We start from the raw sequence: 115,750 nt of genomic DNA, 5'->3' as shown, positions 1-115,750 counted from the left end.
AGTACATGAATGTCAGATGCATGGGTCTCCCTAAGGGTAAAATTATGAATGTACACGAGTTATCCCAGCTCTGTGTTTCCCTTTAATTTTTTAAAAATGTTTTATTGAGTAACAAAATATAAGTCAGCCCATCTGCTGGATTATAATTTGGCAGAGTATCAAGAGAAAGAAGCTCTGGAGACTTTATAGAGGTTAGTCAGAAGCAGAATCAGAATCATTAACCGGCATGTATCATGGAATTTGTTGACAAACCTGATTGTCAGTTATTAAACTAACCACTTTGTTTTCAAAAAAGGATCAGGAAAAGGATGTGGTATTAAAGTTATATTCTGAGAAATCCTAACAAAATAATATTAAATTTTCTAGAAAGAAAACTCACAGAACAAGGGATTCTCACAACTATAAGGTGACTGCAGATGACTGTAACTTGTAACCACTGGTTGACAAGATGACACTTAAAAAATAATACTTGAATTCTGGTTCTGAATATTTAAGTAAGCAACAAGAGAATGCAATGCTTATACAAGTTTGTTGTTTTTGAAACCAGGAAAACAGGTCATAAATAAGATTTTAAAAATTATTGTAATTGATTAATTAACGATTTATGACAATCTGTTTAGATACCAACATATCTTGTATATATTCAACATATTGGCATAATAAAATGAATCAACTTCATTTTATCTTATACTTGAATAAGAAAATTAACTACCAAGAATTGAAGATTTTATTTATTTGGTAGCTAGGGACTTTACAAAATGGCTTCTTAGATCTGATAAATGAAATAATTCATCAAAATACCAATTAATATGGAATGTGATTGATGTGATCACCATGAAAGCTGATACCAAGAATGCTGTATGCTTTGAAAACTTCCAGAAATGTTGGAAACACAATAGTAATGAATTAAAAGAAACTTGAATACTGATGTAGGTCACTGTATAAAATTATTTTTCTTTTATCATGCTACTGTAGTATAAGAGGCAAAAGAGGTGCGATATTTCATTTAGCTGTGTACATGTGTGTGGTTGAATGACAATAAATTGAACTCGAAAAGTCATCATGTGCTCAAAGGGAACTGCACAGTTCCTAGCATGACACTTTATGCAATTAACTTAAATAAAAGTACAACACCTCTGCATAGGATCAACAGCATACATATTTTCATAGTTTATAATTATAGAATATAAAATAGCTTTCAAAATATCACACAGAATGTACTGACATAGAAATTAAAATTGTTAAGTATTGTTTAAATTTAAGAGTACCACACAAGAAGATAAGTACAAAACCATCCTCCACTCAATATTATGCGAAAACAATTTGTAAGCAGCATTACAAATAATTATTGGTTACCAATTTAGAATGGTTTCAGTATGTAAGAGCAAAAATGTGTAAGGTTTAACATTAGTTGTATGCTGTTGTGAGGCTGCAGATGTGTTACAAGGTGCAATGGGATATTTGTCCAAAAGGAAATAGGTTTGTTGATTATTAGCATCAAAATGCCAATTGCCTTAGAACTTTGAAATTCAGAGTAATGGAATAAAGGTGAAGAGAGGCTGAACAGAACTGGCTAGTTACAGTGCCCATTGGACCTAAAAGGGGGGGGGGGTTCTACGGTTGAAATAATGAATTATCTGTCCTAGCCAATGAGCTTCCAACAGTCCTTTGGGCGAAATAATTTCAAAGAATCACCACTATGATTGACTTTCTCCTCAACTCAGCTCTATTTGGCTTACTTTTCATTTTGAAGCTATAGCCCCTGGTTCCATATTCCTCAGCGAAAGAAAACATTGTTCACGCATATGCACGTTTAGCCCACTAAACACACTTGGAATACTTCAATGTTGTCATCTTTTATTTCACCAAGGTGGTAATTTCTCAATCCCTTCATCCCAGAAACCAGCCCCCCTATAGGAAGCGTATCATCGCAAGATCAATATTGTATATATTCTCCAGGTGTGCTCTCCCCAAGGTCCTATACAAAGGGCAAACGGCAGGAACACTTAAATTGCGACAAACACAGGAAATGCTGGAAAACTCATACTGCGATTTGTGCAGTAAGAGTGTTAAATTTCTTGTCCATGACCTTAAGGGATAAGATGAAAGTTAATCGGGCCGAAACAGTTCCTCTTTCACAGGATTTTCCCGATGTGCGAGCATTTCCAACATTTCTTTTTAATTTCAGACTTCCAGCACCCGCAGTATTTTGCCTCTCGCGATTAAATCGCAAAAATAATGAAATAAAGCAGGAACAAATTAAAACCTTGCATTTATGTAGGAAGACGGGTTATATAGGTGCATTTATGTAGGGGGCGAGGAGAAACTAAACCCACTGCAGATAGTTTAAGAATAGGAGAGGCGTGAATGAACAACCCCGTCGGGGAATTTGTTGCACATACTCCTACAATGTAAGTTGATCCCCAGGAACGGTATGTTCACAGCGTTTACCCAAGCAGGAGGTGTTTACTGTGGTTACATGAGTTACTGGAAGTCTAGCTCCGCCCGCCAGCTATCTGAGGGGAGGCACCCGAGATAAAGACGAAAACGCACCATATCCTCCTGCTTCTGTCCGACGAGCGAGGTCGCCCGAAAAAGAACACTCCGCGATGGAGGCAGTTAGCGGCCACTTCACACGCTGAGAGAGGGTGGCGAAAATAAACGGGTTGTCCGTTCAGCCCGCCGCCCCAAACTCAGCGCCACGCGTATTCGCGCGGGGCAATGGCGGCTAGAATTTGAACGACATTCACTACGAACGGCCGGGGCAAGGATTGACGGAGCCAGAGCCGGAGCGGCAGGCACGGCACGGCAGGGCGGACCGTGATTCGCTGGCCCAAGAGCCGGTCAACGTGCACGCGCGTGTGCACGAGCCCGCGTGGGAGTGAGGGCTGAGCTGAGCATATCGCTGTCAAGAAGGGTTCCTTCTCTTCCCTCCCCCTCCTTCCCTCTCTCTCGCCCCTTTCCCACCCCGATCCACCCTGGTCGAGGCTACCCTCCTTTCCTTCCCCCCTCCGTTCCCTCCTTTCTCCCTCCCTCCTTCCCCTCCCCGGTATGGCCAGCGAAAATAGTCTGACGCCCGAAACTCGGCCGCCGGCCGCCGACCAGGACCAGAGCTGCGAACTGTGCGGCAAAATGGAGAAGCTGCTACTGTGCGGGCGCTGCAAAAGATCCTTCTATTGCAGTAAAGAACATCAGAAGCAGGACTGGAAGAAACACAAACAGGTCTGCAAGGAGGCGGCGAGCCGCCTGGGAAGAGCGGCTGGCGAGGGCACGCGTAACGCTACGGTGAATAGCAACTACCAGCTGCCGCGGCCGCCCATCACACCGGATCCCGTCAACGGGCAGCAGTCGGAGAGGAGCCAAGACTCCCCGGGGACAGCGGGCCACCTGCTAACCGGACCTGGCATCAATAGTCGGAGTCACAGGGGGCCACATGGACTAAGCGGCAGCTCCCAGATTCTGGTTCAGGACTATATCGTGCCCTGCATGAACAAGCATGGCATCTGCGTGGTGGACAACTTCCTGGGCGAGGAGACGGGCGACTGTGTGCTGCGGGAGGTGAGGGAATTGCACCGCAGCGGCCGTTTCACTGATGGCCAGGTGGTCAACCAGAAAGGCGACTCCTCCAAGGATATTCGCGGTGACCAGATCACCTGGATAGATGGCAAGGAGCCGGGCTGTATGCAGATCGGATACCTAATGAATAGCATGGACGATCTAATCCGACATTGCAACGGAAAACTGGGCAGCTATAATATTAATGGCAGGACGAAAGTGAGTACACCGGCACTGTTCGGATGTACATGGTTCGTAAAGTTTAATATTTTTAGTGCAACGAAGCATTAACTAACGTTATCTTCAAGTAAGTTTTTTGACTTGTCCTCAATTCCTTTCTTTTCGTTTCTATAGGGAAATGCGATTCAGCCAAATTGATTACTTTTAGAGTAGCTGCAACATCACAAGTGGTTTGTGGCTGGATCGACTTCGAAGTGTATTTTTAAATGTTGGTCTTTAAATTCTTGCAAATACTGATTACATCTTTTAGTATACTAAGAATTCAGAAGCTGTTTCATATCTACTTTATATGTAGGTCTTCAGGATCTAAATAACGGAGCAATAAGGGTTCAAAAAGTTATTAACATTTCTTTTTTATTCTATGTTTATTTCCAACTACTCAGTAATATCTGATCTAAAGCAGTGAAAATGGAAGGAATTGCAACAGAAGATTGGGGAACAATTTTGTGTATACTCTATGTGGAGAAATGTGATTGAGAAGACCCTTTTTTTCAGCTGTCGTCCTAAAGGCTGGTCCTTAGCCACTTTTCCACTTTCGCTGCAGATGTCACCTTAATTAACGATGAACTAAGCTTTCTTGTTGCTCCTTTTTCTCCTGTCAATCTCCTCATGAATGCCAGTATTGTCAATTTTGACGCGCTCTTGTTAAGCTTCCCATTCTCCTCACTCGGAGTCGGGTTTATTATCATTGATATATGTAGTGAAATTTGTTGTTCTGCAGCAGTACAGTGCAATACCGAAAATGTACTATAAAATACAGTAAGAAATACAAGTAGTGCAAAAAGAAAGCAAAATAGTGAGCTAGTGTACACGGAGCGTCTGGAAATCTTCATGGCAGAGGGGGAGAAGAGAAGCTGTTCTGAAACATTGTGTGTCTTCAGGCTCCTGTACCTCTTACCGCTGCAGAACAACAAATTTCACTACATATGTCAATGATAATCAATGAATAGTAAATGATTCAGAACAGCTTCTCTTCTCCCCCTCCGCCATAAGATTTCCAGACGCTCCGTGTACACTAGCTCACTATTTTGCTTTCTTTTTGCACTACTTGTATTTCTTATTGTATTTCATAGTACATTTTATGTATTACACTGTACCATCAGTAGTAAGAAGAGGGCATGTCCTGGGTATTTTGGAAACCTCTGAAATTTTGCTCATGTTTCAACTTGTAGAAGTTTTGCTTGCTTTACATCATTTGCATTGTTTTATGGTCTCCCAATATTTTCATTTTACATTTCTCAGAATCGGGTTCAATATCACCACGTGTTGTGAAATTTGTTAACTCAGCTGCAGCAGTACAATGCAATACAGGTACATGATAATATAGAAAAAAGTCAGTTACAGTAAGTATATATGTATATTGAATTAAATTAAAAATAGTGCAGAAACAGAAATAATAAAAAATAAAGTGAGGTAGTGTTCATGGGTTCAATGTTGATTCAGGAATGGAATGGAAGAGGAGGAAGCTGTTCCTGAATAGCTGAATGTGTGCCTTCAGGCTCCAGTAACTCCTTCCTGATGGTAACAGTGAGAAGAGAGCAAGTCCTGGGTAATGGGGGTCCTTAATAATGGACGTTGCCTTTCTGAGGCACCTCTCCTTGAAGATGTCTTGGATACAACTTTCATCTTTATATTTAAGCTTTTAATTCTTCTGTCCCATCCCAACCTCCATATTTCATTCTCCTTGTTTAAAGTCCTCTTCCACTTTGATTACACCTCATTCTTTATTTCTTTCTTCCAATACTTATGTGCCTGGAAAGTGTTGAGGATGTAATTCAACATTAAAGGGGAATATTGTACACTAATGGAAACATAGTCATTTATATTTCAGTCCAGTGAACATTGGACAATGTATAATCTTCTGAGCAACACACACAAAGTGCTGGAGGAACTTGGCAGGCCAGGCTGCATCCATGAAAAAAAATTACAGTTGCCGTTTCGGGCCTGGACTGGAGGAAAAAAGCCAAGGAGTAGATTTAAAAGGTGTGGGGAGAGGAGAGAGAACCACCAGGTGATAGGTGAAACCTGGAGGGGGAGGGATGAAGTAAAGAGCTGGGAAGTTGATTGGTGAAAGAGACAGGAGGCCATGGAAGTAAGAAAAAGGGGGAAGGAGCACCAGAGGGAGGTAATGGCCGAGCAAGGAGATAGGTGAGAGAGGGAAAAAGGGGTTGGGAAACGGTGAAGGGGCTGGGGGGGGGACATCACCGGAAGTTTGAGAAATTGATGTTCATGCCATCAGGTTGGAGGCTACTCAAACGGAATATAAGGTGTTGTTCCTCCAACCTAAGTGTGGCCTCATCTCAACAGTGGAGGAGGCCATGGATGGACATATTGGAATGGGAAGTGGAATTAAAATGGGTGGTCACTGGGAGATCCTGCTTGTTCCCAATCTACGTCAATAATGTTAATATTCTGCTAATATTTAATCTGTAATATCTTGTATCTTTTTTTCTGTTTCTTTAAAAATCAAGTATGTCCTGTGGAAGGGTCTTGGCCCAAAATGTCAACTGTACTTTTTTCCATAGATGCTGTCTGGCCTGTTGAGTTCCTCCAGCATTTGCAGACTTTTTCCTTGTTTGTGATGGTATTTGTTTTGTTGAAGGGTCTCAGCCTGAAACATCAACTGCCTTTGAGCTTCTGTAGTTGTTACATAACTTGCTGAAATCCTCCAGCATATAATGTACATTGCAGGGGTTTTCCAGCATCTTCAGAATCTCTTGTGTTATAGTATAAGTCTAACGGAACTTATATTATTTTGATTGGAGAAATGGGAGATACCATAAAGGTTCTTGCATATAAGTAAGTGTGGTTTTGAAGGTGGCTTAACACCATTCCCCTTAATTTATTATATGCTGTCTAATTTTGAAATGAATGATAGGCTCAATGATTCCCAGTGTATGCTGCAGAAAGTTTTTTGAAAGAGTCTTGAACTAGATGCTTTTGTCTTTAGCATTTACATGCAGAGCCCCGCCATCAATGGGGATGGTCTTAGAGACTCCTCCTTCCAATACCTGTTTTATTAGATGACACAAAGGTTGGGGGTGTTGTGGATAGTGTGGAGGGCTGTCAGAGGTTACAGCAGGACATCAATTGGATGCAAAACTGGGCTGAGAAGTGGCAGACGGATTTCAACCCAGATAAATGTGCGGTGGTACATTTTGGTAGGCCAAAGGTGATGGTAGAATATAGTATTAATGGTAAGACTCTTGGCAGTGTGGAGAATCAGGGGGATCTTGGGGTCTGTGTCCATAGGATACTCAAAGCTGTTGCTCAGGTTGACTGTGTGGTTAAGAAGGTATACGGTGTATTGGCCTTCAACAACCATGGGATTGAGCCGAGAGATAATGTTACAGCTCCTTTGAACCCTGATCAGACCCCATTTGGAGTACTGTGCTCAGTTCTGATCACCTTACTCCAGGAAGGAGTGCAGTGGAGATTTACAAGGATGTTGCCTGGATTGGGGAGCATTTATGAGAATAGGTTGAGTGAACTTGGCCTTTTCTCCTCGCAGTGACAGAGGATGAGAGGTGACCTGATAGAGGTGTATAAGATGATGAGAGGCATTGATCGTGTTGATAGTCAGAGGCTTTTTCCCAGGGCTGAGATGGCTAACACGAGAGGGCACAATTTTAAGGTGCTTGGAAGTAGGTACAGAGGAGATGTCAGTGGTAAGTTTTTTTACGCAGAGAGTGATGAGTGCATGGAATGGGCTGCCGGTGACGGTGGTGGAGTCAGATACAATAGGTTATTTTAAGAGACTCCTGGATAGGTACATGGAGCTTAGAAAAATAGAGGACTATAGATAACCTGAGGTAATTTTGAAAGTAAGTACATGTTCAGCACAGCATTGTAGGCCAAAGGGCCTGTAGTGTGCTGCAGGTTTTCTCTTTCTTCGTAAATGATGAAAGTGGGAAGTGCTAAAAAGACTTGTTCACCTAGAATGTTTTTGATTTCTAACTTTTCTTTATTCTGTTGAAAGGTCACCCATCTCAAATGTTTTCTTTTGTAATACTTAAGCTGTTAAATCTTTCCAACGATTTCAGTTTTTCTATTTTATATTTCCAGCACCTAAATTGGAAAATTAAATTAGTTTATTGTTGTCATGTCTACTAAGCTACGGGGGAAAAACCGTTTGTTTGCCATCCATATAGATCATTTCTTTGCATCGTTGCATTGGGGTGGTACAAAGAAAAACCATAACAAAATGCAGAATAGTGTTATAGAGTGTAATGCAGCCAGACAGTAGGGTGCAAGTCCATAACGAGAGAGATTGAGGCCAAAGGGCTATCTTATATTAGGGGACCATTTAATTGTCTTATAACAATAGGACAGAGGCTGGTGGTACATACTTAAGGCTTTAGGATTTTCTGCCAATGGCAGAGGGGTGAAGAAAGATTTTATCGGGTGGATTAGCATTTGTTTTTGTTTGGAACAATGGGTTTTGTGCAGATTATAAATTGTTTTAGTTTTGCAGTAGATACAGTAAGTGGTGCATGAGAAGATTATACTTGTTACCCCACAATACCTTGGTGAATTTCTGGTTACTCTTGCCTTTGAGAGTTTGAATGCTACACAGCCAGGGAATTGACACCAGTGTCTGAAACCATACCTTGAAGCTAATTGGCCAATTATATTGTTGCCCCCTTTTTATATAAAAAAAAATCATGATTCTGGGGGAGTTGCAGAGGGAGAAAATGGCATGGAATGCAAATAGTTTCTTTAAAAAAAATCTACAGGTGACATAAAAATGCATAAAGGAGATGCCTCTAATTTGTCTCTGCCCTGTTCTCCCCCACAATTTGTTAGCCTATGAATAATGATTTTGTGAAAGAAATTATACGCTAAGAAATATTCCTTAACAAAGTTGACTAGAAAAAAAAAATTATTGGTGTTGTAAATCTGAAGGGATTTCTTTTCTGGTTTAGGGTAGAAGCATTCATTGGAGCGTGTTTGAAAAATGATTATATGGAGGTAGATTTGTAACAGTTAATATCTTAAGGTTTTTAGCTGTATCTATGGCAGTTGTTTCTTTTAATTTTAATCGTTTAATTTGTCAGCAAGCTGGTACACCCTGATGTAGCTGTGTAGATCATTTTATCTATTTCATTGTATGTTATAACATTTTTTAAAAAATGGTACTTCACTATCTTATTCAGCTTCTATTTTGCAGATGAATGGCTGAGGTTTGTGTTAATATGCTAATTTTAGAATGGTTGGTTAATTAAGGAAAGTTGCTGTATTTTTCTCAACTTTAAGTATCTGCTGATTGTTACTAAAAACTCATCACTGATATTCTTGAGTTCTCATCATGTTGACAAAATCAAAATCCATTCAGCTTTGGCAGTTTTCACCCTTTTGGAGCTACTCATTCAGGGTGAACTTAACAGTATACAGCAATGAGCCTGAACAGAGTTTCAATGTAACATCTAATTCATCAAATGTAATCCAGGGTGAAGGATAAAAAGAAAAGCAAAATAAACCATAAAAATTAATATCTCATTTTTGTCACATGTCTATTCCCAAATCAGTTTTACTGCACCATAATGATCAGATATTTGGCTATTAATGTTCAGTTCGGTATCTCCATATGGAAATACACTGTCACTGAGGAAGTTTTCTAAATTGCTGTGCCTAACATTGATGGTGCTGGTATAAAGGTGACTTCTAGATGCTGTTCTCTCAATTAAAGAGATAATCTTTTCCATCCAGTTTAATGTGCTAAAGCATTTGAAGTAAGTACCACTTGCCATAGGCCTATATGCATTAAAAACTTATGTGAGAACTAAAGCACCATAAACTAAAATTCATGACTTTTTCTCTTCATCAAACACTAATAAATAATGACTGCATTTAGCAACTGAATGTCTTTTATTCCCATTCCTCATTTCATTTCCATGGTTTTTATTCACCTCAACTTAATATATAACAAAAATTGATGTTTTCTTGAATTATCTAAGAACAATTTTATTTATTTTAGAATTGTACCTCAATACCATAGACCAATAACCTTAGTTTTGAAATTCCTGAACTAGTGTTTTAAATCCTTGATCTCATGTTGTTATGATTTCTTTACCTTTTGTATGGTGAGACTGGAGTACGATTTCAGTGCTTCTGACTGGGGTGATTTTAGGCACTTGATGTGTTGTTAGGAAATGATTTGAGAGTATACAATATTTTGCACTTGGGAAGCCTCCTGAGAAAACAAAAATAAAGTAGATCCTTCACTGATTATGGTTGGAAACAATACAAGCCAGTCAATTTAATTGTAGTATAAAATAAATTATTACATAATTTTGCGCAGTCATTTGAGGAAATATAGGATAATAATGAGACTAATTGAAGGCTTTGATTTCCAAAATGTTAGTCTACTTATCGCTGGTTAGGTTGGTTTTAAAAATTGTATTTTTATGGAGAAATTAGTTCCACAATGCTTGTAAAAGTGCTGGTATTAACAATAATTCTATTAATATTGCTATTGTTCAAAAATACTTAATTTCCAGGAATATAAGTCTTGAAATGCGATGCAAATTACATATTCTGGAACCTACAGTTGGACCTCAGAGTGAGTAACATGACAGTTCAACTTGTACTGGGGAACCAAAATCTGAGGAATTGAGATTTGAAAAATTAATAATTTTATACAGTATTTGCAGGACAAATAGTAAATTTGTTCAAAACAAAATATTGAACAAAACTAAATTTGTTTTGTATATTGATAAAATCATTTTCCTGCCTTTGGCATTTGTTAAGGTGTAGAATCAGTGTGATTGCTAATCTTCGTCCAGTTTACAATTGGCTCTGCTGCATACTTTAACAATGACTAACATTTGGCATTTATCCATATGAGGAAAATTGATGCGTTTTATAAAGAAGGAAATGGTGGTTAGGAGTATATATTTGAGGTTGAGGCTAATGTAAAATGTCTGGAGCAGAAAGCTGAATTGAATATTTAGTGAAGTGGATAACTCAGTTGTTTTAAATTTGATTTGTAATCGACAACTAAATTAAACATCTTTTCTATACTGTATGTTGTCAAATTTCTATATCTGTACTTGACAACATCAAAAGAATTAAGTACTCAAGTGAATGAATTCGTGAAAGATGTGCAAACTAGATGCCTAGACTTGAAATAATTTTTGACAGTTCAGAAAAATAAGAGGCACCTTGTTTGCCTCTAACTCTTCAATTTACATCCTCCTCTCACATTTTGCCTTTAGCATCTTGAAGTATATTGTCTGTTGTAATAGATACAAATGTGCTAGTTAAACTGGCCAGGATCAGCCTTTTAATATATGACCAAGTCATCTATTTTTTTTTTTGATTATTTCATGACCGTTTGGGACAAATCCTTTGACAGTAGTGTTGGATCATTTCTACTCTCTTGAGCAGGCAGACAGAGCTTCACTTTTCATATTGGAAAGATGTCCCAACTAATACTACATCAAGTTCTATAAATATTGAACTGAAGTGTCAACTGACATTGAATTTTCAAGTCTTTAAAGTTCAGACATGAAACTGACCACATGACTTTACAGTGGAAAAATTACTGAGTCAAAGCTGTTAACATTCCATATCTCTGAGTCTGAGGAGAAAATAAATAATGTTCAAAATTCACAATTAGTAAAGTATCGAGGAAGTGCTGCAGAGTCTGTGTCATCTTTGAGATATAATGTTAAATCTCTCATCCATGAATGACACCTTCATGAGAATATCATTTTGTTTTGGTCCTTGGTTATTCAGGTTGTTTTATTACTACATTGTCATTTTGCCTCCTTTTAACCTCAGTTCCTAAAGTCTCCCATCGTCCAAGTACAATTCTTTTGCTTACTAATATTTGATTCTGTTTCATCAGGATCATATCCATTTTCAACTTGCAAAAATTAACTTATTTCCAGTTAAATGTTTTTATATTTGAATACTCAGCAGGTATTGACCAGTTGGTGCTTCATGGCTGTCCTGCCATTTGAAATGATTGTGATCAAGTACCTTTTTCTTCATAGTTTCTTCAAGTATTCAAACTCCTACACATTTGTTATTTAGCAATTCATATCAATTCATATCAACTGCCTTTTGTGGAACAAATCTCCACATTTCTATTATCTCTTTGTACGAAGAAGCTAAATATGCTTCTGAACTCTTTGGCTTTGTTTTGAGATAAAATGCCTTGGCACCTTGCTCCATCAACCTCATTAATGTCTGCCAAATTTCAGTCGTCATTCTTTAATTTCTAAATTCCAGAAATACCACTCTGTTATCTCCTCGCAATTTAACTCTTGGAGTACTTATTAGCCTGAATCTTCAATAGAAATAGCAATAGTTATGCCAGTAGTAATTTGCAGGATTACCAGCAAGTATCTTCATGACTGTTTGAGGTTAAGATTCTCTGCACAAATGGAAAGTTTCAAAACACGAATCTGGCAATTGTCCTCTTTGTGCTCCCCCATTGGACTCATTCAGAGATGTTTAGCATGAGTTTTCCCTTACTTGTTGCTCTTAAGTTTTTTGAGTTTCTATTTTAGAACAAGACAGACAAACAGTTTTAACAAAATAACTTTATTTGGATTCCAAAGTTCAAGGTATATTTAATAATCAAAGTGTATGTATGTCACTGTATACAACCCTTAGATTCATTTTCCTGCAGACATTCACAGTAAACAAAGAAACACAAAACAAATCAATGAAAAACTGCACGTAAGATAAACAAATGACCAATGTGCAAAAGACACCAAATTATACAAATAAAGTAATAATAATAAATAAGCAATAAATATTGAGAACTTGAGACGAAGAGTCCTTGAAAGTGAATCCTTAAGAAGTGGGAAACAGTTAAGTGTTGGTTTGAGTGAAGTTATCCCCTCTGGTTCAAAATTTGATGGTTGAGGGATAATAACTTCTCCTGAACCTTGTGGTATGGGTCCTGAGGGTTCTGTACCTCCTTCCTGATGTCAGCAGTGAGAAGAGAGCATGTCCTGGGTGGTGGGTGTCCTTAATGATGCATGCTGTTTTTCTGTTGTCCTTATACGGAAGCTATTAATTTTCTTGCAATGATTAGGAATCACTTCAACTAATTTAAGAACATGTATCAATGTTCTATTCTCAGATCACTTAAAATACTATAAACTCACTGTTCCCCACTGGCATTTGGATGAAAGTGCTTCGGATTCAATCTGGAACAAATATTCTTTTTCAAATTCTCTCTGAGTTGAGAGTTAAAGGGCAAAAGTTTAGGGGTAACATGAAGGGGAACTTCTTTACTCGGAGACTGGTAGCTGTGTGGAACAAGCTTCCAGCAGAAGTGGTTGAGGCAGGTTTGATGTTGTCGTTTAAAGTTAAATTGGATAGATATATGGACAGGAAAGGAATGGAGGGTTATGGGCTGAGTGCAGGTCGGTGGGACTAGGTGAGAGTAAGAGTTCGGCACGGACTAGAAGGGCCGAAATGGCCTGTTTCCGTGCTGTAATTGTTATATGGTTATAAATTCACTGACTAGGTAACTGACTACTCCATCTGCAACCTTCCCACTCTTTATCCTCATTGTCTGCTTTAATTTCTCCACTGAGCCATTTGTATCTAGAAGGATAATTCCAAAGACCTTTCTCATTGTCATTGCTTAGAGCCTAAGACATTACAAACATTTCATCTTGCACACCACCTTTACTAGTCAAGCAACATACGCAAAATGGCGGAGGAATTCAGCAGGTCAGACATCATCTGTGAAATAAATAGATGGTTGATGCTTCGGGCCGAGACCCTTTTCAGGACTGGTTAAGGGTGGATTTGTGTAAGTCCACTTAATTCTAAATATTCTATAACATAAATTAGTCACTCGTACAGATTTGCAGCAAATCAAATTACAAATGTTTTATTATTATATAAAATATGAAAATAGTATATTAAAACAATATTTAAAATAATAACCCTTCATAAGCTTTCAAGTCTTCCAACATGGTTTTAAGTATTAGATGGCGAACAGAATCTCAGCCCAAAACATCGACTGTACTTTTTTCCTTCGATGCTGCCTGGCCAGCTGAGTTCCTCCAGCATTTTGTGTGTGTTGCTCGGATTTCCAGCATCTGCAGATTTCCTCTTGTTTGTAACATAACATGATATATTTGGTTTCAGTTCTTATGATACTGTTGTAATACAGCAATCTCATGTCACTGTCCTGCTTACTGTTGAATTACTTATCCTGCCTCATTGTTTGGTTGGCTTATCTCTATTGTGTTTGCAAAGGTGCTTGTTCCTTCTAGAATCAATATGATAGAGAGAAGGGCGGGGAAATAAAGTGAACAGATTGTGCAATGTCTTTGATAATTTCATCTTGGAATAAAACAATTGATCTTAAATTAGTGCTATTGTAAGTCAGGATGGGAAACTGCATGTAATTTCCCTTCATTGTTATTTTAATGTGCTTAAAGCAGAAAGTGTGTCATGAATGAGCTATCTCTTGTTTCATTATCTAAGCACTGGGCTTCTACAATATTATATCATCCTATATCATATGGAGTTTGAATTCTTCATATCACAACAAAAAAAGCTTCTCCAAGATCAGGGCAGCATTCAGATAGTCAGATTTTGTTCTTGAATCTTGACTTTCCAAGTTTGTTTCAGCCCATAATGCCCTGTTGCAAACACAGATGTGAAAAGGAGCACTTAAAATCTTTTAAATATTGAATTGACTTTATTACTTACATCCTTCACATAAGTGAGTAAAAATCTCCACGTTACGTCTCTGTCTAAATGTGCAATTTATAGTAATTTATAGTAAATAGTATGTACAACAGGACAATCAATATAGTATAGAAATACAATTGTATCAGCAAGAATTAATCAGTTTGATGGCCTGGAGGAAGAAGTTGTTCCAGATCCTCTTGGTCCTGGTTTTTATGCTGTGGTACCATTTCCCGGATGGTAGCAGCTAGAACAGTTTGTGGCTAGGGTGACTTGGGTCCCTATTGATCCTTCAGGCCTTCTTTACTCAGCTGTCTCTGTAAATGCCCTGAATAGTGGGGAGTTCACATCTACAGATGCACTGGCTGTCCACGGTTGAGAGAAGTACAGTTCCCATACCAGGCAGTGATGCAGCCAGTCAGGATGCTCTCAGTTGTGCCCCTGTAGAAACTTCTTAGGATTTGGGGGCACATTCCAAACTTCTTCAACCGTATGAAGTGAAAGAGGCGCTGTTGTGCAACTTTTCACCGCACAGCCAGTATGTACAGACCACGTAAGATCCTCAGTGATGTGCATGCTGAGAAACTTAAAGCTGTTCACCCTTTCAACCCCAGATCCATTGATGTCAATAGAGGTTAGCCTGTCTCCATTCCTCCTGTAGTCCACAACCAACTCCTTTGTTTTTGCAACATTGAGGGAGAGGTTGTTCTTGAATCCAGTGGATTCCAGTTAATTGGGGCACACCGGGTGGGGTAAGTACATTTTGGCCCAATTAAGTGGCTTGTTACAAAAGGCTGAAGTTTCATGGAAATAATTAAAAAGGTATAAAAAGACAAACTACCGTTTATGTATTTAAATGAATACAGAACAGACTAGAAAACTATCAGTACTACTACAGTACTATAAAAGTGTATTAGTTCCTAATAGTTATCGACAGAGGACGTTATTCAGCATACAGCACAGACATCTGATGTAGGTGATGGACTGCCTTCATATGATACTATTGTCTATTGCATCCTCCATATCTTCATTTTCACTGTAACATTCAAGATGATTGCTGATACCTTCAAATTCTTTGTAATTTCTAACTTGTTGAAGTAGTGAAATAGTTTCATTTTCACACCTGGTCATTTCTGGCATCCCCAACCCTGACTACTTGAAACTGTAAAACTGTAAAACATTTCTGAATTGTCTTGCTGCTTATTTATTGCCAACTATCAGTAACAAAAATGGGTGCTTTTTGAACAGACAACTGACGCTATTTAAAAACTGCTCTAAGTACCGTGTAGTGTCTTGACGGCCACATAAGTGCATGAATCTTACGCTAGTTAAAAACTGTTCGGCAACAGTCTCTTCCCCCAGTTAAATGGCATAGTGTCCCAAATAAATGAAGGGAATCCAGATATTTTTTCATTTAGTTTTTTTTCCTTTAACAGTTGTCCCAACTAAGCGTCTGCACTGATTAACTGCAGGCCCATTTAATCCACTGTATATCTATCTGGTTAACAAACGAACACATATTACCTGTCCTTGGCCTTCCAAGTATTCTGTCTAAAATTTATGTACAGGTCCACAATCCCTTATCCGAAATCCTCGGGGCCAGTTGCACTTTGGAATTCAGAACTTTTCGGATTTCAGATCCCACCCCCCCATACCAAAAAACACGTATGCTCAAGTCTCTTATTTAACCTGTCTCAGTGTGGTGGATTTTAGGACCCAGCAGCGTACCAAAACTATGCATATCCTCCCGTATACTTTAAATCATCTCTAGATTACTTATAATACCTAATACAATGTAAATGCTATGTAAATAATTGTTTAGGGAATAATGACAAGAAGAAATTTTATTTCCAACAAAAACATTCAATAAAACATAAAATATACAGCTTCAAACGAACCATATCAAACACATGGTAAATGATTTATTGGAATTAAATGTAGAATGTCACTGTCACTTTCAGTATAAAACTTCAGTAACTTGTCTTTCTGTTTATTTAAATCATATACAGTGATAGTTCTGATACTATTTTCTTCAGTAATAACTCTACTTTCTGTGTTATTGATAGAGAAGATTCCTTCTCTTTTTCTCAGTTTTACCCATAGGGGTATCTGCAGCTCTTTTTGACACTTTCACAGTGAAATTAAACACAAAGTCAACAGTGAACACAAAATATCAGCAAACAGCAAATGCACGTGTAACCAGTATGAGCGCTGAGCCACAACTGACGTCTGGCGGCCTCTGCTAGTACTGCCACGTCACACCTGAGTGACATCAGCTGTTGGGGAAAAAAAACTTTGGTTTTCGGAGCTTTTTGGATTTCAGAATTTAAGATAAAGGAATGTGCACCTGTACTATATTCTCAGTTGTAGTTTGTCTCAGTGATACCTATAACTCCAATTTGATTGTATCAAAATCACTTTTTTCATGGAATACCTGTCAGTGCCTTAATGATTTAGTCAGCTCTTTATTTTTCTTGGTGCTATCTAAGTTAATATTTTCAGACTTGCATGAAAATATTCATTTAGTAGCCATGTCTTCAATCATTTAAATCCCAGAAATGTCCTGATCTATCCTTGTATATTGTTCTGTTTCAATAAGAAAAAGGAAGCATAGTAGTTAGCACAATACTATTACAGCTCATGTTTTGGAGTTCAGATCTGGCAGTGTCTGTAAGGAGTCTGTACATTCTCCCCATGACCGCATGGGTCTCCTCTGGGTACTCCAGTTTCTTCTCATGTCCAAAAACCTACCTTTTAGTAGGTTAATTGGTCATGTAAATTGTTTTAGGATTGGGCTAGGGTTAATTCAGTAGGTGGCTTGCTGGTGGCATGGCTCATTGGCTGTATCTCTAAATAAATAAACAATACTATTTTGTCAAAGTTTTGTTTTGCACCATTTAAAACCCCTTTTGTTAAAAAGTGTGGCAAAACCTTAAATCCACTTGTTTTAGCTGCAATCAAAATTTGACAAGTTCCTCATCTTTAGTGAAAATCCTCTTTGATATTATTCTAGAAAACAGTATTTAGTCTGAATATGTTAATTCCAAGCCAATGACAAGCCGAATTTCAAGTTTTACATTTTGCTAAGCTACATCTGATGTTTAGATGCGTTCTTAGGTTAGTAAAGCCCCTGAATTTCTTACTGCACCAGGCCAGAATTTGATTAAAACGTGATCAGCTTGTAGGTCTAAGTGTCTTAAGGAAATGGAACACATCTAACATTAATCAACTTGAAGAATTGAGTTATCAGTGAGAGGCGTCAACTTTTCTGCAGACATCTCCACACTGGCAGCATCTAACCTATATTAATGGGCATGAAATAACATCATGCCATTACAATAAGATCTTTTTTTTAAACTGCTTTATCATTAAGAACACCTTAAGTATCTAAAATTCAAATTAAACATAAGAAGCTATTCTTAGTAACTAACTAATTGTAGTGCTAAGCAAAGAAAAGATTTCTTTTCAGGGAAGATAATGGTTGAAATTATACATTAATTATTCACAAGCGATTTTCCAAAATATCTTTTCAAAATTCACCTTTGCCAATTTTTAATATGTGGAAATCTTGTACCCATAATTTGGAATACTTACAGTATTAACCTGAATTATGCATGCCTGTTATGTGACTGGAGACTTTATTTAATCCAGTGTTAATTCAGATCGTTATCAGTTAGCTGAGAAAACGATATGAAGAACAAAAAGCACAGGGTGACAAAGCACGTACTGTAAAAAGAAACACATAATAAATTAGATCTTGTTGCAATTTTTTTCCTCAAGTGCCTTGATTTTCTTCAGGTAGCGAAAGAAAAAAATGAAACTGAAGATATTTCAGGCTAACAATACCTTCACCATTTATCTACAGGAAAGATAAAACGAAGAATGAAATTTGAGGCTCTGTTCTGCTATTTCCTTTTCTGCTACTCTCCCCATTGTAACATCTTCCTCAAACACCTGTGGACTAGTGTCCAAACTAGAGAATTGTCCCTACTAAACCTCTGTAGTTCTGGTGTTGAAAATTAACAGTTAACAGGAGAAAGTTACTCCAAGAATATACCTTTTCTAATATTGGGGCCAGTATGTGATTTTGAAGACCAGGCAAAACATTGACAACCATGTTCAACCAGATAATGGCTTCCTCTTGAAGCTCTTGCCATTACAGAAACCAGTCTTCAGCCATTTTGATTGGTACCATGTGATATCAAGAAATAACCAAGAGTTTTGGATCCAGCACAGTACACAAAACCTTGCACGTTCAATAGCATGACCAATGCTGAATCTCTTCACAACCTCCACTCCCAAACCAATATCCTGGGACTCATCATTGACTAGTTACTCAACTGTATCAACAAGATAAATCCAAGGGAAGGTGAGAAGTTGAGTACCAGTATACTATGGTGAGTTATTTTTTTTAACTGACCTCTCAAATCCTTTCACCATTCAGAAGTCATCAGTGGATGTGCACAGTTCCAATAACTAACACTCTAGGGTAAGGTAGCTTGCCTGATGGACATGCCATGCAGCATGAAGAATGTTCTTACTGTGAAAGAAATGCAACAATAGTTTACCAGGTGGATTCCTGATAGACCTTTCATAGTGCCTGAGTAGCAGGTTTTTCCACACAATTGCATGTTACTCCTATCAATCATACTCTTATTTTCTCGATTTTACATGTAGTGTTGCAGTATTTTCTCGTGAACTGAGTGAGTTCAATCCAGACCTCATTCACGGCTTCATTCTGCACCTGCACAATGTCTTACTGTACAGTCTGCTTGCATGCTGGATCCCTTCTGACATTCTGGACTAATCTGTGAGCCTGATGCCAGGTCATCAGAATTTCTGAACCATTGGGTGCTGGATCATTGGAGTTTTACTGTAAATGGTCTGAGATGTGGATCAAGGTGTCTTGGTGCATGATTTAGAAAATACTAACATGTAAGTATTGACGGGGAGGGCTGGTACCTCTGGTGAATGGGCTTGTCGTGTCCATTCTGGGGAGGGTCGCGCACCTTTGGACCCCACTGGCTAAACAGCTCTCCCTGTGGTTCCAAGTAGCTATTTGTATGTGAGAGCAGCAACACCTTAGTACACTGCTTTGACTGGTAGGCTAAACCAGGTGAGGGTAGCTGGAATGTCTTTTGCAGCATGCAAAGTAAGCTCTGGTGGACTGGGTGGGTGAGATCAACGGTGACATTCAACAACCAGGAAGGCAGTTCTGCAACACTTTGTGAAGAGCCAAAGACATGCCAGGGCACAGAAAGTTATGATCATTCACTGCAACCAGGGTAGGCCCCAGTTTTGATGACTGCTTGTACTACTGGACCCAGACTTCTGAAGTCAAGAAAATAGAACTACCCCAGTGCAATGGCTTTTCTACTTTAAAACTCTCCTGAACAGATTTCATTGTACAGTTTACATCATCAAAGAACTGACATCATCAGATAAAATGGACGACTGATTGATCAATAGTAATTAGGAAAGTTTATAGGTGTAATTGTTTATTGCTAGGGGAATTGAACACAAAATTAGGCTTCATGAATGAAAGACATTGATGGACCCTTATCTGGAGTACAATATACAAGATTAACATCCTTAAATAACAAGACCAATGCTTTGGAAGCAGTTTGGAGTTTATTAGACTCGTGAGGTAGATAAACACTTGGTAAATAAGAGGATGAGGTATGGTGGGGGTTGTGTTGCTGGCACTCTGTTTCTGCTGGTAGACAGAAATTCAGAGTTGAGTTGCAGACAGATCAGCCATCATGTGGACTAGGCCTGAGGCCAAGTGGCCATGCTTCTATATGCTGCCACTTTTAAGTTGTACACTGACTTGATTTAGAAGCATATCCCTGTTTTTTTCCTATAGTCATTGGGTCTAATTCCTGCAATTCCCTAACAAGATTGTGAGAGTACCTTCAGCTAGAGAATTGGAGCACTTCAAAAGATGTCAGTGTGAACAATTGAAATTCCAGTCTTTGGTTCAAGATTCTTTTTAGTTATTGATATACACACTTGGGGGGGGGGGGAAGGTACATCTTCGTCAAGTTGTCTTGGAAACATCAGTTGGTGTAAGGGGTTAGGAGGACAAAAGTTTTTCAACTTTTCAGGAATATCTAAGGTCACTAGTCCATGAAGCAATTAGACTACTGAAGTTGGTAGTTTTTTCATACAGCAAACTTATAAAGATTGTTTTAAATGTGCATCTACTGAAATAAGCAATAAAGACAAGATAAAAGGATTACTGGTTTTTAGCTTTGAGAATAGTAGTACTTTTGCCACACCTGTGAATAGCATTGAGCTCATTATCTACTTCTCAAGTAGGTGAAGAGTGGAATTTTCAACAACCCCGCACTATTGTGTACCTTTTTAGGTCAGCTAGGCTTCCCCACCTCATTCTCTTTACTGGAGCCTACATGGTTGGTAAATTGGCATGTGAATATACCTATGCTGTGTTACGTTATCAGTTGACGATCAGTCCATCTGATGAATTATTGACTGTCCTGACCCATGGTGTTCCCAGATGATATCAATAAACATAATAGTCCCTTAAAATGCTGGTCATGTTTTTTCAGTTCAGTGGTACTTGTTTTTTTTTCTCTCTGGCATCTCTTTCCAAAATCCTTTGAATTTCATTAATTGCTGTGTTCTTTTCCTCAGTCCTCTGTTCCAGCTCTGTAAATCTATTACTTGTCAACTGTTGCCTGCTGTTGCAGTTTCAATAGCTACATTACTCTTTCAATATCCAGTGCGTGCTCTGCAGTGCTTCTAGTTCCCATTATTTATATCGAAACACAAACTGCTAGATGCCCTGTCAGTATTTAGTGCATATTTTTCCCAAACCCTTCTATCTTTCATTTCAAGTTTGTGATGTATTACAAGAGATAAAGCTAGGAATTTTAACTTTATAATTAGAGTTATAGAGAAGTACAGCACAGAAACAGGCCCCTTGGCCCATCTAGTCCATGCCAAAACCATTTAAACTGTCTGCTCCCAATGACTTGCATCTGGACCATAGCCCTCCATATCCCTACTATCCATGTACCTATCCAAACTTCTCTTAAACATTAAAATTAAGCTCGCGTGGACCACTTGAGCTGGCAACTCGTTTGACACTCTCATGATCCTCTGAGTGAAGAAGTTTTCGCTTGTGTTCCCCTTAAACTTCTCACCTTTCATCCTTAACCCATGACCTCTGGTTGTAGTCCCACCCAACCTCAATGTAAGAAGCCTGCTTGCATTTACCGTATCTGTACCCCTCATAATTTTGTATACCTCTATGAAATCTCCTCTCAATCTTCTACATTCTAAAGACTATAGTCCTAACCTATTTCTTATATCTTAAGTCCTCCAGACCAACCAACATCCCTGTAAATAATCTCTGCACTCTCAACCTTGTTTACATCTTTCCTGGAGTCAGGTGATCAAAATTGCACATAATATCCCAATCACAAACAAGAGAAAATCTGCAGATGTTGGAAATCCAAGCAACACACACAAAATGCTGGAGGAACTCAGCAGGCCAGGCAGCATTTATGGGAGGGAAAAGTACAGTCGATGTTCTGTACTGTGGAAGACGTCCTGCCATCTCAATGACTACAGACTGGTGGCATTGACCTCCCCCATTATGAAGACCCTGGAGAGACTTGTTCTGGAGCTGCTCCGGCCTATGGTCAGGCCACACTTAGATCCCCTCCAGTTTGCCTACCAGCCCCGACTAGGAGTTGAGGATGCCATCGTCTACCTGCTGAACCGTGTCTATGCCCACCTGGACAAGCCAGAGGGCACTGTGAGGGTCATATTTTTTGACTTCTCCAGTGCGTTCAACACCATCCGCCCTGCTGTGCTGGGGGAGAAGCTGACAGCGATGCAGGTGGATGCTTTCCTGGTGTCATGGATTCTTGATTACCTGACTGGCAGACCACAGTATGTGTGCTTGCAACACTGTGTGTCCGACAGAGTGATCAGCAGCACTGGGGCTCCACAGGGGACTGTCTTGTCTCCCTTCCTCTTCACCATTTACACCTCGGACTTCAACTACTGCACAACTACTACTTGTCATCTTCGGAAGTTTTCGGATGACTCTGCCATAGTTGGATGCATCAGCAGGGGAGATGAGGCTGAATACAGGGCTACGGTAGGAAACTTTGTCACATGGTGTGAGCAGAATTATCTGCAGCTTAATGTGAAAAAGACTAAGTAGCTGGTGGTAGACCTGAGGAGAGCTAAGGTACCGGTGACCCCTGTTTCCATCCAGGGGGTCAGCGTGGACATGGTGGAGGATTACAAATACCTGGGGATACAAATTGACAATAAACTGGACTGGTCAAAGAACATTGAGGCTGTCTACAAGAAGGGTCAGAGCCGTCTTTATGTTCTACGAGTCTGTGGTGGCCAGTGCTATCATGTTTGCTGTTGTGTGCTGGGGCAGCAGGCTGAGGGTGGCAGACACCAACAGAATCAACAAACTAATTCGTAAGGCCAGTGATGTTGTGGGGATGGAACTGGGCTCTCACACGGTGGTGTCTGAAAAGAGGATGCTGTCTAAGTTGCATGCCATCTTGGTCAATGTCTCCCATCCACTACATAATGTACTGGATGGGCACAAGAGTACATTCAGCCAGAGTCTCATTCCACCGAGATGCAGCACAGAGCGTCATAGGAAGTCATTCCTGCCTGTGGCCATCAAACTTTACAACTCCTCCCTTGGAGGGTCAGACACCCTGTGCCGATAGGCTGGTCCTGGACTTAAATAGTAATATGTAAGTTATGCCAGTAAATTATGAAATAAGTCCATAACTATTTATGGTTCTATTACTATTTATGGTGCAACTGTAATGAAAACCAATTTCCCCCTGGATCAATAAAGTATGACTACTATGTTACTACTACTATTATTACTACTACCATGTTTGGGTGAGACCCAGTCCTGCCAAAGGGTCTTGGCCCAAAACGTTGACTGTACTGTTTTCCATAGATGCTGCCTGGCTTGCTGAGTTCCTCCAGCATTTTGTGTGTGTTGCCGTATTACTCCAAATTAGGCCTCATCAACATCTTAAACAACTTCAATATACGTCCTATCTTCTGTACTTAGTACATTGATTTATGAAGGCCTATGTACCAAAAGCTTTCTTTACAGCCCTATCTACCTGTGACACAATTTTCAAAAATTATGTACCTTTATTCCCATATCCCTTTGTTCTACTACACTTCTCAGTGCCCTAACAATCACTGTACAAAACCTACCTTAGTTGGTCCTACAGAAGTATAAAATCTTGCACTGGTCTGCATTAAATTCCATCTGCCATTTTTCAATCCATTTTTCCAGCTGATGCAGATTCCTCTGTAAGCCATGATAGCCTTCCTCACTGTTAACTACACCCCCATTCTTGGTGTCATCCACAAACTTGCTGATCCAGTTAACCACATTATCATCCAGATCATTGATATAGATGACAAACAACAACAGACCCAGCACTGATTCCTATGGCACACCACTAGTCACAGGACTGCAGTCAGAGAGGCAACTATATACTTACTGGCTCTTCCCACAAAGCCAATGTTCTATCCAATTTACTACCTCATCTTGTCTGCCAAGCAACTGAACCTTATTGACCAGCCCCATGCAAGTCCTTGTCAAATGCCTTGCAGAGGTCCATGTAGACAACATCCACTGCCTTGCCTTCATCTACTTTCCTGGTAACTTTCTCAAAAAACTCTATAAGATTGGTTAGACATGACCTACCATGCATGAAGCCATGTTGGCTATCCTTAATCAGTCCATGTCTATCCAAGTACTTATATATCTGGTCCCTTATAATACCTTCCAATAACTTTTCCACAACTGATGTCAGACTCACCAGTCTGTAAATTTCTGGTTTCTATTCAGAGCCTCTTTTTTAAACAATGGAACAATATTTGCGATCCTTCAATTCTGTGGTACCTCTCCTGTCACTAAGATGTTTTAATTATCTCTGCTGGGGCCCTGGCCCAGTTTCAATAGTTTCAATAATTTCAGTCATTAATTTCAACTCATCTGAAATTATTCATATACCTTTTGCAAAAACTTCCAATGCTGTTGCGCTCTAAACAGCTCTCAGGTTACAAAGTACTGATCTACTCACACTTTAGCTGATAATTGCTTTATCAATGTTCTTAATCAGCTTTCAAAGAAATCCTGTTTTAAAAGCATGCTATAGATCATTAGCATGGAAACAGGCTCTTTGACCCAACTCAAAAGTTCAAAATAAAATTTATTATCAGAGTACATACATCACCACATACAACCTAGGATGCCTTTTCTGCGGGCATACTTAGCAAATCTATAGAAGTTACTGTAGCAGATATAAATAAATAGCAATAAATGTCAAGCATGAACTAACACTATAACAGTCCTTAATTGAGTGTAGCTATCCCCTTTTGTTCAAGAGCCTGATGGTTGAGGAATAGTAACTGTTCTTGAAACTGGTGGTGTGAGTCACGAGGCATCTGTACCTTCTACCTGACCGGTGAGAAAAAAGCGCGGCCTGGATGATAAGGATCTTTGATGGATGCTGCTTTTCTATGGCAACATTTCACGTTGATGTGCTCAATGGCTGGGAGAGCTTTACCTGTAATGTACTGGGCCAAATCCACTACCTTTTGTAGGATTTTCTGCTCAAAGGTATTTCCATACCAGGCTGTGATGCAGCCAGTCAGCACACTTGCCACTACATATCTATGGAAGTTTGCTAAAATTTTCAACGACCTTCCGAATCTCTGCAGACTCCTGTGGAAGTAGAGGCACTGTTGTGCCTTCTTTGCAATAATATTTATGTGACTTATTAGTCCAGGACACATTCTCTGATATAGTGACACCCGGGAAATTAAAGTTACTGACCCTCTCCGCCTCTGATCTTCCGATGGTTACTGGCTCATGGAGCTTTGGTTTCCCTCTCCTGAAGTCTGCAATCAGTTCCTTGGTCTTATTGACATTGAGTGAGAGCCAACCATGCCAACCTCATCCATGCAAACTATGCTGCTAGTCCTAAAGTAGTCCCACTTGCTTGCATTTGACCTATATCCCTCTAAGCCTCTCCTATCCGTGTACTAATTCAAATGTTTTTAAGTGTTGTTATTGTAGCCTGGCAGCTCATTTCATATTTGCACCACTCTTCATTAAATTGTTGCCCTTGGGTCCCTTTTGAATCCAACTTTAAGCCTACGCTCTTTGTTTTTGCTTCTTCCCTGGAAAAAAAGGTCTGTGTGTGTAACTCTCATGAATATACATATTTTATAGGAAATTCCCTTTGCTGGTGTGTGTTAGGCTTTGATCTGCTGGAAACAAGGTTATGGTACCTCCAGTCCATTGTTTTCTTAAGGAATAGAAATGCACTGGAAGAACTTTCATTTTGCATTTCTTTGCTTCGTACCAAAAGATTTCACAATAAACCTGACTGTGTTGTGCTTGTTCTTGAGCTTCTTTAAGGAAATAGATTGGACACAAAGTAAGACAATTACCATAGCTTTAAGACAATTTAGTGATCTAAATTAATTACAAATATAAAACACAAAATAATTGATTGCATGTGTATTTACCTACTTTAATATGACACCCTAAATCATAACTGGTGCAGCCAATTAGTATTAGAATCAGAATCAAGTTTATTATCACTGGCATGTGTCATGAAATTTGTTAACTTAGTAGCAGCAGTTCAATGCAATACATAATGTAGAAGAAATAAACAAAATAAAATAATAAAGCAATTACAGTATACATATATTGACTAGATTAAAAATTATACAAGAAACAGAAATATATTTAAAGAGTGAGATAGTGTCCAGGGGTTTAATGTCCATTTAGGAATTGGATGGCAGAGGGGAAGAAGTTGTTCCTGAATCACTGAGTGTGTGCCTTCAGGCTTCTGTACCTCCTACCTGATGGTAACAGTGAGAAAAGGGCATGTCCTGGGTGCTGGAGGTCCTTAATGATGGATGCTGCCTTTCTGAGACACCACTCCCTGAAGATGTTCTGGGTACTTTGTAGGCTGGTACCCAAAATGGAGCTGACTAGATTTACAACCTTCCTATAGTTTCTTTCGATCCTGTGCATTAGCCACCCCCGACCCCATGCCAGACAGTGATGCAGCCTGTCAAAATGCTCTCCATGGTACATCAATAGAAGTTTTTGAATGTATTTGTTCACAAATCAAATCTCTTCAAACTCCTAATAAAGTATAGCCACTGTTTTGCTTTCTTTATAACTGCATCAATATGTTGGGACCAGGTTAGATCCTCAGAAATCTTAACACCCAGGAACTTGAAGCAACACACATCAAAGTTGCTGGTGAACGCAGCAGGCCAGGCAGCATCTCTAGGAAGAGGTACAGTCGACGTTTCAGGCCGAGACCCTTCGTCAGGACTGACTGAAGGAAGAGTTAGTAAGAGATTTGAAAGTGGGAGGGGGAGGGGGAGATCCAAAATGATAGGAGAAGACAGGAGGGGGAGGGATGGAGCCAAGAGCTGGACAGGTGATTGGCAAAGGGGATATGAGAGGATCATGGGACAGGAGGTCCGGGGAGAAAGACGGAGGTGGGGGGGGGAACCCAGAGGATGGGTAAGGGGTATAGTCAGAGGGACAGAGGGAGAAAAAGGAGAGAGAGAGAAAGAATGTGTGAATAAAAATAAATAACGGATGGGGTACGAGGGGGAGGTGGGGCATTAGCGGAAGTTAGAGAAGTCGATGTTCATGCCAACAGGTTGGAGGCTACCCAGACGGAATATAAGGTGTTGTTCCTCCAACCTGAGTGTGGCTTCATCTTTACAGTAGAGGAGGCTGCATCTGGGTAGCCTCCAACCTGATGGCATGAACATTGACTTCTCTAACTTCCGCTAATGCCCCACCTCCCCCTCGTACCCCATCCGTTATTTATTTTTATACACACTTCCTTTCTCTCACTCTCCTTTTTCTCCCTCTGTCCCTCTGACTATACCCCTTGCCCATCCTCTGGGTTCCCCCCCCCCTTGTCTTTCTCCCCGGGCCTCCTGTCCCATGATCCTCTTATATTCCCTTTGCCAATCACCTGCCCAGCTCTTGGCTCCATCCCTCCCCCTCCTGTCTTCTCCTATCATTTTGGATCTCCCCCTCCCCCTCCCACTTTCAAATCTCTTACTCACTCTTCCTTCAGTTAGTCCTGACGAAGGGTCTCGGCCTGACATGTCGACTGTACCTCTTCCTAGAGATGCTGCCTGGCCTGCTGCGTTCACCAGCAACTTTGATGTGTGTTGCTTGAATTTCCAGCATCTGCAGAATTCCTGTTGTTTGCATTTTAAAACCCAGGAACTTGAAATGGTTCACTCTCTCCACTTCTGATCCCTCTATGAGAATCGGTATGTGTTCCTTTGTCTTACCCTTCCGGAAGTCCATAATCAGCTCTTTAGTCTCACTGACCGTTGAGTACCAGGTTGTTGCTGCGGCACCACTCCACTAGTTGGCGTATCTCACTCCTGTACTCCCTTTTGTCACGGCCTGTGATTCTACCAGCAATGGTTGTATCGTCAGCAAATTTATAGGTGGTATTTGAGCTATGCCTAGCCAAATACAGGTTTCCCCCACCATCCGAAGGTAGAGTGTTCCTATGAAACGGTTCGTAAGCCAAAATGTCGTAAAGTGAAGAAGCAATTACCATTTACTTATATGGGAAAATTTTCTGAGCGTTCGCAGACCCAAAAATAACCTACCAAATCATGCCAAATACCACATAAAACCTAAAATAACAGTAACATATAGTAAAAGCAGGAATGATATGATAAATACACAGCCTATATAAAGTAGAAATACTTCTCTACAACGATTGCCTGCACAGATCAACGTAGTGAAAATCTCATGCAAGTGCTCTCCGCAGCAAATCTCATGCTAGCGCTCTCGGCATAAACGTGCTCTCCAGTAACCTTTAAACTATGAAGCTGCCAAATCTACCAAATAACGTAAAAATACACAGCCTATATGAAGTAGAAATAATGTACGTACAGTGTAGTATCACTTACCGGAATTGGGAAAACAGGGCCGAGCACACTGATGATGGTGTGTTAGACTGAGTCGTCGCAGGCTGGGTGGTGCAGTGGCCCCCACCCTCTGGGCCGCCGACCCGATACATTGCCGCGAAGAACGCAGCGGTTGCCGGGAGGCACACAGCACATTTTTAAGAAAAAAGCCGAAATAAACATGCTAATTAATTAGGTGCTGCCCGGCACATAAAATGTCGGCGCAGATCAGAGGTGATTGCCGATTGCAATGTAACACCCTTACTCTTTCAGGCTTTTCCGACACCTTAGAACTCATCTTGCTAACGGCTGCTCAATGCAATGTGTTAAAGCAATGCCGTTCCGAATCCGGGGAGAGTGACTGCCGATTTTTTATCGCGCCCTGCCTTTCTTCGTAACAGTGAAAACACCTGAAAGCGAAAACGGTACTAATGTAGGTCTTTCGTAACAGTGAGGTTTCGTAAAGCGAACGTTCAAAAAGCGGGGGACACATGTACGGTTGTGAAAGGTGCATCTACTAAATACAGACTTGAAGGGGGTAAATACTTATGCAATCAATTATTTTGTAATTAATTTTGATCACTTTGTAGAGATCTATTTTCACTTTGACACAAAAGAATCTTTTTCTAATGATCAGTGACAAAAAAACCAAATTAAATCCACTGTGATTCAATGTTGTAAAGCAATAAAACATGGGAACTTCCAAGGGGGTTAATCATTTTTATAGGCACTGTATATTCCATAAGATCATAAGGTATAGGAGCAGAAACAGGCCATTCGTTCTATTGAGTTTGCTGTGCCATTCAGTCATGGGCTGTTCCAATTCTTCCAGTCACCCCCACTCCCCTGCCTTCTCCCCATACCCTTTGATGCCCTGGCTAATCATGAACCTATCTATCGCTGCCTTAAATGCACACAGTGACTTGGCCTCTACAGCCACTCGTGGCAACAAATTCCACTTATTTACCACCTTCTGACTAAAGTAATTTCTCCGCATCTCTGTTCTAAATGGACGTCCTTCAATCCTGAAGTTGTGCCCTCTTGTCCTAAACTCCCCTATCATGGGAAAGAACTTGGCTATATCTAATCTGTTCAACCTTTTAACATCGGAATGTTTTTATGAGATCCCCCCCCCCCCCATTCTCCTGAATTCTAGGGAATACAGCCCAAGAGCTAGCAGACATTCTTCATACAGTAACCCTCTCATTCCTGGAATCATTCTCCTGAACCTTCTCTGAACCCTCTCCAATGTCAGTGTATCCTTTCTAAAATAACACGCACAAAACGCTGGAGGAACTTTATTGACTGCTGCTCCCTTTCTATAATAAGGAGCACAAAACTGCACACAATACTCCAACCGTGGTCTCACAAGTCCCTTATGGAGCCTCAATATCACATCCCTGTGCTTACATTCCATACCTCTAGAAATGAATGCCAACATTGCATTCGCCTTCTGTACCACCAACTCAACCTGGAAGTTAACCTTTTGGGTAACCTGCACAAGGACTCCCAAGTCCCTTTGCATCTCTGCATTTTGAATTCTCTCCCCATCTCAATAATAGTCTGCCTGTTTATTTCTTCCACCAAAGTGTATGACCATACATTTTCCAACATTGTATTTCGTTTGCTAGTTTCCCCATTCCCCTAAACTAAGTCTCCCTGCAGGCTCTCTGTTTCCTCAACACCACCTGCTCCTCCACCTATCTTTGTATCATTGGCAAATTTACCCACAATTCCATTAATCCCATATTCCAAATCATTGACATACTTCGTAAAAAGCAACAGTCCCAACACTGACCCCTGTGGAACTCCGCTGGTAATTGGCAGCCAGCTTGAATAGGATCCCTTTATTCCCACTCTCTGTTTTCTGCCGATCACCTGATGTTCCACCCATGCTAGTAACTTCCCTGTAATTCCATGGGCTCCTATCTTGCTAAGCAGCCTCATGTGTTGCACCTTGTCAAATACCTTCTGAAAATCCAAGTACACCACATCTACTACATCTCTTTTGTCTACCCTGCTCTTAATTTCCTCAAAAAATTGTAGTAGGTTTGTCAGGCAGGATTTTCCTTTCAGGAAACCATGCTGGCTTTGGCCGAGCTTGTCATGTGCTTCCAGGTACTCTGTAATCTCATCCCTAACAATCAATTCCAACCACTGATGTCATGCTAACAGGTCTATAGTTTCCTTTTGTGCTTCCTCCCATCCTTCTTAAATAGTGGAGTAACATTTGCAATTTTCCAGTCATCCGGTACAATGCCAGAATCTATCAGTTCTTGAAAGATCATTGTTTTTGCCTCCACAATCTCTCCAGCTACTTCCTTAGAATCCAAGGGTGCTTTCCATCAGGTCCACAATATTCATTGTGCATTGGAAAAAAATATATTGTTTATTTTAGACATTTTTGGAGTTTCTCCTTTAGCTTTAGGTTTAGAAGTCCAATTCTATTTATTAGATAGCCATTAAATTGGGAGGAAAAAGTATTTTAAAATATGGACCAAATGCAAGTATTCTTTGCTCATCCATTAATATATTCACCAATGAATAGGGAGTGGGGAACCAGGGAATAGGTAGTAAGAGAATTGAGTAGAAATTAAATACCTAAGTTGGTGGCTTGAACTGAAAGACAAACTGCTGTATTTTTATTCATGCAATTTTATATACTGTACTTTCAGATCTATTTTTCCAGAGCACAGATAAATGTATTATGGAAAGACCTATAATGCATTTAAATAAGTTGCAGATTAGTAGTTTAGCATATCAATAAAAATATTCTTATTGATAATCCTTTAAAACAATTCTTTAACAACATGTTTTCATTTTGAATGTTTACATAACTTATATGAATGCTTCCACAACCATTCACTGGTATTACAAATTTGTAAGTAATGACAAATGTTTTCTCGTGTCTTTTTCTTGACGTTGAACCACATTAGCATGTGCCAAGAAATATTCACATTCCTTTCTCTATACAATTCTGGTTAATTTGAAAATAAATTGGTTTATTTTGAAAAGTTCATGCACAGAAAAACTCCCTTTTGGCCCAGTAATGTTACTGGATTCCACCTCTTTAAAAAAAATCTGCTTGAACTCTGTCGGGACTACTGTTAAACACAGAAATCAAACTTTTTATTTGCTTATGAGAATCATTACAGGAGGTTTTCACCTCCATAACATGGATACATAACACAACATCTAGCAGAATTATCTGCTTTTGATAAATATTGAATGTTTTCAATTTGTTTTAATTTTCCTGTCAAAGGATGATAGATCACAATATATTTTAAATGAGCAGTTTTGTGTTTGATTGTATATAGTGGGAATTATGTTCAAAGGTTCATTTATTATCAAAACATGTATCCATATACAACTCTGAAATCCATCTTCTCCAGATAGTCACGAAACAAAAAATATTAAAGTTGTTCAGAGAGAAAAATCAAACACACCCTCACTGCACTAAAAAGAATGGCATCCTGATCATTAACCTACCAAAACTCCCCTCCCCCTGCACAAAATGGAACAGAACATTGACCCCCCCCCCAAAATACAACCCCTCCCCTGCATAAACAACATTGAGAGTACAATAGAACATCAACCCCCAAACACCCTTGCCTCACTCAACAAAACGGAAAAGGAACAGGCAATTAAAAAAAACACAGAATATAAAAACTGTAAGTCTGGAAGAAGTCCACAGTCCATAAATTCAGTAGTCCAATCCATCAACGCAGAACCATGACACCACCATCCCACGATATCACCGACATTCATCAAAAGAGAGGGCCACCACACGTGGCATAGAGGCCTACCTGCTTACCACATTGAGCCACACATTGATGGGCTGGTCAAAGACTCCCTCTCAGCAGTAACCAAAAGGAAGGCAGTCTGTGCTGGATTCTCACTCGCCTCTGCATTTGCCTCAATGTCTCAATCTTCCTTGACGTTTTAATTGACAAAATGGAGTCTAACATCAGCTCTCACCCTGTATCAAAGCTTCTTTGCGTTGTGTACCCGCTCACTTCTTGGAGACAGCAAAGTGCTGGATCACTCAATCAATCTCCAAACTGAAAAATCGCAGGCTCTAATAATCTCAGAAACACACTTATAAAGTGCAAAACAGATGTCAAAGAGATAAAAAAATATATTTTATGAGCTATCTGGAAGACGTTGACTGAACGAGTGTTGTATGCTGGCGCCATCTCGACCGATTCAAGGTATTGCATGTGTTCATGTCATTATCACTTTTGAAACCTCTCTGCAAATAACTTACCTAAAATTAAATTAATTCATGTATCTACATATTCAAACCTTGAGTACTAGGGAATACAGAATGGTGCATTTTTCTTGCAGTCTCCCCTCCATGTAGATTTCTCTATCTACAGTAGTGTCCTTTTTTGCATGGATTTAAAGCCAAATTGTACTTTCATTAGAGTCAGAGGCAGTCACACATTCCACCTGATAATAGCATTGCTGATAATATAAATGGCAGTGGTTGCTCATACGCTTCATTGTTACTGGTGAATATAAATCAACAGATGCGCTCGCATTTGTGTATGGCTGTGCTCTGCTTTCTTTTAGCAGTGACTGTAAATATTCTTCAAATGTACTGAAATCTGTCATAAGTGCTTCTTACAGTTTACTCCAGAGCCAGGCCCTGCTCCTGATGTATGTATCATAATTTTCTTTCCTGTAAAGAATTCAAATTAAGCAACTAATTGTTTTTTGTTTTAGCAATTTATCATTTAATTTAGACTATTTGAGAATTCCAGTTTATCTGGTATTCAAACCTGTCCAAATTATCTAGAGCAGACTATATAGTTGTCATGGTTTAGCAGGGTAGGGAGAATCCCAGTGTTTTATTTTGCCACTGTTGTCTTTATGGACTCCTACTTTTCATTATGTCTTCCCATTCTCTTGCATCCATGTTATCATGTTACCATGAGGCTGTGCCTTGTATTCTTATAATCCCCTGAGTCTGAGCTTGACAACACTTGACTCTTGCTGCCTTCTGTTTTAATTGTGTGAATTACTTATGAATATTTACTGAGAGAGTTTGCTGAAGAGATAACGGATACATTGGTCATGACCTTTCAAGGATCACATGATCCTGGCATAGTCCTGGAGGACTGGGAGATTGTAAATGTCACTCCACTCTTTAAGAAGGGAGGAAGGCAAAAGAAAGGAAATTATAGGCCAGGTGGCCTCACTTCAGTGATTGGAAAAGTGTTGGGACTCTCGTATTAAGGATGAGGTTTTGGGGTTCCTGGAGACTAATGATAAAATAAGTCATAGTCAGCATGGTTTCTGTAAAGGGAAAACTTGCTTGACAAATCTGTTGGAGTTCTTCAAAGAAATAACAAGCAGGGTGAACAAAAAAGAGACAGTGGATGTCATTTACTTGGATTTTCAGAAGGCATTTGATAAGGTGCCACACAGGAGGCTGTTTAACAAGATAAAATCCTTATAGTGTTACAGGAAAAGATACTGGCAAGTATAGAGGAGTAGCTGGCAGGCAGAAGGCAGCAACGGGAAATAAAGGGGGTGTTTTCTGGTTGGTTGCCAGTGACTAGTGGTGTTCCTCAGGAGTTAGTATTGGAACGGTTATTGTTCACATTGACAAACAATGATTTAAATGGAATTGATAGCTTTGTGGCAAAGTTTGTGGATGATACGAAGATAGGTGGAGGGGTAGGTAATGCTGAGGAAGCAATGCGATTGCAGCAGGACTTAAACAAATCGGAAGAATGAGGAAAAAGTGGCAGATGGAATACAGTGTTGGCAAATGTGTGATGTATTTTGGTTAAAGTAACATAGTGCAAACAGTTATCTAAATGCAGAGAAAATTCAAACATCAGAGGTGCTGAGGGACTTGGGAGTCCTCATGCAAGACTCCCAGAAGGTTAATTACAGGTTGAGTCTGTGGTAAAGAAGGCAAATGCAATGTTGGCATTTATTTCAAGGGGAGTAGAATATAAAAGCAGGGAGATAATGCTGAGCCTTTGATAGGCCACACTTGGAGTATTGTCAACAGTTTTTGACCCCATATCTCAGCAAGGATGTGTTGTCATTGGAGAGAGTCCAGAGGAAGTTCACGAGGATGATTCCTGGAATGAAGAGGTTAACATATGAGGAGTGTTTGGCAGCTTTGGGCCTGTACTCAGTGGAATTCAGAAGAATGCGTGGGGATCTCATTGAAACTTACTGAATGTTGTAAGATGGATGTGGAGAGGATGTTTCCTATGGTGGAGGTTTCCAGATCTAGAGGGCACAGCCTCAAAATTGAGGGGCAACCTTTTAGAACAGAGATAAGGGGGAACTTTTTTAGCCAGGAAGTAGCAAATCTGTGGAATGCTCTGCCACAGGCAGCGGTGTAGACCAAGTCGTGGGTATATACTTAAAGTGGAAGTTGATAGTTTCTTGATTGGTCAAGGCATCAAAGGCTGGCGAGAAGACAGGTGTATGGCATAGAGTGTTATCTGGGATCAGCATGATGGAATGGCAGATTAGTCTGTACGATCCAAATCAAGTCTCCCAAATCAACATGTTCTCTCTTACCCCACCATTACTTTTTCCCCCATTTGAGCAAAGGGCTGTGAAGATTTTCAATTGTTTGCTTCTGTCTTCTGAATGTACAAGTAGGATGGACTTAAACAAGGTTTGCAGTTGCCTTAAAATTCATTCATTACTTTTATTAAGACTATTTTGCATATTTGCAATACATGTCCACATCCAGATATGCTAGCCATTTTTCCTTATTAATTCCTAATGTATTTGGAGTGGTTGATTTGTGTTTGCCAGTATTAGATTATTTAAAGTGTTCTGCCCCCTTTTTTGTCAGTTTTGCAGATGGTTATTGTAATTTTTGGATTTTGACAACATTTTCACCCACTGTTATTGTTCAAGAACTGAAGTTTGGGGTTCAATCCTAGAGCTATTGAACAGAACAGAACTGTTTGTATTTGTTTAGGATAGTTATCAATTCATTCTCCAGTCTTGAGATTTCTCTGATCAGTTCTAATCATCAGCACTTAAAATTCAAATGCTAATTTAAATAACACCATCAGGAACTGAATATATGTTGATTTTGAAGTCTTGGTACTGTTTTTTCTATTATGATCGCATGTACAAAGATGCACTGAAGAGCTTGTCTTGCATATTGTTGATATCGATCATTGCATTGAGGTAGAACAACATGAAAAAATAACAGTGCAGAATAAAGTGCAACAAATACAGAGATAGCACAGTGTTGGTACACAATAAAGTGCAAGGTAGGTTGTGAGGGCAAGAGTCCATTTGATTGTATAAGAGGTTCGTTCTATAACATTAGAACAATACCATAGCTAACTTGAAATTTATTTAGACTCTTAAAAATCCAAATGTTGTCAACAGACAGAATATAGATTTTCTTTCCTATAACAATTGATGGCTCTGGGCCTGTACTTGCTGTAATTTAGAAGAATGAGGAGGATCTCATTGAAATCTATTGAATTTTGAAAGGCCAAGATAGAGTGGACTCGGAGAGGATGCTCCCTCTGGAGGGGGAGTTTAGGATCAGAAGGCATACCTCAGAACAGAGATGAGGAGCAATTTCTTTAGCCAGTGAGAGGTGAATCTGTTGAGTTTGTTGCCACAGGCTAAGTCATTGGGTGTCTTTAAGGTGGAGGCTGCTTGGTTGTTGATTAGTCAGGGTGTAAAGGGTTATGGGGAGAAGGCAGGAGAATGGGTTGAGAGGGAAATGGATCAGCCATGATGAAATGGCAGAGCAGACTAGATGGCTGAATGGCCTACTTCTGCTCCTATGTCTTATAACACCCCCCCACGACAGCAATCAACTCAATTTGAATTAGTTACTATTTAAAATATCTGAATTGAATTGACTTTATTTCTTGCATCCTTCATATACATGAGTAAAAATCTTTACGTTACGACTCCATCTAAATGTGCAATGATTGTAATTTATAATAAATAGAACAGTCACTGTAACATAGAAATACACTCAGAGCAGAGTGAATTAACCATGTGACTGTCCAAGGGTTGGTCAGCAAATCTAAGTCAAGGTTGGCTTTCATAAAGTGAAACTGATCAGACTTGGGAATTTTCACTTATTTTTGTTTTGATGTCGAAATCCCAAAGTTCTTTTCAATGATTCAGTGCTTCTCTGCAGGAAATCCTATTTGCAGCATGAAATCGAGGAAGGATAGTGAATTGATTTTGCAGTATTTAGAAAGTACTCTTAATGCAAAAAAAATTCAATGGCATTCTAAGTTTCAGTACTGTTTAGTAGTTTTACTGTTTTAAAAAAATCAAACTTTTAAATTATGTTAATAATTTGGATAAATTAAACTGAATCATTCATATTTATGATGCTTCAGCTGTTCCAATTTTAATTTTGTGCTCTATAAATGGTTACAAATTTTATTGATTCTACACTAGCTTTCTGATGATTTTTTTAGCATTTGATATTTGTGCAAAAGGGTGGTGCTGAATTCAAACATCTTTTGAATAGTAGAGCAGATATGGTGGCCCATTCCTGTTTCTTGTAACAGTTGTAGTCCACCAGTGATCCCATTTAAAGATGCCCAACAGCAACCAACTTGAGAAAAGGGCAAACTCAGTGTCACATAAGTGGCTTGATCTTGGTGGGCAGTATTCTGCGAGGTCAGCAACTAATGTTATTACTTTATCATTATTAACCACAACACAGCCCAATCTGTCTGATACTTCTGTACTGTTAATACAGAGAAGGAACGGGGAAAGGCTCATTTTCGGGTAGTTAATAACTTTTGTTGGGAGCCGATAAAGACTTAAGCCTGTTTATCTTTGGAGACATTCAGGCCCAACATAAGCTTTTTTTCAGCTTCACCTTCCAAATGGACCATGCAAAACAGTTATTTCACAAATTAACCACAATATCATACAATTATTTATTCTTTTCTCGGCATGATTGTTAGAGACTCCTTAAGTTAATAACTTAAGTTCAACTGTTAGTTGCGTTCATTTACTGGTTTCACATGTCAGTTGATAAAACTGGAAAAGAGGGACCCTACTGTTAAACCTCAGATAATATTGTTCTTTTCCACAGTATACCAGCTGAACCCTATTCCAACATGCTGAAGAAGCAAACATATCAATTGGAAGACAAGGACTCCACAGCTTTGTTTTCCCTGTTGAAGATCCGTACAACTTTGTCTTCCACAGCAGGAAGGTAAAGCTAAGGACTTTGGAGACCAAGGAGACAGGTGTAATTGCAGAAACTACAGAGTGATCTCCCTCTGTTGTTTGCCGTCGTGCAAGTTACCACAGGCTGCCTGTCAGTGGTTGATATCATACTGTGTATTCATTTCTTTGGAAGGCATCATGGATGAGATTAGCTCCAAGAAAAAAGCAGGGAGTCAGTAAGAAGGAACAGGGAAAACCTTTCTCAAATTTGGCTGCTCTTAGGAAGTTGTCTCCATTCTATATCTGCTACACTGTATATCATTCTACAGTGATGGCAAGATATTTTTTTTTTTTTTTTTTTTTTTTTGATATCATTCTAATTAGCAGGTCCATTAGAGACCCAATCCCATTACTTCAACAGCAGGTTTTTTCAGTTTTTCCTCACATTCAAATCACAGCTTACCTATAGTGATGTACAGAATGAATGGAGAAACTGTCCAGTTTATGTTGCATCTTCTCTGGAACCAAGGGATTCAGCTTCTGTGATCATGCTGCAGTGATACGTGATCCTTTTTTTTATGCCTTAGACAGAAACCTTTGATCCATGGAATCTATGCAGATTCTCGTGGCAATACCACCAATCCTATTTCCCTTTGCTCTTTTGTCTCTCGTGCACTTCAAGTTCAGCCTGATTCTCATACCATCTATCTTCAATGCAGGCAAAGTTAAGTAATTAATTTAACCATCAAGCAGCATGTCTTTGATTGTGGGGAGAAAACTAGAGCACCCAGGAAAACCTGCATGATCATAAGGAGAATGTGCAAAGCCATGTGAAAATAATCATAGGAATATTTCTTTTTTGAAAAGTTAATTTTCCTCAACTCTAATGTCACTTTGATATTAATAATGGGGAGCAACACACATATTGGAAAATGGTTTACAAACTCTCTCCATGAATCTGGAGCCAAAATTCCTATATCACATCTGAAAATACTTTACCAGAAGGATAATTTGTATCCAGGAGACCTGTCACCATCGTTGTACTTGTATCTACCTCCATCACTTACTCTGGCAATTAATTCCATATATAATCACCACCCTCTGATTTCAAAAACTTACCCCTTACGTATTCCCCCTCAACCTAAAACTATGCTCTCCAGTATTATGCTTCTCTACCCTCCCCCCCACCATCCCAGTCAAAAAACTTGCCATCTACCCTTTCTGTGGTACTCAAATCATAGTAAGGGCACCCTTCAAGTGTGAATAAATCCAGCCAATGAAATCTCTCATGAGTAAAGAGTTTCATTCCAGGCAACATCTGGATGAGAGCTTGGATACATACATGAAATTATGATGTAGTGGCCATTACAGACACTTGGCTGGCACCAGGGCAGGAATGGATTCTCAATATTCCTGGATTTCAGTGCTTTAAAAGGGATAGAGAGGGCGGGAAAAGAGGAGGAGGGGTGGCATTACTGGTCAGAGATACTATTACAGCAACAGAAAGGGTGGGTAATGTAGCAGATCCTCCTTTGAGTCAATATGGGTGGAAGTCAGGAACAGGAAGGGAGCAGTTACTCTATTGGGGGTATTCTATAGGCCCCCTGGTAGCAGCAGAGATACAGAGGAGCAGATTGGGAGGCAGATTTTGGAAAAGTGCAAAAATAACAGGGTTGTTATCATGGGTGACTTTAACTTCCCTAATATTGATTGGCACCTGATTAGTTCCAAGGGTTTAGACAGGACAGAGTTTAAGTGTGTCCAGGACGGATTCCTGTCACAGTATGTGGACAGGCCGACCAGGGAAAATGCCATACTAGATCTAGTACTAGGTAAAGAACCGGGTCAGGTCACAGATCTCTCAGTGGGTGAGCATCTGGGAGACAGTGACCACCGCTTCCTGGCCTTTAGCATTATCATGGAAAAGGACAGAATCAGAGAGGACAGGAAAATTTTTAATTGGGCAAGGGCAAATTATGAAGCTATAAGGCTAGAACTTGCGGGTGTGAATTGGGATGACGTTTTTGCGGGGAAATGTACTATGGACATGTGGTCGATGTTTAGAGATCTCTTGCGGGATGTTAGGGATAAATTTATCCCGGTGAGGAAGATAGAGAATGGTAGGGTGAAGGAACCATGGATGACAAGTGAGGTGGAAAATCTAGTCAGGTGGAAGAAGGCAGCATACATGAGGTTTAGGAAGCAAGGATCAGATGGGTCTATTGAGGAATATAGGGAAGCAAGAAAGGAGCTTAAGAAGGGGGCATGAGAAGGCTTTGGCGAGTAGGGTAAAGGAAAACCCCAAGGCATTCTTCAATTATGTGAAGAAAAAAGGATGACAGGAGTGAAGGTAGGACTGATTAGAGATAAAGGTGGGAAGATGTGTCTGGAGGCTGTGAAAGTGAGCGAGGTCCTCAATGAATACTTTCTCTTCGGTATTCACCAATGAGAGGGAACTTGATGATGGTGAGGACAATATGAGTGAGGTTGATGTTCTGGAGCATGTTGATATTAAAGGAGAGGAGGTGTTGGAGTTGTTAAAATACATTAGGACAGATAAGTCCCCGGGGCCTGACGGAATATTCCCCAGGCTGCTCCACGAGGCAAGAGAAGAGATTGCTGAGCCTCTGGCTAGGATCTTTATGTCCTTGTTGTCCATGGGAATGGTATCGGAGGATTGGCGGGAGGCGAATGTTGTCCCCTTTTTCAAAAATGTAGTAGGGATAGTCCGGGTAACTATAAACCAGTGAGCCTTACGTCTGTGGTGGGAAATCTATTGGAAAAGATTCTTAGAGATAGGATCTATAGGCATTTAGAGAATCATGGTCTGATCAGGGACAGTCAGCATGGCTTTGTGAAGGGCAGATCGTGTCCAACAAGCCTGATAGAGTTCTTGAGGAGGTGACCAGGCATATAGATGAGAGTAGTGCAGTGGATATAATCTATATGGATTTTAGTAAGGCATTTGACAAGGTTCCACATGGTAGGCTTATTCAGAAAGTTAGAAGGCATGAGATCCAGGGAAGTTTGGCCAGGTGGATTCAGAATTGGCTTGCCTGCAGAAGGCAGAGGGTGGTGGTGGAGGGAGTACATTCAGATTGGAGGATTGTGACTAGTGGTGTCCCACAAGGATCTGTTCTGGGACCTCTACTTTTCGTGATTTTTATTAACGACCTGGATGTAGGGGTAGAAGGGTGGGTTGGCAAGTTTGTGGACAACACAAAGGTTGGTGGTGTTGTAGATAGTGTAGAGGATTGTCAAAGATTGCAGAGAGACATTAATAGGATGCAGAAGTGGGCTGAGAAGTGGCAGATGGAGTTCAACCCGGAGAAGTGTGAGGTGGTACACTTTGGAAGGACAAACTCCAAGGCAGAGTACAAAGTAAATGGCAGGATACCTGGTAGTGTGGAGGAGCAGAGGGATCTCGGGGTACATGTCCACAGATCCCTTAAAGTTGCCTCACAGGTGGATAGGGTAGTTAAGAAAGCTTATGGGGTGTTAGCTTTCGTAAGTCGAGGGATAGAGTTTAAGAGTCGCGATGTAATGATGCAGCTCTATAAAATTCTGGTTAGGCCACACTTGGAGTACTGTAAACAACAGGAATTCTGCAGATGCTGGAAATTCAAGCAACACACATAAAAGTTGCTGGTGAACGCAGCAGGCCAGGCAGCATCTCTAGGAATGCTGCCTGGCCTGCTGCATTCACCAGCAACTTTTATGTGTGTTGCTTGGAGTACTGTGTCCAGTTCTGGTCGCCTCACTTTAGGAAGGATGTGGAAGCATTGAAAAGGGTACAGAGGAGATTTACCAGTATGCTGCCTGGTATAGAAAGTATGGATTATGATAAGAGATTAAGGGAGCTGGGGCTTTACTCTTTGGAGAGAAGGAGGATGAGTGGAGACATGATAGAGGTGTACAAGATAATAAGAGGAATAGATAGAGTGGATAGCCAGCACCTCTTCCCCAGGGCACCACTGCTTAGTACAAGGGGACATGGCTTTAAGGTAAGGGGTGAGAAGTTCAAGGGGGATATTAGAGGAAGGTTTTTTACTCAGAGAGTGGTTAGTGCGTGGAATGCACTGCCTGAGGCAGTGGTGGAGGCAGATACACTAGTGAAGGTTAAGAGACTACTAGACAGGTATATGGAGGAATTTAAGGTGGGGTCTTATATGGGAGGCAGGGTTTGAGGGTCGGCACAACATTGTGGGCCGAAGGGCCTGTACTGTGCTGTACTATTCAATGTTCTATGTTCTATGAAAGTCTATCTTAGATTGGGTGTTATATAATCAGATCTTATTAGGGAGCTAACGTAAAGGAACCTTCAGGAGGCAGTGATCATAATATGATTGAATTCATACTGTAATTTGAGAGGGCGAAGCATAAATCACATATATCAGTATCACAATGGAATAAAGGGAATTACAGAGGCATGAGAGAGGAGCTTGCCCAGGTGGATTGGAGGAGGATACTGGCAGGGATGATGGCAGAGCAGAAGATGGCTGAAGTTTCTGGGAATAGATGACAAAGCGCAGGACAGATACGTCCCACGGAGGAAGTTGTTCTCGAATGGCAGGGGTAGGCAACCGTGGCTGACAATGGTAGTTAAGGACTGCATAAAAGCCTAGGAAAGGTCATATATAAAGTAGCAAAAGTGAGTAGGAAATTGGATGATTGGAAACTTTTAAAATCCAACAAAAGACATCTTAAAAAAAACTATATGAAGGGCTAAGTTGAAACATGAGGGCAAACTAGCCAATAATGTAATGCAGGATACCAAAAGTTTCTTCAATTATATAAAAACGTGAAAGGGAGGTGAGAGGTTAATATTAGACCACTGGAAAGTGATGCTGGTGAGGTAGTAATAGGGGACAAAGAAATGGCAGATGAACTTGAGTACTTTTCATCTGTCTTCACTGTGGAAGACACTAGCAATGTGCCAGAGTTCTATGAGTGTCAGGGAGCAGAAGTGAGTGCCGTTGCTTTTACAAAGGAAAAGTGCTGGAGTCCTGAAAGAGGTTGCTAAAATGATAATGGATGCATTGGTCATGATCTTTCAATAATCCTTTGAGTCTGGCATGGTCCCAGAGGACTGGAAGATTGCAGATGTCACTCTACACTTTAGGAAGGGAGGAAGGCAGAAGAAAGGAAATTACAGGCCAGTTAGCCTAACCTCAGTGGTTGGGAAGATATTGGTGTGTATTATTAAGGATGAAGTTTTGGGGTACTTGGAGACTAATGATAAAATAAGTCAAAATCAGCATGGTTTCGGTAAAGGAATATCTTGCCTTACAAATCTGTTCTTTGAGGAAGTAACAAGCAGTGTGGACAAAGGAGAGGCAGTGGATATCATTACTTGGATTTTCAGAAGGCATTTGATAAGATGCCACACATGAGGCTGTTTAACAGGATAAATTCCTATGGTGTTACATGAAAAATACTGGCATGGATAGGGGAATGGCTGACAGGCAGGAGGCAGCGAGTCGGAATAAAGGGGTCCTTTCTTTTCTGGTTGGCTGCCAGTGACTAGTGGTGTTCCTCAGGAATCAGTTTGGGGACCACTACTTTTCACATTGTTTTTGTCAGTGATTTAGGTAATGGAATTGATGGCTTTGTGGAAGAAGTTTGCTGATGATACGAAGATAGGTGAAGGGATAGGTAGTGCTGAGGAAGCAATACCATTGCAGCAGGACATGGACAAATTGGAAGAATGGGCAAAAAAACTAGCAGATGGAACAATGAGTTGGGAAATGTATGATCATGTATTTTTGTAAAAGGAACATTAGTGCAGACTATTATCTAAATGGGGAGAAGATCCAAACAGAACCTTGTTCTTTTACAGAGTGCGGAGTCCTCATGGAAGATTCCCAAAAAGTTAATTTGCAGGTTGAGTCTGTGGTAAAGAAGGCAAATGCAATGTAGACATTTATTTCAAGGGGAAAAGAATGTAAAGGCAAGGGAATAATGCTGACACTAGTCAGGCTGCACTTGGGGTATTGTCAACAGTTTTTGGGCTTTGTATCTCCAAAAGGATGTGTTGTCATTGGAGAAAGTCCAGAGAAGGAACAAAGGAGAGCATCAAAGGATATGGCAAGTGTATGGGGTTATGTGGGATCCGGGATTAGCCATGATGGAATGGCGGAGCAGATCCGATGGGCTGAATGGCTAATTCTGTTCCTATGTCGTGTGGTCTTGTACGGTCTTTCTAATGTTACCATATCCTTGGTGTAGTGTTGACAATCATAGTTGTACACAATACTCCTGTGTAGCCTGACTAATATTTTGTACATCTACAATGTGATGTCACAACTCTTGTAACTCAGTGCCTTGGACTATGAGGGTAAGTATATTGTATGCCTTCTTCACTACCCTTACCACTCGGGTCTCTGTTTTCAGTAAGCTATAAACTTGCACCCCAAGGTTCCTTCATACATCAACACTCAAAGTCCCTACCGTTTTCTGTTTATGTTCTATTAATAATTGACATCCGAAAATGCACTATGTCATGTTTGTCCAGATTAAATTCCATCTGCCACCACTTTGCCTAATTTTCCAACTAATCTGAGGTTTGTGAGGCTTTTGAAACCTTTAGCCCAGAAGGCTGTGGGGTTTAAATAATTGAATATATTTACTCTCCTATATGTTTGTTCAAGATGTTTGATCTATAGGAGAGTAAACAATTACGGGTAACAGACAGGAGAGCGGAAAGTAGCTAGGATCAAATTGGCTACCGTTTTATTGAATGACATAGAAGAATTGAGGGTTCACTGATCTATTCCTGCTCCTGTTTTTTATGTTCTTGGATTATCTGACATGATTATTTTTATCTCCTGTTCTCTATACAGTATCCCGATAAATTAATGTCCAATTATTATAAAGGAGAAAGCATCCAAAATGCTTTTGATCTGATCTTTGAGAGCAGCAGTTGAATTTCAGTATGTGTAATTGTCCTTAATGCCAAAGCAGCATTTGGCTATTGTGGTATCCAGAAATCAAAGTAAAATTAAAATCTCTGGGGGAAATTAAAAGTTGAGGTGGGGGTTGGATTTAAATATTTCAGTGACTGGAGTCACACCAAGTACAGGAGAAGGTGATTTGATCTCAAACATTATTTTTTTCCATGCATCTGCCTGATCCACTAAGCATTTCCAGCATATTTTTATTTAAGATTATCAGTGCCTGTAATATTCCTCTTTTAGAAGTTGGTTTATGTAATTGGAAGCTAATAATTTTAGCCCCAGGATCTTACTGGGAGTGTTCTAGGGACGGTGTCCTTGACTAACTTAAGATCTCTTTGATTTGTCCTTCCATCATGAAATTAGAAGTTTTTAAGTGATTATTTAATTCCATTTGCAACTCCTGCATATAGTTAGAGTCTGACTGTATGCAACAATGCCCAGAATGTAACGTGATTCACTTTGGTTGAAGAAAAATAGAAAAGCAGAGTGTTTTATAAATGTGAAGAGATTGAATGATGTTGGTGTTCAGAAGGGATCTAGGTCTCTACACAAACTACTGAAGGTCAATCTGCAACTATAACAGGCAATTATGAAGGCAAATAGCAGGAGGTATGACTATAAACAGGAATATTTTAACCAATAAAATTGTTCACTTCAAAGGTTTTAAAGTTAAGTTAAAGTCTTTCCCGACAGGCCGGTGCTTATGCCGGTTTCTGTGCCGATTTAAGGGTTTTGACTCATGTTACAGGTTTCCCCTGCCATCTGAAGGTAGAGTGTTCCTATGAAACGGTTCGTAAGCCGAAATGTCGTAAAGCGAAGAAGTAATTACCATTTATTTATATGGGAAAATTTTGTGACCGTTCGCAGACCCAAAAAATAACCTACAAAATCATGCCAAATAACACATAAAACTTAAAATAACAGTAACATACAGTAAAAGCAGGAATGATATGATAAATACACAGCCTATATAAAGTAGAAATACTTTTCCACAATCATTGCCGGCACTGTTCTCCGTAGCAAAAATCTCACGCAAGCGCCGTCGGCAGAAAATCTCACGCAAGCGCTGTTGGCAGAAACAGTCTCTCCAGTAACCTTTAAGCTATGAAGCTGCCAAATCATACCAAATAACACGTAAAAATACACAGCCTATATAAAATAGAAATAATGTATGTACAGTTTAGTATCACTTACCAGAATTGGGACAGCGCCGAGCACACTGATGATGGTGTATTACACTGAGTTGTCGCAGGTTGGGGTGGTGCAGTGGCCCCCACCCTCTGGGCAGTGACTGATACATTGCCGCGAAGCACCCAGGGGTCCAGCGGTTGCCGGGACACACCCAGCACATCTTCAAGAAAAAAGCCGAAATAAGCTAATTAATTAGGTGCTGCCCGACACTTAATTGTCGGCCCAGATCAGAGGTGATTGCCGATTGCACCTAATTAATTAGCATGTTTATTTTGGCTTTTTTCTTAAAGATGTGCTGTGTGCCTCCCGGCTACTGCTGCATTCTCAGCGAATCGGTATCTATCCGTGGCCTGGGGGTTGGGGTGGTGGGACATTGGGGTGTCATCTTATCGTCGTCTGTTTCCATTAGAGCAGGCGGCTCACCTTCTCCTATGACTGCCCGCCTCGATGTTGAAGGTCGAGGTTCATCGTCTGCTGTGGCTGATGTGGAAGTCTTGCTTGACTGCTGAGCCTCACGCATTTTTCTATCGTACAGTTCTTTGTAAGCACTCAAACCATCCTGCAAATATCCCATAAACCTACGTACCCTTTCAAAATTAAAGTCGTACTTTATCATTGCAGCGAAAATCTCACGCAGTTGCTTCATGTTCATTTCGCTAATGAATTTGGTTTCGATTGTTGTCCTTTCCTCTTCCAATTGCATCAGCTCTTCATCTATCAGTTCTTGGTCATAGGATGCCAAAACCTCTTCAACATCATCTTCATCAGCTTCCACAAGCCAAACTCACGTTGTCCTTACTTCGTTCACCAGGATCAAAACGCTTAATTATGTCTAGTTTTATGCTAAGTATAACACCCTTACGAGCTCTTTTAGGCTTTTTCGATACCTTAGAACTCATCTTGCTAACAGCTGCTCAATGCAACATGTTTAAGCAATGCCGTTCCGAATCCGGGGGAGAGCGGCTGCTTGGGGCGCATGCTGATTTTTTTCATAACAGTGAAAACACCTTCTCTTAGCAAAAACAGGGTACTAATGTAGGTCTTTCGTAACAGTGAGGTTTCGTAAAGCAAACGTTCGAAAAGCGGGCGACACCTGTATATCTTTTGCCAAACATCTTCAATATAAGTCTCTTAGTTCTTGACTTCTTCCATAATGGGAATGGTTTCTTTCTATTTATCTGTCCCTACTCTCCATGAGTTAAAATACCTTCATCAGATTCCCTTGAACCTCTGTGGTTCCAAGGAGAACAATTCCAGCTTCTCCAGTTCGTTCACATAATGAAAATCTATTATCTTCAGATAATTTCAATAAATGTCTATAGTATCCTGTGTCAAAACTTTGCTAACAAGGCACGTAGAAATGTGAACGGTACTCTAGTTATGTGTGCATAACTGGAGTCCTGATGAAGGGTCTCAGCCCAAAACATTGACTGTTTATTCCTTTCCCTGGACTTGCTGAGTTCCTCCAGCTTTTGTGTGTGTTGCTCTGGTTTATCACTCCAGTTATAACCAACCCAGTATTCTGATATGATTTCAAGATGATTCTCTTGCTCTCATATTTGGTGCCTTTTTTTTTATAAAGGCCAGGGTCCAATATTTGTTTAAATATTACATTTTCAACCTGCCCTATCACTTTCAAAGAAATATCTGATATCTCTGTGCTGTTACTTTTTTAAATGTACACCCTAGCTATATTGCCTCTTCTCGTTCTTCTTCTTAAAATGAAACACTTCACATTTCTCAGTAACTCTCATCCAGTGACTCTCAACCCATTAGCCTTTCTTTATCTCCATTAGATCTATAACTATCTCATGATCATTCACCATGTCTTTAAATTTCATCATCTCGAAATTTGGCAATTGTGGCCTTTTCTCCAAAGTCTATATCATTCATTTAATAGCAGTGGGACTTTTACTGACCTCTAGTTTGGAAAAGGGCTTTTCACAACGCCATGGTAGTGTAGTGGTTAGTTACAGCTTGGGGCCTCTGAGTTCGGTGTATAATTCTGGCATCCTCTAGAGAAAAAAATTGTACATTCTTCCCATGTGCATGTGGATTTCCTCCTTACAAGCCTGATTGGTTTTTTTTGAGGATGTGACTAAGCACATTGATGAAGGTAGAGCCGTAGGTATAGTGTTTATGGATGTTATCAAGGCATTTGATAAGGTACCCCATGTAAGGCTTATTGAGAAAGTAAAGAGGCATGGGATCCAAGGGGACATTGCTTTGCGGATCCAGAACTGGCTTGCCCACAGAAGGCAAAAAGTGGTTGCAGATGGGTCATATTCTGCATGGAGGCCGGTGACCAGTGGTGTGCCTCAGGGATCTGTTCTGGGACCCCTACTCTTTGTGATTTTTATAAATGACCTGGATGAGGAAGCAGAGGGTTGGGTTAGTAAATTTGCTAATGAAACAATGGTTGGGTGTGTTGTGGATAGTGTGGAGAGCTGTCAGAGGTTACAATGGGACATTGATAGGATGCAAAACTGGGCAGGGAAGTGGTAGATGGAGTTCAACCCAGATAAGGGTGAGGTGGTTCATTTTGGTAGGTCAGATATGATGGCAGAATATAGTATTAATGGTAAGACTGTTGGCAGTGTGGAGGATCAGAGGGATCTTGGGATTCGAGTCCATAGGACACTCAAAGCTGCTACGCAGGTTGACTCTGTGGTTAAGAAGACATACGGTGCATTGGCCTTCATCAATCGTGGGATTGAGTTTAAGAGCCGAGAGGTAACATTGCAGCTATATAGGACCCTACTTGGAGTACTGTGCTCAATTCTGGTCGCCTCACTATAGGAAGGACGTGGAAACCATAGAAAGGGTGCAGAGGAGATTTACAAGGATGTTGCCTGGATTGGGGAGCATGCTTTATGAGAACAGGTTGAGTGAACTCGGCCTTTTCTGCTTGGAGTGGCGGAGGATGAGAGGCGACCTGATAGAGGTATACAAGATAATGAGAGGCATTGATAGTGTGGATAGTCAGAGACTTTTTCCCAGGGCTGAAATGGCTAGCACGAGAGGGCATAGTTTTAAGGTGCTTGGAAGTAGATACAGAGGAGATGTCAGGGGTAAGTTTTTTACGCAGAGAATGGTGAGTGCTGCCGGCGGCGGTGGTGGAGGCAGAAATAATAGGGTCTTTTAAGAGAGTCCTGGATGGCTACATGGAGCTTAGAAAAATAGAGGGCTATGGGTAAAGCCTAGGTAGTACTAAGGTAGGGACATGTTCAGCACAGCTTTGTGGGCCGAAGGGCCTGTATTGTGCTGTATGTTTTCTATGTTTCTATGTTACTCCAGTTTACTCCTACAGTCCAAAGATATAGCAGTTAGTAAGTTAATTGGTCATTCTAAATCGTCCTGTGATTAAGTTAGGGTTAAATCAGCGGGTGGGTTGCTGGGTGGTTTGGCTCAATGGGCCAGAAGGGCCTGTTCTGTGCTGTATCTCTAAATTAATAATAAATAAATAAACAGTTCTCCTTTTTCTGTTACATCATCAATTTTCTATTTCAAACAACTGCGGTCCCATTTTATTTTGATTGCAATCTATTAATGTGGCACTTTATCACATGCCATTCTGAAATTTGCGTGTATCACATCAGTCGTGATTTCCTTATTAAGTCTACCAGGTAAGTTAGATGTGATTTGCCTTTAACAGATCCTTGGTGGCTTTTTCTAGTCGATTCACACTTGTCCATATGGCGCTATATTCTGTCTCTGATTATTGTTTCTGTTCTTACCCAAACTAGAGCTTAAGCTGATCTATTGCTTTGTTTATCCTTGCACCTTGTTTGAACAAGGGTGCAATACTTTCAGTTTTCAGTTTTCCAGTTCTTGGGCATCGCTCTTGAATTTGTTTGTAAGGGTATGGCCTGGCAAACTCGACTGCATCTCAGGTGATTTAGTACCATCTCACTTTCAGTCTTTTGTCTTATCCAGAATATCAACTGTTGTACCTTTGCTGAGACACCAGCAGCCTCTCCTCCCATAATAAAGAGATAGTAAACCACATATTTAGTCTGCAACCATGCTCACAACCTAATGAGCAGTTTGCAAAATGGTAGGCATGGTTCATTTCCTTGAAATAAAGATCATATGAGGCTAATTTAGTACCACCTTAAATTTATACAATGCTTTAAATAGTGTACAGGCTGCAAGGATGCGAGTCATTAATACCTGAGACATACCCAGAGTCTGCAAACTGATAGAATTTTTTTTTTTGTATCTTTTTCTCCTTCCTCAACCTAGACATGACTGATATCCTGTTACCTGCATCAGATAAGACCATAAGAAATAGCAGTAGAAGTAGGCTATTCGCCCCGTCAAGTCTGCTCTGCCATTCAATTATGGGCTGATCCAATTCTTCCAGTCATCCTCATTCCCCTGCCTTCTCCCCATACCCTTTGATGCCCTGGCTAATCAAGAACCTACCTATCTCTGCCTTAAATGCACCCAATGACTTGGCCTCCACAGCCATTCGTGGCAACAAATTCCACAGATTTACCACTCTCTGACTGAAGTAATTTCTCCGCATCACAGTTCTAAATGGATGTCCTTTAATCTTGAATTCGTGCCCTCTTTGTCCTGGACTCCCCTACCATGGGAAATAACTTTCCCATATCTAATCTGTTCAGGCCTTTTAACATTCAGTCTGTTTCTATGAGATCCCCCCTCATTCTCCTGAACTCCAGGGACTACAGCCCAAGAGCTGCCAGGCATTCCTCATATGGTAACCCTTCTATTCCTGGAATCATTCTCATGAATCTTCTCTCCAATGTCAGTATATCCTTTCTAAAATAAGGAGCCCAAAACTGCACACGATACTCTTAAGTGTGGTCTCATGAGTGCCTTATAGAGCGTTCTTACCCCGTCCCTTATTTATTTATTTATTTATTTATCTATCTATCTATCTATCTATCTATCCTTTTTCTCTCTCTCTCCTTGCCTGCTCTCCATCTTCCTTTGGTGCTCCCCTCCCCCTTTCTTTCTCCCGTCCCATGTTCCTCTCCTTCCTCCAGCGTTGTATCCCTTTTGCCAATCAATTGTCCGGCTCTTGGCCCCATCTCTCCCCCTTCTGTCTTCTCCTACCATTTCGGATCTCCCCCTCCCCCTCCCACTTTCAAAAGTCTTACTATCTCTTCTTTCAGTTAGTCCTGATGAAGGGTCTCGGCCCGAAACGTCGACTGTGTTTCTTCCTATGGATGCTGTCTGACCTGCTGTGTTCCACCAGCATTTTGTGTGTGTTGCTTGAATTTCCAACATCGGTGTGTGTTGCTTGAATTTCTAGCATCGGTGTTTTAATTTTATAGTGGTTGAGTTTCAGTGGCTAATTACAGATATTGTTTCTCTGAAACTTCATGACTGAGCTCCAAAGAGACTACAAGTCATTCTGAGTGTTTTCCCTTCTTAAAGCTTGCTGTTTCTTGATGGCTTCTTCATGTTTCTCATGTTTCTTTTGCACAACTTAGTGCAGTCCTGCGGTGTAAGGCCCAATTTACTCATGATACACTGTTTGTTTCTCAACGTTAAATCTAATCTTTATCAGCCTGGCTGAGTGGTTCAGAAAGAACCTCATGCTATCTTTCTGCCACTGCCCTTTCCTTGTCAAACCAGACAAAACTGGAAATGGCAACATCTCTAAGAAGAGTTACAGTCGATGTCGACTGAACCTCTTCCTAGAGATGCTGAAGGGTCTCGGCCCGAAACATCGACTGTACCTCTTCCTAGAGATGCTGCCTGGCCTGCTGCGTTCACCAGCAACTTTGATGTGTGTTGCTTGAATTTCCAGCATCTGCAGAATTAATAACTTACCAGTGATCCCTCAAATATTAATCGTACATGGGTTGTAGTCAGCCTTAAATATAATCCTCAGTTATTTTACATTATTAGTAATTGAAGAAGCTGACAGAAATAAAAAAATCTTGACTACAAAATTAAGTTTCTCTATAATGTTTTGACTGTGTTAATTCAATTTTACTTTGATTTAAAATGGTCAATAATTGCAAATTTTATTTCAGTGTACCAATTGATTATACAAGTAGAAACTTTAGCCATGCGTTTTCTTGGGCTACAGTGTTGTAACTTGCTGTTTTATTGAAGCATTGCTATCTTTTTCTGCAAAACATTTATGTAGATGGTGATAAATTTACTTCCAATGATTTGGTAGGTTGTGCTAACATTTTCCAAATCTACATTTGTTGTACTGAATGGCATTCCACTGTATTTGTTTTGACGCAGTGTGATATCTCTGTCTCTTTGAATCCATCTCTGAATGAGTTGAATATTTGTAATTCAGTGATTTCTTTTGAGGGAATGAGGGTTTTCTTTACATAGTTAAATGTTTAAAGTAATTTCAGAATCATGCAGCTTAATGCTATATGTTAGTATGGGGCATACGTTATTCTCAACAGAGCCAATTTGAATGCAGTTTGTTAAGTTCATCCACCTAGACTGTTTTGACATTGATTGATATGTTTACTCATCCTTGAGTTTTCCTCTCAGTACCCAGCTTAGTTGTAGATCAGCAGCAAGCTGCCTCACGTACTGCACGTAGCAAGATCATTAACAACAGTGCCTGTCTGGCACAAATCCAATACTAGGAAGTTCACATGAGTTCATTTTGATCTGGGGTGGTGGCTAAATTCATATACAATATTGTGCAAGAAGAGGAAAACGGAACATCTGTTGCAAAAATAGCATTATTTAACAAAATATGTTTTTATTTGATAGTTCTGAGATTTTGTGATGTTAGCTTTGCAAGTTTGTGTGCCATTTGGGACAGATGATAATTGCTTTGGAAACGCTTGTTTTTCACTTGCATCCCTGCAATTTTTTTGTCTACCTGCAGCTCTTACAATTGTTAACTAATAATGGTCTTGATAGACTTCAGGACAGATCGTTCTATAGGTGCATACCACATCTGTAAGGAATTTCTTCACCTGTAAATGAGCAGATCTGGAGTCCTCTCCATTCACTTTGGACCTGCATGCAGTCTTGTGTCACCCAGCCAATCTGTGAAAGGCATACTGAATGTCACTTTATGTCCCATCGAAGCAAATAAATCACCCATCCTGCATGTTAAATACCAGTGTGAATAGCAAGGGCACAATGTGCAAGTACCTGTGCTCATTTCTGAACATCAAATACAAAAAAGAGTTGTTGACAGATTGAGTTTGCTTTAGTGAAATATCAAAATCTTGTTTAAACCTACTTGACCATCCTTGTCATCTTCCTCGTTATAGATGCAAATATCCACTATGTTATTAAGTGTATAGAGGGAATATCAAGAACAGAACCAATTACCTGAAAATTACCTGCCAAACTGCTGAAGCTGTAAAAAGTATTATATTCATGATAAAAGCATAAGCTTAACAATCTGACAACCACAGATTACAACAGAATTTTGCAATCTATTTGTTCATGGTGATGGATAATTAAAAGACTATTAAGAATAGGAAATTGTTTGAAATCCCTATCTTCAATGATAGTGGGGCTAAGTTGGTTGTCCATCGTATCTAACAATGACAGGAGACTTGTGTGGCAGCGTTTTAAAAGTGGAAAAGTCATTGCACTGTGGCAGTTACACTCTCTCGACCTCAGAAGTCTGAGTCCGGTGGTACAAGTAGTCATCACAAACTGGGGTCTTCCTTTGTTGCAGTGAATGACCATGACTACTTCTGTGTCTTGTCATGCCTTTGCTCTCCATAAAGCATTGCAGAACTGCCTTCCTGGCCTTTGGATCTCACTGTTGGTCTCAACCCGCGCAGTCCACCAGAGCTGACTTCACATGCTAGAACAGGCATGTCCCTATCTCAGCAGGGAATGAGGCCCGTCGGCTACCTTTGTTGAAACGGTGTTCTGGGGTATGGCCACTGTCACGTGCAAACAGCTACTTGAAGCCACAGGTGAGAGCTGAGTGTCTGCTGGGGACCAAAAGTGAGTGAGCTGCCCCAGAATGGACTCGACAGCTCCTTCACCAAAGGTGCTACCCCTTCCTGGACACCCCATACACCCCAGTGGGGCTAAGAATGTAAAGCTAACCTGCAAGTTCTGTTGGAGATAACACTGGGGGAAAAAAAATCTACCTTCAGAAGGATTATGGCAAAAAAAATATTAGTGCATTGACAAAAGAGATATGATCCGTAGTGCATAATAAAAAAGGGCTTTAAATTACACACCCAAGTCATTCTAAAGGACGGGCAAGTAATTAAATAAAGAACCTACTACTTAAATCAGTTCTGATTAGGTGATGAGCCTGGGGTTCTATTTGTACATAGCGTGCTAAGCCTTTTTACAAAACAAAGCACATTGAATAGGTAAACAACAGGAATTCTGCAGATGCTGGAAATTCAAACAACACTCATCAAAGTTGCTGGTGAACGCAGCAGGCCAGGCAGCATCTCTAGGAAGAGGTACAGTCGACGTTTCAGGCCGAGGCCCTTCGTCAGGACTAACTGAAGGAAGAGTTAGTAAGAGATTTGAAAGTGGGAGGGGGAGGGGGAGATCCAAAATGATAGGGGAAGACAGGAGGGGGAGGGATGGAGACAAGAGCTGGACAGGTGATTGGCAAAAGGGATATGAGAGGATCATGGGACAGGAGGTCCGGGAAGAAAGACAAGGGGGGGGGGGGGCCAGAGGATGAGCAAGGGGTATAGTCAGAGGGACAGAGGGAGAAAAAGGAGAGTGAGAGAAAGAATGTGTGTATAAAAATAAATAACGGATGGGGTACGAAGGGGAGGTGGGGCATTAGTGGAAATTAGAGAAGTCGATGTTCATGCCGTCAGGTTGGAGGCTACCCAGACGGAATATAAGGTGTTGTTCCTCCAACCTGAGTGTGGCTTCATCTTTACAGTAGAGGAGGCCATGGATAAACATGTCAGAATGGGAATGGGATGTCGAATTGAAATATGTGCCCACTGGGAGATCCTGCTTTCTCTGGCGGACAGAGCATAGGTGTTCAGCAAAGCGGTCTCCCAGTCTGCGTCGGGTCTCGCCAATATATAGAAGGCCACATCGGGAGCACCGGACGCAGTATATCATCCCAGCCGACTCACAGGTGAAGTGTCGCCTCACCTGGAAGGACTGTCTGGGGCCCTGAATGGTGGTAAGGGAGGAAGTGTAAGGGCATGTGTAGCACTTGTTCCGCTTACAAGGGTAAGTGCCAGGAGGGAGATCAGTGGGGAGGGATGGGGGGGACGAATGGACAAGGGAGTCACGTAGGGAGCGATCTCTGCGGAAAGCAGAGAGAGGGGGGGAGGGAAAGATGTGCTTAGTGGTGGGATCTCGTTGGAGGTGGCGGAAGCTACGGAGAATAATATGTTGGACCCGGAGGCTGGTGGGATGCTAGGTGAGGACCAGGGGAATCCTATTCCTATTCCTAGTGGGGTGGCGGGAGGATGGAGTGATAGCAGATGTGCGTGAAATGGGGGAGATGCGTTTGAGAGTAGAGTTGATGGTGGAGGAAGGGAAGCCCCTTTCTTTAAAAAAGGAGGACATCTCCCTCGTGGTGAAATGAAAAGCCTCATCCTGAGAGCATATGCGACGGAAACGGAGGAATTGCGAGAAGGGGACGGCATTTTTGCAAGAGACAGGGTGAGAAGAGGAATAGTCCAGATAGCTGTGAGAGTCAATAGGCTTATAGTAACTGTGAACATTGAATAGGTCATCGTTAATAACACATAGTGGTTTCCTATTGGAGCTTATAGTTTGTGTATTCTTGGTGAAATCACTATATGACCATCATGTATTACTCTTTGTCTAGCGATAGGAATGTAAAGTTTTATAAGGTATTTCCACAACAGTGGACCTTTTCATCCTGTTAGTTGGCATTCGGCCTTTTGAATCTCATACATTTTGTATTTTGGATTACAGAAGAGAGGCTTAGTTCCACATCATGCATTATAATATTTTGTTTCCATATCTTGAAGTTTTACTGTAAAGGGAAATAATAGCAGTAAATTAATCTGCAGTGTGTGCATGTAAACTCTAGTCTACGAGTGGTAGTCTTGCAGTCCGAAAGACTAGTGAGAATAAGTCAAGGGTTTGAATAACTCTTGTCAGTGTTCACTCAATGGTTGAGTTAAAGTGAGATTTAATAACATCAAATATTCTAATTTTCACATGCTCTCTTTAAAATAGAGGCACTACTCTCTGAAATTTATGGAAAAGATCCTATAACTATTTCAAAGAAGGACATGGGAATTGTAATGTAAAAATTAGATTATCTTCTGATTTGTAACATTACTATTTTGTCAGTATGTGTTGAATATAAATTCTTCCATGCTGCCTACTCTGACATTTCAAACCTACTTTGGTTATAAAACGATTTGAGATTAAATGAGTTTGTAAAAGGTGCAATATATTTTTTAAAAATCACAGAAATTAACAGAATAGAAAGAAGCACTTGGAGCAGTTGTGTTTATTCCCAATCTGCCTTTTGTGCATTACTTCGCAAGCTATCCAGCCTCCAGTACCTGTCCCCTCTCCTAAAGCAGTTGATGAATCAATTTTGACCATTTTTTTCATGTAAGACATTCCAGATTCTGGTAATGCTGGAGCTAAAGATATTTTGTTCATGTTCCTTTGAACTCTTCTGCCTGTTAATTTAAGTTGGTGACTGCCAGTTACTGATTCACCAAACAGAGTGAATGGTATTCACCAATGAGAGGGAACTTGATGATGGTGAGGACAATATGAGTGAGATTGATGTTCTGGAGCATGCTGATATTAAGGGAGAGGAGGTGTTGGAGTTGTTAAAATACATTAGGACAGATAAGTCCCCGGGGCCTGATGGAATATTCCCCCGGCTGCTCCACAAGGCGAGAGAAGAGATTGCTGAGCCTCTGGCTAGGATCTTTATGTCCTCGTTGCCCATGGGAATGGTACCGGAGGATTGGAGGGAGGCGAATGTTGTTCCCTTGTTCAAAAAAGGTAGTAGGGATAGTCCGGGTAATTATAGACCAGTGAGCCTTACGTCTGTGGTGGGAAAGCTGTTGGAAAAGATTCTTAGAGATAGGATCTATAGGCATTTAGAGAATCATGGTCTGATCAGGGACAGTCAGCATGGCTTTGTGAAGGGCAGATCGTGTCTAACAAGCCTGACAGAGTTCTTTGAGGAGGTGACCAGGCATATAGATGAGGGTAGTGCAGTGGATGTGATCTATATGGATTTTAGTAAGGCATTTGACAGTAGGCTTATTCAGAAAGTTAGACGGCATGGGATCCAGGGAAGTTTGGCCAGGTGGATTCAGAATTGGCTTGCCTGCAGAAGGCGGAGTGTGGTGGTGGAGAGAGTACATTAAGATTGAAGGATTGTGACTAGTGGTATATCCCACAAGGATCTGTTCTGGGACCTCTACTTTTCGTGATTTTTATTAACGACCTGGATGTGGGGGTAGAAGGGTGGGTTGGCAAGTTTGCAGACGACACGAAGGTTGGTGGTGTTGTAGATAGTGTAGAGGATTGTCAAAGATTGCAGAGAGACATTGATAGGATGCAGAAGTGGGCTGAGAAGTAGCAGATGGAATTCAACCCGGAGAAGTGTGAGGTGGTACACTTTGGAAGGACAAACTCCAAGGCAGAGTACAAAGTAAATGGCAGGATACCTGGTAGTGTGGAGGAGCAGAGGGATCTCGGGGTACATGTCCACAGATCCCTGAAGGTTGCCTCACAGGTGGATAGGGTAGTTAAGAAAGCTTATGGGGTGTTAACTTTCATAAGTCGAGGGATAGAGTTTAAGAGTCGCGATGTAATGATGCAGCTCTATAAAACTCTGGTTAGGCCACACTTGGAGTATTGTGTCCAGTTCTGGTCACCTCACTATAGGAAGGATGTGGAAGCATTGGAAAGGGTACAGAGGAGATTTACCAGGATGCTGCCTGGTTTAGAAAGTATGCATTATGATCAGAGATTAAGGGAGTTAGGGCTTTATTCTTTGGAGAGGAGGAGGATAAGTGGAGATATGATAGAGGTGTACAAGATAATAAGAGGAATAGATAGAGTGGATAGCCGCCACCTCTTCCCCAGGGCACCACTGCTCAATACAAGAGGACATGGCTTTAAAGTAAGGGGTGGGAAGTTCAAGGGGGATATTAGAGGAAGGTTTTTACTCAGAGAGTGGTTGGTGCGTGGAATGCACTGCCTGAGTCAGTGGTGAAGGCAGATACACTAGTGAAGTTTAAGAGACTACTAGACAGGTATATGGAGGAATCTAAGGTGGGGGCTTATATGGGAGGCAGGGTTTGAGGGTCGGCAGAACATTGTGGGCCGAAGGGCTTGTACTGTGCTGTACTATTCTATGTTCTATGTTTCTGATCTCAAAATTTCTCAACTTTATAATATAAAGTAAGTCAACCTGTTGAGCTTTTATTATTCTTAGAACACGCCTACCTTATCCAACCCTTGTAATGTCCCTCATCTCTGGGCACATTGTCATAAAACTCCTCTGTGCCGTTTCTAATGCCTTTGTACATTTCCTGAAGTGTGATGCTCGGAACTGTCAACAATATAATTTAGTTTTAACTGATGTTTCATCAGAGATTTATGTTTTATTGTTATAGCTTTGCTTTTAGAATTCCATTCAACTATTTATAAACATAAGTAATGCAAATCATTTATTTTGTAAAGACTTATCAACTTCTCATTTTATTTTTAAACAAGTGTGTTTCTCAAGACATTAATAACTTCCTCCTCAACTACACTTTGTCATTTGTAAGCAGCAGGCCAGGCAGCATCTACTGGAAGAGGTATAGTCGACGTTTCGGGTCGAGACCCTTCGTCAGGACTAACTGAAAGTAGAGATAGTAAGAGATTTAAAAGTGGGAGGGGGATCCCCCTACCCCTCCCACTTTCAAATCTCTTACTATCTCTCCTTTCAGTTAGTCCTGACGAAGGGTGTCGGCCAAAATGTCGACTGTACCTCTTCCAATAGATGCTGCCAGGCCTGCTGCATTCCACCAGCATTTTGGGTGTGTTGCTTGAATTTCCAGCATCTGCAGATTTCCTGATGTTTGCATTTTTGACATTTATAATATACCTTTTTCCTGTATTAGTCCTCAGTATCAAATCCTATCTATTCTTGCTTCTGCACATTTTATTGCACTGACTGCAGTACAGTCCATCATTCATATTGCCACCAACTATGGGTCTTTCTTTATTTTAATTATGCATTTAGTTCAGTTGTGGGAATGACTTCACCCTTCAGAGCGAATATTTAAATGAGATTTTAAACCAGTAGCAACTGGTAAGGCTTCTGTTATTGCTAGTAATATTGATTGCACTCAGTAACTCTCTCTTGCCTGATTTTATTTCCTGATCAAACTTAATGGTCCATCTGCAAAGTTATTTTGTTATCGAGGAAAAACTGTCCAATACAATTCAAACGTCTGGCTGATTCCAAGATTTTTTTGTCCTCGAGACTCCACCTGCTCTCTGTTTGCACTACCCAGCTAACTAACTTTGCTTGTACGAGGGTTAGTGCTGTACATTATTTTCTCTGTTCAGATATCATCTGTATTTAAAACCTTATTTAATCTCTTCAAGGAGAAATTAAATAAAAACACCAGCCATCATTGCAAGCCATCTTTCTCCTTCCTTCTTGTCTGAAGTAATTTAAACAGATACTTACATTGCAAGTCTATATTTGCTGGAAGGATTTTCCTGGGTTAAATTTTTTAATATGGTCATCAGATTTTTCATTGTCAGCACCGAAACAGCATAATATCTGACTGCAACTTGTTGGGAACAATTTAATCCTCATACATCTCAACTTTTCAGTCACCTTTACTTGGCTGGCCAGTGCATCCGCCATTTTCTATTAGATTGATATCTCCTTGCTTATCTCCATTTTTAATTAATCCAAGAAAATCCAAAGCATCTCCAGATTGGGTCTGGTATTCTCTGAGGAATAAAATTCACATTGAAACAGAAGGTTTTGAAGAGGCTATGAGGTGATTTGTTGTGGTGGGTGAATTGAGATGAAGGGATCTGGTCACTAGATAAAGTGTCACTCAGTTAACACCGTGGAAAGGATAAATTTCTTATTTCAAAAGGTTATAGAACTTTGAAATGTAGAGGTTGAGTCAAATCATCACTGAAAATTGAGGAAGATACATTTTTAGAATTTCGGAAGATTGTGGTTATGGGGAGTTGGTTAGGATATTTTGAAACCAAAATGCGCAGGTTCAAGGAATGTACTACTTTCTTGTGTTCTCAACCTTTTCAAGCACCATGAAATAGTTCTTTATTCTCTGGATTAAAGATTCTGCAGAAATAATGCTTTTACTGCAATTGGTTTTGTTATTTTAATTATTTAAAGTATTTTAGTGTTAGCTCTATTGTAGCAGAGCAGTCATGAATTGTGCTAGGCGTCCTGTTGCACTCAACTCAACAATAAGCAAATGCTTTGAGAGGTTGGTCAAGGATTACATCGGCAGCATGCTGCCATCCCACTGGACGGCTTACAATTCACCTACCGACACAGCCGACTGACAGACGACGCAATAGCTACAGCTCTACATACTGTCTTTACACATCTGGAGACGAGGGATGCTGAATGTGAGAATGCTGTTCTTGGACTACAGTTCAGCGTTCAACACCGTAATTTCCTCCAGGCTCGACAAGAAGCTCAGAGACCTCTGACTTCACCCTGCCTTGTGTTGCTGGATCCTGGACTTCCTTTCAGATCAGGTAGGTGGTAAGAGTGGGCTCCCTCACCTCTGCCCCTCAGTCCCTCAACACAGGTGCCCCTCAGGGATATGTTCTAAGCCCCTTCCTTTACCCTCTGTATACCCTTGACTCTGTCGCCACCCACAGCTCGAATCTGCTAATTAAATTTGCTGATGACACTACACTGATTGGCCTAATCTCAAATAATAATGAGGCAGCCAACAGAGAGGAAGTCATCACCCTGACACAGTGGTGTCAAGAAAACAACCTCTCCTTCAATGTTGCAAAAACAAAGGAGCTGGTTGTGGATTACAGGAGGAATGGAGACAGGCTAGCTCCTATTGGCATCAATGGATCTGGGGATAAGAGGGTGAACAGCTTTAAGTTCATTGGCATAAACATCACCGAGGATCTCACGTGGTCTGTACAACAGTGCCTCTTTCACTTCAGACGGTTGAAGAAGTTTGGTATGCTACCCCCCTCCCAAAACCCTAAGAACTTTCTACAGGGGCACAATTGAGAGCGTCCTGACTGGTTGCATCACTGCCTGGTTGAGAACTGTACCTCTCTCAATCGCACTAATCCCACTATCCCACTATTCAGGACATCTACAAAGACAGGTCTGTAAAAAAGGGCTTGAAGGATCATTGGAGTCCCGAGTAATCCCAACCACAAACTGTTCCAGCTGCTGCCATTGGGGAAACAGTACCACAGCATTAAAGCCAGGACCAACAGGCTTTCCAGGACAGCTTCTTCCACCAGGCCATCAGACGGAATAATTCATGCTGACGCAACTGTATTTCTATGTTATATTGACTATCTTTGTTTTATTGACTATCCTGTTGTACATAATATTTATTAAATTACTATAATTGCACATTTGAACAGCGTAACGTAAAGATTTTTACTCCTCATGTATTTGAAGGATGTAAGTAATAATAATAAAGTCAATTCAATAATAAAGTCAATCAAACAGCTAATGGGAAGGGGAGGCTCCAAGAACAACTCTATCCTCAATGATGGTTGGTGCTTTTCTGAAACATTAAACAGCTACTGGGAAGAGAGGATGCTCCAACAATGTCCCATCCTTAATAACACCTGCTGTCCAGTCAATAATGGCCAGAAATGCCAATAGTTGATCTGTCCTGGCTTCTTCCTTGGGCTCCCACCATCAGACAAATCACATTGTTAGCAAATTCAATTCAATCCATGTGATGCCTGAGCACACAGGATGCAGTAGAGTCATCCCACCTGTAATACTGAAGACAGGCCTTCTGGAACCAACTCTGCTCCAAACCAAGCTGGTGCAGTGTAGTTACAACACTGCCATTCATCTGATGTTGCGGAAAATTGTGCAGGTTTCTCCTATTCACAAAAAATGAGAAAACTCAATTGGCTAATTTGTGTTCAGTCATCAGGGAAGTAATGAAGCTGCATCCTGTGCGTTGACTCATTTCCTGATGAATTGAATTGAATTTGCTGACAATATGCTTGGGTGATGGTGGGAACTGAAGGAGTAAACCATGATAGATCAACTATTGGCACCATATCAACCATTCTAAACATTCCAAGTTCAACGTATGTATATGTCACCATATCATCCCTGTGATTCATTTTAATATGGACATTCACAGTAAAACAATGAAATACGTTGGAAGCAATGGAAAACTACACACAAAGACTGACAAACAATGTGCAAAAGAAGACAAACTGTGCAAATACAAAAAAATTAATAAATAAGACTGGAAACATTACTTGTAGAGTTCTTGAAAGTGAGTTCATAGGTTGTGTTCAGTGATCAGTTCAGTATTGAGATGAATGAAGTTATCTATGCTCATTCAGGAGCCTAAAGAGCAATAACTATTCCTAAATCTGGTGCTGTGGGACCCAAGGCTTCTGTACTTCCTTCCCAATGGCAGCAGGGAGAAGAGAGCATGGCCTAGATGGTAGGGATCCTTGATTTTGGATGCTGCTTTCCTATGGAATTGCTCCTTGTAGATGCACTCAGTGGTGGGAGGGCTTTTTCTGTGATAGACTGGGTAGTGTCCATCACTTTGTGTAAGTTTCATTCCCTCCACCACCAGTGCTCTGTTTTGTAATGTGAATACCATTTAAAAAATACATTTCAATATTCATTGGGTCACACAACTTCTACTGCCAATAAGAGCATGGCCAGCAGGTGCATAGGAAAACCATCAGCTACAAATTCATCTGACTCACATACTATTTAGACATCAAAAAATAGTGAGTCCTTTCATTGCTGGGTCTGAGTCCTGGATTCCATTTCCCGACTGTAATACCCTCACCTCAAGGCTCAACACCATTTTGTCAAGGGCAATTGAGGATGGGCAACAAATGCTCGGATGCACAGATTCCAAAAAAAAAACATTTTTATATAACAAAAAGCCACAGAAGTCGCAAGTGAGTTCATTACATTGTGTAGCATTGTTAGAAAACTCAACTGCAGTAGTTCATGGTGTCATGTTTACTGGGAAATGGTAATAGCCATTCAAATTGCCTCCTTGCATCTTCAGCTACAGATGCTTACTTTAAAAGCTGAGCATAAAACCATGACCAATGGGGAATTCTTTTGGTTTCTAATACAGAAAGAATGCCAAAAACAGATCACTAAGGAAGTGACAGAACAAATTAATGACGATAGAGCAGTGGATGTGGCGTATATCGATTTGAGTAAGGGATCTGACGAGATTCTCCATGATAAGCTCATAAAGAAAGTCAGGAGTCATGGGATCCAGGGAAACTTGGCTGTGTGGTTTCAGAATTAGCTTGCCTACAGAAGGCAGAGATTGGTAGTAGTTGGGAGTGTATTTTGTCAGGAGGTCAGTGACGAGTAGTGTTCTGCAGAGATCTGTTCTGGGATCCCTGGTCTTAGTGTTTTATGTTTTTTTTCACAGATGAAATGGAAGAGTGGGTTAGTAAGTTTACAGATGACATAAAGATTATCATATGTTACAACAGGATATTGACAGGATGCAGAATAGGGCAGAGAGGTGGCAGATGGAGTTCAGTCTGGAAAAGTGTGAAATAAGACACTTTTTGGTTGGTTGAACTTGACAGCGGAGTACAAAGTTAATGGCAGATTTCTTAGCGGTTTGGAGGAACAAAGATCCATAGATCCCTCAGGATTGCCATACAAGTTGATAGGGTGGTCAAGAAGGCGTATGGCATGTTGGCTTTCATTAGTTGCGGGATTGAGTTCAGGCCACAAAGTAATGTTGCAGCTGTATAAAACTCTGGTTACACTGAGTTCAGACTACACAGGGTCTCGGCCTGAAACGTCGGCTGTACCTCTTCCTAGAGATGCTGCCTGGCCTGCTGCGTTCACCAGCAACTTTGATGTGTGTTGCTTGAATTTCCAGCATCTGCAGAACTCCTGTTGTCTGAGTTCAGACTATTGTTTTTCTTTTCTGGTCACCTCATTATAGGAAGGATTTGAAAGCTTTAATAGGGTGTGCAGAGGAGAAGCATCAGGATTCTGTTTGCATGAGAAAACATGTCTTATGAGGAAAGGCTGAGTGAGCTAGAGCTTTTCTCGTTGGAGCAAATGAGAATGAAAAAAAATCATAGAGGTGTATAAAATGATAAGAGGCATAGATAGAGTGAACAGCCAGCACCTTTTTCCCAGGGTTGCAAAAGATCTCATTTTTAGAGTGACTGGAGAAAAGTACGGGGGTGGGGTTAGAGGTAGGTTTTTTACAGAGTGATAAATCCATGGAATGCACTGCTGGAGGTAGTGGCAGAGGCAGATTCATTAGGGACATTCAAGAAACTCGTAGATAGGCACATGGGTGATACAGAAATTGAGGGCTATGTGGGAGGAAAGAAATTTGAGTTTGGAGCCTGTGCTATAATGTTCTATGTTCTATAAGCAGGGAAAAAACTCAGACATGTATATTAAAAGATTTATTTTGAACCAAAGTCTTATTACCATTAGTGGTAACTCTGCCAAAGTAGTGTAGCAGTTAGCGTAACACTTTATAGCACCAGTGATCAGGGTTCAATTCTTGTCTGTTCTCCCCATGACTACATGAGCTTCCTCCCATATTCCAAAGACTTACAGTTAGAATTAGTGAGCTGTGGGCTCTTGTGGGCTACACAGCACAATCCTTGCTGATTTGATTTGATGCAAATGATGTATTTCACTGTATGTTTCAATGTACATGTCAGGTAACGCTAATCTTTAGCTTTATCTTTTATTTCTGCCTGTTACACCCCTGGCATTTAGGACAGCAATGAAGGCCCTCCATCTCTGATTGTGTTCAGGGCTTCCTTCATTGTGTCAGTAGCTTCCTCTTGTTTTTCAGCGACTGTCAGTTGTGCAAGTCCCCGGTGAAGACTCAGGAATACCATTGCACTCAGATGTAGAAGCATTCTTCATTGCTGTTTCTATAACAGTTTTGCTTTACCATTCAGGGTTGTTAGCCCCGACCTGAATCCCTGAACCTAGAGGATCAGTGGACTACTCTTAGTTTAGCCTCTACCCTTTGACCTTTCTGGCATAGGTGGTCCTACCAAGAGCCAAGCCATAAAGCCCTGATTCCAACCAACATAGCTGTCTGGGTCTTTGAGGCATGCAAGCCTGCAAACCATTACAAAGTTGTGGTCCTCTTGGAGGAGCTTTATCTTTATAACAATGTAAAATAGAAGTTTGTTTTTTAGTCACAACATCCATTTTTTGTTTATGATTTCTAGAATACTTAATAACTGATGGGCCTAGAATTTTTTTTATGTGTTTTAGAAACTTTTCTTTGTAAGGTACATTCAGAGGTTATTGGGATTCTAAAAATGCTTCAGAATCAATTGATTATATTGGAAATATTTTTCAGCAAGTCTGCAGTAATACCTCTCGTATATGCTGGTGTTAAAATTTATCTGGCCAAATGTCAATCAACTTTTCAAAGTGTACCCCAATATATTATCAAGTAATTTGAATACATATTTTTGCAGCAAGTCTAGTTATTTCATTTTCGCAGCAAAGTGGCTTAACTAAAGCAAATATAAAAGGTTAGGCATAAATACCAGAGGATAATGATTGACAGAAAGTTCAATAGACCAGACTATCATCTCATAAACTACAACATTAAGAAAGAATGGAAACTGAAAAAGCCTCATTGGCAGTTCACACTGTAATGATTTTCTTTATTTCTTTTTGTTCACCCATTTACAGGCAATGGTTGCATGTTACCCAGGCAATGGAACAGGATATGTACGGCATGTTGATAATCCAAATGGAGATGGACGATGTGTAACGTGTATCTATTACCTGAATAAAAATTGGGATGCACAGGTATGTAATATTCACTATTTTCAAAATAGTGCTCTTAAAGGAAGTTTACAGCAACAGGGAATAAAGAACACTATTTTAATTGAGGTGAAAAATGTCACGGTGGTGTTAACTTCCATGATTAATTTTATAAACAGACTAATGATGCTTGCCACTTGCCACATTAAGAACAGTAGTAATTCTTAATTAGGGAGCATGTACTTTGATAAGTTTGCTGTTGATAAAATTGGTTAACTATATGGAAAACTGAAACTTCCAAAAATATTTGTTGTCTGTTAACAAATTTGCTACTCTGTTAGTCCATTGGGAATTTCAATGACTGTATGCAAAACCAAAACATTTGTCTCTGTGTTAGAATTTTGCATCCAGTTAATTTTGAAATTGTGTATTTTTAAATTATTATTCAAGTCAAGAAACTTTTGATATAAGGTAGGAACTATGGAAGGATTTCATGCTGACCCACAAGGGTCTGAGAATCTGGATGGACATGGACAGATTAAAAGAGAAATGTAGGTGTCCCTGTTGCTGTATTAAGAATGTACTACTATCATTTCAGCAGCAGTTGCAGATAGAACGAACAAACTTGTAAATGTTTTGAATACACTGAAAATATGTAAACATACTTTGATAATAAATGTACTTCGAATTTTTGGGAAGCAAATTAATCCACTTAAGTGTTTTCAAATGGCGCAGAACTTAATGTTGTAAAAGTGTACAGGCTCTGACTGAATTCAGTGAGAATAGATCTCTGGGCAAAGTAGAAAAGTATGAAATATGAGAGGTTGACAAGTATATGTGTAGATAAATGCAAATTTGTTAAGCACATTTTACATACCTTAGATATTTTTATATACTTGAAAGTACTGGATGAGACGTACTAAGAAAGGTACAGCTAGTAGATCTGCTGTCTCACAGCTCCGATGACTCCCATACTGACTTTGTGAAGTTTGCGTGTTCTCTCTGTGACCATATGGGTTTTCACCCATGTATCAAAGATATGCAGTTAGTAGGATTAATTGGCTGCTGTGGTTCAGAATTAATGTAAATGGAGCTTGACTGGTCGGCACAGACTCGGTGAACCCAAGGGCCTGTTCATGTTCTGTCGGACTCTGACGTATCAATATTAGTGCTTCTGCAGATTGTTCATAAAATATATACATACGTGAAGATTTCAGTGAAAAAATACAGGAAAAAGCACATGGATTGTCAAAATATTTCTATCATTAGATAGCAGGAAGTAATAATGAAGAAGGTTGATAAAGTAAACAAGATACTAAATTTTCCAGTTTCCTGTCAAGCAATGCTCAAAATCTGCCAGTGAAACAATGTCTTGAATGAACCAGGGTTAGTTTCAAAGATCATAAGGCATAGGAGCAGAATTAGGCCATTTGGCCCATCAAGTCTGCTCCACCATTCCATAATGGCTGATTAATTATTCAAACAACTGCTGGGCACCTTTGTGTAGATCTATATGAGGCTCAGTTATAGCACAATAATATAGGAAGGATGTAAATGGAAACCTATTGAACTTTAAGTTGTGTGAATCAAGTGTTCGAACTATGCAGCATGACAAAAATTTTAAATAGAAATTAGATAAGGGGAATGAGATATTGGGGAGGAAGTATATCCAGGAGAGATAATCAAGATCATTGAAAAAGATTGTACTGTGGAAAGATCACTCTCAGTTTAGACGTTTTGTAAAACATGGGATGTTGTGGCCATTACAGAGACTTGGATGACTCGGGCAGGAATTGTGGGACGGCTGATCAGAGATAGGGTCATGGCTGCAGAAAAGGAGGAAGTCATGGAGGGATTGTCCACTGAGTCATTGTGAGTGAAGTCAGAAACAGGAAGGGGGCAATAACTCGGTGTTTTTTAACGCCAATAGTAAGGAGACATCGAGGAGCAGATAGGGAGGCAGATAGGAATGCTGCAATAATAGTAGGGTGGATGTGTTGGGTGATTTTAACTTTTCTACTATTGACTGGCATCTCCTTAGAGCAAGTGGTTTGGATGGGGTGGAGTTTGTTAGGTATATTCAAGAAGGTTTTCTGACACAGTATGTCGATAAGCCAACTAGAGGAGAGGCTGTACTAATCTGGTATTGGCAAATGAACCTGGTCAGGTATCAGATCTCTTGGTGGAAGAGCATTTTGGAGGTAGTGATCACAACTCTATTTCCGTTACCATATCACTGAAGAGGGATGGGAGCAGACAATTTGGGAAAACATTTAATTGGGGTAGGGGGAAATATGATGCTATTAGGCAGAAATGGGGGAACATAAATTGGAAGCAGATGTTCTCAGGGAAATGCACAGCAGAAATGTGGCAAGTGTTCAGGGAAGATTTGCATGGTGTTCTGCGTAGGTATGTTCCATTGAGGCAGGGAAAGGATGGTAGGATAAAAGAACCATGGTGTACAAAGGATGTAGAAGATCTAGTTAAGAAAAGAAAAGTTTGCGAAAAGTTCAACTGGATAAGTAAAAATTTTGGGCAGTAAGAGTAATTTCTATATTCACGGGGATAAACCTGTTAAGTCCTTAGTTAACCAGCTTAGAAGTTCTAAAGCAAAATAATGCATCACTAAAATTTGAATGAGTAATGGGAATATTACTATGGACCATTCTGAAATTAATGATACCTTCAGGAATTTTTATTCTCAGCTTTATACCTCTGAATCCTTTAATGGTAATGCTACTGTTATGCAATTTTTAAATAGTTTAAATATTCCTAAACTTTCTTCTGATCTCAAATTGAATGAGCCATTATCCTTAGAGGAAATATCCTCTGCTATTTCTGCTTTGCAGTCCAGTAAATCTCCTGGTCCTGATGGGTTCTCTGCAGAATTTTATAAATCATTTTCCTCATTGTTTTTATCCCAACTTAGTTTAGTTTTTTCTGATTCTTATAAACAAAATAAATTGCCTGCATCATTTGATGAGGCTTGTATTATTCTTTTAGCGAAAAAAGGCAAGGATCCATTAGAATGTGCTTCACACAGGCCCATCTTTCTATTAAATGTAGATGTTAAAATTTTAACTGAAGTTTTGGCCCATAGGCTGAAGACTACTTTACCCTTAATTATCTCTGAAGATCAATCTGGTTTTATTAAAAATCGCCTTCCCTTTTTTAATATTAGGTGTCTTTTTAATATCCTATATTCATCTTCATCGGGTGTTATGCACATTCATCTGAATGTGTTATTTCTCTTGATGCTGAAAAGGCGTTTGACTGGGTGGAGTGGCACTAATTATTTGCGGTTTTAGAAAAATTTGATTTTGGATATAATTTTATTAAGTGGATTAAGATACTATATTCTCATCTAATTGCATCAGTCTTGACTAATTCTCAGCAATTCCAACCGTTTGACCTTAAACGTGGCACCCGGCAAGGATGCCCTTTAAGTCCTTTGCTATTTGATCTGGCTATTGAGCCATTGGCAATTGTGTTTCGCAGTTGTACTGAATTGACTGGGATCTGGAGGAGCGGTCTTGAGCATAAAGTCTCTTTATACGCCGATGATTTGTTACTTTTTATATCAAACCTGACCACCTCCTTACCTTTGATGTTTTCACTTCTTAATAAATTTAGTCAGTTATCCATAAGAGTGAACTTTTCTCGATAAATAAGGAAGCACAAGCATTAGAATTTCAAAATCTCCTTTTTAAAGTAGTAAACAATTGTTTTACTTACCTTGGTATTATAGTAACAAGGAATTATAATCGCCTTTTTGATTAGAATTTCAATAATCTTTTAAATTTTACAAAACAGAATCTAGCACAGTGGTCTCCTCTGTCTATGTCTCTAATTGGGCGAATTAATGTAATTAAAATGTATATTCCTAAATTTTTACACTTATTTCAATCTTTACCTATATTTAATCCTAAAGTTTATTTTTGATTCTTTGGATTCTATTATCTCATCATACCTATGGAAAGGTAAACAGCCTAGACTTAATAAAGCTCATCTTCAAAAGCCTAAAAGAGAAGGTGGCTTGGCGTTGCCTAATTTTCGTTCATATTATTGGGCAGCCAATACTTTTGGTTCTACTTTTATAATCATTCTATTTGTCCAAGATGGGTGGCAGTGGATTTGAACGCTTATAAGGAATTATTTATTCCAGCTTTACTTGGATTTAAACTTCCTTGCCACTTGCCAAAATTTATTAATAATCCTGTAATCAGGCATACTCTGAGAGTATGGGCTCAATTTAGAAAATATCATGGCCTTTATAGTTGTTCCCTTTCTAGTCCTATTCTATACAATCATTTATTTCAACCTTCTATGCAGGATTCAACATTCCAGGACTGGTGTAGGAGAGGTATCAGGCGTTTTGAAGATATTTTTATAGACAATCGGTTTGTGACTTTTGAACAGTTGTCTACAAAGTTTAATTTACTGAATACTCATTTTTTTTTAGATATCTTCAAATGAGACATTTCATTAGCTCTTTAATACCACATTTTCCTGAACAACCTGATAAAAATGGTGTAGACTTGTTTCTTCAAATGAACCCCTTGGGTAAAGTTTTAATTTCTACTATTTGTGTCAAATTTATGAATCTCAGATGAGCCCCTTGTGATTAAATTAAAACTGCTTGGGAGCATGACTTAGGTTTTTCTTTGTCCGATGAGGTTTGGAATTCAATTCTTAAATCAGTCAATGCAATTTCTTTATGTACTTGTCATTGTCTTTTGCAGTTTAAAGTTGTCCACAGGGCTCATATGTCTAAAACCAAATTGGCGAAGTTCTATCCTGATATTAGTCCCTGGTGTGACAAATGCAAAGGAGGTGAGGCTTCCCTTATTCATATGTATTGGGCCTGTCCTACATTGGAAAAATTTTGGAAAGATGTTTTTTTTAACTTCTATATTAAATTGTCATTTGGAACCTGATCCTTTGATCGCTCTTTTCGCTACTTCTCGAGACTCTGACAAGCATTTGATCCTGGCAAAACGACAAACATTGTCTTTTGCCTCTCTTTTAGCTAGACATGCAGTACTCCCTAAGTGGAGAGATGTAGTTCCCCCTACCCATGTTCAATGGCTTAGGGATATTATGTCTTGATTAGATCTTGAAAAGATTTACTATTCACTTTCTAATTTGGACATAAAGTTCCATAAGGTGTGGGGACCTTTTCTTGAATATTTTCATAATTCTCACCTAGATTGACAGGTGTATTTTTTTTTTTCTTCCCTTGATAGTCAGATCCTGCATTTCCAGCTTTCTTTGATTCTTTGATTAGGTAGCAGGCTGCTTTTTTTCATTATTATTCATTTCTCTTTTTAATACAATATATAGTTCTGGGGTGATAAAAGTTTATCTCAAATGTTCTTTCAAATATTTATACTTGTAATGGTTGGCTTGGAGTTGGATAGTGGGTGGGTTGGGTGCTTCCCTTTCTAATTTTTCATTTTTAATATGGATGGCTTGTTCATTTGTTAAGATATGTATTTTTGCTATTTTTGTCTGTATTGCAATGATCCTCCTATTTACACTATTGATTTTTTTTCTTCTACGCTGTAGTTTGTAGAAAATCATAAATAAAACAAAAAAAAAAGTTTGCGAAAGGTTCAAGAAACTAGGTACTGCTAGAGCGCTAGAAAATTCCAAGGGTGCCAGGAAGGGGCTCAAGAATGAAATTAGGAGAGCTAGAAGGGGCCATGAAAAGGCCTTAACAAACAGGATTAAGGGAAACCCCAAGGCATTCTACAAGTATATGAAGAGCAAGAGGATGAATCGTGTGAGAATAGGATGTATCAGGAGTGAGAGAGGAAACATGAGCATGGAGCCAGAGGAGGTAGCGGAGGTACTTAATGAATACTTTGCATTCATCAACCATGTGATTGAGTTCAAGAGCCGTGAGGTAATCTTACAGCTATATAAGACCTTAGTTAGACCCCACCTGGAGTGCTGTGTTCAGTTCTGGTCACCTCATTACAGGAAGGATGTGGATACTATAGAGAAAGCAAAGGAGATTTGCAAGGATGTTGCCTGGATTGGTGGGCATACCTTATGAGAATAGGTTGAGTGAACTTGGCCTTTTCTCCTTGAAGCGACAGAAGATGAGAGGTGACCTGATAAGATGATGAGAGGCATTGATCGTGTGGATAGCCAGAGGCCTTTTCCCAGGGCTGAAATGGCTAACATAAGGGGGCATAGTTTTAAGGTGATTGGAAGCAGGTACAAGGCAGATGTCGGGGGTAGGTTTTTCACACAGAGAGTGGTGGGTGCGTGGAATGTACTGCAGTGGTAGAGGCGGATACAATAGGGTCTTTGAAGAGACTTGGATAAGTACATGGAGCTCAGAAAATAAGAGGGCTATGCAGTAGGGAAATTCTAGGCAGCTTCTAGAGTAGGTTACATGGTCGGCACAACATTGTGGGCTGAAGATGTCTCTATGGGAGGATAGTTAATTGCACTTTTCAAACTTACAACACTAATTAAACTTTGAATGGGTTCAGGTGATTGGAGTGAAAATGGAAGAGTATAAAACCTTAAAGGAATGGAGTGTAAAATCAGAAAAAATGTATTATGCAGGAGGTCAGTCCATTGTGTCCATGCCAAACAGTGAAGAACAATCCAGCCTAATTCCATTTTTCAGCCCAACATTTGGAGTCTTGTAGTCACAATTATTCAAGTGCACATGTAGATAGTATTCAAATGTGTCTAAAGTTTTGGTAGATAGTGGTAGATAAGATACTTGAACCATTTTGGCCAGAGTTACAGATTTCTCGCAACTTCTGGAAGAAAATATTTGTCATCCCTTTGCTGATTATTTGAAATTAATAATCATTCTTTAAAACCCTCTCGACCTTTAACTTCATTCACCTCAATGTTAAATGTCACTTCAACCACTTCTGTGCCAAGTCTATCCTATCCAATCCCAATAGCTAAATTATTCCCAACCTAGTATCTTTATAAATTTGAAGTAAAAGCAGAAAATGTTGGAGATGCTCAACAAGTCAAGCAACACCACGTCCATAAGATTTTACCAAATGAAATGTTGTCCTATTTCTGTCTCTCTCTCTACAGGTACTTCCTGCCCTACTGAGTATCTTCAGCACTTTCTTTCTATTACTTTTCCAGTTTTCCAGCATCTGCAGTTTTTTAAAATCTTATTATTACACTAATTCTCCAAAGTGTATATCGCAGAATTTAAACTAGAGAAAAACAAGCAATCTGTAGAAGTCACTTTAGAAGTCGATGCTTTGCATTAAGAAAGACATTGCTTACAGCTTTACTCAGTATATACTAGGAATAGTGAAATAAAAACCCTGATGTGAAACCTTTCTTCAGTTCAGACTATATGACTTCGGAGTAAGTTTTTGAAGTGGTGTTGATTTGCTGTAGTTCAAAGTAGAAGTTCGGTTACAACCAAAATGCATATTCCTGTTGCTTTTCTTCAATGTCAGAGCTACGTTTGTCCATTCAATCTTCTGATTTGTTTCAAGGAAATCTTGGCCATAGCAGTGCAACCATTCACAATTATTAAATCTTTTATAGTGTTGGAGGTCCATCTGGATGAGATCTGATTTGTTACCTCTCCAATATACATCCATTGTATACTCATGCCTTCCTCTTAATATGCACCCTCTAATCACTCTCATCGTCCCTTTGCTTATTGACCCACACTGGCATGCATTCTGCCTTTGTTTCAAATGTGAAATTTATATTCTTATTTGAAATTCCTCCATGGCCTCACCCACCACTATCTACCTAATCTCTTTCAGTACAATGTATCGAAGATCAGTGAAATTAAGTTCTGGCCTTTAGACAATCGTGGATTTTTAATTGTTCCACTGTTGATGACTGTGCTTGCAGCAGTTCGAACAATTTTTTTGCAATTTTCTATTCTTCATTCTTGGATGACATTGCTTCTGTTAAACTGTTTCTTCATTTGTCCAATGCCAATTCTCTGCAACACTGGGAGCTTTTGAACTAGATTACGGTTGTAGAAACTTCTAATTGTTGTGACTGAAGCATTTCATCTCTAAAACTTGGGAGTAAACTTAAAGTGACATTCTGAAGGATAAATTTGGAGAAAGTGTTAGGGTCCTAATGAATATGTCTTCTTAATGCCCTGAGTTGTGGTAGCATTGTGCTAGATGTTATGTTACCGTGGCGCTGAATACAACTGTTCAGAATAGAAATAGGCTCTTCAGCCTGACTCATCTATGCCAACGAAGTTACGTTACTGAGGTAGTCAGTGTTTGGCTTGTGTCCCTCTGAACCTTCCCTATCCCTATACTGTCCAAATGTCATATAAATGTTGTAACTGTACTTCTATCACTTCTTCTGCAGCTCTTCCATATACCCACGACTCTGTCTCCCCTACCCAGGGAAAGACTTTAGCTATTCATCTTATCTATGTCCCTCATCTTATCTATATTTTGTGTAACTCTATTGAATGGAACAAGAACAACTACCACTAAATAAGAAGTAACATACTATACAACTATGTTAAGATTGATCAGCAAATTCAAGTTCTGCCAATATAGGCTCATCCCTCAGTGTCCTTTGCACCAAGGATAAAAGTCCTAACCTATCCAGCCTCTCTTATAACCCACAACCTCCATTTTAGGTAACATCCTCATAAATCAGTTTTGCACTTTCTCCAATTTAACAATTTTAGTAAGGATCAAGGCCATAATTAGAGAGATTGTGATGTCAAGAATCCAGCTTTTTGTATTAGGAAACATTTTAATAGTCTTATAGCCGCAGGATAGAAGCTGCCTTTGAGCCTGTTGGTAAGGTGCTTTCAGGCTTTTTTATCTTCTACTCAATGGTGACGTGGGGGTGTGCGGAGAAGAAGGAATGTCTGGGCTGGCTGAAATCATTGATTCTATTGGCTACTTTACTGATGCATTGAGAAGTGTAGACAAACTATGTGGATGGTGTTTGGAGAATGCCCAATCTAATATTAAGAAGCTGCTTAATAAGTACTTTTGTTTTAAAACCTGCGAAAGTTGTAATAAACTATGGGCAAATTCCTTGTTATCACTGTTGAGCTATGGAAAAATATTGAGTATGAAGGAATATCATCAAAATGGAAAGCTTCCAGTGCTAAATAATGTGACAGTTCACTGCTTTAATGTAGTGAATTGGCAGATTTGAGCTCTTAACATCACAGTTTAGTGATTGTTGAGTTATTTTAATATGGAGTAAGGAAATTTGGTGCAAGAAGGTACATTCTTAGATTATGCTTGCTATATTTCTTTTTTTTTAAATTTTATTTTTATTTGGATAAGGAATTCACAAATATCATGTACTTTTTTCACACATATAACCTTTTCCATTTTTTTATATGTATAAAACTACAATTATTTATACATTCTTAAGTACACATTGAGATGATATAAAAGGAAAATAAACATTTAAATAGATAATTATGTACTGTGGTAAATCTAACCTATTAGGCTAAGTAATGCTCGCTATATTTCATATTCCTGTTTTGAACTTGTGTTTGTGAGATTATTTCAAAAAATCAGCGTGCTGTTTTAATTGATCTCCAATTATAAAAATTCTCAGTTTCACTGAGTTGATTCATGAAATTCTTGCTGTATAAATAATCATGGCATCAAGTTGCATGAAAATTCTTATAAATACATTAGGCTTTCCACAACTGTAACACAGTGAATTCTGGTGAATTGGGACACATTGTGACCAGTACATTTTGTCCCAATTAAGTGGCTATCCCAATTACCCAAAGTTTCATGGAAATAAGACCATAAGACATAGCAGAATTAGGCCATCTAGCCCATCGGGTCTGCTCTGCCATTCAATCATGGCTGATCCTTTTCTCTATCTCCTCCTCAGCCCCAGTTCCCGGCCTTCTCCTCGTAACCTTTGATGTCATGTCCAATCAAGAACCTATCAATCTCTGCCTTAAATACACCCAATAACCTGGCCTCCACAGCTGCACGTGGCAACAAATTCCACAGATTCACAAACAACAGGAATTCTGCAGATGCTGGAAATTCAAGCAACACACATAAAAGTTGCTGGTGAACGCAGCAGGCCAGGCAGCATCTCTAGGAAGAGGTACAGTCGACGTTTCAGGCCGAGACCCTTCGTCAGGACTAACTGAAGGAAGAGTGAGTAAGGGATTTGAAAGTTGGAGGGGGAGGGGAGATCCAAAATGATAGGAGAAGACAAGAGGGGGAGGGATGGAGCCAAGAGCTGGACAGGTGATTGGCAAAAGGGATACGAGAGGATCATGGGACAGGAGGTCCGGGAAGAAAGACAAGGTGGGGGGGACCCAGAGGACGGGCAATGGGTATATTCAGAGGGTCAGAGGGAGAAAAAGGAGAGTGAGAGAAAGAATGTGTGTATAAAAATAAGTAACAGATGGGGTACGAGGGGGAGGTGGGGCATTAGCGGAAGTTAGAGAAGTCGATGTTCATGCCATCAGGTTGGAGGCTACCCAGACGGAATATAAGGTGTTGTTCCTCCAACCTGAGTGTGGCTTCATCTTTACAGTAGAGGAGGCCGTGGATAGACATGTCAGAATGGGAATGGGATGTGGAATTAAAATGTGTGGCCACTGGGAGATCCTGCTTTCTCTGGCGGACAGAGCGTAGATATTCAGCAAAGCGGTCTCCCAGTCTGCGTCGGGTCTCGCCAATATATAAAAGGCCACATCGGGAGCACCGGACGCAGTATATCACCCCAGTCGACTCACAGGTGAAGTGTTGCCTCACCTGGAAGGACTGTTTGGGGCCCTGAATGGTGGTAAGGGGGAAAGTGTCAGGGCATGTGTAGCACTTGTTCCGCTTACACGGATAAGTGCCAGGAGGGAGATCAGTGGGGAGGGATGGGAGGGACGAATGGACAAGAGAGTTGCGTAGGGAGCGATCCCTGCGGAATGCGGGGGGGGGGGTGGGGGGAGGGAAAGATGTGCTTAGTGGTGGGATCCCGTTGGAGGTGGCGGAAGCTACGGAGAATAATATATTGGACCCGGAGGTTGGTGGGGTGGTAGGTGAGGACCAGGGGAACCCTATTCCTAGTGGGGTGGCGGGAGGATGGAGTGAGAGCAGATGTACGTGAAATGGGGGAGGTGCGTTTAAGAGCAGAGTTGATAGTGGAGGAAGGGAAGCCCCTTTCTTTAAAAAAGGAAGATATCTCCCTCGTCCTAGAATGAAAAGCCTCATCCTGAGAGCAGATGCGGCGGAGACGGAGGAATCGCAAGAAGGGGATGGCGTTTTTGCAAGAGACAGGGTGAGAAGAGGAATAGTCCAGATAGCTGTGAGAGTCAATAGGCTTATAGTAGACATCAGTGGATAAGCTGTCTCCAGAGACAGAGACAGAAAGATCTAGAAAGGGGAGGGAAGTGTCGGAAATGGACCAGGTAAACTTGAGGGCAGGGTGAAATTTGGAGGCAAAGTTAATAAAGTCAACGAGTTCTGCATGTGTGCAGGAAGCAGCACCAATGCAGTCGTCGATGTAGCGAAGATAAAGTGGGGGACAGATACCAGAATAGGCACGGAACATAGATTGTTCCACAAAGCCAACAAAAAGGCAGGCATAGCTAGGACCCATACGGGTGCCCATAGCTACACCTTTAGTTTGGAGGAAGTGGGAGGAGCCAAAGGAGAAATGATTAAGAGTAAGGACTAATTCTGCTAGACGGAGCAGAGTGGTGGTGGAGGGGAACTGATTAGGTCTGGAATCCAAAAAGAAGCGTAGAGCTTTGAGACCTTCCTGATGGGGGATGGAAGTATATAGGGACTGGACATCCATGGTGAAAATAAAGCGGTGGGGGCCAGGGAACTTAAAATCATCAAAAAGTTTAAGAGCGTGAGAAGTGTCACGAACATAGGTCGGAAGGGATTGAACAAGGGGGGATAAAACCGTGTCGAGGTATGCAGAAACGAGTTCGGTGGGGCAGGAGCAAGCTGAGACAATAGGACGACCAGGACAGGCAGGTTTGTGGATCTTGGGTAGGAGGTAGAAACGGGAAGTGCGAGGTGTGGGAACTATAAGGTTGGTAGCAGTGGATGGGAGATCCCCTGAGCGGATAAAGTTGGTGATGGTGTGGGAGACAATGGCCTGGTGCTCCTTAGTGGGGTCACGATCGAGGGGTAAATAAGAGGAGGTATCCGCGAGTTGTCGCTGTGCCTCGCATTCAAAGTGATTGCGCAACCACCAACTGCGACTCCAGCCTTGAACTCCAGGCCGGGTCTTTATGTGCTGCTATTGTGACTCCCGTCTCCCCTTCCTCCACCAATACTCTGCAACCCCGTCTCCCTCAGATCCCACCGTCAGCTCCTGGGCCCTCAGAGGCTCTATCTTCCTCTCACCCCAACCCTCCCCTCTCCATTGACACCCCCAGCCTCCCCCCTCCCCCCTCTGATCCCAGCTCTCATCCGTGCCGGGTCTTTACCATCCCCTCTGACCTTCAACTGTCTGAGGCAGAATGCTCTGTCCTCAGTAAGGGCCTCACCTTTGTCTCCCTTCGCCCACACCTCAGCGAGTTCCGTGTTCGCCATGATGCAGAACTTTTCTTCTGCCGTCTCCAAGCCTACTTCTTCGGCAAGGACTCTTCCACCCCCACCGATGACCCCTTCTCCCATCTTCAACCCTCCTCTTCTTCATGGACACCCCGCTCTGGTCTTCTGCCTGCTCTGGATCTCTTTATCGCTAACTGCCGACAGGACTTCACCACACCTTGTCCCCATTCCAACCTCACTCCTTCCGAACGCTCTGCTCTCCACTCCCTCCGCACTAATCCTAACCTTATTATTAAACCCGCCGATAAGTGGGGTGCTGTTGTAGTCTGGCGTACTGACCTCTACCTTGCCGAGGCACAGCGACAACTCACGGATACCTCCTCTTATTTACCCCTCGATCGTGACCCCACTAAGGAGCAGCAGGCCATTGTCTCCCACGCCATCACCGACTTTATCTGCTCAGGGGATCTCCCATCCACTGCTACCAACCTTATAGTTCCCACACCCCGCACTTCCCGTATCTACCTCCTACCCAAGATCCACAAACCTGCCTGTCCTGGCCGTCCTTTTGTCCTATCGTCCTATTGCTCCTGCCCAACTGAACTCTTTTCTGCATACCTCAACACTGTCTTTTTCCCCCTTGTTCAATCCCTTCCGACCTATGTTCGTGACACTTCTCACGCTCTTAAACTTTTCGATGATTTTAAGTTCCCTGGCCCCCACCGCTTTATTTTCACCATGGATGTCCAGTCCCTATATACTTCCATCCCCCATCAGGAAGGTCTCAAAGCTCTACGCTTTTTGGATTCCAGACCTAATCATTTCCCCTCTACCACCACTCTGCTCCGTCTAGCGGAATTAGTCCTTACTCTTAATAATTTCTCCTTTGGCTCCTCCCACTTCCTCCAAACTAAAGGTGTAGCTATGGGCACCCGTATGGGTCCTAGCTATGCCTGCCTTTTTGTTGGCTTTGTGGAACAATCTATGTTCCGTGCCTATTCTGGTAGCTGTCCCCCACTTTTCCTTCGCTACATCAACGACTGCATTGGCGCTGCTTCCTACACGCATGCAGAATTCGTTGACTTTATTAACTTTGCCTCCAATTTTCACCCTGCCCTCAAGTTTACCTGGTCCATTTCCGACACTTCCCTCCTCTTTCTAGATCTTTCTGTCTCTGTCTCTGGAGACAGCTTATCCACTGATGTCTACTATAAGCCTACTGACTCTCACAGCTATCTGGACTATTCCTCTTCTCATCCTGTCTCTTGCAAAAACGCCATCCCCTTCTCGCAATTCCTCCGTCTCCACCGCATCTGCTCTCAGGATGAGGCTTTTCATTCTAGGACGAGGGAGATGTCTTCCTTTTTTAAAGAAAGGGGCTTCCCTTCCTCCACTATCAACTCTGCTCTTAAACGCATCTCCCCCATTTCACGTACATCTGCTCTCACTCCATCCTCCCGCCACCCCACTAGGAATAGGGTTCCCCTGGTCCTCACCTACCACCCCACCAGCCCCGGGTCCAACATATTATTCTCCGTAACTTCCGCCACCTCCAACGGGATCCCACCACTAAGCACATCTTTCCCTCCCCCCCTCTTTCTGCATTCCGCAGGGATCACTCCCTACGCAACTCCCTTGTCCATTCCCCATCCCTCCCCACTGATCTCCCTCCTGGCACTTATCCGTGTAAGCGGAACAAGTGCTACACATGCCCTTACACTTCCTCCCTTACCACCATTCAGGGCCCCAAACAGTCCTTCCAGGTGAGGCAACACTTCACCTGTGAGTCGACTGGGGTGATATACTGCGTCCGGTGCTCCCGATGTGGCCTTTTATATATTGGCGAGACCCGACGCAGACTGGGAGACTGCTTTGCTGAACATCTACGCTCTGTCCGCCAGAGAAAGCAGGATCTCCCAGTGGCCACACATTTTAATTCCACATCCCATTCCCATTCTGACATGTCTATCCACGGCCTCCTCTACTGTAAAGATGAAGCCACACTCAGGTTGGAGGAACAACACCTTATGTTCCGTCTGGGTAGCCTCCAACCTGATGGCATGAACATCGACTTCTCTAACTTCTGCTAAGGCCCCACCTCCCCCTCGTACCCCATCTGTTACTTATTTTTATACACACATTCTTTCTCTTACTCTCCTTTTTCTCCCTCTGTCCCTCTGAATATACCCGTTGCCCATCCTCTGGGTCCCCCCACCCCACCCCGTCTTTCTTCCCGGACCTCCTGTCCCATGATCCTCTCATATCCCTTTTGCCTATCACCTGTCCAGCTCTTGGCTCCATCCCTCCCGCTCCTGTCTTCTCCTATCATTTTGGATCTCCCCCTCCCCCTCCCCCTCCAACTTTCAAATCCCTTACTCACTCTTCCTTCAGTTAGTCCTGACGAAGGGTCTCGGCCTGAAACGTCAACTGTACCTCTTCCTAGAGATGCTGCCTGGCCTGCTGCATTCACCAGCAACTTTTATGTGTGTTCCACAGATTCACCACCCTTTGGCTAAAGAAATTTCTCCGCATCTCTGTTCTGAAAGGGTGCCCCTCTATCCTGAGGCTGTGCCCTCTTGTCCTAGACTCTCCCACCATGGGAATAGTTTAAAAGGTATAAAAAAACAAACTGCCATTTAACTGAGCAACAAATTCTACATTTAAATGAAATACAGAACAAATTAGAACACTATTAGTAGTACTACAGTACACTAAAACTATGTATTACTTCCTAATAGTTATTGACCAAGGAATTCATCCAGTGTATGTGGCTGTTCTTTTGATTGACTGTACAACCCTCTCACTGTGGCTCGTAACAAACTTGGCTCGTTAGCTAACTCTGGCTAACAGGCATGTGAATCAGCATTGCATGGGTAACAGTGAGGAGGCCACCTTCAATTAGCAACACCCTTCTAGGATTGGTATGAATCAGGTTCAACCAGTCCGTAATCCAATGATGGAACGAAAATTGTAAGTACTGTCCCATGCAAAGTTATCGTTCGCCAGGAAATAACAGACCTTACACTGGCATAAACTTAAGTGTAAACTGTTATTTGGGTGGGGTGGGGGGAAGAAAAGGGCCTTGTACCGTTAAACCAGTCTAAATATGCACGTAAACTTTGGAGCTAATTTCTGGCATAGTTGGGATGCTTTGCTTTGATTATTCATGCGCTGTACCCACAGTTAGAACTTCCCTTGAAGACCATTTTGAACGAACTGGCAAACTCAGGACTATTGGTACTTCCTCCTTTAAACTACTCGTCTGCACGAAGTCCTTCTTACAATAGAGTCTCCCCTTCAGATGGGATCCTCCGAGCATCTTCCCTTGTGCTCTTCTCTGTACCTCCGAACAAAAAAAACCTAAAACCAGACTGTTCTTCAGAAATCTGATCCTCCCCAGCTCTCTCGAATATTCTATGGCATCCCATTGGACAGAATGTTACAGCACAATATCAAACAAACCCAGTTGGCTGATGCAACATTCCGAGGTTAAGCAAATGCTCCTTATCTCAGCCGAAGCCAAAACACTAGCCTATGAAGCTTAACTAACAGAACACACTATGTTTGCAGAAAACTGTTAAAATAAAAATACCTCACAGGATAGCAGTAGAAGCACAATAAAACATGTTCTTAACCAGGGCATTACAATAGTAAATCAGGGGTTCCCAGACTTTTTTTTAATGTCATGGATCCTTGCCATTAACTGAGGGATCCTGGGCCCAAAATTGGGAAGCCCTGCTGTCAGTGAACAAAATCAGCGCAGACACCATGAAGCTAGTAACTGCTCTTATATAATGCCTTCGATGATTGCATCCTCCAAATCTTTATTTTCATTTTAACATTGTAACATTCAAGGTGATTATTGAAGCCTTCAAATTTTTCATAGTTCCTAATCTGTTGAAGTAGTGAAATCATTTTATTTTCACTTATGGCCATTTACTGACATCTTCAAGCCTAAATGCTTAAAACTGCAATGACAAAAACAGTTCTGGATAACTGCTTATTTCTCACCAACTATCAGTGACAAAAATTGCCTGCTTTTTGAAACACACAGAACTGACGCGATTTAAAAACCGTTTGCTCTAACATGGAACACACATAAAAGTTGCTGGTGAACGCAGCAGGCCAGGACGAAGGGTCTCGGCCTGAAACGTCGACTGCACCTCTTCCTAGAGATGCTGCCTGGCCTGCTGCGTTCACCAGTCCTGACGAAGAGTCTCGGCCTGAAACGTCGACTGCACCTCTTCCTAGAGATGCTGCCTGGCCTGCTGCGTTCACCAGCAACTTTTATGTGTGTTGCTTGAATTTCCAGCATCTGCAGAATTCCTTTTGTTTGCTCTAACATGGAATTGTGTCTCACGGCCATGCAAGTGCACATAGCTGATGCTAGTTAGAAACTTTTCGGCAACGGTCTCGTGTCGCAATTAAGTTGCATAGTGTCCCAAATAAGTGGCTGTCCCAATTAACTGGAATCCACTGTTTATACAGTGTACTTCTAGGTCCTCCAAGTACACCTGCTTTCATAACATCACACCTTAAAAAATGGTAAGGATTCTGAAACAATGGATATAATTTTAACTACATTTACTTTTTGTTATTTTAAACAAATGTTTTTGTTACAACAATAAGAGGGAATTTTATGCAGCAAGCTTTTTACATTATGTTTAAGCCATGATGGTAAAACCCAGTGGCACTCACTCAAATCTGTTTGAATATCTTTTTGTTATATATATATGCATTAGTTCAGAATCAGATTTATTATCACTGTGTTATATGACATGAAATTTGGTTTGCAGTAGCAGTACAGTGTAAAGATATAAAATTAATATAAACTATAAAAGAGATAAATGGGGCAAAAATAAATGGACCCCTCAAAAATATGATGGCAGAGTGAAAGAAGCTGTTTCTGAATCATTGACTGTGGGTCTTCAGGCTCCTATACCTCCTCCATGAAGGTAGCAATGAGAAGAGGTCATGTCCAGGGTGTCTTCAATAGAAATTTGCAAGTCTTTGGTAATATGCCAAATCTCCTCAGACTCCTCATGAAGTAGACAAGCTGGCATACCTTCATGATTGCATCAATATGTTGGACCCAGGATAGATCTTCTGAGATATTGAAGCCCAGGAGCTTGAAGCTGCTCACTCCTTCCACCACTGACCCCTCAATGAGGACTGGTGCATGTTCTCCTTATCCACACTGAAGCCAACAATTAATTCTGTGTTCTTGCTGACACTGAGTGCAAGGTTGTTGTTGTTGTGTCACTCCTCAACCAGTTGATCTCTCTCACCTTGATGGTGCCTCCTGATTGCCATCTGGGAATTTACTACAACAGTGGTGTCATCTGAAAATTTATAAATGGCTGTTGTGTATTTAGCCACACCGTCACGAATGTAGAGAGGGTAGAGCAGTGGATTAAGAACATACCCTTGAGGTGCACCTGTGTTGAATATCGGCAAGGAGTAGATGTTATCACTGATCCTTACTGACTCTGGTCTTCCAGTGAGGAAGTTGAGAATTAAGTTGCAGAATTCATTACAATGAATTCCTGTAACATGAGTAATGAATTTCTGATCATCAATAACACTTTATGCTGCTACCTTTGTTTACTGTGCTACACCAGGACAGTCCTATATCCAGACAGTTTAAAAATTTCAGATATGCATAGCCAAGCTACTGAAATTCCAGTGAGGGTTGAAGGTTCTCCAGAATTAACTTTCAGCACCACCTGTTGTGCATTGTTGGTACAGACTGATACTGATTTTTTTTTACAGATAATACAATTTATTTGAATACTTTGCAGTTATTATTTATATTAAATAACTATTTTATATTTTACTTTATTCATTTTAAAATTTTGTTTTATTTCTTTTATGTTAGATTTACATCAGAATCTGGTTTGTTATCTCTGATGTATTCAAGATCCAAGATTGTTTAATGTCCTTGCCAGTGCACAAATATAAAGGAGATTCTAGTTAATTTGTGCACATCAGCACCTGTACATCTTGGCCCATTTAAGTGGCTGTCCCAAATCAGCTGGAAATAGTTTAAAAGGAATAAAAAAGACAAACTACTATTTAACTGAATAAAATGATGAATTTAAGGAAATACATAATAACTCAGAATGCTAATAAAACTATAAAACCGTATTAGTTCCTAATAATTATAAAGGGAAGAATTTATCCCTTTAATCGATTGATCTTTTGATCGATTGTAGATTAACAAATTCAGTGCAGGCAACAGGAGCAGATGATGGACTGCCTTCATGCAATAGAGGAATTCATTCAGTGTATGCTGACATGTTCTTTTGATTGACTCAAAATGAACAAAATCTGTGCAAATAGTGGACTACAGTGCTTTCCGTGATTGCATCCTCCAAATTATTATTTTAATTGTAACATTCAAGATGATTGTCTATAACTTCAAATTATTTGTAGTGAATAACTTGCTGAAGTAGTGAAATTATTTCAGTTTTTCATTCCTGGCCGTTTTGGCAGCTCCAAGCCTGAATGCTTGAAACCACAGTGAGTAAACAGTTCTGAATTGTCTTACTGCTTATTTCTTCCCAACTATCAGTGACAAAAATCTTTTTTTTTTACACACACACACACACACACACACACACACACACACACACACACACACACACACACACACACACACACACCCCCCAATTTAAAATTTCTTCTTTCTAAGCACAGTATAGTGTCTATAACAACTGCACAAGTGCATAGTGTTCCAAATAAACAGAGGGAATCCCGGCTATTTTCGCAAGTAGTTTTGGTTCTTTAAGATTTGTCCCAAATAAGCAGCAGCCCTGACTAATCGATGGCTCAATTAACCTGAGGCCACTGTAATTGTTACTCTGATTCAGATGCAGCACAGAAAAAAAACACAATAAGACAAAGAACACAGTAATAAAAAACACAGTAAAATAGTTCATATACATAGGTTGATTGTCTTTCCATAAAGTGACGCTAAGTGCAGGAGTGTCTGTACATAAGATGACTCGAACAATAAATGATAAAGTAGTGTGATAGTGCCATGGAATTTGTTGTTTTGTGGCAGCGGTTCAGGGCAAGACATAAAAATTACTATAAGTTACAAAAAGAAATAAAATAAACAAATAGTTCAAAAGAGGGATAGTGAAGTGGTGTTTATGGACCATTCAGAAATCTGATGGCAGAGAGGAAGAAGCTGTTCCTAAAATGTTGTGTGTGGGTCTTCAAGCTCATGTACCACTTCCCAGATGGTAGTAATGAGAATCAGAATCGGAATCGGGTTTATTATCACCAGCATGTTAAATATGTTAACTTAGCAGCAGCTGCAGCTGTTCAATGCAATACATAATAAAGAAGGGAAAAAATTGGTTGCTGCGACACCATTCCACTAGTTGGCATGTCTCACTCCTGTACGCCCTCTTGTCACCATCTGAGATTACCAACAATGGATGTATCATCATCAAATTTGATCTATGCCGAGCCACACAATCATGGGTATAGAGAGAGTAGAATAGTGGGCTAAGCACACACCTCTGAGGTGCACCAATGTTGATCATCAGCAAAGTGGAGATGTTATCACCAATCCACACAGATTGTCGTCTTCTGGTTAGGAAGTGGAGGATCCAATTGCAGAGGGAGATACAGAGGCCCAGATTCTGCAACTTCTCAATCAGGATTGTGGGAATAATGGTATTAAATGCCGAGCTATAGTCGATGAACAGCATCCTGACATGTTGTCCAGGTAGTCTAAAGCCTTGTAGAGAGCCATTGAGATTGCATCTGCCGTTGATCTATTGTGGCGATAGGCAAATTGCAATGGGTCCAGTTCCTTGCTGAGGCAGGAGTTCAGTCTAGTCATGACCAACCTCTCAAAGCATTTCATCACTGTAGATGTGAGTGCTACTGGGCAATAGTCATTAAGGCAGCTCACATTACAGGTGTCCCCCGCTTTTCGAACGTTTGTTTTACAAAACTTCACTGTTATGAAGGACCTACATTAGTTCCCAGTTTTCACTTTCAGAACATGTTTTCACTGTTATGAAGAAAGGCAGCGCGCGAAAAATAAACAGCGCGCACCCCGAGCAGCCGCTGTCCCTCGGATTTCGAACGGCATTCTCACCGGCATTGCTTAAACGCATGCCTGTGAGCAGCTGTTAGCAAGATGAGTTCTATGGTATCAGAAAAGCCTGAAAGAGCTCGTAAGGGTGTTACACTTAGCATAAAACTAGACATAATTAAGCATTTTGATCGTGGAGAACGAAGTAAGGACAAAGTGAGTTTGGCTTGTGGAAGCTGACGAAGATGATGTTGAAGAGGTTTTGGCATCCCATGACCAAGAACTGATGCAATTGGAAGAAGAAAGGATAACAATCGAAACCGAATGCAGTAGCGAACTGAACGTGAAACAACTGCATGAGATTTGCGCTGCAATGATAAAGTACAATGAAAAATGCGCGAGGTTCAGCAGTCAAGCAAGCCTTCCACAACAGCCACAGCAGATGACGAACCTCGACCTTCGTCATCGAGGCAGGCAGTCATAGGAGAAGATGAGCTACCTGCTGTAATGGAAACAAACGACGAGATGACACCCCAGTGTCCCACCACCCCAACACCCAGGCCGTGGACAGATACCAATTTGCGGAGAATACAGCGGTAGCCAGGAGGCACACGGTGCATCTTTAAGAAAAAAGCGGAAATAAACATGCTAATTAATTAGGTGCCGCCCGGCACGTAATTGTTGGCCCAGATCAGTGCTGATTTCCAATTGCGTTGTCTTTGATCTGGGCCGACAATTACGTGTCGGTGGCACCTAATTAATTAGCATGTTTATTTTGGCTTTTTTCTTAAAGATGTGCTGTGTATCTCCCGGCTACCGCCGCACCCCTGCATGCTTCACGGTTTGGTATTGGTCGGTGGCCTGGAGGGTGGGGGCCACTGCACCACCCAACCTGTGACGACTCAGTCTAACACACCATCATCAGTATGCTTGGCGATGAACCAATTCCGGTAAGTGATACTACACTGTACATACATTATTTCTACTTTATATAGGCTGTGTATTTTTACATGTTATTTGGTATGATTTGGCAGCTTCATAGCTTAAAGATTACTGGAGAGTGCTTGCGCCATGATTTTGCCAACAGCGCTTGCGTGAGATTTTCTGCCGATGGCGCTTGTGTGAGAATTTTGCTACGAAGAACAGTGCAGTAATGATTGTGGAAAAGTATTTCTACTTTATATAGGCTGTGTATTTATCATATCATTCCTGCTTTTACTATATGTTACTGTTTTTTTTAGGTTTTATGTGTTATTTGGCATGATTTGGTAGGTCATTTTTGGGTCTGCGAACGCTCACAAAATTTTCCCATATAAATAAGTGGTAATTGCTTCTTCGCTTTACAACATTTTGGCTTACGAACCATTTCATAGGAACGCTGTACCTTCGGATGGCGGGGGAAACCTGTATTCTTCTTGGGACTGGTATTGTTGCCTTTTTGAAGCAAGTGGAACTTCCGCTGTAGCAGTGAGAGGTCGAAGAAGTCCTTGAATACTCCTGCCAGTTGGTTGGCACAGGTTTTCAGAGCCTTACCAGGTACTCCATCGGGACTTTCCTCCTTGTGAGTGTTCACCCTCTTTAAAGTCAGCCTAATATCGGCCTCTGAGACAAAGATCACAGGGTCATCTGGTGCAGCAAGGATCTTCACGGCTGTAATTGTGTTCTCCCTTTCAAAGCGTGCATAGAAGGCGTTGAGTTCGTCTGGTAATGAAGCATCGCTGCCATGCATGCTATTGGGTTTCATGTTAAAGGGCATGTCCTGAATAGTGAGGTTCCTCAATGATAGAATCAGAAACAGGAGGACACATCTTGGCTCCTTCAGCCTAGTCCCCTATATCGTAAAATCACTGCTGATCTGATAGTAATCTTACTTGTCATAGAGTCATAGAGAAGTACAGCAGAAAAACAGGCCCTTTGGCCCATCTAGTCTGCGCAGAACCATTTGAACTGCCTACTCCCATTTTCATTTACTCATAATAACCTTTCATCTCTAAGACCAAGAGATTTAGGAGTAGAATTGAGCCATTTGGCCCACTGAATCTGCTATGCCATTCAATCATGGCTGATCATTATTTTTCTCAACCCCATTCTCCCACCTTCTCCTCATAACCCTTAACTCCATTAACAATCAGGAATCTATCAATCTCTGCCTTAAATACACCAAGCAGCTTGGCCTCCACAGCCGGTGTGTGCACGTGCATGCACACACATCTTTTGCTACTAGCGCACAAAGCAATTTTAGGTTGCGCACAAAAGATTGTCATCCTCTATCTCATTAGCATGTATATTTCCTGATCATACACAATCACATTGCCTTTTCCGGTTTCTGATGGAGACGGTGTTGGCCACGTAGAGTTTACAACGATTTGCCTGCAGATTTCAGAACTGGCTTATTTATAATGTTTTTACTGAAGAAATTATTGGTTCACTATGTCAAATTCCAAAGAAGCAAAGGTCATGAAGCACAAAATAACTGCTAGTTCATTTAAAGCAGAATGGCTTAATGAAGCAGTAGAAACTGCTACACGAAAAGTTCTTGAGGTCAGAAATGTGTAGCTATGAAAAATACTTGAATTGAATTGACTTTATTTCTTACACCTTTCACATACATCAGAAGTAAAAGGGAGATACAGTTCTCATACCAGGCAGTGATGCAGCCAGTCAGGATGCTCTCAGTTGTGCCCCTGTAGACAGTTCCTAGGATTTGGGAGCCCATATCAAACTCCTTCATCTGTCTGAGGTGAAAGTGGTGCTATTGTGCTTTTTTCACCACACAGCTGGTGTGTTTTAACCACGTGAGGTCCTGGGTGATGTGTATGCCAAGGAACTTAAAGCTGTTTACCCTCTCAACCCCAGATCCATTGATGACAATGGGGGTTAGCCCATCTCCATTCCTCCTGCAGAAGGGCTTAGATTGGGAGAATGGACAAAGAAGTGGCAAATGGAATACACTGTCAGGAAGTGTATGGTCATGGACTTTGGTAGAAGGAACAAAAGTATAGACTATTTTCTAAATGGGGGGGAAAATTTAATAATCTGAGATGTAAAGAGTCTTGGGAGTCCTCGTGCAGGATTCCTGAAATGTTAACCTGCAGGTTGAGTCAGTTGTGAGGAAAGCAAATGCAATGTTGGCCTTCATTTCAAGAGGACTAGAATATAAAAGCAAAGTTGTACTGCTGAGGTTTTATTAGGCACTGGTGAGGCCTCACTTGGAGTATTGTGAGCAGTTTTGGGCCCTTTATCCTAAGAAAGGATATACTGACATTGGAGAGGGTTCAGAGGAGGTTCACAAGAATAATTCCAGGAATGAAAGGGTTATCGTATAAGGAGTGTTTGATGGCTCTGGGGCTTTACTCACTAGAATTTAGAAGAATGAGGGGGGGATCTCATTGAAACCTATTGAATGTTGAAAGGCCTAGATAGAGTGGATGTGGAGAAGATGTTTCCTATAGTGGGGGAGTCTAGGACCAGAGGGTGCAGCGTCAATAGAAAAATGTCCATTTAGAATGGAGATGAGGAAGAATTTCTTCAGCCAGAGGGTAGTAAATCTGTGGAATTCATTGCCGCAGGTGGCCATGGAAGCCAGGTCTTGGGTGTATTTAACGCAGACATTAATAGTTTCTTGATTGGTCAGAGTGTGAAAGGTGATAAGGAGAACGCAAGAACATCGAGTTGAGAGGGAAAGTGGATCAGCCATGATGAAATAGTGAAGCAGACTCAATGGGCTGGATGGCCTAGTTCTGCTATTTCTTATTGTCTTATATTCTAAGTCAGCTAATGTGATTAAACTCAGAAATTATTGGTTGAAGTGTGCTGCTTCATCATCAGGTTCATCTAGTTCTTTCAAGTTCATTGATATGATATTTCTATACTTTCACATAGTCACATAGTAGGTGGATTGTCATTTCAGCAAAATGCATTCTTAATACAACAATGTATGAATTACTTTCATTCAACAGGCACTGAAAATTATTACAATTAGTATGGAGTTTCATTTATTCAAATTGTAATATTTGAATTTAAAAGTATACTTTTTTTGTTGATCTATTCTTTGAATATATCCAGGACAATCTTTTTGTATGATTACTGGCTGGAGTAATAGAGGCAGAAAAGTAACTTAATATACAAAACTACTAAAACTGTAACAAATTTTTGTCCTTTCACATTTGTATGTGAACAAATGCTCAAAGGAAGGATACAATTTTAATTCTGAAATAGCAAACAACTACAAATTCTGACTACCAAACAGGTGACTCAGTTATTTTTCCCCATCACACCAGCAAGTGAGGAAAGTTCTGATAAATTCCCAATCACAAATGTAAGGATTCAGTTTTCAGAATGCCATCCTGTGTCTAATATGTTGCACTGATGATACTTGGGATCACTATTGTCACTTGTAGTTATTAATTAAACATTGCATATAGCTTAAGTATTACAGATGTTTCCTATTTATTGATGCCATGCTTTGTATCCAGCTCCTGCAGTTTTAGAGGAAATGCACAAATTAATGCAACTAATAGAATATTTCCTTTACCTTACAGGTGAATGGAGGTATTCTTCGAATTTTTCCAGAAGGCAAATCACAGTTTGCTGATATTGAACCAAAGTTTGACAGGCTCCTGTTTTTTTGGTCTGATCGACGCAATCCACATGAAGTACAGTCAGCTTATGCCACAAGGTAAGTTCTATGAAGTGTCTTTACTGGCAGCTGAAGTCTGATCACATTTTTAACCCTTGTTTACATTTGATTTCAGGATTGTATGCAATATGATGCCTCTATCAGAAGGACAATGCTTAATTAAGCTGGTATCTGCTCAGTGTTTTTTTTAGGAACTCTTCAGTTTTTTTACTGATGCTGGCTTGTGTGAGACTTGAATTTGCATAACCATTTGGAGGAATATCAGAATTGTACAACAAAATTAGTAATCATATCTCTGTGTTTGTTATGTAAATTCCAGTCTTATACAAGCTTTTTGTGTTTTTATAAGGAAGGTTGTTTATGGATCGAACAGGACATAAATGAGATGGAAGGTTGGATGGAGCGTTGATGTATGGAATTTAATTCTGACAAGTGCAAGGTACTGCTTTTGGAAGTGAACTGGGCAGCACACATACAGTAAATGGTAAACTGCTTAGGAATGTTGATTTCCAGAGGGATCTTGGGGTTCAAGATTATAGTTCCCTGATGGTAGCAACACAGGTAAATAGAGGATGAAGAAGGCATATGGCATGCTTGCCTTTATAAGACCATAAGACATAAGAGCAGAGTTAGGCCATTTGGCCCATCAAGTCTGTTCTGTCATTTCATCATGGTTGATCCATTTTTTCCTTTCAGCCTTGGCCCTGTATCTCTTGGTACCCTAACCAACTAAGAATCTATCAACCTCTGCCTTAAATATACATAAAAACTTGGTGTCCACAGCTACCTTTGGCAACGAATTCCACAGACTCACCACTCTCCAGCCAAGGAAATTCCTCCTCATCTCTGATTTAAAAGGATGCCCTTGATTTTGAGGCTGTATCCTCTGGTCTTAGAGTCTCCCATCACAGGAAACATCCTCTCCGCATCCACTCTATCAATGCCTTTCACCATTCGATAGGTTTCAATGAGGTCCCCCCTCATTCTTCTGAATTCCAGTGAATAAAGGCTCAGAGCCATCCAAAGCTCTTCATATGGCAAGCCATTCAATCCTGAAGTCATTTTCATGAACCTCTTTTGAGCCGTCTCCGGTTTCAGCACAACCTTTCTAACATGAGGGGCCCGAAACTGCTCACAATACTCCAAGTGAGGCCTCACCAGTGCTTTATAAAGTCTTAAAATTACATCCTTGCTTTTATGTTCCAGTTCTCTTCAAATAAATTCTAATATCACATGTGCTCTCCTCACCATAGGCTCAGGCTGCAAATTAACATTTGGGGAATCCTACACAAGGACTCCCAAGTCCTTTTGCACCTCTTTTTTTAAAAAAAAAAAAAAATTCTCCTTTATAGAATATAAAATTTGGGACATTATGTTGCATTTGTACAAAACAATGATACAAATTTCCCCCACTATTCGAAAGTACAGCGCTCCTATGAAACCTTCCCTAAGCCAAAATAGTCATCGTCATAGTCATACTTTATTGATCCTGGGGGAAATTGGTTTTCGTTACAGTTGCACCATAAATAATAAATAGTAATAGAACCATAAATAGTTAAATAGTAAAATGTAAATTATGCCAGGAAATTATGAAATAAGTCCAGGACCAGTCTATCGGCGCAGGGTGTCAGACCCTCCAAGGGAGGAGTTGTAAAGTTTGATGGCCACAGGCAGGAATGACCTCCTATGATGCTCTGTGTTGCATCTTGGTGGAATGAGCCTCTGGCTGAACGTACTCTTGTGCCCAACCAGTACATTACGTAGTGGATGGGAGACGTTGACCAAGATGGCATGCAACTTAGACCGCATCCTCTTTTCAGACACCACTGTCAGAGAGTCCAGTTCTATCCCCACAACATCACTGGCCTTACGAATGAGTTTGTTGATTCTGTTGGTGTCTGCCACCCTCAGCCTGCTGCCCCAGCACACAACAGCAAACATGATAGCACTGGCCACCACAGACTCGTAGAACATCCTCAGCATCGTCCGGCAGATGTTAAAGGACCTCAATCTCCTCAGGAAATAGAGACGGCTCTGACCCTTCTTGTAGACAGCCTCAGTGTTCTTTGACCAGTCCAGTTTATTGTCAATTCGTATCCCCAGGTATTTGTAATCCTCCACCATGTCCACACTGACCCCCTGGATGGAAACAGGGGTCACCGGTACCTTAGCTCTCCTCAGGTCTACCACCAGTTCCTTAGTCTTTTTCACATTAAGCTGCAGATAATTCTGCTCACACCATGTGACAAAGTTTCCTACCGTAGCCCTGTACTCAGCCTCATCTCCCTTGCTGATGTATCCAACTATGGCAGAGTCATCCGAAAACTTCTGAAGATGACAAGACTCTGTGCAGTAGTTGAAGTCCGAGGTGTAAATGGTGAAGAGAAAGGGAGACAAGACAGTCCCCTGTGGAGCCCCAGTGCTGCTGATCACTCTGTCGGACACACAGTGTTGCAAGCACACGTACTGTGGTCTGCCAGTCAGGTAATCAAGAATCCATGATACCAGGGAAGCATCCACCTGCATCGCTGTCAGCTTCTCCCCCAGCAGAGCAGGGCAGATGGTGTTGAACGCACTGGAGAAGTCAAAAACCATGACCCTCACAGTGCTCGCTGGCTTGTCCAGGTGGGCGTAGACACGGTTCAGCAGGTAGACGATGGCATCCTCAACTCCTAGTTGGGGCTGGTAGGCGAACTGGAGGGGATCTAAGTGTGGCCTGACTATAGGCCGGAGCAGCTCCAGAACAAGTCTCTCCAGGGTCTTCATGATGTGGGAGGTCAATGCCACCGGTCTGTAGTCATTGAGGCTGCTGGGGCGCGGTGTCTTCGGCACAGGGACGAGGCAGGACGTTTTCCACAGTACAGGAACCCTCCGGAGCCTCAGGCTCAGGTTGAAGACATGGCGAAGTACTCCACATAGCTGAGGGGCACAGGCTTTGAGCACCCTGGTACTGACACCATCCGGTCCTGCAGCCTTGTTTGGGTTGAGGCGTTTCAGCTGTCTTCTCACCTGTTCAGCTGTGAAGCCCACCGTGGTGGTTTCGTGTGGGGAGGGAGTATAGTCATGAGAGCAGGGTGGGGGACTGTGAGGAGGAGTAGGAGGGGAGAGTGGAATATGTGTTGGTTGGGGGCCGACAACAGATGGCTCATGTGTGGGATGGACAGGGGCCGCACTGTCAAATCTGTTAAAGAACAGGTTAAGTTCATTGGCCCTGTCCACACTGCCTTCCGTTCCTCTGTTGCTAGTTTGCCAGAACCCAGTGATGGTCCTCATCACCCTCCAGACTTCTCTCATGTTGTTCTGCTGGAGTTTCCACTCAAGCTTCCTCCTGTACCTGTCTTTAGCCTCCCTGATCCTGGCTTTCAGGTCCCTCTGTATTGCCCTCAGCTCCTCCCTGTATCCATCTCTAAACGCCCTCTTTTTAGCGTTCAGGATGTCCTTAATGTCCTTTGTTACCCATGGCTTGTTATTTGAATAACAAAAGACAGTTCTTGTTGGAACATTGCAGTCCACACAGAAGTTGATGTAATCAGTGTTGCACTCTGTGAGCCCATCAATATCCTCTCCATGTGGCTCACAGAGTGCTTGCCAGTCTGTCACCTCAAAACAACCCTGGAGCGCCTCATAAGCCTCCTCTGACCATTTTCTTACTGTCCTCGAGGTTGCAGGTTTACTTTTCACCAGAGGCACGTAGCAGGGTTTTAGATGTACCAGGTTGTGATCTGACCTTCCCAGTGGGGCGAGGGGAGAGGAGCTGTATGCATCCTTAACGTTAGCATACATCAAATCCAGAGTCCTCTCCCCTCCAGTTGTACAGCTCACATACTGTGTTAAGTTGGGCAGTGTTCTAGCCATGATAACCTGGTTGAAGTCACCCGAGATGGTAATGAGGGCACTCAGGTGCTGGGTTTGTAGTCTGGCTATGACGGTGTAAATGATTTTACACGCCGACGACGGGTTGGCCGAGGGAGGGATGTACACAACAACCACAATTGCATGCAAGATTTCCCTTGGCAAATAATATGGCCGGAGTCCAACAGCAAAAAGTTCAATATCCGGGCTACAGACCCGTTCTTTGATTGTAATATGCCCAGGATTGTACTATCTGTTATTTACCAGAACCGCCAGCCCCCCTCCTTTACGCTTACTGGCGTAAAGTGAAGAAGCAATTACCATTAATTTATTGGGAAAAATTTTTGAGCATTCCCAGACCCAAAAAAATAACCTACCAAATCATACCAAATAACACTAACATATAGTAAAAGCAGGAATGATATGATAAATACACAGCCTATATAAAGTAGAAATAATGTATGTACAGTGTAGTTTCACTTACCAGAATCAGGAAGACAGTGAGCACTGTCAATCATAGCGAAAATCTCACGTAGCGATCATAGCGAAAGTGTTTCACGTTCAGTTCCTGGACGACTTCACCTTTGGGCCGTTCACTATTGTGTTCGGTTTCGATTCGTATCCTTTCCTCTTGCAATTGCATCAGTGTGTAAATAGTACGAATGGTGGATGCAGGCAAGTTCAACGCATGCACAATGTCTTTATGTCATTCACCACGATCGAAACACTTAATTACGTCCAGTTTTACACTAAGCATAACACCCTTACAAGCTCTCTTAGGATTTTCTGATACCTTAGGACACATCTGCTAACAGATGCACAAAATAAATCAAGATAAAGCACAGATGCTCACAGACACAGTTCAAAGCTATGGCGGCTTGATGCTGAGTGTAGTTCCCAGGGAAGGAGCTTCGCGGCACCACTCACGTTGCTCGAGGTGCGCGCTGCCTCTATAATGGCTCGCTGCAAAGCAAACGCTGTCCTGTCCTCTTCACACGCCTTGCATGAATTGACAGGCAGATAAATTCCATCCCTAATTACCACGCTGACAATGATGTTCCAAGTTGACTTTCTTTTATGTAGCAACTGGCGGTAGGGTAAAACTGACAGAAAGAAAAACATACAATCAAAAGGTGTCCAAATTCCCATTATGGTTAAGTAAAAGGCAAGCATTAAATATACCACAAATGATACAAAATAGTCATAGTCATAGTCATACTTTATTGATCCCGGGGGAAATTGGTTTTCGTTACAGTTGCACCATAAATAATAAATAGTAATAAAACCATAAATAGTTAAATAGTAATATGTAAATTATGCCAGGAAATTATGAAATAAGTCCAGGACCAGCCTATTGGCTCAGGGTGTCTGATCCTCCAAGGGAGGAGTTGTAAAGTTTGATGGCCACAGGCAGGAATGACTTCCTATGACGCTCTGTGTTGCATCTTGGTGGAATGAGTCTCTGGCTGAATACACTCCTGTGCCCAACCAGTACATTATGTAGTGGATGGGAAACACTGTCCAAGATGGCATGCAACTTGGACAGCATCCTCTTTTCAGACACCACCGTGAGAGAGTCCAGTTCCATCCCCACAACATCACTGGCCTTTCGAATGAGTTTGTTGATTCTGTTGGTGTCTGCCACCTTCAGCCTGCTGCCCCAGCACACAACAGCAAACATGATAGCAGTGACCACAACAGACTCGTAGAACATCCTCAGCATTGTCCGGCAGATGTTAAAGGACCTCAGTCTCCTCAGGAAATAGAGACGGCTCTGACCCTTCTTGTAGACAGCCTCAGTGTTCTTAGACCAGTCCAGTTTATTGTCAATTCGTATCCCCAGGTACTTGTAATCCTCCACCATGTCCACACTGACCCCCTGGATGGAAACAGGGGTCACCGGTACCTTAGCTCTCCTCAGGTCTACCACCAGCTCCTTAGTCTTTTTCACATTAAGCTGCAGATAATTCTGCTCACACCATGTGACAAAGTTTCCTACCGTAGCCCTGTACTCAACCTCATCTCCCTTGCTGATGCATCCAACTATGGCAAAATAATACACAAGATACTGTGTTCCAAATATATCATGAAGATAGGCTACTGGTAAGCAAAATGTTGCTACATATAATGTATCTTATGCACATTTTCTCACTACAGGTTAGCCAGAACATGTGGCCCGCATGAATATTCCATCTGTATTTTATCTGCACACAAACCATTCAAATATCTCTGATTTGTAGAAATATGCATCAATAAATAATAAATCCAAAGATTACTTTTACATACCGATGATGCTTTCAAAAACCTGAACATCAGGATGATGTTGAATGAAAAGGCACAAGCTCTCCCTCAACTCTACATGGAGAACTGTCTCGACGCCTACTGATGATGTCATCAACTAGAGACACAGATCACATGACCAAAATGACTGCTATATAAAACTACCAGCAAAGGGTGCTAAATGACAAATAAGATAACTGACTTAAGACAAGACAAACGTTGAACGCTATTTTCGCTTTTCGCCTTTTCTCGTAGAAGCGGAAATCCTCTTCTGATCTCTTTCAGTTAGCGAAAACAGGTACTAATGTAGGTCTTTCGTAAAAGCGAAGTGGCATAAAGCGAACTTCCGAAAAGCTTTCGGTATGTCTTTACCCAGAGTATCATGTGCAGTTTTGATTGCCACACTTCAGGAAATTCATCAGCATTTTGTGTGCCACAGTTCATGAGGAGAGTTTGGATTGCAAAGCATGAAGGAGTTGAAGAGAAGTAAGCTGGGGCAGCTGGGACATTCTGCACACCACAGTTCCTGAATAGATGCACAATTAGGCTCTTAGTAAGGGTCAATAAAAAAAAGTTAGCTTTAAGCAGAGTGGCTATTGTGGGAGTGGGTAAATGTTAGAGTGGTGAGTTCAGGCTTTGGCTCATAGAGGTTTCGGCAACAAGCAGCATAGGCTGTAGGTAGATCTTTTTTTTCTTTGTTTGTTTTACCTTTCTTATTGCACAGTTTGGGCAGTGGGGTTGCCAGACAGGATAATGTCCTGCTCCTCTTGAAGGATGTAGGAAGGCAGGGAGACCTCCAGTGTCCCTGACAACTACACCTGCAAAAGAAGTACATCCAGCTGCAGCTTCTTTCAGAAATTTTCCATGTTAAGGAACTGGAGCTGGAATTGGATATACTCCCGATCATTCAGGAGACAGCACATAGAGGGAGGTTGTTATACTCAAGGTGCAGACACAGATAACTGAGTGACTATCAGGAGGGGAAAGTGGATAGACAGCCACTACAGAATACCCTTGTGGCCGTTTCACTCAACAACAGGCATTCTGCTTTGGGGTTGTTGGAGGGGGCGATGACCAAGCAGAAGAAAACCTCAGCAGTCAGGTCTCTGGCACTGAGTCTGGCTCTGTTGCTCAGAAGGAAAGGTGGAAAGAAGAGGCAAGCTGTAGTGACAGGGGATTCATTGGTTAGGGGAACAGAGAGGAAGTTCTATGCACGAGAGCAAGATTCCCAAATGGTATGTTGCCTCCCTGATTCCAGGATCAGGGACACCTCAGGCCAAGTTCTTGGCATTCCTGGGTGGGAGGGTGAGCAGCCAGAGGTTGTGGTCCACATTGGTACCTATGACATGGGTAGGATGGGTAACGAGGTCCTGAGAAGTGAGTTCAAAGGGTTATTTTTAATTTTATTTCTATTGAGATACAGTGCAGAATAGGCCCTTCTGGTCCTAGCCACACTGCCGACAACTCCCACTATAACGCTAGCCTAATCAGGACAATTTACAATGACCAATTAACCTATTAACTGGTACATCTTTAGACTTTGGACTGTGCACCCAGAAGAAACCCACACAGTCTTGGGGAGAATGTACAAACTCCTTACAGGCAGTGGTGGCAATTGATCCCAGGTTGCTGGTACTGTAAAGTGTTGTGCTAACCATTACGCTATTGTGCCATCCAGGTTATGTGCAAGTTAAAATACAGGAGCTCAAGGGTTGGTTATGTTCTCCGGATGGATACCCATGCTACGTGCTAGCAAAGCTAGAATTAGGAAGATAATACAGTTGAGATATGGCAAAGGAAATGGTGCAGGAGCAAGAGCTGGCTTCAGATTTCTGGATCATTAGGCTGTCTTCCAGGGAAGGTGGAACAGTACAGAAGGGACAATTTGCACCTGAATAGAGGGGAACTAATATCCTTTCTGGAAGATTTGCTAATGCTGCATGGGGGGGGTTAAACCAGAGTTGCAAGGAGATGGGAACCAGATCGCCTGAGCAAATAGTGAAGTGGCTGTGGGGAAAGATCTTGTTTAGCATACATACAAAGTCAGGAATCGAAAGATTGAACATGGTGGGAGTAATTTTCTAATTTGTGTATATTTCAATGCAAGGAGTATTGTAGGAAAGGTGAATATAGCTTAGGGCATGGATCAGCACATTGAGTTATGACATTGTAGCCATTAGTGAGACTTGGTTGCCCCTCAGTATTCCAGGGTTGTTTTTTTTGTAACGGAATGGGAGGGATTAAAGCGAGAGGGATGACCACATTAATGGTATTATATTGTAAACCACTCAACAGTTCACTGGATTTACAGAAACAAATCTGTAGAGAGATCACAGACTGTTGCAAGAAACATAAGGTTGTGATAGTAAGTGATTTTAACTTTTTTCATATTGACTAGGGTTTCTGTAAAATGGCTGGATGAGATAGAGTTTGTCATGGGTGTTCAGGAAAGTTTTCTTAATCAGTGCATAAAGGATCCAACTAGAGGGAGTGCAATACTATACCTCCTATTATGGAATGAGTCATGGCAGGTGACAGAAGTTTATGCAGGAGGACATTTTGTATCTAGTGATCATAATGCCATTAGTTTCAAGATAATTATGGAGATGGATAAGTCTGGTCCTTAGGTTGAGATTCTAAATTGGAGAAAGGCCAATTTTGATGGTAAAGGAAAGGATCTGGCAAGCGTGGATTGGGACAGATTGTTTTCTTACAGAAGTGTGCTTGCTTGGTACGTGGGAGGACTTCAAAAATGAATTTTTGAGTGTACAGAATCTGTATGTTCCTGTCAGAATAAAAGGCAAGGATAGCAGGTTTGGAGAACCTTGGTTTTCGAAAGAAATTGAGGCAAGTTGCGGTGGAAAAATTTGCTGATGACACCAAGATTGGGGGTGTAGTGGACAGCAAGAATGACTATAAAGCTTGCAATAGGATCTAGGCCAGCTGAACAAATGGGCTAAAAAATGGCAGATGGAATTCAGTGTAGACAATTGTGAGGCATTGCACATGGGAGGACAAACCTATTGCATGGTGAGCACCGAGGAGTATGGTAGAACAAAGGGATCTGGGTACACAAAAGGTGCTGTAAAGATGCTTATGGCACACTGGTCTTCATAAATGAAGGTATGGCGTGCAGGTGTTGGGAACTTATATTAAAGTGGCCTAATCTGAATTATTATGTTCAATTTTGGTCACAGGAAAATTGCTAATAAGATTGAAAGAGTGCAGCAAAATTTACAGGGATGTTGACAGAACCTGAGGACCCGGGTTACAGAGTAAGGTCAGGACTAAATTTCCTTGAGTGTAGAAAAATGAGGAGAGATTTTATGGAAGTATACAAAATTATGAGGTGTATGGGTTTATAGGGGAATTGCAACCAAGCTTTTTCCACTGAGGTTGGGTGAAACGAAAACTAGAGGTCATGGGTTAACGTTGAAAGGTAAAATGTCTAAAGGGAACATGAAGGGGAATTTCTTCACTCAGAGGGTGATGAGAGTGTGGAACGATCTTCCAGATGAAATGGTAGATATGGTATTTGATTTCAACATTTGAGAGAACTTTGGATGGGTATGTGGATAGGAAGGGTATGGTGGGCAGTGGTCCAGGTGCGGGTTGATGGAATGAGGTAGATTAATAGTTTAGCACAGACTGGATGGGCAGACGTGCCTGTTTCTGTGCTGTAGTGTTCCATGAGTCCACGTCATTTGAATTAGAGGATTTCACATACAGCAGGCTTGTTTTCCTTGGAGGAAAGGGGGCTGAATAGTAACCTTTTAGACGTGCAAAAATATTACACGAAGCACTTGGGGTATGGAGATGCAATTGCTGTTATTCCTCTGAGGTAGGAATATCAAAAACAGGATGGTATAAGTTTAAGGAGAGAGGGAGAAATTTGTAAAGGGGTACGAGACAGTAGTTGATAGCTGAATACATTGCCAAAGGTGGTAATAGAATCGGATATAATAACTATATTTAAGAGATATTTAGACTGCCATGTGATTAAGCAAGGTATTGAAGGTCAGAAAAAGAATTTCAGGATGTATATTGTATGCATTTCTCTGACATTAAATGTACCAATTGAAACCTATTGATATAGGTCTCATATGGGTAAATGGGATTAGTGCAAATGAGTGAAAAGGTCGGTGTCAAAGTAACTGTCGTCGTTGATAATAAAAATAAAAAAACTGGGCCCAGAACACATGTACCGTTATGACTCAAGCATTCTTTTTATTTTACTTGTGCACAAGGAGGTCAGCGTGGCCTCTGTCACCCACACTGTTCGTCAGCCTGAACAGAAAACTGCTATTTTCATACAGAATTAGCTTATCAGTTATAGATATTGATCATAGTAAATTGTACATGTTTGAATTCCTTACTCACAAGATCAATCGCCATTCACAATAGAGGCCCTAAAATTAATTGAAACTTATAGTGGGTAGCCAATAATATTTTGAAGTGAATAAAGTTGATGAAATTGACGAGCTTAGCATGGGTGCATGAAGTAGCGCCAATGCAGTCATCAGTGTAGCAGAGGAAGAGTAGGGGAGCACTACCAGGAAAAGCTTGCAGTCGTCAGTGTAGCAGAGGAAGACTTGGGGAGCACTACCAGGAAAAGCTTGGAACGTGGACTATTTTACATAGCCAACGAAAAGGCAGACATAGCTGGGGCCCATGACTACCCCTCGAGTCTGGAGAGAGCGGGAGGAGCCAAAGGAAAAATTGTTGAGGGTGAGGACTAGTTCTGCCAGACAGAGGAGGGTGGTGGTGGAGGGGAACTGGTTGGTTCTTTTATTGAGAAAGAAGCGGACCACTTTAAGGCCTTCTTGATGGGGGATAGAAATGTGTAGGGGCTAGACATCCATGGTGAAAATGTGGTGGTCAGGGCCAGGGAATTGAAAGTTAGTGAGGAGGTTGAGAGTATGAGAAGTGTCGCAGATGTAGATGGGAAGGGAGTGAACCAAGGGGGTATGAAGAAACGAGTACAGTGGGGCAGGAGTAGGCGGAGACATTCGGCCTACCTGGATGATTATGGATATTGAAATCCTTTCGAAACAAATGGCAGTGAAGGATGTGATAACAGAGTGCCCTGAAGAGACAAATAAAATTGGGCCATGGAGTTATGGAAGGAAAAGCATGTTAAACTAATCTGATGAGATTATAGGTAGAAAAGATAAGTGGGAACCAGTGGATGTGGTATATATTTTGATTTTGAGAAGATATTCAAAAAGATCTAGCACAAAAGTTTGAATAACAAGGTTGCGCCACATGGAATTGGAGGTACTATACTGATAACAGATTAAAATTTAATTATCAGAGGTAAAGCAGAGGAATGAGAATAAATCAATTGTAGGTTATGACTAATGTGGTATTTCAGGGAGTGGTACTTGGGTCTCAGCTTTTCATAAACCTATGTCAGTGATTTGGTTGAGAACAAATGCTGTAGTTTGCTAACAATACTAAAACAGGTGGATTTGTGAATACAGGGGATGATGCAAAGAACATCATAATGACAAACTGAGTGGGTGAAAACATGGCAGGTGGGAGATATGAAATGATGCACTAAGCAGAAAAGCAGTGATTTTTAAAAGGCGAGAGATGAGTTCAAAGGGGTCAAAATGTTCTTATACTCAAGTTTCTGAAGTCAATGTCAAGACACAGCAAGTGATTAGGAAGGCATGAGGTTTTAAATACTAGAATAAAGACATTTAATTGCAATTGTTTTGGGCTTTGGTGACTGCACCTGGAGTATTTTGTACAGTCTTGGTCTTCTTACCTAAGAAAACACACACAATTATGAAGGAACTCAGCAGATCAAGCAGCATCTATGAAGTCCCATTTTGGGCCAAGTCCCTTCATCAGGAAGTACTGAACAAGGAATGGGGAGACAAATTTTGAAGAGAGGAACTTCAAAATGTCTCTCATCGGAGTATCTAAGGACTGAATCCTAATGTTTAGAAACAAAACTGTCCATCAGTATCCACACAAAATATTTTCATTGATTATTCACTCTGGATTATGTCTGAGTTCATAGTTTTGAGTTAAGATGAACAGCCTGTATAAAGATGATATAGAGGAACATTAACTACTTTTGTATTAAATTTCAGGTACGCCATAACAGTCTGGTATTTTGATGCAGATGAGCGAACACGAGCTAAGGACAAATATTCAACAGGTATAGTGGCATCATCTGAGTACTTACACTTATAAAGAACAGTGTATGATATTGAAGTTAAATGGCCATACCTGAAATTTTAAGAATTTTACTGGCCTGTATGTAAATTGTAAGACATTATCAATTGAAAGTGACACCAATGTTTTTCTATTACATTTTTATTTCAATAGCTTTATAAAAGCTCTTTGTTTGAGTTGTTACACAATGTTAAATATTATGTCAATGTACAGTCATTCAATGTACAGTCAATGATCTAATGCACAGTCATTTCTAAATATGTACTGAAATGATGTTCACTTCTCCTACACAGGTACATGTATAGCAATTGGAGAAAAAATTCTTTAACGAAAGTAGGACTTATCTCTGATGTACCCATGAGTTAGTAGTTCATTAAACGATTGGTCTAAGCTCTTCCTCTGCTTTGTGACACGACCTGTTTCTGTAACTCTGATCTCCAACTGGGGAACCAGTGCTTCATCTTCACTCTGATATTGCATTAATATCTACTTTCAGTACCATTAACTACATGTTTCTATTGCCTTTTTCCAGCAGAAAATGGGATACTCCCATCTATTGGTCTTTCTAGAGCCTAACTGATCATTTTAACTTGTTGACTTGTGAGTGATGATATTCTAACCCACCTATACTATCTGTACTTTTGTTTTATTTTTAACTATGTATTTCAGTTTAAACTCCAAAGTAATTCCTAGCTCCATACATTTGCAGTATTATTTTCATTTACATAAATTTGAAATTATATTAGCAATTTCTAAAGAATGAACAAGGCCTTCAGTTTACTCCCACTTTTGGTTTTGTAGTGTTTATTACATGAGAAAAGTGACAGAATAACACTATACTTGATTTTGATTCACTATCAGAAGTTTGTTCCCCTACATCAGGGAAGTCCATCACCTCATAACTTTTTATAATGACCAGAAATTTTAAACTATTATAAATATAATATTTTAGCAGTTGTAATGGAAACTCTACCAGATTGAGTTTCAAAGTCAATTTCCCTTTTACTTAGAGTTAGCAGTCTTTAAGATTTTTGCTAATTGAGACAGCAGTGAGCATAACAATATTACAGCGCCGCTGACCTAGGTTCAATTCCGCCACAGTCTGTAAGAAGTTTATACATTCTTCCTGTAACCATGTTGGTTTCCTCCCACAGTCTAAAGATGTATGAGTTAGTAGGTTAATATAGGTCACATGGGTACAATTTGGCAGCATGAGTTCATTTTTTTCTGGAATGTCCTGTTACAGTACTTCCCTGTATATCTAAATCTAATTATTTGTTCTTATAAATAGTTATTGATGTTTCAGTTCCAAGTGAGTCACAATAACAGTCCTTTTTTTCCAGTTCAATTTTATTTTCTTTTGAAAGCAAGTAAACAGTATCTGAATACAGCAGAATGTGGGATTAGACTATCTATTGTGTGTTCAGTGTACATTCACAGATGCTGGTTCAATAAGGAAGTTATTTTATAAAAAGAATCATCACTTTGAATCATCAGAATTTATCTAAGAATGTCACTGTGTGCAAGAAACAGTTAAATATGGTTTCTATGATTGTTAGCTGATGGTTATAATTGAAATTGCCAAAGGCATATAGTACAACCCTTCTGAGAGTCTAGCACATCTTATTATTAAGTAGGAAGTTGCAGAATTTAATTTTTGGGTTACTCAAGGAATGCCAATATTTTCCTGAATCGTAATGGTGTATTATTTAAGAGACCTTGAGTTAGTGATTCTTCAAGTTGCTTGCTGTCTTTTTCCTTGGCTTTTATCCTATTGGTGGAGTATTTAAGCCCAACAAACTGCATGACTATTGCATTACTTTATACATCATTGTTTCCCCTGAGAATTTTGTGAAGAGAAAATGAAGGTGACATTGAGTATATTCTTGAGACAAGACTTCAAGTCATTGTAGTGGAGGGAATACAATTATTGGAGGTGAGCATTCAAGATTCATGGCAATCCTCACTTCCCAGTCATTAAGTTTGCACTGACTTCATGCACCACTTGCCAATCTGTGGTTTGGGAAAAGTGTTTTCGGGGATCTTCCCTAATAATATTATTTGTCTCATTGGGTTTACTTTTTCTTTTTGTTTGAAAAAGGCAAATGTAAGATTTTCCAGCTCCAAAGTGCAAGTTAAGTTGTGCAAGACCCAGGTATCAGCACAGAATATTCTGACTGAAATGCAATGTAAAAAAAAAAGTGGTACAAATGGTTGTTTCTTCGAAATGCAAATTTAATTGTGGTCAGAACTCTGTCAGGTTTATGTGGTGAATCTCATGAAGTCTCGGAAGAGTTACTTGGTGACAGAAATTATGACTATTGCTAAGGATGTAATCTTATTAACACAGCATTGTGGAATTGTATTTCTTTCTAGTTAAATCATATGACAGTTTCATGACTGAGGCCATTCTGCTTGTGCTTGAAGGTTGGAGTAATGGAGATGAGTAAAATAAGCGCAAAGAGAATAATTTCTATTTAATTTATATATACTGCTTATTTAGTTTCTGCAACGAGGTACACATTTTATTTTATTTTACTTCTTTATGGCTACAGGTGAAAAGGGAGTAAAAGTTGAATTAAATAAACCTTCGAAACACAATTTAAAAGAAGTTTGACACTTCCTTCTCCTTTTCCACTGAGATATAAGATTTATTTCGTGAATGTTGCCAAGTGAGTGGATGAAGCATACAATACCTACAGTTTGTGACTGAAGATGGAAATTCAGCAACAAAATATCATGCAAGAATGGATCCTGAATGGCAAGGCTTTGTATTATTTTCATTTATCTCCTGGATTTCTTTGTTTTCTGTGAAAAGTGCTGTGGTTTTAACAGTAACAAAAATACCCAACCTGCAATGGAGTGACGCAGAAATGCTAGAAATTATTCAAATGTTATTTTTCCATTTGTCATGCCTTGTCTATTAGTCATAGAATCTAATTCCTATTTTTCATTAATCTGGGAATAATTTGAAGAATAAAATGTAAGCTTATGTTAGATAAAAAATTAAGCTTATGTTAATTCTGCAGTAATGGTAATCATGACAAAAAGTATTAATTTTTTTCTTCCTGATTTCAAATTCAGTCACTGGTGAGAAAATACTTCGTAATATATCTTGTACTCCAATACAACTTTAGTTGTAGCCATTTGTCACAAGTGGTATTTACAACAAAAACAGTGTTCTCCAGTTTTGAGCAACAAATGCATGCATTCCAGCCATCCAAATGATCTGTTTCTCTGTTATTTCCCTTGGCTTATTCCATTCTGTAACCATTTTACCCATGCTTTCATAGTTTTATCACTTATTTTAATTTTATGACTGTAATCATGGGTAAAGTGCCCACTTTTTGTTTTTAATGAATTCACAGCAGATCATCCGCTAAGATTATTACCTAATGAATTGTGAGGTGCCATATGTGACAGAGACTGAACAAGATTTTAGTTTTAAACATAAAATTATAATTTGGGCGATAAATAGGACAAACTACTTATGATTGTATCAATCATTTTTCCTAAAAAAAATTGGTTGAAAAAATCATTTTTGAATTATTAACCAGTTAGAAAATCTCTACCAAGATGTCAAATTCTTAATCGGTTTGGATGCTTTTTTATTGTACATTGAAACGGTGTTTTGTTAATCAGTAGCATGAAAATTCATTTTCATTTTCTCCAGTTATTATTTAAATAACAATAAACCAGTGAACTGATTTTGTACAGTTTTTTAAATTCCATGTATTTTCTGAATGGACTGATTTTGAATATTTTCTGCTGACTCTGCATCTATGTAACTCAATATCAAATGCTTTCAGCACTTACAGATGAGTTGCCACAGTGGAACATTGTTGCCTTTTCCACATGGTAAAGCACTAAACTGATTTTTCTGACAGTATATTTTCAAATTCCCTGTGACATGAGGGCCGTATAGCTAAAGATTCCATAGCATGCACATAAATAACTGCTATTTGGTATTGTTGAACATTATAATACAAAGTGTTAATTATGAAATGAATTGCCAGCTTGTAAACATTGCAAAAAAAATTAAACACTTTATCATTGTTTACTGAAACCAAGTGTTTTATTACTTTGACGATGAGTCTAATGTGGTATTGGGAAAATACGACTAGTTATGCTGATGTATTTTAAGGAGGACACATTTCTTCTTCTTAAGCTCATCACCCCTAATGGGGCATAGGCCGCTGATGGCACTTTGCCCAGAGTCCTCAGTCCTGGGCTGAAGGTTAATCGGCCCTGTGGCTTCCACTTTCACCACGTGACATCGTACGTCTTGTAAGTGAAGATCTTTCCTCTCCCAGGGATGAGGTTATTGGAACTACTGCTGGCATTTCTGTAGCTCGTTGTTTTTACAGAATGGGATTACTAACCCCCTCCTTTCACAGCTCAGTTTAGGACCTTCCATGGTGGAGTTAAGTTGGCATTTGACAAAGCAAAGATTAATAATAATTCAGTACAAGAAACACAGGAGAATGGAGACCTATTAATTTTGCCTGGTTACAAATAGTTACATCAGCTTCCAAGTTGTAAACCTGACTAAAAAGTTATGTTAAAAATCAGACTGATTTGAATTGACTTTCTCAGAAGAGGAATATCTCAGAAATAAAATGAGTTTATTTTTCTATGAAGGGTTGCTGTTACGTTTTGTAACTCCAAAACAAACAATTAATCGAAAGAAAAACATGGAGCCTGGAATAATGTGTACACTTCATAGTTTTACTTTTAGTGAGGCACAAACATATGTTGTAGTGGTATAATGATGTATACAATTTATGTATTTTAATGATAACCCATAATGAATAATGTAACAATAAAAATGCTTAAACTATAATATTATTCAAATATTACAGTAATATTAAATACACAGCATTCCTCTCTACTTAGCTATAAACTCCACCTCAATATGGCACATTTATTATGGTAATCTGTCACGTGAGTTGGGGCGTGGTAGAAGCAAATGAGTATAGATACGTATTCACATTTCTGGCTGGTTTGTTGTTAGCCAGGAGTGAGCCATGGAAATGATATTATTTTGTTGACTGCTAATTGAGACATTATTGGAATGCTAACTGAAACACTTAAGTATGTATAGAATGATAATTGTGACATTATTGGAATACTAACTCAATTGCTAACTTGGCTTAAATACATTAGTTCGACTGCTAATTTCATTACTTCACTAATTTGAATGCTAGCTTTTTATCGCTACAAGATTGTTTGTCTTTGCTGGTTTCATAACAAAGGATTGAACGTCCCTTTTTAAATTTTGAAATTTGGTATTTGGAAGCACATCATATAGTATCTATTACCCTGGCTTAGTCTCTCAGTGGTTTTGGCTTGTTTTCAATTAATTGCTACATTTTGTAAAAAAAATTGTACCAAATAAACACCAGTCCATGGCAAAGGATTGCCTCAGACTCGTTGGTAAAATTGGAATCACAACACTGAGAACAAGACGTCAAAAACAAGAGCAGCTTGCGGTAGGATTACCTGCAACTTTTTGCAGATTCATGCTGTGTGTTTGTGGTTTGAATGGTCATCGCTACCCATCCACTGGGGACCGTTGCTTGATCGTGTAGTCTTTGCCTCAGGGTTTGTTACTTTGTTTAACTGATGTGCTAAAATATCCCAGTTATCAATATTTGAATTGAAGGCTGTTTGTTTGGTCTGGTTTAAACGGTGATGATGTGTGGACAGTTTGTTGACTATGTTTATTGAATCGAATATCACTGGTGCTGCAGGTGAACAAAAAGTTAATTACAAGTCGCACAACTAGAGAAAGTAACATGAGTGTATCAAAGCATGGAATTGGCGCCAACAACCCTGCAGTTGGGGCTTGCAAAAGAGAGATTAAAGCTGAAGCTAAGGCTAATCTAATGAAAAGTCTTCAAAAAGAATATGAAACAAATCTGAACAAAATTAAAGGTTTAATACCATCAATTAATGATCTTATGAAAATTAAAGAAAATGCTTTACTAACGATTTGACTAACCTCTGTGAAGCTGTTGTTTAGCAACATCACATGCTAATCTCATAAATTCCCAAGCTCAAGCAGGAAAGACAAAATGGGTGTTTTCAAGCATTAATCACTATTGTAGTACACTTATAGGGGATGTTAAACAATGATTGAACCAAGCATGTTATTTTGAAGGTCATGTTGCTGCAACAAGTAAATATATGTCTCACTTTCCATTAAACAATGTTTCTCAAACTCCAAAGCAGGTTTTGACTAGGCATAGAAAAGATGACCCACAGGATGGCATGAAACTGAACAACAGCACTCGAAGTTCTGTTGCAGGAAGAAGATCAGATGCACGGCAACTCTGGCAGGGTCTGCAAGACATTACTTCCTACAAAGTGAAACCCAATAGTATGAATGGCAGCGATGCTTCACCACCAGATGAACTCAACGTCTTCTATGCACGTTTTGAAAGGGAGAACACAACTACAGCTGTGAAGATCCCTGCTGCACCTGATGACCCTGTGATCTCCGTCTCAGAGGCCGATGTTAGACTGTCTTTAAAGAGAGTGAGTCCTCGCAAGACAGAAGTTCCCGATGGAGTACCTGGTAAGGCTCTGAAAACCTGTACCAACCAACTAGCGGGAGTGTTCAAGGACATTTTCAACTTCTGACTGCAACGGGCGGAAGTTCCCACTTGCCTCAAAAAGGCAACAATTATACCAGTGTCTAAGAAGAATAATGTGGGCTGCCTTAATAACTATGGGCTGGTAGCACTCACACCAACAGTGATGAAATACTTTGAGAGGTTGGTCATGACTAGACTGAACTCCTGCCTCAGCAAGGACCTGGACCCACTGCAATTTGCCTATTGCCACAATAGGTCAACGGCAGACGCAATCTCAATGGCTCTCCACATGGCTTTAGACCACCCAGACAACACAAACACCTACATCAGGATGCTGTTCATCGACTATAGCTCAGCATTTAATACCATCATTCCCACAATCCTGATTGAGAAGTTGCACAACCTGGGCCTCTGTACCTCCCTCTGCAATTGGGTCCTTGACTTCCTAACTGGAAGACCACAGCCTGTGCGGATTGGTAATAACATATCCTCCTCACTGATGATCAACACTGGCGCACCTCAGGGGTTTGAGCTTAGCCCACTGCCCTACTCTCTTTATACACATGACTGTGTGGCAGATTCATGTTTTGATTTTGTGGTTTGAATGGTCAGCACTACCCATCCACTGGGGACCGTTGCTCAAATACCATCTATAAATTTGCTGATGATACAACCATTGTTGGTAGAACCTCAGGTGGTGATGAGAGGGTGTACAGGACTGAGATATACCGCAGCAACAACCTGGCACTCAACGTCAGTAAGACGAGAGAGCTGATTGTGGACTTCAGGAAGGGTAAGATGAAGGAACACATACCAATCCTCATAGAGGGATCAGAAGTGGTGAGAGTGAGCAGCTTGAAGTCCCTGGGTGTCAAGATCTCTGAGGATCTAACCTGGTCCCAACATATCGATGTAGTTATAAAGAAGGCAAGACAGCGGCTATACTTTATTAGGAGTTTGGCATGTTAACAAATACACTCAAAAACTTCTATAGTTGTACCATGGAGAGCATCCTGACAGGCTGCATCACTGTCTGGTATGGAGGGGCTACTGCACAGGACCAAAAGAAGCTGCAGCAAGTTGTAAATCTAGTCAGCTTCATTTTGGACACTAGCCTACAACGTACACAGAACATCTTTAGGGAGCAGTGTCTCAGAAAGGCACTATTAAGGACCTCCAGCAACCAGGGCATGCCCTTTTCTCACTGTTACCATCAGGTAGGAGGTACAGAAGACTGAAGGTACACACTCAGCAATTCAGGAACAGCTTCTTCCGCTCTGCCATTGTGATTCCTAAATGGACATTGAAGTTTAGGCACTACCTCATTTTTAAAAAAAATATACAGCATTTCTGTTTTTCCATGTTTTTAAAATCTATTCAATACCAGTAATTGATTTACTTCTTTATTTATTATTATGTTTTATTTTATTTATTATTATTGTTACTTTTTTTTCTCTCCGCTAGATTATGTATTGCATTGAACTGCTGCTGCTTAGTTAACAAATTTCAAATCACATGCCAATGATAATAAATCTGATTCTGATTCTGCATGCACTAAAACAGAAGTGCCAGCATGTTGACTTTAAGAAAGGATATCTGAAGGCAGAGGCTTTACTACGGGAACATTTTGGTAATGAACAGAAAATTGCATCAGCCTACATGCAAAAGTCTCTTTCTTGGGTACCTATCACATCTGAAGATGTGAAAGCTCTTCAAGACTACAGTCTTTTTCTTAGAGGTAGTTGCAATGCCATGGAAGAAGTGTAGTACATGCATAAGCTGGACATGCCTGCCAATATGTCAATTGTCATAAAGAAATTGCCCTATATACTTGGAGATAAATGGAGAATGGTGGTCTGTAAACTGCAAGAAAGGCAAAACCATAAGATTACTTTCACTGACATTGTTGATTTTATATAAAAGCACGTAAAGATTTTTACACACCCAGTTTTTGGGAATATACAGTATGCTCCATCACTGGCAATAAGCAAAGATGTAAGAAAGACTAAGGCACAATTTTGTTCTAAGGTTAAAAGAAGCAGCTTTGCCACTACTATGGCCACTGAGAAGTAAAGCTAGAAATTAACCTGGAACTAAGGTAAAGGAAATGGTCTCATCAGCCAAAAGTGCCTATCTGTTCTGCAAGGGCACACATACATTGGATTTGTGCCCTTATCTGGAGAAAAAGGCTTTCCTAAAAGTAAATGGTGTCTGCTTTGGCTGTTTGTGTACAGGACACATCTTTCATGCAAGCTATGCAGTGGCAAACATCCAAATGTATTTCACATTCACTCTATTGGAAAGAGTGCACAATCAAAACAAGCCTTGAAAGAATTAGACACAGCAGTGAGTAGTATCCTGGAATCTAATGGCCTTACAGGGCCTGGTGATCATGATTATAAACTTCCCATAGTTCCAGTACAACTTTAAGAAGGATAACAAGACAGTGGTTGCGTATGCTTTCTTTGATTACGGGAGTACAGCAGTGTTCTGCACAGTGGGCCTCATGAGCAAGGAAAAAGGGCATGTTCTCTCTTGTGCACCATGGTTCAAGAAAAAATTGTGAGCAGCTACATTGTTTCAGGATTAGAAGTGAGTGGCTGGCTTAGTGAAAACTAGACCTATGCAAGAAAGTATGCCTATCCACAAATTCAATATTCTATGACATGGAATTCTAGGTTGATCTCACCTAAAGTATGTCAATTTGCCAGAGATTGATTCAGAAATTGAGCTGCTGATAGGAACAAATGTGTCTAAAGCACTGGAGCTGTTGCAAGTAATTCACAATGTTAATGATGGACCCTATGCAAATAGAACAATGTTGGGTTGGAGTGTGAATGGACTATGGAAAAGAAGTAATGGTGATGGAGGAGACTGGGCACAGCCAGAGCTGACAGTTAACAGGCTCTTAGTTTTGAACTTGGATGAGCTTTGGCAGTGGCAATTCAAGTCAGACCTTCCTGAATGCAGTCAGGATGAACAACCTGGTTTGTCAAGAGAATATCACAAGTTCATGGAGTTGGTTATAAATTCTGCAAGACTGATGGATGGTCAATACCAGATTAGTTTGCCTTTGAGAAGGAAGGAGGTTAACATGCCAAATTATAGGAAGATTGCTGAACAGCATGCTCTAAATCTAAGGAAGAGGTTTAAGAATGATTTGTCATTTCACACCAACTACACTTGAGTTCAGGACCCATGAGGCAATGTTACAGCTATATATGACCTTGGTCAGATCCCACTTGGAGTACTGTGTTCATTTCTGGTCACCTCACTACAGGAAGGATGTGGACACTATAGAGAGAGTGCAGAGGAGATTTAGAAGGATGCTGCCTGGATTGGACTGCATGCCTTATGAGAATAGGTTGAGTGGTACTTGGCCTTTTCTCCTTGGAGTGATGGAGGATGAGAGGTGACCTGATAGAGGTGTGTAAGATGATGAGAGGCATTGATCGTGTAGATAGCCAGAGGCTTTTACCCAGGGCTGAAATGGCTAGCACGAGAGCGCACAGTTTTAAGGTGGTTGGAAATAGATACAGAGGAGATGTCAGGGGTAAGTTTTTCACAGAGAGTGGTGGGTACGTGGAATGCACTGCCGGCGGCGGTAGTGGAAGCGGATACAATAGGGTCTTTGAAGAGCCTCTTAGATAGGTACATGGAGCTTACAAAAATAGAGGGCTATGTACTAGCGAAATTCTAAACAGTTTCTAGAGTAGGTTACATGGTCAGCACAACATTGTGAGCTGAAGGGCCTGTAATGTGCTGTAAATTTATGTTCTATGTTCTATATTGTTTTCATGAAGGATGCTATCTCCAAAGGTTATGCCAAAAGAGTGCCAGCAAAGGATCTGGAATGCAGTGATGGGGAAGTCTGGTATCTTCCACATCATGGTGTTTATCATCCTAGAAAAGAGACTGGATGGGCTTTGTAAAACTTGGTTCTGGCTTTTTTATTTAACACTATTTTACCTTTGATGTGTTTGGAGTTTTCCAAAGCCATCTTTGAGCTCTGTTGTGGTATCATCCAATACCTTAATTCACTTTCAGTTGACTTTATAGTAGGGAACATGGCATGCAAATGGTGGATGAATCGCCAATCAGATTGTAATTGTCACAGCCAACAACTGCCCCACAATGCTGGTCCTCCTGTTTTTACCTCATACAAGCTCAATCTGGCTTGTTGATTATTATATCTCACTGTTTCAAATATCATTCCCACAGGAGTTGTCTTTTCTCCAAGTTATTACTTGGATATCTGTAGGCTTCAGTTCAGCATCTTTGAAATGCTGTTCAAACTCATTTTGTGAAATGACTGAAACAGCTGAACCAGAGTCCAATTCCATTTTAATTAACACACACAAAATGCTAGAGTAACTCAGTAGGCTAGGTAGCATCTATGGAAAAAAGTACAGTTGAGGTGTTGGCCTGAAACGTCGACTATACTTTTATCCGTAGATGCTGCCTGGCCTGCTGAGTTCCTCCAGTATTTTGCGTGTGTTGCTCAGATTTCCAGCATCTGCAGATTTTCCCTTGTTTTCCATTTTATTTAATTTGCCATTTGTTTCTGGTATAAGTTATATTGTTTGTCTCATATTAGTTTTCATAAGACCATAAGATACAGGAGTAGAAGTAAGCCTTTCGGCCCATTGAGGCTGCTCCACCATTCAATTGCACCTCTGCATTTTGAATTCTCTCCCCATCTAAATAATAGTCTGTCCATTTATTTTTTCCACCAAAGTACATGACCATATTCTGTATTTTGTTTGCCACTTCTTTGCCCATTCCCCTAAACTATCTAAGTCTCTCTGCAGGCTCTTTGTTTCCTCAATGCTACCCGCGCTCCTCCACCTGTCTTTGTATCATCAGCAAATTTAGCCACAAATCCATTAATCCTATAGTCCAAATCAGAGACATACATCGTAAAATTCAGCCACCCCAACACAGACTGCTCTGGAACTCCACTGGTAAATGGCAACCAGCCAGAATAGGATCCCTTTATTCACACTCTCAGTTTTCTGCCAATCAGCCAATGCTCCACCCATGCTAGTAACACCCCTGTAATTCCATGGGATCTTATCTTGCTAAGCAGCCTCATGTGCGGCACCTCGACAAATGCCTTCTGAAAATCCAAGTACACCACATCTACTGCATCTCCTTTGTCTATCCTGCTTGTAATTTCCTAAAAAAAATTGCAGTTGGTTAGTCAGGCAGGATTTTCCTTTCAGGAAACCATGCTGACTTTGGCCTATCTTGTCATGTGCCTCCAGGTACTCCGTAATCTCATCCCTAACAATCAATTCCAAGAACTTCCAAACCACTGATGTCAGGCTAACAGGTCTATAGTTTCCTTTATGCTGCCTCCCACCCTTCTTAAATAGCGGAGTAACATTTGCAATTTAACGGTCATCTGGTACAATGCCAGAAACTATTGATTCTTGAAAGATCATTATTAATGCCTCCCCAATCTCTCCAGCTACTTCCTTCAGAACCCGAGGGTGCATTCCATGAGGTCCAGGAGATTTATCCACCCTGAGACCATTAAGCTTCCTGAGCACCTTCTCAGTCGTAATTTTCACTGCAAATACGTCACTCCCCTGACACTCTTGAATGTCCGGTATACTGCAGATGTCTTCCACTGTGAAGAATGATGCAAAATATGCATTCAGTTCATCTGCCATTTCTGCATCTCTCATTACAATATCTCCAGCGTCATTTTCTATTGGTCCTATATCTACCCTCAACTCTCTTTTACCCTTTGTATACTTGAAAAAGCTTTTGGGGTCTTCTTTGATGTTAGTCGCCAGCTTCCTTTCATAATTCATCTTTTCCTTCCCAATGACCCTCATAGTTTCCTTCTGCAAGTTTTTAAAAGCTTCCCAATCCTCTATCTTTCCACCTCTTCTGGCTTCATTGTATGCCCTCTCTTTTG

At 40.7% G+C, this 115,750-nt stretch overlaps 1 protein-coding gene across 10 annotated transcripts; it reads left to right on the top strand.

Annotated features, from left to right (window-relative positions):
- The first annotated feature begins 2,524 nt into the window (after positions 1 to 2,524).
- On the top strand, positions 2,525 to 107,288 carry egln1a (egl-9 family hypoxia-inducible factor 1a). 10 transcript variants are annotated; one of them, XR_011884991.1, is made up of 6 exons: positions 2,528 to 3,774; positions 65,638 to 65,757; positions 90,804 to 90,940; positions 91,255 to 91,340; positions 96,911 to 97,331; positions 103,138 to 103,205. XR_011884991.1 is itself a non-coding variant. In XM_072251061.1 (5 exons), the coding sequence occupies exons 1-5, from the start codon at positions 3,052 to 3,054 to the stop codon at positions 105,837 to 105,839; spliced, it is 1,110 nt and encodes a 369-aa protein (XP_072107162.1). In that variant the 5' UTR covers positions 2,530 to 3,051; the 3' UTR covers positions 105,840 to 107,288. The 10 variants fall into 10 exon arrangements, 5 of the variants coding, with proteins under 5 accessions (XP_072107163.1, XP_072107165.1, XP_072107164.1 ...); XR_011884989.1 differs by having other exon boundaries at positions 2,529 to 3,774; positions 91,251 to 91,340; XR_011884987.1 differs by lacking the exons at positions 91,255 to 91,340; positions 96,911 to 97,331; positions 103,138 to 103,205 and adding exons at positions 70,455 to 70,545; positions 87,636 to 87,798 and having other exon boundaries at positions 2,525 to 3,774; positions 90,804 to 90,889.
- Positions 107,289 to 115,750: the final 8,462 nt, after the last annotated feature.

The sequence above is a fragment of the Mobula birostris genome, chromosome 2, assembly GCF_030028105.1.
Source record: "Mobula birostris isolate sMobBir1 chromosome 2, sMobBir1.hap1, whole genome shotgun sequence".
In the NCBI taxonomy this organism is placed as follows: Eukaryota; Metazoa; Chordata; class Chondrichthyes; order Myliobatiformes; family Myliobatidae; genus Mobula; species Mobula birostris.
This window is presented reverse-complemented; position numbering and strand designations above follow the sequence as displayed.

Excerpts from the sequence above, each read along its gene's own strand:
- egln1a (XM_072251061.1), top strand. The coding sequence starts at position 3,052 with ATGGCCAGCGAAAATAGTCTGACGCCCGAAACTCGGCCGCCGGCCGCC. Across the intron at positions 65,758-90,803 it reads ATAAAAATTGGGATGCACAG|GTGAATGGAGGTATTCTTCG; the intron begins GTATGTAATATT and ends TTTACCTTACAG. Across the intron at positions 90,941-103,137 it reads CAGTCAGCTTATGCCACAAG|GTACGCCATAACAGTCTGGT; the intron begins GTAAGTTCTATG and ends ATTAAATTTCAG.